This window comes from Micromys minutus (assembly GCF_963924665.1).
Source record: "Micromys minutus genome assembly, chromosome: 11".
Classification (NCBI taxonomy): domain Eukaryota; kingdom Metazoa; phylum Chordata; class Mammalia; order Rodentia; family Muridae; genus Micromys; species Micromys minutus.
Window position 1 is genome coordinate 50830661 of NC_137980.1, and position 142998 is coordinate 50973658.

Below are 142998 nucleotides of genomic sequence, written 5' to 3' on the forward strand. Positions count from 1 at the left end.
TGTGGGTTCTTGAAGGCCAGCTCTGCCACTCCCAGCTCTGTGATCTTGTAAGTTACATCACTCTTCTGGGCCTTGTCCGTGTGGATGGGACAACCAATGGCTTCCACTCACGGGCTTCTTATGAGAAAACCTGAGGTAAGTGATGGGAGGTACCCACTCAGCCTGGCCTACACTCAGAGCTTAATAAATGTTCCCTCTCTTCCCTTCCATCCACACAGTGATTTGTATATAGCAATGGCTTAATGACGTGTCCTTTAAAAGATGAATGTCTCTGTCCTGTCATGTTCTGAACATACCTCAACTCTTCATTGACAGGTTAACTAAACTCTCTTCCTCAGTGGGCTCTGACCTCCCAGATAAGCATACCTCTTCTTACATTTCTAAATCTTCAGTATACAGTAGGTGCTTACCCGGTGACTTCTAAGACAAGTTAGCACCTCCCTGGATTAATACAGACAGAGTCCTCAGGTCAGGATTGGCCACAGGCTCCTGACAAGGAGCTGAAATGACACTGACTCCCCGCTATCTGTCTTTGCTTTGTCCGGTGGAGTCTGTTTCCGGGAATCTCTCTATGACCAGGTCTTCTTTGCCCCGGAGCCCAGGTCCCTGAATTTCAGGTGTCAATGAAAAGGACTGAGGCACAAAGCCCTGAGTTTGAGAGAGGGACTCAGCTCGCATTTCCCGAAGGCTGAGGGTTTGGTGTATAAGTTGTTTAATTGGGAGAAAGGAAATCGAGAAAGGGAGGAGAGCTAATGTGTATGTCCCTGTGGTAGAGGACTATCCCACTTAATGAAGATGGAGCTTCCTTACCAGCCCTCGTGGGTGGGGGTGAGATAGTGGTGTCATGGAAACCCCAGGCCCAGTGCACTTAGGCAGAGATGGGCAGAGTCACAGATACTGAGCCAAACAGAGTGAGGACCAACAGGATGGCTGTGGCTGTAACTCAGGTTGCTCTCCAGTGAGCGGCCATCAGTTACTCTTCAGCTGTGTGTGTGTGTGTGTGTGTGTGTGTGTGTGTGTGTGTGTGTGTGTATGTGTGTTTGCAGGTGAGAGAGGCCCCAGCTCTGAGTTCCAGCGACTGTGTTCCTGCAAGTGGATAGTATGACAGTGACAGGCTTGATGCAGTCGGAGTCTCTGTGTCCTGTCAATCACTTGGAGACTCTTAGGCTCTGGGGATAGTTTGTGCAACTCTTGTAAGAAGCCACAGGTCTGGATGGGAGGTTGGGAACCACTGTCTAGCAAAGAGATAATGAGGAACCCATGTCCTGGGACTCTTTGGTGGTAGCTTCTTTTACCCTAGTCTACTTGAGGTAGGATGCAGGCTCTAGGCCCTCTGGTCTCTAAAGTGTCAAAGCTTCCCAAGTGACAAGAACAAAGAACTTTCTAGGGTCCCCAAGGCTGTGTCTCACTGGGAAGCCTAAAAGTGTCCACAGCTGTTCTGATGTCTGCTCCTGGAGCCCAGCCTCCTCCTCACCTCTTAGCAGCCATCTCTGAACAGAGGCTGTATACCGCTCTATGCTGCCTAAGGACCAGTTCTGCATAGCAGGGGGTCAGCGACACACAGCAACGACAAAGATGACACTTGAGTGCTTCCCAAAGGAAGGCTCAAGACAGGCAACAGTATCTAATGTCTTTCTGGCACTGTGCAGCTTCTCAAATGCCGCCCCAGACAGTAATAATTAGCAATGCTGCTAAATGACCCCTAGTCACAACAATAAACAAGACAAACATTGTTCCCACCCTCAGGGAGGGTTCTACTAAGAAAGGCTAGAAAAGCTGGGCCATGGTGGTGCACTCCTTTAATTCCAGCACTCAGGAGGCCGAGGCAGGCAGATCTCTGAGTTCAAGGCCAGCCTGGTCTACGGAGAGAGTTCCAGGACAGCCGGAGCTATATAGACAAACCCTGTCCTGAAGGAAAAAAGGAAGGCTAGAAGGAACAAGGTGTGTGAAGGGAGTAGTGGGTTTGATAAACACCAGCTAAGCACGTGGTTGTTGCTAAGCTCATGTGGATTGCCTCAAGCAGGCCTTATAGTTTGTAAAGCATGTTCTTGACCTGCAGGTGAGGCCATTGAGCACAGACAACATTGCTCTGAGGACACGAGGCATAGGGCACACGGAGGATGCTGTACCAAAGGCATTCTGTTTCACAAACCCATGGACTTAGCCAGGCCAACTCAGCCCTTTGCACGTCAGGTCCTCCATCTGCAATTAAGTAACTGCTCTCTCACCACGCCATGACCAGGAAGACTCACCAAGACAGTGTGGGGACCCCTGTAAATGGCCAAGTGTGGCTGCTGATTTATTTATATTTTATTCCTGGTTGAAACTCTGACAGGCCTCTAGGCTTGCAGAGCAACGGTCCTCTGCCTTCGCCCAGGCTCTGGTGCTAACAGGGCTCAGCAGAGCTCATGGTTGCCAGGAGGCCAGGGCAGGGACTCTGCTTTCTCCTCTGTGCGAGCACACAGTGGGAGAGGCAGAGGCGGAGGCAGATGCATGCTCCAACTCTATGCCTTGGGATGGCTGACCAGAGCTGAGATCCTCCCCCTGGTGTTTGTGTGGTTTGGACAGGAATGACTCCCATAGACTCAAGTCTTGGCCTGTGGTGAGTGGCACTATTAGGAGGTGTGGCCTAATTGGAGGAAGTGTGTCACTGTGGAGATGGGTTTTGAGATTATATATATATATATAAATTTATATGTATATAATCTCAATTATATATGTGTGTGTATATGTATATGTATATATATGTATATATATGTGTGTGTGATAAAAAAGATGACATTCCCGGGTTTCGGCACCAATGTTAGGGGAAGGATGAAGAGAGTGGGGGGCATATGGCCCATGGAGGTGCGGCAAGGCCTGGGGGTAAGGGGGATGCCTCTGAGGGGGTCCATGTTGGGAATCCCTTCCCCCTGAGGGACCAGCCACACAATAGTATAATACAGAATAGAGTTTATTCAGGTCATGGGAGAGTTAAGAGGGTGGTAGAGGCAGAGAAAGAAGGGGAAAGGAATAAAGGAGTAGAGGAATAGAGGCCGGCCATGAGCACTTGGAGGGGGGGCGGAAGGGAAGGGGAAGAGGAGGGATAGGGGTGGGAGAGCAAGAGAGCCAGGAGGCAAGAGGGACCAAGAGAGAGAGAGGAGAGGCAAGCAGCCCCTTTTATAGTGTCAGGTCACTGGGGCAGAGCATACCTGGCTACTGCCAGGTAATTGAGGGGTGGGGTTTACAGAATCCCAACTCTCTCTCTCTCTCTATATATATATATATAGTTATACTCAAGCTTTGCCCAGTGTGGAAGTCCAGACTCCTTGGCTCCTCCAGCTCCATGTCTGCCTGCATGCTCCCGTGCTTCCTGCCTTGATGATAATGAACTAAACCTCTGGAACTGTAAGCCAGCTCCTCGAAGCCCTTATAAAGTTGTCCTTTATAAGAGGTGCCTTGGTCATGGTGTCTCTTCACAGCCTGAGTGCCCCCATCTCGCCTTGTTCCACCTCTGTACAGCCTAAACCCCTCAACGATCCACTGTTCTGTAGTAACTGTCATGGCCACAGGGAGGGTATCAGGAAACCACGTACTGCTGGGGAGGTGACTCAACCAGCAGAGTGCCTGCTGTGTCAGCCTGAAGGCCCGAGTTCAGTCTCCAGAGCTCATACAAGATCTGCTGGGTGTGGTGGCGTGTGCTGTCACCTAGCACGGGGAGTCAGAGACAGGCAGAGTCCTAGCCAACCTATCCTAGTCAGCTTGCTTCAAGCCAACGGGAGACCCTGTTAAACGGCAAGGTGGTGATTCTTGAGGAATGGCACCCGAGATTGATTTCTGACCTATACATGCATGTATACATACGTGAGTACATACATGTGCCCACACATACCCACCCCAACTCATAAACATAGAAAAAAGAAGCCAGCACGACCTTTCACATGAATGACCCCCCTCCGATCCTTCAAGGCCAGCAGGCACACTGACCCTCTTCTGCGGGGAAGGACTTCAATGCACTTTGGCTCCAGGGCCTGGGCACAGTGGCACTCCTGACACCACAGTGTACCTTGCACTCGGCCTCCAGCTCCAACACTTAACCTCCAACCCACAGAAGCCTTTTGCTGCAGCAAGATCTTTGGACTCGGGCTCGGTCAGTTGCTGCCTCCCTGCCATTCTGGGGCAGCATGAATGAACTGGCTCATGAATATGCAGGCCCCAGCGCTGAGTGCTCTTGGCTAAATAGGATCACAATGCGGGATAAATTAAGCATCGGGATAAATGCATTAAAAATAACAGTCGGAGGAACATGCTGTTCGTGGAGGGGTCTGGTGGGGGAGGGGCAGTGGGGGAAGCTCCACTGGGCACTGCCAGCCAGCCACTCCCAGCCACCCCCACATGAAGTTCCCTTCCGTGGGGGAGGACCCTCTCCATCCCCCTGCTCCGTTCCTATGGAGACACGAGTGAGTTTAGGAGGGAAAACCGCCTGGAGATGAACGATATGAGGAGGGACTGAGAATGGCAGCCAGGGATGGGTTGGGGCTGGGGACCTGTGCTCACTGGGTCTCTTCCTGGATGCAGACTTGAGAGGCCTGATGCTGTCAGTGGCATCCAGAGAGATAGAGTTGGAAGAGGGCCACTTCTGGCCAGATGAAGGGTCAAATCCTGTTGGTGTCCTGGTGTGACAGCGGTTGTAAGCACAGAGGGTTTCCACAGTGCCCACCAAGGGAAGATGCTGCCTACCACCTCTTCACTGGTGGGGACAGGGAAACTCAGAGGTACATCATGACCTGCTCAGAGCTGGCACTGGCTCGGCAGCTTGACTTGAAGTCTCTCTGAACTGCATTCCTAGTGCTATGTCACCGCTCAGCTGCGTGCCACAGTCTGCTGGGGACTGTCCTATGCACTCATTCTGCAGAACCACACTGCAAGCACTTACACCAGTCACAGTGGGGACCTTGGGGAGCGAGCTTCACTGAATGCAGACAGTGGCACGGGGCTGCATCTCTCTGTTCGGACAGCGTGGGTTCCGGTTTAGACCGGAGGAGAGGTTTTAGGATGCCAAGAAGGGCTGGCAAGAGAGAAAGCCCCAGAGGCTCGAGGTGACGAGGTGACGGTTGCAGGTTCAAAACCCGGCTCTGCCACCTGCTGGCTGAGCCCTAAGGTTAGTGACTTTCCCCTCTACCTCTCCATCTGTGAGATGGAGTGTCTGCCTCTTGAGAGTGAAAGCAAGGGGCATAAGGGTACGCCAGCAATCACACATGTGTTGGGACCTGCTATGTGTTGACTATTCATATTTTTATTGTTTGAACACAGTTAAGAGTCATGCTTTCTCTCCATGGCCACCCCCTGGCTGGAGGAGCCAAAGCTGTCTGTCTTTCAGTCCTTTTCCTAAGTCCCTCTGTCTCCCCTGATGAATGAGGTGAAGCTGCCCTGTCTCCAGGGTCACACCTGGGCACAGGCTCCTCCCATCTCTCCCAACAGCCAGAGCAGAGTCGGGGCGAGGAAAGGCCAGGAGAGGGAATTCCTTTGAATCAAGTGACAGAGGGGAGCCTGGCTGGGGAGTGGAGTAGTTGTCCAAGGGTGCCTCTGTAGGTGTGGGGTGGAAAGGAGGAGGCACCATCCTTGCCGCCATCTCTTCATCTCAGGAGGACTGGCTGGATGATTCCTGAGGGGATGAGCAAACACAAGGCCAAGAGAAACAGAGTCAAAGAAACAGAAGTGCCGAAGTCTGGCTAACGCAGGGCCTCGTTTGTCAAAGCACCTGTGGCTCTGGGACTGCCCTAAGCTCTGCTGCTCAGGTCAAGAATGGAGGGTGGCTCTGGGAACCTGTGGAGGGAGAGAGTCAGAGAGTGGCCACAGCTGCCGGAAGCCTGCTCTCTCAGTTCCAATGGCTGTCGCAGACACGTCTGGCAGACCTTAGGGAAGGTCATCAGTAGAAAAATTCCTTGGTCCAGTGTGTCAGGGGCACGGAGCCTAAGAAGAGGGGTGGACGAGAAACAAAGTTGCTTCTCCAAGCACGTTCATTAGCGAGCTATTTGTACTGTGCAACGTCTAGTTCCCAACAAGGAGTGTGGTTACACCAGGGTAAACACCCCACGGCACTGCAACCAATAAAGCCAAGCCAGGAATGCTGACCTACTGACACATATCACATCCATATTCAAAGTCTTATGAAGCCGGAATAATGCAATCCTGCTACATGCGCCTGCATATCTACACATGCACACCCTTGGGCGCATCACAACAGAATAGTTAACCGCATCTTGGTATGAAGATCTGGAGAAATGAGCCTGGCGGCGGTGCAGGCCTTTGATCCCAGAACGCTGTAGGCAGAGGCAGAGAGATCTCCAAGTCTGAGGCCAGCCTGGTCTCAAAGCAAGGTCCAGGACAGCCAGGGCTACACAGAGAAACCCTGTCTTGCCAGAATAAAGTAAAATAAAACCGATTCGGAGAAATGTATGATCTTTCTGTTATCTATTTTCTATTTTTTTTCTCTTGAGACAGGGTCTCAATATGTTGTTTAACCTCTGGTTGAACTCCTGGGCTTAAACAATCCTCCTGCCTCAGTCTCCCAAGTATATGGGATTATAGGTGGCTGGTGTTTCTTCATTACATAGTTATTCTATGGTCACTTTGGAAAGGGAAGTAATAGAACTGTGTGGGGCTGGGAATATGGCTCAGCTTGTAAAGAGAGAAGATCCCTGGGGCTTGCTGGCTGCTGTATAAGAACTTGTCTCAGAAGCCTAAGGTGGAGCATGAGAGAGCAGAATGCTCAGTGTCCTCTGCAAACACAAATGAATACACAAATGCACACACACACACACACACACACACACACACACACACACGGGACAGGGGTCCTTTGACCCATAATTCAAATTGCAAGAAAGTTGTCCTAAGCAATGACATATGCTGCAATCTCCAGCGCTACAGATTGGTTGAACAGAGAGCGGCACAGTCACATGCCGGATGCCACACAGTCCCGAAAGCCACACGGAAGAACTGCAATCGTTGACCAGGAAAGATGTATGACTACAAGGCAAAGCAGGCGTTGGAACATCATGTACAGAATCCACCTGTCCATACATGTGCTTGGTCCAGAGCCTGGAGATGCTCAGATGCCGATTCGTTCAGCGGGCTTACTTACAGAAGATTTTTTTTTTTTGCCTTTCTGTTTATTTTACCGTGAGTATGTCTAAAAACATAGGTTATTTTTAAGAAGAAAAGTAACCTACACCAAGGTCAGGTCTGGCACAATAGACCCCGAAATCCTCCAGGCTGGGGGAGACTGGAGCCTCTGGGGAGGGAAGGGGTTCAGGGCGGCTGTGTGCCCTGCGCCTGCGCCAGCTGAGGCAGCGCCCCTCCCCACGGGCACTCTCTGCCATTCACCCTCTGGAATTAGCTTGCAGAGACCGTTTTTAGGAAGCCCGTGGGTGGTTGGAAGCAGCTTGTGAACAGAGCTGGAGGCCGGGAAGAGCTACAGTGAGAGCCCAGAGGAAGGCGGGCAGAAAACAAGGGAAGCCACTGCTTTCCCTAGGTTTGATTTTTTTCAAAAACAGCTCTTCAGAAAGTCCTTGTTTTAGCCTAAACACTTCCTCTTTCATCTCCCACACTTCCTCTGGGCCTCTATAGAGAGGCTGTGTCTAAGCCTGTGAGACCAAGACCCTCAGTGCTCCTCTGACTTGCTGTGCAACCTCGCGCCATTCACTCACCCTCTCTGAATCTCATTTTCCTCTTCTCTCAATTGGAACTGGAATGGACTCCAAGTTCTATTCCCACATGGAGGCCCCTGGCTTCTAGGACCATCTTGGAAAGTCAGCTGAACCAGGTGTCTCCAAGGCCTCTGCACAGCCTTGAGATTCTGAGGTTTGTGCTTAGAGGTCTTAGAGAGTGTAGGATATGCTGGCAAGAGCTTCTGGGTTTGGTACACCGCGGCTTGAGAATGCGCTGACATTAAATTACAAGGATCTGGAACCAGCCCCAGTGAAGCAGCTGCTCCCTGTGCCTGTCTGAGCTGCCTGAGCTGGCCCCGGCGCAGCCTGTAAATCCCAGCACTTGGGAGGTCGAGACAGGAGAACACAGAAACCTGAGGCCAGCCTAGTTTTATGTTATCAAGACCCTGTCTCCAAACCGCTAAAACCGGGTGTAGTTGATTTATGCCTGTGACGTTCAAGGTCATCCTCAGCGAAGTCTTGAGTTGCAGCCATCAAAAATAAACCAATCCACCATATAGTCTAGAGATAACGATTATCTCTAGCCAAGTCCTGTTTTCATGGGGGGGGGGGGGTTTAGGGCTGTCTTTTCCATCAAAGCCACAGAAACCCCAACTTCTCCCCTCCCCTGTGAAGTTCAGGCTCCAGGCAGCTTCTCAAAGTAGACACAAAAGTGACAAGCCACTATGCTGGGCCCCACCATCTGTTTACTGGGGAGTAGGGGCTTTAAGGAAACAAAGAACTTCGAGGTTTCCTCTCACATTTATACTTGCCTTCCAGATGAAGAGCAGAGGGTCTCAGGTATAACGGCTGCCAGGCTTCCAGGCTATAGGGTTAAACCTTGGGCCAGGCACGATGCTCCAGGGGGCTCTGAGCTTTGCCCTCAGGCCTAGGTCCCACCAAGCCATCGGCAGGGATGGCCGTGGGAAGAGGAAGGGATGGCTCTGTGAGCCAGGCCTCCAACCTAGGTGTGTGTGGCTCCAGGAGGTGTGTGCCCGTCTGTATGACCTGCACACCTAAAGGTGGGGTTTGGATGTAGGTGCAGCCTGAGTCTGATGTGAGCGCTGGGATGTCTCTCTGGAGCAGACGAGAAAAGCTGTGCTCCCACGTGACTCTCGCCTGTCTCCTGGGTTGGTTGTTTGGGCCCTCAGGGTCCCAGGGCCCTGCTCTGGGTGAGCGATCCTACAGCCTCCAATTCCTACAGCTACCTTGTCCTGGCTCCTCCGCCAGCTCAGGGCTAGCGCCTCCACGTGGCTGTAGGAAGCTCTTGGGCTGGATTAGATCTTAACCCACGGAGGATTGTTGAAGCCTCTAATGAAAGAAACTTGGTTCTTGGGTTCCTGGTCCTAAGCCTAGTCGGTTATCACACAACCGGTTTTCAGCCCCTGGGCATCCCCCTCCTCTGCCCTGAACTGGGTCTGCTAATACTGTGGCTGAGATTAGATTAGGGAGAAAATTCTAGAAGGGCTTGTGATGCAAAAACTGGAAGCGAACCTCCGAGCCACAGTTAAGAGAGGGTTGCTTTTCTAGTGAGCGTAAGCGCATTAGGCTCTGCTTACAGTGCACACCTCAGAGCTCATCCTTTGGGAGAGGCAGCCTTGATGTCAGTGTAGGTGAATTCTCATGGCTTCACCCTACATCTTGGCCTTGCCCTCTGAAGCCCTCAGAGCTAAACCTGGACCATTCCAGGGGAAGTTAAGTGTCAGACACTAAACTGGGGGAGGCTGATGAAGGACTATTCTACTAGGGACCCAACTCCAAGCTGGGAAGGTCACAGATGCTGGGGAAGCCCATATTTGGCTGTCCTGGCTAGGACTGGCTCAAACCACAGGGCAACTTTGGGCTCCGGAGACATAGGGAAGACGGGAACCACAGGTAGGTGAAGAGGAGATGAGGAAAACAAGGGTCCCGCTACATCACAGGGCTGTTATTGGGATGACGGATGACCTATACCGAGAGTTTGGCATCCACATGGGACTGATTGAAGGGGCTCTTAGGATATTATTTAGACAACCATTTGCCAATTGTCCTCTGTGCTGGGTAGAGATCTGCCGGACATGGATCAGAAATGAAGCAAGCGCAGCTCCTCGCTCCACACGCCCCCAGGCCCCGGTACTGAGCCAGCTCAGGGGTGTCTCTGTTGCGGTAGCTCAGTGCATCCCAGCGTCCTGGTGTATAGATCCTGACTGCCTAGCACACTGAAGAGCTGCAAGGGTCCCCTGCTCCTAAGGAAGGGGCACTCGTCGTTGTGAGAAGCAGAGTTGCAGAGCCAATGCTCCTGTTTTGCAGAGAAGCCCTTGCAGTTTAGGGACACGACATAGAGACCCTGAACTGTGCAGGCTCAGCCTTACAATATGCTTGTAGGGTCGCAGCTTCTGGGTGGAAACAGAAGCTTGGGGTGGTCTGAATGAGCCCAGGGAGTTCGTATTCAGGACAGCCTTGACTCCTAGGTCTGGGTCCTAGCCTGGCAACAGCCAACATGCTCTGAATGGAGAACGAATGGAATGGCTTGGACTCTGGCTCTTGAACAAGTGTGTTCGATGACTTTAGCTATAGCCGCTGCCAGCTCTGGGCTCCTGTCCCGACATCTGAGATGAGGGAAAGAGAAACAAGTCATCCGTCAGGGGCAGCTTCCTTCAGTTGGCTGTAGCTGTCTGGGCACCTCCCAGGAACAGAAGATCTCTGTGATGACCTGCCCACGTCAAAGGATCACGAGAGCCCTCCCCACACTGATGTCCTGTGAACAGAAGAACCTCAAACCCCAACCCCATCCTGCCTCGTGGGAGACAGGAAGCAGACGAGACCGAGCATCACTGCTTTTCTTTTGTTTTGTCTTTGTACTGTGCCCAGCACTGCCTCAGTGGCTACTGGGGAAGCTAGGTCTGCCATCTTGGGTCTATCTCTGGTCCCACAGAATTGTGATGGCCAGTTCCCCATGCCCTCCCCCAGCCTCTTCTGACAGATGCCTAGGGCTCATTGTAACCTGAGAAAGAGATGGAGCTGAGCCTAGTGGGGAAAATCTTTAATCCCAACACTCTGGAGGTAAAGACGGGCAGATCTCTATGAGTTCAAGGTCAGCCTGATCTATACTGTGAGTTCCAGAACAGCCAGAGTTACATAGTGAGACGTGGCTCAAAAAAGAAAGAGGCTGAGGACCTAAGCCCAAGAGCCCCACAAAGGCCTCCCCTGCATCCTGGCTCTTGGAAGAAGAGCTTAGCCACCAGTATATCGAATGTTTCACTTTCTGGACACAGCTGGCTCTTGTTGCTTATCCCGAGAGCCGCTTCAATTCCCATTGTACAGAGAAATCCTGGAGGCTCAGGGACTTCCCTGGCACCATCATCATCAGGGCAAAACTGGACTCACATCCTAACACCTGTTTTCTCTAGCAAGTCACATGGCCACCAGCAGCACCAGTGTGGCTGGATGAGCTTGCCCATTATGGCTCAACAAGACATAGGAACAAATGCCACTGAACCTTCAGTGTGAACTGTAGGGTTGAGCCACAGATAACCACTTCACTGGCTCTTAGCCTCCCCAACCTTTGAAACTATTCTTTTAGCCCTTGCCCGAAGCACCTGCCTAGAAGCCCCGCCCTGAAGGCCCCGCCCTGCTATTCCTAGTGTTCCCAGGCCTCTAGAGCATACACCAAAGCAGGCTAGGGGTGGATCCAACCACAACCTGGAAAGCCTGTCTTCCTGCTGGACACTCCAGGGAGGACAGACAGATGGACAAGCTACAGGAAGAGTATAGAGTTAGGCAGAAATTTGCAACCTACTGGTTTACAAATGAGGTTTTGGTTGGCTTGCAGTATTTTTTTTCCCCTTAAAGAAATCTCAATTTGTTGCCAACATTTAAAAATAGAGAAGTTTCACATAAAAACCCAGATTCCCAGCTTCTTTTGAAAAACGAAAAGCTCCCAGGAATTGGCCTTGAACAGGTTGTCCTGGACATTGATTTCACTCTGTCCTCACAGGACCCTCCACCCACCTGCCTCATCTGCCTAGCCCCAGTTGGCACTGGAATCTGCCTCCCTGAATGCAGGCGTTAAGACCTTGGGCAGTGAGGTCAGACAGATGGAGGGTCACCCAGCATTTGACTCAATTGTACAAGACTGGAGGGTTCCTTAGCAACTCTGGGTCTGCAATTGGCACTGAGGGAGCACTCTGCAAGGGACAGGCCTGGCCTGCCACTGTCCTTCCTGTGTGGCCAACAGAATGGGAACAGCAGTCTTGGTGTCCCAGCCCAGCTTTTCCGCATTTGTGTGGCAATACAGATCGTGTCTGGATAGCACACCCCAAACCAACAGAGCAGTAGCCGCTGAGCCCTCCAGCCAATTACAGAGGCTTGCATGTCCATGACTGGAGCTCTGAATCTGCCTGGGCAGGAAACAGTTCATGGTCACGATGTAATGCCCCCTGGGATTGCAGCTTAATCATGCACAGGGTTGCGGGTCCCTTCTGACTCTTGACATCCTCAGACTGTGCAGACTCTGGAGAACACATCTCCGAGGGAGGGGTGTCTCTCTGGGGCTCCTGTTCTCTCTCTGTGCTGAATGTCCAGTGAGCACTGTGGCTTCAGGATGCCAGGCTCATCTCTGTTCACCTTGTTCCTGAGGTCAAGCTCCTTTGCTTTGAGGAAGAATTTTCTGCCCAGTGCCACCATGGATGCGGGTGACAGTCACCATATCTCATCCATCCTTCCACAATAGGAATAGAGGTGGGATTTCAAGGATCAACTCAGGTACAGTGTTTTCTGTGATGGGGATGCTGAGCTGGTTGTGAGGCTTTTAGTGCTGAAACTCCAAGAGACTCTGGGGTCTTTTCAAGTCTTCTGTAATGCTCATCCCATGGAAGATGCCAACTGGCCTCATTGTCCTCAGGGTGGGCTCCAGTTAATCGGATGAAGTATGCTGGGAAGCCTGCAGTAACAGCAGTGACCAGACACTGGACACTTAAGAGGTCTCTGTGGAAACATGGGGGTGAAGAGGAGGGGAGATGGAGGGGGAAAAGGGAGGGGGAGAAAGGGGGGAGCAGGAGGGGAAGAAGAGAAGGGGGTAAGGAGGGAGAAAGAGAGAGATCTTCTATTCAGTAGAGTGGTTTCTCACTTGAGTCCGGAAGGCAGGACGTGAGCAACAGCTTGGCGGTAGAGAAGCACCAGGAGAACTGTGCGCCTCCAGGCTGTACTTCCAAAAGTTGGCTGTGTGTAAACACTGTGAGGGGATGCAGGCTTTGTGAGAAGTCCTTGGTGGCCGAGAAAAGGAGGTGCAAGACAGTGTGATTGGACTTAAAATGTAGGAAGGAAGAGATGGAGACCAGACCTGAGTGTGAGAGGCAGCACTGGGGCTGGGCAGGGCTGGACTGTGAGGGTGGAGAGGCGCACTGGGGAAACCGGAACAAGACACAGGTTGATGTGCATTTCACCCTGAGCTGGGAGTGGACTTTCAGGCATTTAAGTGATGGGAAAAATCAGATCAAAAGGGGATCTTGGCATGTGGATAAGGGAAAGCATGCATTTCCAAACGTCACAAAAATGCAAAGTAACTGGAATTTATATTTACAGTATTAAGATATTTCATGCTGGGTTTGGTGATGTTTGTCTTTAATCCTGATACATACATACATACATACATACATACATACATAAGAGAGAGAGAGAGAGAGAGAGAGAGAGAGAGAGAGAGAGAGAGAGAGGAGGGAGGGAGAGAGAGATTATTTATAAGGTATTTTAAAAACAATCCAAATATGCTGTTTCTAAATAAATAAGAAGGAAGAAAGGAAAGAAGGAAGAACAGACAGACAGAAAGAAAGAATGAATGAATGAATGAAAAAGGAAGGAAGGAAGGATATTTGTAAGGTTATTTTTCAAAACCACCCAAAGATACCAGACCAAAAAAAATACAAATAGACATTTTTCCAAAAGGACAAAGAATACACCGCTTTCTTCAGAGAGCATTTTTGACGCCCTGCCCACACCTTTCTAATTCATCTTCTATTAATAAAGAAAGGAAGGTAGCTGGAGAGATGGCTCAGTGGTTAAGAGCACTGGCTGCTCTTCCAGAGGTCCTGAGTTCAAATCCCATCAACCACATGGTGTCTCACAATGATCTGTAATGGGATCTGATGCCCTCTTCTGGTGTGTCTGAAGACAGCTGGAGTGTACTTATATATAATGAATAAATAAATCTTAAAAAAAAAAAAAAGAATTGCAAACAGATATGGGGGCACCGAGATTAGCATTTGAATAATATAAGACTCTTTATACAGACACAATAACATTATGTCTGCACTTCTTCCTTTAAGTCCAATAAAAGGCTCTTTTTATTGGGCAACTTTGGATAAAGTATTCTATTATCTATTCTAATCTCGGTGAGTTTAAAGTTCTGTAGCTAAATCATTCGTTATCATATCTTGCTTAGACTTTAAAACATTTTTCTAAATCTTAAACAATTTAAACTTATATGGGAGACTATAACTATGTAGTCTGGAATAACCGACAGACTTTTTTGTGAAGCAGGAATTATGAAGGACTTGCCGACTTCCCTGTGTCCTGTTTGTCTAGTCTGGACAGCTTTCGTCTGCAGTTGTCTTGCTCCGTGGCCGGCTTGCCACAATAGTGCCAGCTCCACGCGGAGGCCGTTGATGCTCATCATCTTCTGTGAAGTGGAATGCAGGTGCAGTCAGGAGCAGACTGCCCTGCTGTCAAAAGGCTTTAATTTAATAAAAATATCTTTAAATGTCATAGTCTGTGGATCTCTGAGGTTTTTGAAGACTATCTATCTATCTATCTATCTATCTATCTATCTATCTATCTATCCGTCTATCCGTACTATATCTGAATTGCTTCTAGTTATTTACTATCTGTTCAATCTAGGAAACATATTTTTTTAATTAACTAAACTAGTATCTAATATGGCCATGAGTTTGGTAGCCTGACAGCTAATGTGCATTTCTTAATTATCCTAATTAGTTTGTAATAGCAACTTTCAAAAGCACTAGAACTTAGCATTGCAGTTTTTAAAATTGCATAGGTACAATACTTTAGCATGTTGTAGAAAATAAATCTTAAATCTGTATTAATATGCAAAGCTCTATATCAATGTAACTAAATATAACTTTAATTTTTATCAATATACAAAGCTCCATACCAGTGTAAGATTTTGGGCTCTTTCGTAGAATGACCAAAAACCACCCATCCCACCTTTTGGGAATGGGGCATAATTATCTTTAAATTGCTTCCTTACTGGTTTGGGTGTTGTTTTTCTTTTGGAGACCTGAGAAATTTGGGATAATGGCTAGTCTTAAGAGATCTAGCTGTAACATTTGCTGTCTAGTCTCTGCATGCTGAGGAAGTTCAGGGCTTAGCTGACATCTTGGCTGGAACAGTCTGATGCTGGACAATCTAGTTAGCCTTTTTGAAATTGTTATGGATGCAGATTTTTGAGGAAACTGCTATTGAGGCAGTCTGAGGTAGGGTCAGGCAGGATGCTGGATTAAACATGCCCCGGCATCTCAGCGTCCTCAAGGGTGGATTGTGTCAGGGCTGCACTGACTTCATTGGTGTCTGTAAATGTGTAACTCTCACAGGTCATAGACATCTCTGCATGAACATATGTATGGAGTGTACAGTGAACACAGTTCAAGCAGCTAAGGCATTTGCTTTTCTTTATGAATTAGTTTGGACTGTATAACCAAACCAACATAAACTTTTATCCGTGGCATTGGAAATGATGGCATAAGTCCTGAGGGGTTTGTAGCCAAAGATTTGTTGGCAGTGCACAGCTGAAGACATTTTCATCTCAGAGCTGTTCCCAGATAGGGGGATCAATGAATCATGTCACCTGTCCTGTTTGGGTTTCTTTCCTCTGTCTGCAGCCAAGAATTCCCTCCTCCTATGCCTGGTCCAGTGTCCCCACATCCCCACAGGCCAGATATGGACACAGGAGAGTCTGGTGTGAAACGTGAGCAAGAGGCCAGGGGTCTCTGCCTGCCACCCTGCTAAGTGACATGAGCATCGTCAGGCTGCTGGCCTCAGAACCAATGTCCTTACGTAACTGTGCCTGTGGGATAGTGGGCTAGATTGGCAGGTGGAGGAGGAGTGCAGTGGGGTGGAAGGGCAGACAGCTGACGGGGGACCCCTCACTGCTGATTCTGGCTCCCTTGTCTGTACAAGAAGCCACTGGTCCTGACTAGATCACAAGTGCTCTGGCCTGGAGGCAGTTAAGTGAAAGATCCATGCAGTGTCCAGTGAGTAGGAACCCCAAGGCATGTTAATTCCAGTTAACAGAAGAAATGCTCAAGTGGCTCCTGACCAGGAAGGATCCACCCATTCTTAACTGTTAGTCTCATAAAGACCTTCCTCAGTGTTCCTGAAGGAGCACCCCCTTGGGTGTGATCACAGCCTATTGGGGCCTGGCTTACCTGGAGCTTCTGTACACTGCCGTCCTGTCTCCCAAACCTGAGCACTTCCTCACTTCCCCACAATCCCACATGGGCCATGGATCTGAGACTCAGAAGGGCTGTCAAAGTCTGCAAACAGACTGGGAAAGCAAACAGACAATATAAACCATGGGAGGTAGTCTGTGACTCCCGAGAATTAGGGGTGATCCAGCCTTCCTGAATCAAGACACAAAACAGGTGGAGTGCTGTCATTAACTCTCCTCTGGATAGTGGCATTAGCTCCTCACAGGTTTCCCTGGCTCTACCCTACACTACACTTGTCTACAACACAACAGTCTGAATACAAGTCGTATCTCTCTTCTACCCAAACACCCGACAACAACCAGCACTTTGAGCTATGGACAGTCTGGTCTGCTCCAACCCAAGCCCGACTCTTTCCTGCTTTGATCGCTCCACTCTCCCAGTCCTAACCTTGGCCCCAGCCCCCAGGCTGTGTTCTGGTCCTTCTGCCTAGAATGTTTTCTCTGCTACTCCATTTGTTCCTTTCTAATCTTTGCTTAAAAATTACCCCATTCAAATGAAAGCATCTCCACTCACCCTGCTAGGACCCTTAACTCCTCTTATCTTGCTCTCCTTACAGTGCATACATAGCAGGAGCTTTGGGAAAAGATTGAGCTAGCACCAGGACCCAGACTTTGGCCACGTCACTGCAAGAAAGGTCTGGATGGGTCTAATGGGACTAAAACTGTCTAGGGGAGACACAAGATCTGAGATGTCTGTGGTCAGCAGGAAATGGAGACTGTTAAGGACCACAAGAGTTTGGGGATTCCTCAGCAGCTCAGATGAGCATCGCTGTTATCTGGAAGTGTGATTCAGTGATGGTTTTGACCATGGCTGTTTCCCGTCACTTCAGCAGGGGATGGTATCTCAGTCAAGCCAATGTCTGATGAGTTGGAGAGCCCAGCATGTCACAGTGCCCTGGGAATATTAAATAATATTTACAAGGGGTGGCGTTGGGGACATAATTACTGACAGTAAGAGGCAATCAGCAGCAGGGAGGTCTTTCACTGTTCAAGTAGTGAGATGTGACAGCTAGGCTCAGAGGAAGAAGGGGTTGTTAAGGAGGCCGGCAGGAGGGTTTGGCAAGTCATTGCTGCTGCTGGTTCTGTTAATAGGATAACCCAGCCTTGCAAATAAGAGCCAGACCCCAGGAGGCCTGCATTTGAGATCTAGAAACCAGGGCAATAGCTTCACTTCTAGATGTGTTGAAACTGGGGGAAAGGAAAAAAAAAGAGTTCAGAGATCAGCTATCCTGAGGGCTCTACTTTGATGGCTTCTCTTCCATAAACACTGCAAGCTCTCAGCAATAATTACCTTGCTTTCAGATTTCTTATTCATCACAGAGGATGGTGAAGTTTGATCCCTTAGACCAACATGGTGGTGTGAGAGACGGCTGATTTCTGAGAGTGGTCCTGACCCTCAGACCCATGTAAACACACACACACACATAAAGAGAAACAGATAGAAAGACAGACAGACAGACACACACACACACACACACACACACACACACACACACAGAGAGAGAGAGAGAGAGAGAGAGAGAGAGAGAGAGAGAGAGAGAGAAATGCAAAGTCCTATCATTTCTGTTTCAAAAAATTCAGGCTCTAGACATACTGCCTTATATAAATGTAATTTCCTTTTAGAAATTTGTGATAAACCAGGAACAACTTTTGATACTTGGAGGAACTTGGAAAGTTTATAACCAGAACCCCCAAATCTATCTATATCTATATCTATCTATCTATCTATCATCTATCTATCTATCTAGGAGCTAATTCTCTTCTATATAGAGACGTAGCCCTCCACCCCCAAAATTTGTCCAAGGTCACATAGTTGCTAAGTCAACAAAGCCAAGACCTGGACCTGAGGGAGGGGCTCGAAGGGAAGGCTGTCCTACACATAAAAGGGTGGTGGAGGGAAATCATCTCTGTGAACACAAGACAGAGTGGGTTATGGGTGCCCGGAAGCACAGGCTTGACTCTTGTCGTCAATGCTTACTGCTGCTGTGTGACCCTGGGAAAATGATGTTCTCTGAGCTCATTTTCATACAAATCGGACAGGGATAACTGACAACTCGCTGCACACTGTTTGCGTGAGGATTAAGTAACAGAATGGCATTTTTCAAGTGGCAGCTTCTCCTGTTCAACTCATTTTAAGCATATATATAGAGGGGCATCTGGGCAAACTCAGGTATACTTGGGGAATGGGCCAGCCTCAAGGTGCTGTCTTCAGAACGACCGCAGGAGACATTCTGTCCCATAGGCTCTGCTTACACCAGGTATGATGTGTTCCTGTTTGATGTTACTCAATGTTACAATGTTACTCAAAAACAGCATTCTGTATCTTAGAACTAGAGCTTTTAGATCTGTATGGAATGTGACAGGGGTCTGCACTTTGACAAGTGTCCCACCGTAAATCAGTTTTTGAGGGCATGCCGCTGGTGGTCCTCACCGGTCACCCTGTGGACCTGACTTTGCTGGGTATTTCATGTGAGTGGAAAGCTGCTAGTTTGTTCTCCTTCCCTCAGCACATCCTGTTAGTGAATGTGTGGTAAATGTGCTAGGTGCACTGTGCGCCAGTGTGTGGAGGTCTCCTGTCAGTTCCACCTTATTTTGCAGGGTCTCTCACTGAACCTGCAGCCTCTGCAGCACTGGATCATGGTGTGCACTGCGGCCCTGGCTTTCACACGAGCTCTGGGGATCTGAAGGTCCTCATGCTCACGGAGCAAGCACTTTACCCACGGAGCCATTTCCCCAGCCCCTGGCACAAGATTCATATATGTTGCAGCCTGCATCGGAAATTCATTTGTTGGGATCTGCACTTTTAACACAGTCCCCAGGTAGTTGTGATAAGTGGGCTTTGTGGGGGAAAAGGAATAACAATTCTCACAAGGTGAAACTTCAGGTTAACATAGAGATACAGGGCATGACTCTCAGGAAACAGGCAAAGCTGGATGCCTGCCATTTCCAGAGACTGCAGGAGTGAGGAGGGTCTCCTGGGTGGTTCTGCAGGTTGATGTGTTGTCTATGGACAACAGCTTGGCTCCTTTGGAAACCGGGCAGATTAGCTCAAAGAGACTCATACAGGGGGATTAGTCTCAACTCAAAGACTTTAATGTACATTGTGCTCTTGGAAAAACATCTCCAAGGAAACAAAAGAAACCAAAAGTCTTAAACAGCAGGACTCTCACTCAGAGGCCTGCTGTGCTGTGAGCTCAAGCCTCAGAAGAGGATTCCAGAGTATAGCAGAGAGGCAGAGGTCAGGGTGAAGGGCCTGGGAGTTCTTCTTGAGGCAGAATTCTGCCCACACCACACAATGGGTGTTTCCTCAAGTCTCCCTAACACCAGGAACGTGATGGCACTCAAGAGAACCCCACAGCAGGACTGGGTAGACTTAAGCTACCCAGCTATCTCCATGGCTCCGAAGAAAAGGCCCAGACTTAATATGGCCTGAGAAGCAGGCTCAGAGCAAGAACTTCTCTTTTTGTTGTTGATTTCCACGTCATCAGAAGAGTCATGGTAACCTTAGTGAAAAATGGGGAGGCTTCAGAATGATGGTGACAGTAGCAGTAGACCCCAGAGGCAGCGACCAATTCAGGTATCAACCACTGGGGCTTCTGGCAGAAGGAGGTGTGGGAGATGAAGCTGGCATCTTCCTTGCCACCTACTCTCAGGCAAGGCTCCCGAGAGGACAGTGGCCTGGGTTCTGGTAGGTTTCTTTCCATTCAACCAGGAGCAGGCAGAAATTCTATACAAACCACATTCAACTTCACACCTACATTTAACCGAAAAACTCACTGACTTAATACCACAGACCCTGGGATGGGTCTGCTTTCTTTCCCTTTTTTTGACCAGCTATGGAATAAGCTGCTAGCTCTTTTGGATTTAATGCTCATTTTCTCACTGTCGGAAGGAATTAGACTATTGCTGGGGCAGGTTTCATCTCAACCCCTTTTTTTCTGAAACTCATTAGCAGGGCCAGGCTACAGAGAACCACAACGGCCACTTTTGTAGCAAAGGAATGTGTTTACTGGTGAACACAGCTTCTGGCTCCATCTTTGCAGGACCTGACTGGATCACTGCTGGAACATTTTAGGACAGATGAATGGGGAAGACCCTGGGTTATAGCCATGACTTGAGGATTTGCAGTCAGGCAGTCTCGATGCCCTCGGGGAGCTCCACCACCACTGGCGCGCAGTCCTCTGGCTCTGAAGTAAAGTCCCAGCGGAACTTCTTAGTCAGGTGGGCTTGGAACTTTTCTGCTTTCTTCCTCAGGGTGGCTTCCACAGCGATACTGCAGGCAGAAGAAAAGAAAACCTACAGAGAACAGAGGGGAAGTTACTCCTGAGAACAGGGGGCCAAGAAAGCCGTGGAATTTTCCTGCTGGTGTTCAGCGCTCTGGGGCAGTAGATCAGCTGCTGCTGGCATTGCCCCAGGACACCTGCTCTGCACCCCCAAACCAAGAAGGAAGACATTGGAACAGGACTGGAGTGGAAAATTCCCAAGCTGAGCACAGATGCCCCAGGACAAGTAATGCCACTAGAGTCACCACTGCAGCCCCACCCGGGCTGTGCAGATCTACAGGCCACTGGGCAACAACAGAGGCGATAACAGAGTATACCAGGTGCTGTAAAGGAAAGTTTGGGGAGAACATAAGCCCTTGGATCCCATAAAGTACTAGGCCCTCAGCCAACAAGGCTGAATTGCTGCTCTGATCTAAGTGGGCCACAGACTGCTGGTTTGAGGCTTCTATTCCTTTTAAAAGGTGTCTTTAATGTTCATTTAAAAAGCATTACCATTGTTTAAAGTGCGGCACAACAGTTGCAGCTACCATTTACACTATGTTAAAGCGATTAGCCAGTGTCAGTATGTGAATCCTCATTGTGCAGCCATTACTAATGCTCATCTTTAGAAACCTCATCTCCCACTGACACTCTGCCCGCAAAACACCAGCTCCCCTCATTCCCTTCCCCAGGCATTTGGCAACACTTCTACTTTTTGTTTTGGTGAATCTGACTAGAGAGGAATCATAGTGTCTGGCTTATATTTCTTAGCACGTCTTCAAGGCTCATCTCTGTTGAAGCACACAATAGAATTTTCTTTATTTTAAAAACCAAAGAGACATGGTGGTCACACCTGTAATCCCAGCTGAGGCAGAGAAAATTCAAGCTCAAAGGCAGCCTGGGTTACATAGTAAGACCCTGTCCCTAAGCTTCCCCACCCCCAATTCATACTTGTAGGCTGGCATGTTTGTGTGTACACACCTATCTACCCTTTAAAAGGGCTTTATTTTTATTTGTGTGTATCTGTGCCCTGGTGTCTGAGCACACCCATACTCACACAGATGCCTGTAGAGGACAGGTGTTGGTGTGAATGCCCTGGAGCTGGAGTTACAGGTGGCTGTGAGCTGCCTAACACGGATCCTCAGCAATTAAGCCCCAATCCACCTCTTCGGCCTCTGTAGTGCACACTGTTTGCCATTCACGTGTCAGTGGCCACTGAGGATGTCTATTTTAGGTACTGAGAATAAAGCTTCTGTGAATATAGCTTACAGATACCTGAGTCCCTGCTTTCTGCTCTTTGGGTGCAGACCCAGACATGGAACTGCTCCGCTCAGGACAACTCGGCCTTACGGGACACTGTTTGCACTGCATCACTGGCAGCAGAGCACGGGGTCCAGATACTCTGCAGCCTGCTCAGTGCTTCTTCGAGCTGCTGACTTACCTTTGGACAACAGCTCTTCAGATAGGCTTGATGGCCACCTCCGTGTAATTTGATTTGTATTTCTTCAATGATCAGTGATGTCAAGCATCTCTTCATGAGGTTATTGTATATTTGTGTATGGTTTTTTTTTTGGCCAAATGTCTACTCGAGTCCTTTGGCTGCTTTTAAGTTGGGCTATTTAACTGTTGAGTTACATACATTCTGATACTGAACTGTTATTTTGATGTCCCCACAAACTGTTTCAGTTAATTCAAACGTATGAGGAACAGAACAAAAATGTTTTACACATTTGAGGGGTGTTCCAGTTCCTGAGAATAATAGAAAGTCTACTATTTCTTAAACAACCTTCCTGTTCTCAAAGATGTTCCAGACAATCAAACTGTACTTCTTCCATGCTCTGAGACATACCAAAATGTGGTTTTATTATTAATTTTAAATTAATTGATTAACTAATTCTTTTAGACAGGTCTTACTATGTAGCCCTGGCTGGCCTGGTCTTGAGCTCAGAGAGATCAGCCTGCCTCTCCCCAGTGCTGGAATTAAGGGCATGTGCCACCACATCCACCTCAGAATGCATCCTTTCAGGATATGGGGTGGAAAGGTACTCAGTTACCCAGAAGGGAATACAAAGGTTTTTGTCTGCCACCTGTTATCCTACAGGCCTACTGCAGACATGGCTGCAGGGCACAGCAACTGTGACTCAGTCTCCTCCAGGTGTAGCTGGTCTATATACCACTTGGTTTAGGGAGCTTGTGACAAAGGCAATGGGCAGATTGCAGCCGAGTCCAAGTGGCAACACCAACTTCTCCACCAGAGTGGGATCATGACTGCAGCAGCAAGCCAGAGCAGTAACTCCCTGAAGAACTGAAGCTCCTGTGCACTTCCCTGAGCCCAGGGTTACCTCAATCTCACTCGAATAACAGGCTGATTATGTACTGCTGATCTCATCCAAGAGAAAAGAGATCCAAAATAGTGGTTCTCTCATATCTGCATTCTGGACTCCTACTATTCTAACATAAAAATTGTTTAGCACACAGAATAAAGACAACCACAGACTCATAGAAAATTTATTTTTAGCTCTTTTGCATAGTTCCTGGCATGGAATAATTGTTCATTATGTGACGGTGCTAGAGATGATCTAGAATGAACTTGCATACCAGGCCCCAGAATGCTACTGGCTTACATGACTTGCAAAGGCCTAAGCTGAAATGAATTGCTCTTAACTCTCTGTTCCTCTAGCACTGGGTCTGGCTTCCCTCATGGTGTTTCCCATACTGTCTTATGTCACAGAGGGTTATGCCTTAAACAGTAGGGAACAAATCCTAATTACCAGTGTGTCCAGCACAGCATATCTTCCAGAGCCTGGCACAGAGTGAGTAAGGGCCCCGGGATGCTAACCAAACAGAAAGAACAACATGCAGATTTAAACTGGGTTGCACTTGGCAATAGCCGGAAGTGAGAGGCTGGAACAAGCTGCGCTCAGAGTCATCACCCACCCTCCCCACTTTTGAACACGCTTGTGAATAAAATCGATTAGTAGTCAGGTACAAGCAAAGCCTCTGGTGTTCTCAGTTAAGCTTCTAAATTGAAAGGGGTTTGAGTTTGTTGTCATTTAAGTCTTTACAAGCCCGGAGGCTGGAGGGCAGAGACTATTCATTCATTACACACACTAAGGATGCTGGGTCACTATACTTGATGTGACCAAGCTGGGATAGTCAGTCTTACCAATTCTCCACTACAACCCTTCTCTGTCTAGACAAAGTAAATACACCCTTAATCCTAAACTTTCAGTCCTGCCCTGTGGATGCTTCTGCAACTGTTACCTTTGCCAGTCTCTGGAACCTGGGCCGCAGAACCACATTGACTGTCATTTTTAAAGACCAGCTTTACTTAAGTATACTTTTATGCACACAATTAAATTTCCCACAGCACTGTCTGACTCACTTGGGTAAATATCCATAACTGCGTAGCAGGTGGACAATTATACAAGGGTATTGTTTTTTTCTTTCGGAGTCTAGTTCTCAGCCAGGAAGCCTCTGTGGATTTGTTGAGGCCTCGCCACACTCAGAATAGGTTGGTTACCCTTAAAAACGCTCTGGTGTTGTCCTTGGACAGTCAACCCTGTCCAGCCCCTAACACCTACTTTTTAAAAGAGTTTACAAACTTAATAACTAATTTGTTTTTGTCTAAGATACTATCTCAGAACATAGTTTAGAAAGGCCTTGAATTCACTATGCAGCCCAATCTGGCCTCCAATTTCCAGTTCTGCCTCAGCCTTGCTTCCAAGTGCTGGGACTACAAGTTCGTTACCACACTCTGCATGATAGTTCAAAAGCCAATTCAGAAAAGACTCTTAAGAGTGCTTAGTTAGGGCTTGGGGTACAGCTCAGTATCACAGTGATTGCCTAGTACTGGTGAGGCCTTGGATCAGTTTTCACTGATCCTCCTTCCTGCAAGGGATGGGGAGGCATTTATTCAAGGAGTAATTTATCCTGGCTTTTTAATTTTCAGATTAATTCTATGCTTTCTTTAGAAAACTTAGTAATCATCTAGTTACTTTATTCCCTAAGGTAAAAATCAAGTAACAATTTCTAACACCATGAAAAAAATGAATCATCTTAATTTTGGCTGATTAATCTTGAACATTGTTTTTAAAATGCTTTTAAAACAGGATGATCACATTTTGCAAATGAATGCATTTATCTAAAACATAAAACATGGGCCAGGCAAGGTGGTGGTGCATGACTTTAGTCCCAGCACTCTGGAGGCAGAAGCAGGTGGAGTTGTAGGTTCAAGGCCAGCTTGATTTGTAGAGTGAACTCCAGGTCAGCCTAGGCTACATAGCGAGATCTTATCTCAAAAGGAAATAACAAACAAAAGCCTCCCATGTAAAATAAAAATAAAGTACCAACACTTTAACCATTAAATCCATTACAAAACTGAAAAAAGAAAAAACCAAAAACCCCCAAACTCCAGTCATAAGCATGAATGTTTTTAAAAAGCAAAGTTTGGTGACTGCATAGTAATGTCATCACTGAGGAGAGCTGAGCCTGTCTTATCCTAATTTTTTGGCTAGTCTAGGAAAGAAACTTCCCTAACTACAACCAAACTGCGGAAGTGACTTACACAGGAAGCTGGCCTGAAGAACACTGTTATCTGTGTTACTGATGTGGTCTTAGAGACTACGCTGTACTACGGCAGTGATGAGCAAGAGAGTGAAAAGCACCAGGAATTACCGCTTCCTTTACAGCAGGGTCTCTCTGTGTAGTCCTGACCGGCAAGGAACTTGTTATGTAGACCAGGCTGGCCTGGAACTCAGAGCCTCTGACCCCCACCAGCACGCCTGGCTTCATCTCTTTAATTTTTTTTTTCTGAAAAATTACATTTATTTAATTTACATGTTCATGTGTACACAGAACATGCATGTAGAGTCAGAAGACTCTTTCTACCATGTGGGGTTCTGAGATCAAACTTAAGTCAACAGCTTGGCGGCCAGCACCTTTACCTGCTAAGTTTTCTCCCCAGCCTGGAATCTTGTCTTCCAAGGTCAATTCAGAAAATTTGGGCTGTTGCAACTGGAGCTATAGTTATATATAGGAGCTTTCCTGCAGTGGGCTTCAGATCCAAATCTCGGCCTTGTCATGCCTGGTTCTATGAGTGTGAACGAAAACATAAGGTATGTACCACCTATATGATGTGACTGTAAATCCTATGTCTTTTTTTTTAAAGATTTATTTATTTTATGTGTGTAAGTACACTGTAGCTGTCTTCAAACACACTGGACAAGGGCATCAGATCCCATTACAGATGGTTGTGAGCCACCATGTGGTTGCTGGGATTTGAACTCAGGACCTCGGGAAGAGCAGTTGGTGCTCTAACCGCTGAGCGGTCTCCAGCTCACACCCAAAGTCTAGCATTGTTCTGAATGCTGAATGAGACAATGCATGTTAAGTAAACAGAGGCCACAGTCAATGGCAGAAGGAGGTAGATAAAATGTTTATGAAATGAAGTTGGAAAGGTGGCTCAGTGGTTAAGACCACTGGCTACTTTTCCTGATGACCTGGGTGTGGCTCCCAACACCCACATGGTGGCCCACGACAGTCCCTAACTCTCAATTCCAGAGAATCTGACATCATCTTCTAGTCTCCATCAGCACTAGGCATGCAAGCAGTACAGAAACACACGTGTAGACAAAACACCCAAACATATGAATTTTTTAAAAGTTTACTATAAAAACATCACAGACATTATTGAGACTAGGGATATAGCTCAACTGGTACTTTCCTCACAAGGACAAAGTCCTGGATTCCATCCCCAATACCTTACTACCTGCACATGGTGGCACGTGCTAGTAAACTTGGCACTTGGGAGGTAGAGGCAGGAGGATCACAAGTTAAAGATTATTATTATTAAAGTACATCTACAGTGAGTTTGAGGCTAGCATGGGATAAATTAGACCTCACTCATCTCAAAAAACAAAAAACAAAACAAAAATAAACAAACAACAACAACAAAAAAACCCCAACAACCAAAAAGCCGAAAACACCCTAAAGCGAATTGCAGGAGACAGCACCCAGAACAGTGATGAAGCTTGCCTGCAGTGCATCTGCAGGTATAACAACACAAGATCACGAGCCGTGTGACTGTTTGCCCGAACACTGTGCAGTCAGAGGGCAGAACCCCTTTTTTGTGCATAACTCTTTTCAACACACTATTAATTCCAGATTATCTTTTCATTGACTTTAAGGAAATTACGGTGAGTTAAATTGCTTTAAATGAAAGGTAAAAAAGCCTTTTTGTAAAACAAATCATTTTTTATTTGAGCCAAATCCAAGGGATTTGTAAAAGCCTGTGGCATTTATTCAAGTGTCTCACATGGAAAGGTTGGAGAAAAAAAAAAAATCAATGGCTGAGGCCATTATGGGGCTGACTTTATCCATGCTAATGTGGCTGTCTTTAATGTCTGTAAGTGCTTACACATACTGGTCCCTCTGCATGGACAGTAGACATTTATGTGCCTAAGCAAGGAAGCCGGCTCCACCTGACTAGCTGGGGACAGAGCAGACAACCAGCTGAGGGAGCTTTTAAGGCCTGATTCATTCAGTTACAAACTCCCCAAGTGAGTGCCTCTGCGTGGGGGATCATATTCTCACTGCCATGACGGCTCAGTAAGAAGAAAAATGTTTTGTAATACCTAGTCCATTCTGTGCCTTTTGAAATATCAATATCCCCCACATATGCTCTTCTGGAGTCCCTCAAGCTCCTCAAGTATAACCCAATCATAATCTGCCATTCCCCTTTGGATGTATTAAATGCCCTTTATAACACTTTACTCTTTCTCTGTATGCTTGCTTTTTATTTTATGAGACAGGGTTTCTCTGTGTAGCCCTTGGCTGTCCTGGAACTTGCTATGTAGACCAGACTGGCCTGGAACTCAGAGATCCACCTACTTGTCCCCCACATGCTCCCCCCATGTGCCACCACTGTCCAGCTCAGACTTTACTGTTTATACATATATTTGCATTGTCAAAGGAATTATAAACACTTTACATGTGAAAAAAGCAAGTAGTAACACAGATCAAATGTCACATGTTAGGTGTTGACTAGGTGTTGAAAATGGCCAATGAGAAAAACTGCAGGCTTACGGCTTTCTGGGAAACACTGTATTAACTTCAAGAAGCGCAACCCTTGCAGGATGCTAGTGGCAAGTGCGGAGCAGGCTGAGAGTACCAGAAAGAGGCAGAGACAAGAGATGGCTTCACACAGAGAATATGGGAAAGGACATGGCAGGCTGAGTAGAATCCGGTTCTGTCTAGAAGGCATGAGATATAAATGTAAAGTTTCGGTTATATGAGGTTCCAGAGAACATTCTAAAAACAAGCTGACAGTCAATACTGCTTTGAACATTTTCAAATGTGCTAAAAGAGGAAATCAGACTCAGAGGATGTACTTTTTACAATTAAAACAAAGGAAGAATAGGCACAGTGCTCATGGGTATGTTCTAGTTGCTTAGAATGATAGAATCACTTATGCCCACGAGTTCAAAGCCAGCCTCAGAAACAAGATCCCATCTCAAAAGAAAAGAAAAAACAAAGCAGAAGAGAAGAGCAGGGAAGCATGGAGAGGAGGGGAGGGAAAGGGAGGGAAAGGCAAGGGAAGAGAAGGAAGGGGAGGTGAAGGGAGGGAAAGGGAGGGGAGGGGAAGGTAGGGGAAGAGAGGGGAGGGGAGGGGAAGGAAGGAGAGGAGAGGGGAAGGGAGGGAAAGGGAGGGGAGGGGAAGGGAAGGCAAGGGAAGGAAGGGAAAGGGAGGGGAGGAGAGGGGAAGGAGGGAAAGGGAAGGGAAGAGAGGAGAAGAAAAGGGAAGTGAGGAGAAGGGAAGGGAGGGAAAAGGAGAGAAAGGGAGGAGAGGAAAGGAGAGGAGAGGAAAAGGGATAGGAGGGGAGGGGAGAAGAGAAGAGAAGACAAGAGAAGAGAAGCATGGAAAAGCATGGCCTATCTGGGGCTTGCCATGAGCAGACCACAGTCACCGCCTTGATGGGAGAAAACAGTAGCTGGAGAAGAGGCCAAGAGACCAGTAACAAGCCTTAGGTGAGGGTTGGCACACTTACATTTCTTAGGCAATAGGGCAGCCACTGAGAAATGGGATCAGAGCTGTTTTTGGAGCAACAGAGGCAGCAGTGTGGGAAGCAGATGTGGGAAGCACAGAGAGGAGACCAAAAAGCCGGGGCTATGACCACGGTACAGGGGTAGGTCCTTAACACCACTCCTGGGAATTCTTCAGTTAACTTATCTGTTTACTTTCTGCTCTCAGGGACTTTTAACATTCTTTTTTTTTTAATTTTAATTTTTTTTTAGAGATTTATTTAATATATATGAGTACACTGTAACTATCTTCAGACACACTAGAAGAGGGCATCAGATCCCATTACAGATGGTTGTGAGCCACCATGTCGTAACTGGGATTTGAACTCAGGACCTCTGGAAGAGCAGTCAGTGATCTTAACCACTGAGCCATCTCTCCAGACTGACTTTTGACATTCTTGTTCAAGTATATTCCCACTCTTAGAACAAAATCATGTATATAGTAGGTGCTCAGTTAGTACTCCTAAACCAATGAATCCCTGAGGACAGTTAAGCCCTATTTGTCCTATTTGTATTCCTCAACAATTGCAGTGGATGCTGTACATAAAGGCTGCTCAATAACATTTACTGGTGTGCTATTTTAAAGGCATATATCCTGAACATTTTCAAATAATGACATCATTGGTATAACTCAGTAAGTAGAATGTGAGGCCCCATGTTTTCTTTCTAGTGCCCCATAAATTGGGTGTGTTAGGCACACATCTGTAATCTAGAACTTGAGAGGTAGACAATGCAGGATCTGAAATTCAAGGTCATTCTTTCCTACAAAGGGAGTTTGAGGCCAAGGAGAGCTAGAGATTGTGTCTCCAAGTAAAAAGCCCCAAACAACTAAATGACATTAAGATTCTTGTTCAGAGTTTCTCAACCTCTCAGCCCTCACAACCCACATGGGCACCCAGCAATCCAGCTGGGCCCTTGGTAGGTTTTGAAGACCACTGCTGCAACACAGGCAGGGAACCATGGCCTTCCCGTGCTTGTGTGACAGCATTCACTCACATCATGAGGGTAGTCCCTCATTTCCTGGGCTGCATTATTTCCCATGGCTGCAGCACTTGATGAGGCCTCACACTGCCTAGCAGGCTAGTGACGTTGTGAGGAAGGTCCCCAGAGAGGTGGAATAAAGATTGAATTTGTCTGTTCCACAAAGAACAGAAAAGGGCAGTTTAATTCTTCTGAAGTAGAACACAACAGGCTCAAGCCATCACTTGGCAGATATATCACCACAGTCACAAGTCCTCCAAGTGCCAGAGTTTCCAGGCAACTGCCTGCTGCCTAACTACAGACGTCCAAATGGCAGGCAGCTCTGGAAGAGTGTTCTGTGCCTTCCTAGAAACAGCATCCACATGGGGGAAGGGGGCGCTACATTCAGTACTCGTACTTTTTGCAGTGCTGAGAATTGAACCTGGGGCTTTGAGATTGTTTCTTCATTTGAAAAATGATAATGATCTGGTCTGTCCGACAGACACATGTGATGGTTAATCTCAGGTGCCAACCTGATAGGAGCTAGAATCACCCGGGCATGCCTGTGGAGATTTTGTTGATTAGGTTAACTGAGGCACAAAGATTTACCCAGTAGTCCCCAGGCTAGGATCCTGGAATGTACAGAGAGAAGCAACTGAGTTACACAGGCACTCACCACTCTCTGCTTCTGCACTGTGGAAGCCATGTGAGCGGCTGCCTCAAGCTCCTGCTGCTAGGCTACCCTACCACAATGGAATGAAACTTTGAACTCTAAGTTCAAAAATAAATAAACAAATAAATAAAGCTAATTCTTCTGTAAGTTGCTTTTACCAGGTTATCTAATCACAGCAACAGAAGAAGTATCATAAACATGATATAACATATAACTATGGGGCTGCTACCCAACGGCATTCATGGAACGGGCCTTACGGGGCATCACACGCAGGAGAAGAGGAGCTATGGGAACAGACAACTAGTGCTTCTGTCTCTGCAAAACTTGAGAAACTTACAAAATGTGAGTGACTGAGGCTGTCCCAAGTACATAAAGGAATGGAATCTGTTTGCCAAGGGAGAAAATAGTACAGGATGAAAATTCTAACTTGTTTGAAGCTTTTTCCCTAATTACCACTCATAATGAAAATTTAATTGCCAAGTTAAAAGCAAATTTTACTGTTTCTGTCAGAGAATCTCTGTAGAAACTGGCACATTTTGTTTGAACAGGAAATCAAAGTTGCTTTAATGCTTAAATGAGATCTAAGGAGCTGCAGCTGTTCTTTGGGAATAGCAAGCTTCAGAACTGGGCCTCACCAGGCTGCATCAACTCACAGCTTCAGCAACAACTAGAGGCTGGCGCTCTGGCTCACTGTGGTTTATCCCCCTGGGCTCACGCCTTGGAAGTTCCATGTGTTTGTGATCGTAAGAGGTGGAGACTGGAGAGAGGCTCTTAACTCACTGGCTAGTGCTCTTGGGAAGGATTAACGTAGCAATAGTGGGGTCCTTTGGTTAGTTTTTCACAGAGGTTGGCACTGGTAGGGCCACCAGGTCTTACGCTCTGAGCCTCCAAAACCAAGAGCTAAATACACCTCTGCTGGGGCTGCGGGCAGTTCTTCATTTAAAAGCACTCACTGCTGGGGCTGGAGAGAAGGCTCAGTGGTCAAGAGCACTGACTGCTCTTTCAGAGGTCCTGAGTTCAATTCCCAGCAACCACATGGTGGCTCACAGCCATCAGTAATGAGATCTGATGCCCTCTTCTGGTGTGTCTGAAGACAACTCCAGTGTACTCACACGCATAAAATAAATAAATTGCTCACTGCATGGCATGATGACCCGAGTTCAACCCTCAGAACCGACAAGACTCCCACAGTTGTGCTCTGCCCTCCACATCCATCCCGCATTCCACAGCACATGTGCCCACACTGCATTTAAGAAATAAAAAACGAATCGGACTGCCTCACATATTCCTTTACAGTAATAAAAAACGGATAATACAGTTAGGTGGTAAAGAGGATATGGACTCTCAGTACCTAGAATAGGACCTTTGTGGGTGACATGGGAACAGACGGTGCAGACAGAGGCTCTCTGGCATAGAGGTGCTTACAACACAGTATAAGACAGAGGACTAGGAAACATCAGGAACTGTCATGGAAAACAGCAAAAAAGAGAAAGGTGACCCACATGGGTGGTCTCACATGGGTGCCTTCCTGATGAACCACACTGGCATCAGCCCAGAGTACTCACCTGTAAGGTACTGGTGAGGAAGTTGTCCTGGGAGACGATGTCCACAAAGAAGTCAGCAGGGATCTCACCAAGCTGGTGATACAGGATGGAGATGAGGCTGACGTACAGGGTGTGGTGCTTTACCATGGCAGTTTCAGACCGACACAGGAGGTTCAGGAGCCGCTTCCAGTGCTCAAATGCCTCATACACATTGCCCAGCAGGAAGCACACAAAGGCAAACTGGAGTTCACCTGTAAGGTACAGAGAAGGGCTAAGATCCTCAGAGCTGGCACTTCCCTACATGATTTACAGTGCTGCCATTCACACCACACCTTAGCACCAGGGAACCTGTACCCTTGTCATTCAGTAGAACTCAGAATGGGATTCTTATTCCAACAGGCACTGGGCAAATATCTGCTGAACTGCTCTCAGTTCAAACCATGGGCCACCAAACTGTGGCCACATATTTACATCCTGAAATTTAAAAACAGAAAGTAAGTAAAGCTGCCTATTTGTCAACTCAGAGATTTTGGTTAAGCAGAGATGACAGGGTCCAGAATTTGTAAAACAAGATCAAGGCGAAGTTTTTTGTTTGTATGTTTGTTTTTAAATTTGATGTATAAGAGGGCATCAGATCCCATTGCAGATGGTTGTGAGTCACTGACATGGTCACCTCTTACTACTTCTCAGATGGCATGACAGACTCTAAGGCTGTGAGAAGCTGCCATTACACACCATGCTCACAGTCCTTAGCCCTATTCCTCGAGGTCATCAGGAAAGGTAGCACCTTTCTCATCTTAAGATGAGGTCAAGGGTGTGTCCAAGATTGTATAACTAGTGCTTTGCCTGGATTCAAATCCTAGCTCTCCCACTTAGCAGCACTGTCACCTAAGACAAGTTACTTAATCTGTTTATGCTTCCATTTCCTTATTTGAGTATTGTAATGAAGAGTAACCGACTTACTACAGTGCATGTTAAGTTAGAACAATATGGGGCACCCAGCAGCACTCAGAATGCTAGTTCCTGTTTCCAATCTCCAACTAATAGCTGTCTCCAACAAAGACCTAATAATCTGGAAGCCACTGTACCTGTGTTCACTAGGGTTCTGCCTGGCAGACAGAGTACATCTGAGTAGTTTACTACACATGAGTGGTTTAGCTGTAATATCAGCACTCGGGAGACAGGCAGGGGGGTCACTGCCACTGCAAGTTCCAGGATTCTGGGTTACAAAGCAAGACCCTGACTCTAAAGAAATAAGCACAGGCTGTCTCCCAGATGCACTCTCTGGCTTCAAAGGTGGCCAAATTTAAGCTATGTATATATGGGTCATAAAAAAAGAATGGACCAAGTATCTCCATCCCATTATATGCATGGTGTTGGGATTCTGTAACCCTCAGTTATCTAGCAACAGCCAGGTAAACCCCACCCCTCAGTCACCTGGCAATAGCCAGGCATGCTCCGCCCCAATGACCTGACACTGCTTGCCCCCTCCGCTCTCTTGCTCCCATGTCTTCCCCCCCTTTCCCCCCTCTTCCCCTCCCCCTTCCCCTCTCTCTCCATGTGCCATGGCCGGCCTCTACTCATCTACTCCTCTCTTCCCCCCCACCCCGCCTTAACTCCCCCATGACCTGAGTAAACTATTCTGTACTATACCATCGTGTGGCTGGTCCCTTAGGGGAAAAGGGATTCCCAACATGGATCCCAGAGACATCCACCCCCCTCCGCCTCCAGGCCTCTCCACACCTCCATGGCCATAACCACCCCCCACTCTCTTCATCCTTTTCCATAACATTGGGGCCAAAACCCGGGATGTCATCTTTTAACAACAATGGTGTTTGATCGGTTACCATTAGGGGCAGAGAAAAACAGTTCCCTAATTCCAGCCTGAGGAATGTTTCAAAGCCCAGTGAAACTTTCTTTGGTTGTACCTGGTTAAACTGTCAAACTAGCATCTGCTCACTCTCTTGCACTCACAGCATTCGTTTGCTGTCAGCATTGAGAAAGGGTCTCACTAGCCAAGGCCGGGCTGGAAGTTCTCGTAGGGAATTAATATAAATTTGTGAGTTTTTGACCTTGTGTAAAATTTAATCTATGATATCAGAAATAATTTCAAGGAGTTGTTATACAGATTCAAACTTGCCCTATAACAAATTTTCAACACACACACACACACACACACACACACATACATATTTTTAAATTTTTGAAACAAGGTCCTGGCTAGCCTAGAACTCACTATGTAGCCCAGGCTGGCCGTGAACTCACTGAGATCTACCTGTCTCTGCCTTCCCTGTGCTGGGATTCAAGATGTATGCTACCTATGCCTGGCATGGATATATTTTGAATACTGAAATGTTTAAGAGACAGAAACAAGATTGCTAATCATGTTTAAGCAAGAGTTTAGAGGTCACTCATATAACACAGTATGTCCTGCACTACAATGCACCTATTAAAGACTTACTTATTTTTATGTGCATTGGTGTCCTGCCCAGTGTCTGTGTGAGGATCTGGCATTACAGACAGCTAGAGCTGCCATGTGGGTGCCGGGATTGAGCCAGGGTCTTTCAGGGGAGTAGTCAGTGCTATTACCCACTGAGCCATATCTCCAGCCCCATGATGACTGTTTACTGACAATTTATAGACAATAAGGACAGGCATTAGAGGTGTAACAGGGGCTGGGCAGATGCTCAGTCTGGGAAACACTTGTGTCGCAAACACATGGACCAGAGTGAGGTCCCAGAACTGGGATTGGAAGGGCTGAAGTGGTGGCACAAGTGCTCCCATTCCCAGCACTGCAGGGCGGAGACAGGCAGATGCCAACAGAGTCTGCTTGGTGAGCTCGAGGTCAACGAGAGACTAGCTCACAAGCGGTACTTAAGGAACAGTACCCTGGAGGTTAACCTTTGGCTGCCACATGTGGCATGTGCATAAACACACACTAACAGCATGCCAAATGTCTGTTGTCACTAATATTCAGAAATAGAAAGAAGATGGTGGCTTTTCAACCACTGAACTGACAAGGCTAAGAACCCATGCTGAGTGCTGTCAAGGGTGAGGCAAATCTGGCAGCTCTAACTGCAGTCCAACCCTAAAGCCAGCCTCTTCCCCACAGTGCTCATGAGGCTGTATTTAACAGAAAACAGGAACGCCTAAGGAGCAGCCACTGAGAACTAGTCTCACAGCTCTGGGCACTACACAACTGTAAAGCAGGTGAGTGGTGATGGGGAAATGCTCACAGCACAGGACACTGATCTCTGATCCTGCCTCCATAAAAATCACATACACTCCTACAGTGTGCCTGAACTGAAAAGACTGAAATATAAAGGACAAGTGAAATACATAGAAATACACAGGAAAAAAAGAGAAAAAAACAGAAAGGAAAAAAAAAATAATGCACCCAACCATGAAAATAGTTATTTCTAGGTCTAGGACTTAGAGTAAATTCTATTTTTATTCTGTGATAAGTACATATTATTTTAAAATTAAGAGTGCAAGTGGCAGTAAAACTATAACAATTAAAAATAAAAGTCCTGGTCTAAGCCAGTAAAGACAGAAACATTTAAAAATCCAAAAGCAAACTGCAGTGTCAGGTAGAGGCTTCTAGGAACACAGACAGATCAGGCCTAGCAACCAGGAGCCTTGGGCTCTGATCTCAATGTGACCACTCTATTGGTCAAATCCTTTCTCTCTGCAGGCGTGGGCTATGTCAGCAATATCAAACATGTGTACACAGGCTCATCTAAGATGCTCAAATTATTAGATAAGACAGCTAGCCAGCTGGACCCATTATAGATCTCTCGACTTAAATTCTCTAGGCTAAGGGTGAAGATGCATTCTAATGACTACTGATCAGTCCACCTCCTAGCCTCCTTTAACAACACTGGGCTAGATAACCCAAGATGAGCCCTCTATTCTAAGTACCCCCAATGAGCACCCTGCCCCAAAGCCTAGTTCCTTCTTACCAAGTACATCCTGGGGGTTGCCAGGGAACTGCTTGCTGAGCACAGTCTCAAGGGCATAGCTCAAGTCCATGCTGTGCCTGGTGATCTCTGCTGGTGTGGCACCTGCTGGGAACATCTGAGTGGGCAAGTCTGAAAAGCGGATTTCTGTGCCGGCCCTGGGCTTCATCTCTGGAAGCCGGGCTAAGCCCTCTTGGTAGCTTTTGCACTCGGTGCCGCAGAGGGGTAGGTTCTGCTCCACCCTGTCCTTGGTGTGCTTCATGGAAAGTACTGGCAGCACATCTGAGAAGGCGCAGATCTGCCGGCTCTCGGGCTGCAGCTTCTCCATGGTGGCCTCACTGATGAAGTTGGTGAGTGAGATCCATTTCTTGAGTGTACCATATGGGTAAGGTCCCAGAAACTGGTCTAGCTCTGGGAGATTGGCTCTCATGGCTTCTACTTCAGCCTCTGGAGCTGGAGACAGGTCTACCTCTTCCTGAACTGCATTCCAGCGCAGGACTGTCAGCCCCCGCTGCTTCAGGCTGAGAAAGAAGCCCATCCGAGGGCCCACCTCCCTGGGATTGGCCTTGTCCACAGAGCTGTAGTAGAGGAAGTGGATGCCAGGGGGGATCATCTTCACTCCCCGGAATTTGGGCCCTACCTCCCAGGAGTTGTAGTCAATGCCAAACTCTGTCCCCTTGGGCATGTTCAGAATGACCACAGTGGCTCCCTCAAAGAAGAGTTGCTTGGCTAACTCAGGATCCATCTGCATGGAAGCCATGAGGCCAGTGGAAGGTAACCAAAAGCAGGGCTCTTTTCTGTCTCCTAGAACAGCAAGGGGGCGGGGGAATGAATGAATAAATGAGTTGATCAGAATATAGGAATAGGTTATTTCATTTCTTGTGCATTCTCTATGTCAAATATTGGAATTTTATGTCAAATACAGGAATTAGATCCTGACAGAAATTAACTCCCTTTAGTCCCCATGGCAACCCTGCATCTGTCTAACAGATGAGGAAAATTAGGATCAAAGAGATTGGGTTTTTGATTTAAGGAGCAAGAGTCTTCATTCCACCACTCCAGAGGCACCACTTAAAGATAGGTGGTCACATAGTACCAAAATGAAATGCTGCCTGCTGATACTGCAGGCTTGTGTCCACTGCCCATCAGATGTCTCTCTCTCAACAGCAGTGGAAGGTGGAAAAGGCTCAAATGGCTCATTTTAAACTAGAACAATGCAAAAGTCATCTTAAGCTGCAATTCTACCTAAAACCTGCTACTGGAGAGTACCATAAGATCTGTCAAAGATGACCAAATCAAACTAGTTACCTAGTTTGGGGATCTAAAATGAACAAGTCCTAGGAGCAGAGGAGAGCTTTTCAAACTCCCTTCTTTCACTCATCAGAAGCTTAGCTGAAAGTGAGGGGAAAGAAAGGGCTGGTCTCCTAGTTTAAAAACAGCATTCCTGGGTGCAGTGGTTCATACTGCATCCCCAACCCCTGCTGGACCTGGGCAGAGAAATCGGGAGTTCAAGATCACCCTGGATTGCTAGAGACTGTCTCAGAAATCAAACAACAAAAACAACAGCTGGTGGGAACATGGATAATTGAGTACAGTGCTTGTCCATTATTACATACAAAGGATCCTTAGAGAAATACACACACACACACACACACACACACCTGGGAGAGAGGCAGAGGCAGGAGGATCAGACCTTAAAGTCATTCTCAGTTACGTAGTGAACTGGAGGCCAGCCTGAGACACATACACAAGATACTGTCTAAGAAACAAGCAAAATATCAACCACAAAACAAAGCCACCTAAAGCCCAGGGATCAGTTCCCACAGAGCCACAACCCATCCAGAGGACACTGACATGGCAGGTCTACAGGAAGCATTTGAGGAGAGCTCAGATTCTTTATTTTATCCACAGTTAAATTCCTTGTAAGGACACTGCAATTAAAAACAAAGGGGTTGGGGGTTGTTGGTAAATAGGGCACTTGCCTTTAAGCCTGGCAGCCTCACTTCAAGGGCCGGCCAGATCCCATATAAGATATGGCCCACCACCCCATCATGCACTCACATACACACAATGTTAAAAACAACTGTGTAGCAGACACTGTCTCTGCAGTACTGGTAAGAATATTTTCAGCATGAACCAATTTAAGGCAATCAACTACTTCAACTTTTACTAAATTGAGTACTAAGTCACTTACTAGTCCAACAGACACTCAGATTACAGGCACTATACAGGATCTTTACTGGAAATATCCACAGAATAAGACTACTGAAAACTAGATGTTTGTATTTTACATAGAGGTGGCCTCAAAATTAACAATCATAAAAATTAAGTGCTTGTTGCTGTTTACTCTTTTATTTAAAACAAACCAAAAAATCCTTTTACAAAACATATTAGGAGCACACTTATTGTCTTTACCAAAAACAAACAAACGAAAACAGGAGAAAGGACTCTAAATCATCACTCTTTTTCAAATTGCAAGACACAACTCAAGTTGTTTATTTAGTTCTAAACTAAATAAGAAATCATTTTTAGTCATAAAGCTAATCTGAAATAATGGAAAAAGTTATATAGGAGCCAAAAGAGGATGCTGAATTCCCTAAAACTGGAGTTAGAGGTAATTTTAGCACCATGAAGGTGGTAGGAAATGAGTCCAAGTCCTGTGGAAGAGCAGGCAAGTCTTGTAACCTCCAAGTCATCTCTCTAGCACCAAGAAGAGAATTAAACTATCAAAATGCCACAAGTAAGAAGGAGGACTGGTTCCATGAAGACCTGTGCCTGTATGTATACATGGTCACAACATAAGTCTTTTGACTGTAGTTCACAGTCAAAAATGTCTGAAACCATACAAATGGAATGCATTCTTCATAATCCCGCAGTACAGAAAGACACCTCCTCACCACCTTCCAAGAGCAGAGAGTATTTATTTGGTCTTCGAGGCGTTTTCTATCTGGCTTTAGGGAACATAAAATTCTTACCATGACCCCAAAACGCTGCAAGAATTACTTTCGGCAACTCTTCTGCATATTTAAGAGCACCCCAATTCGAAGAATGTTCCAACCGCACTGGCTTCTTCTTGATCTTTAAACCAGAGAAAACTCTACCCATTGCATTTTGTCAAACATTTTTTAAATTTAAATCTTAGTAAAGCTTCCTCGGGACTAAGTCAAATGTTCCCTGATTATATTCTGGATACCTTGTAGCCTTTCAATTCCACTGACAGGTGTCCCTTTGTGTACTTGACTGTCATGCACACAAGACTTGAGTCCTAGCATATACAATAAGCTTAAAATTTTTTATTTACTACAATATGCATTTAAATAAAGCCAGGAAGTCGGGTGGGTGACTTACCGGAAGCCACGCAGAGAGGTGGGCAGAACCAGATCGAGAGTATACGTTCTCTGGTCCCCAAGATCTACAGTTAAAAGGGGGGAAAGTTACTTCGTGAGCCCCAGAGAGCCTGACCACAGGGTCCCTGGTGACGGGTTCTCAGAAAGAAAGGCCTCCTAAGACACCAGCTATCAAATCCAGACTCCGCCGGCGCGATTCTGAGACAAGAAGCGAGGTGGCCCGACCACATATAACGAAACTGGAGGACGAAAGGAGCACCAAGAGCCGACACTCACCGTTAACACCTCACGCTTGGGCTCTGCGGAAACGGGACGGAAGTTCGCCTGCTTTGGCGTCGGAGAGGTGCTACAGAAAAAGTGGTCCGGCGGAGACCCAGGACTCAGAAGAAATGGCCCGTGCTTCCAGGTTCCTCATGATAAAGCACTGATAAGAGTTTCCTCTTACTGTTACATTTTATTTCCTGAATTGTGAATAACGACTTTAATTAAACTATACAGTTTACATGCACGTCCAGAAACATACTTGCCAGCAGACCTGGGCTGGCACACACATAGTAGCCACAGTTAGACTGGCTCAGTGAAGGTTGGCCCTCTTTAGCCACATTTACTACGCCAGTCTCCATGTCAGAAGTTCCCTATTACCTCTAAGTCCCAGCTTCTAGACACTGCATCCCTAGTTTCAGAACCAAGACTGTTACCTGAAGAGAGAACCAGTCCCTTCCACAGGCCTTACAGAATACAGCAGTCAAGCAATATATGTGCACCGAGTAAGGAAAGCCGCGTGTCCTTTTCTTCTCTATTTCCTTAGAACCTAGCACATAGCCCTCATAGATGTACTGTGTATTTAATAACAAATCAAATAATGTGTATAGTAAATGACTGTTCATAGGCCTAGCCTTGTCCTGGGTGGTTCTGTACATCAGAATTTACCAAGAACTAGAGCCACTGGGAGATCTATAGACACTACTTCTAATCTTTTCACTAACCATAGCCAATGTGTGACCCTCCTCTAATCCTGTACTGCCAACTTTACCTCATTGTTTATCTGAAAAATCCAGGGTCCTCAAAGGTCTGAAGTCTCTTCTCCAGGTGACTTTACTAAGACTGGCTGTGTCTACAATGGTGGACACAGCAGAAGCCAACTCCGTCTTGTTATCACCCATCTGTCTCTTAAGTTGCCTACCTCCAACACCATGACAATTGTCAATGGGAAGAAACCATATAAGCAGTGCCCAAATTCCAGGAAAAGCCTTGCCATCCCCAGAAAGGATGAGTCCCTTTTTTTTTTTTTTTGCACCATTCCTGCATATCTCTAACCCCCGGTTGGTCAAGGGCTTGATCTGAGTTTATCTCCCATTTCTGTTCCTAAGCAAGACTAAGTCTCCCTTGCTGATAGACGTCCTCAGTCTTTTTTACTGGCTCTATAAGTCTGACAGAATGATGACCCAGGATGGGGATGAAAACTTGGCAATTTGTATTCTTAATCTATAAAAGCAAAAAACCGAGCTTCACAGAGGGACTGCAAACCCAGAGTGCAGAGACTGGATGCAAAGAAATCAAAACAAACAAACAAAACCCGTGATCTAAACCCAGCTGGTGTTCCGTCCCCCACGTGCTCCTTCCTGTGCCATGCTTCCCCAGTGACAGCTGAACACATCAACCTGCCCCTCTCACAGCTTCACAATTCATCTCTCAAGGGGCTGCAGACTAGGCTAGGCAGGGCAGTCATGGTTAATCACAGTGGGCTGCCACAAGGTCAGCTGGAGGCAAGTCAGGCGGTCAATCTCAGCCTCTCTGGTCAATTCCATTCCCTCTGGGAAGTTGCTCAGCTCTCTCCCCTCTCCATTCCCATCTTAGAAGCTGAACTCTGTGGTGTGGTTACCAAGCTTCCAGGCTTCACATGGCTTCTCCATTTTTTAGAGATCCAGGGAATTTAACACCAGACATGGAAGTTTTGGGATATAAAGATGCTGGCCTGGACATCCAACTTTGTAAACCATGTTCATCCAAAGTACAATTTCTCAACTTTGGCACCTTTGGTATGTGAGGTCAGGTAATTCTTGATGTCAGACAGCTGGTCTGTGGATTGGATGAAGTTTAGCTGCAAACAAAGGCTCCGGTCTCTCGAACACTGGTCAACTGTGACACACGAAAAGAACTTTCTAGAAATTGCTTCATTGCACTTTCCAACTCAAGCTGAGAAACCACTGAGCTGGATTAACTACTCCAGTTATTCTTCAGAAGCAGAAAGACTAGAGCTACAGGTCCAGGAGGTGTGTCATCCCAGTGTTTGCTAACTGAGTGCTATTCCAGGATCCTAAACATAATTGATCATTAAGTGGAACTTACAAGAAAAATTCTGAAAACCATTCTCAAAGCTCCTGCAGCAATTGCCTTGCACAACAAATAGGGCTCTGGAGAAGACTGGGGTTCTTTCATTGTGTAGCTTTTGTATCATTTCATGAGCTGGCTTTACAGAGAAAAGCTGTTAATACTTTAGTATTTAGTATCTAAAATGATAGGAAAATGTTCCAAATGTAAGTTTTAGAAAGCATTTTGAATGGTATGTGCAAGATGACTTTGACTCTGAAAAATATATATGGAAAAAAAAAGGCTTGTTTTGTGAGATTTGGAGTGATATAGATAGGGGACACGGGACGATTTTCTTGACAGGACAAAATAGAAACTGTAGAATGTCTACCTCAGAGGCCCCAAGAAAGTAGTTTAGGTTTTACATAGATTATGGTTTTCATTTCAGTCTTTGTTCATTGCTTTCTTTCAGTGTTAAGCTCTGTGGTGTGTGTGTGTGTGTGTGTGTGTGTGTGTGTGTGTATGTGGTGTATATGTGGTGTGGGGTGTGTATGTGTGTGGTATATATGTGGTATGTATATGTGGGGTGTGTGTGTATACATGTTGTTACACCCCCAGCCTTTTTATTTTTGTGGACATTCCTTTCTTTGGCAAGTGACATTAGTTATTTATTTTTGAGGTTATTTTTTAAATTACTTAATTTTTGCACCACTGTTAGGTTGGACCTACAACTTAGCCCTATTTTTATTTCTTAACATTTTGTGTGTGGGTTTGTGTGTGGGTGCATGTGTGGTGTGTGGATGTGTGTGGGTGCGGGTACGGGTGAAGGGAAAGCATGTGAACCATGATGAACATGGAAAGACTGGAGGACAACTTGCAAGACAGTTCTCTCCTTCCACCCTGTGTGTCCCGGGAATTGAACTCGGGTTGTCAGGCTTGGTGGCAAGTGCTTTTGCTTTATCTGCTGAGTCATCTCACCGGTCCCCTAATTTTCTTTCTTAAATAATTATTTTCAAAGTGAGTTGCTTTAAAGAAAAGTAAGTCAGTAATGGGGTAGTTATTGAGCACATAATGGGATTGCTGTGCACATTTCTCCCTAAGTTCCCATACAGGGGTCTACTCCTTTTTCAGAAAGACAGACTATACCTTCCCACCCCAGGTCTTGGGATCCATATACTTACTGTCCCCTTGGCCTAGAAAGTCTTACTGGCTCTTTCTCTTTATTTGGCTGAAAAAAAAATGACCCCCTTAGGGAGGTCCTTCAACTGGATTACTTTTTTTTTTCTCTCTTTGTGGAGTTGGGGTTCACACAGAGCCTCATACATGCTAAGCACACACTCTACCACTGAGCTACACTGTCAATTTGGCCACCTTGTTAAGGTGGTCCCCTTCAGTGGCCCTCCACCCCCTTCTTCAACGCGTCTCCTCCCAAGTGCTGATCTTTCTAACCATTTTTTTCTTGTTTCACCATTCCCTGCACTGAACTTAGAGCCCTTGACCAGCAAGATCTTTGCCTGTGAGCCCAGGGAGCCTAAGCCAAGACCTAGGCTGCCATGGAAAACTCCAAACATTTGTTGATTAAATTTATTCTGCATTAGAGCCTGGCTTGGAGCGTGCCTTTAATCTCAGCACTAGGAAGGAAGAGGCAGGTGGATCTCTTTTGAATTCCAAGCTAGGGCGATCTGGTGAGACCCTATCTCAAAAACAAAGCCTAAGTGCTCTATGTTGGGTGTCTCCACTCCAGTTCTCCATCAGTTTGTACCAGCAGCCACGGTCAGAGAGGAGAGACAGGGGAGGGGCGATAAGGGAAGCTGATGGAGCCCATGGTTCAGCATCAAACACATTTATTTCACTTTTATTGAGTATACAAGAACAGAGAGCACACGCATACAGCACGGAGCACTGAGGTGGGAGAGCGTGGGGACAGGAGAGGAGAGAGGGGACTGAGCGAAAAGGAACAGGACAGCATTGCAGTTGGCTGGTAAGGTGCTTTTGGAAAAAAAAAATAGATATCTAGAGTGATGTTGCTCATGCAATTTCAGGCCAGTCTTGGTATGTGCTTGCAGGATTCAGAAACTGAAACAGGTCCTGGCACTTCCTGTACCCTCGTGTGAAAAAGATTCACGGGAAGCAAAGGTGGGGAAAACAAAGGGGCATGAGACGCAGTGTGGGAAGAAGCCTCAGGGTGCAACTGGTTTGCCCTGCTCGCTGAGTTACATGGGATGGGGTAGCCCGGTGTCACGTGGTGAGTTAGGAGCAGCATCGAGATGGTCACCTGGAACCCTGACTGCTCTCTGAGGCTTTTCTCACTGTCACCTGGCCCCCTGGGTATCAAGGTGCCACAGAGATGAGACACACATACACGCAAAAGCAAAAAGAAGTAGGCTGAAGTCAGACAACACAATGTCCTTATTCTCTGTGAAGTGGAGGAAGGGGAGGAGACAGTGCCCTAGATTTTAGTTTCGCAGGTCCCCTCCTCCCTGGGCGGGGTGCTGACTGACTCTCAGAACATCCATGGAGTATCTCCCCAAACCCTAACCTCCCACGAGCTAAGCTGGGTCATTTCGTCCTTTCCCTGTAGCTCACATTCAGAGCAGGTACAACTCTCTGAACAAAGATGCTCCCTCTGAGGTATGTATATCCTGTGTGTACAGGCCGGGGAGTTCCTGCAAAAGCAGGTGAGACCTGAGCCTGGTTCCAAGGAATAGAGATGTCCCTGCTCTGGGCTCAGAGAAGCAGTGGGAACTTGCATGCTGTGAAGAGCGGGAGGAGGTTCTGTGGCTTCTCCATCAAGAATGGCCAAAGATCCTGGAGCAGAGACAATGCGCTTCCACACTGGAGCGGAGCAGGCCTACCAGCCTGCACCAAGGGTATATGGCTGACTCTTCTAAGAGCCCGGCTCTTCTCAGCTGCCACAGAGACATAAGCTATTCTAGCTTCTTGCCCTGTGTCAGGCCAGCACCTGTGAGTAGGTAAGGTATATATCATAAAAATAACTAATAAGCAAGTCAAGAGGGCACATCCAGCCTGGGATCTCCGAAAAACACTTCCAGGGAATGTCTAGTCAGATGGAGGGAGTGAAGAAGTGTTCTGAAATGAACCAGGTACTACAGTTAGGGACAGGCTTGTCCAGTGGCTTCCCAGGTCCCTCCTCTCCTTCTGCCTTGAAAACAGAGCCTGACACAAACAGGCAAGTCATAAACATTTGTTAATTAAATGTATGAACTGCCCTAGCAGGGCAGGAAGGAAGATGGGATTGCTGTGAGATGCTTTCACTCAGAAAGGGAGAGTCATTGTGGGTGAGCCAGAGGAAGCCTGCATGTGCCAGACCAAAATAGCAACTCATGGCAGGGTTTTCTCCAAGGGCTCCTGTCACCTCAAGGCCATTTCTGAGCTTGGATACTGACTGACCGAGGTCCTGCAAGCCGGGGTCTAACGCGGATGGAGCCATTGGGCCACACTTACCCATACCTGCTGTTGTTTAAGGAGAGCTGGGGCCTTTGGAAATGCAGTGTGGGCCTATCATGGCCTTCCCTGTGTACATAGTCTCCTTATCATGGCTACTTTAGCTCAGGAAGAAGAGGATGGCTCACAAGATGGACAGAAGCAGAGGGGAAGGACCGGCTGGGCATTTCAGAAAGCCAGGTTAGACTCGATGCTTCCCACCTCAGCCAGGGCACCGCCTCCCTTTAGAGAAAGAACTGATTGTGACAAGGTGCTGAAGATCAGGGCAAGACATGGCAGAATACAAACCCAAACAAAGGCCCCGGTAATGGTAAAGCAGAAAGACAGGACCGGAAACCAAGGCAAGCCCCCGGAGGTAGGAGGACTGACCTATGGACCTCAGCAGCAGTGTCCTGAGCACAGACCAGGCCCTGACAGCTACTGCTGGGGGAGAAGGCATTTTGGCCTGGCATATTCAGGATTACATCTGTGTTGCTCCCTTCTGGCAGAACCCTCACCTCTCCATGGGGGGCTTCTCCACTCTCCCCACCAATCACCCAGTTACAAACACCACACACAGTTTCACTACACTGAATCTGTCAGCCCTACTGAGAGCTGGCCACACCCAGAGTCCAGTGTTCTTGGCTGGGCCAGTTTGGCAAGATCTAGGAACCTTAGCATACATCAATCACAGTCAGGTAGCTATAACTTGGAAATGTCACTGCATACTTACCAGCACAGTTTATTTTAATATTTGTTTCCTGTTACATGTAATATACATAACTTAAAATCACAGTCATATAATTGCCTACGAGCTGCACCTTTGTCATGAGAAACCAGAAACATACAGTGTCTACTTCCCTTCCCGTGGCTTCCTTTTGTTCTTGTAGCTTCTTTTCCTTCCAATGAGAGTTATCTGCAGTGGCCCTCAGCAGGACCAGACACAGAACAGGAGGGTCGGGGAGAGAGGCAGAGGGGAGCTGAGACAGAAAATGGAGACAGGATGAGTAGAAGTCAAGGGTGAAGCCAGGAGGCAGAAGAACAGAGGGGGTTCCGCAGCCCAGTGTCAAGACCCAGAAAAGAACAGTTGAGTGTTCCTCCTCCTCCCCACGTGGGAGACTTCCATTCTTTCTTGGAACATAGCCGACTGTGCGTGTCTTGCTGCTGTGACTTCGCTTGCTTGGCTACATGATCTTATTTCTTTCTTCCTTTGCGTTAGAGGGAGCAACAGAGGCTGGAGAACAAACAAGGTGCTCATCCATCCTGGAGGCTGTGCAGCCGGGGTTCAAGGGAATGTCTACAATCATCGCGGTCTGCTTTTGTAGTTTGCGGAAGAGGGTTAGGGGGGCGAGAGATTGTGGTTGTTACACATTTTCCTGAAAAACAATTTTTTTCCCCACCAATTCAATTTGTCTGCAAAGGAAATGAAGGTTGTTGCTGATGTTGGCTGTGGCCATCAGCTGACTGCTCCGCCAGCCCCAGCAGCAGTGCAAGGACGCGGTGTTTCCTGTATATATATCTATATCTCTATATATCTATATATATATGCTTTCCCTTCCCAGTCTCTCATCAGTGACAGTACGTCGCAGCTGGGATGTTGGTATTGTCGGAGAATCAGGAATGAAGGCCCCTTCTTAACGGTTCTCTGGCTTGGGTTGGACCAGACATGCCAGCATCTCTTCACAGAGGTCAGGATTCCTGGGGGCCAGAGGCAGGAGAACGGTGGGAAGATACGGGAAATTAGTTACTTTAACTAGTCACCTTTAATCACAGTTTTAGCTGCCCTTTACCCTGAATTGTGGCCCAGAGAGACAGAGAGTGGCCTGTCCAAGGCTATACAGCTTACTTGTGGCAGCTAAGGAATGAGTCGCACGCCCCTAACTCCAGAGTTGCGTGCTCACATATGTGTGTACATGCTCGGAGGTGACATCTTTTGCTTTGGTCTGACAATGTTTTAAACAGTCCTTTACTGTGGAGATGCTTTGGTCCCCTCTCAGTTCTCTGCCTGTTTCACCCTGGCTGCAGGTCTTCTGGCTTCCTTTGCTTTTCCTCTCTATCCCCTATGGGCACGCTGTGGTACGGGCTGAAGGGAAGTGCTTAAAGAAACAACTCCCCCAAACACACACACACACAAACAAAACCCCCAGAGCCTGGATTCCGACTAACGTTTAGTCACCTATAGGAGTAAGGCCTTTCGTCACATTTCCCACTCCCAGGCTGTCTGCTCTGTCACTGTGGGCAAGTGTCTCAACTCTCTAAGCCTCCATCAATTTCCCTACAAAATGGGACCTGCCTTACAGAGACAGCGCTGAGAGGGCCTAGCGTATGAGCGCTGAGCATATGACTTCTTGATGCACTTCCTCGCCACGGCCCTTGTCCTGACTTCCCCAACAGCAAGAACTTCCGCTTACTTATCCTTGCCACGTCAGTGGTAGCTTCTCAAGAAACATTTTGTTCACAGACTCTTGTCATTCATGACTCTTGTCACTCTCACAGACGTCACACAAGAGTCCTTCTTGGCTCATTTGACTGAGGAAAACTGATGCCCAGAAGGTTCAATGGCTTAGCAAGGTGGTGGCCGAGTGAAGGTGGGAACCCAAGGTCCCTATTCTCAAATAGGCCCATCTCTCCCTCCCAGACAGGTGAGTGCTGTCCTCTAGCTGGCTGCCTTTGGAAAACATCCTCTAGGAGGGGGATGGGACCGGGAGGACCTAAACTAGGCCCATAACAACTCATTCTTCTCAGTTTAGGCACAGCAGTTGCTAGCCCACCACTCCTGATGGTAGTGATTGGCCTACCTGTTACAGACCACTTACTGTGTGCCAGGCATGATGGTAGCTACCATACATTATAATCTCTGTGAGACAGACACCAGGGGAAATCAGCATGGTGAGGAACATAGGTGACTGGAGTCTAACACATTAGGTTGCCTCTAATCAGCTCCCGGCACTGTAGTATGGGTGGGTCCGTTCCCACTGAGCTGTATACAGGGCACTGAGCTTGACTTTGGGGAGTGGTGCTGGGAAAAGGACCTGGTCTCACCCATGCTAAGCATCTGCACCATGGATAGGCTAAAACCCCCCAGCACTAAAACACTTTTATCTGCATGTATCCTCATAGCCCATCCAGCTAGAAACATTCCCCCGAAGGTCGTCCTGTAGCTCCTCACTGCCACATTCTAGGGCAACGCTGTTCTGCTTTCATTCCCAATGGGAGACAGATTTTGCCCGCTATTCACTTCCTATGAATGCAATCACACAGTAGGTATTGGCCATGTCTGAGATTTTTGTTTTCCGTGTCTGATTGAATTCAGCAAGCTTCCAGAGAGACAGAAGAAGCCCCTTTCCAGTGTAGATCGTGAGAAGCCTGACACCCCAACACTGTATTATGAGACCTTGAAGGCCTCCACTGCTGCTGGGTCTACGGGATTCCAGACCCAAGGACCTGAGAAGTCCTGGGTTTGTACACAAACAAAGCAGATGAGTCAAAGGCTCTGGGTTTCACTTTCCTCTAGCAGCATCTCAGACCCTGATGAAGACAGAGACCTGGGGGTGGGAATGTGGCACTTCCGTTTATTTCAGCCCTCCTGTCAATCTTCAGCACCCTTTTCCTCGCTGCTTCTGGACTTGGGGTCTGAAACTGTAAAGAAACCGGGACACCATCTTCCCTCTTTCCCTTGGTCTGGAGCAGGGCCACTGTCTCTCTCCTTGGAGCCACAAGCCAGGTTAGGGTCACAGCTGAATGTGAATCATGCCACCTGGGCTCTTCATGGAACTGACCCTCCAAGAATCCTCACACTGCTCCCCCTCCTCCCACACCGCGGATCTCCAGAGCCTTACCTGTGGCTTCTTGTCCCGCTCCTCCGGGGATGGGTCTGTTTCTCTGTAGACAACAGCTTTGGTTACCAGCATGTCTGGATGCTGTAGTTTGGCTTCCTTGATGGCCAAAGCCAGGGCCTGTCGGGCAGAGTAGCATAGTAAGGCACCACAGAACACTGACTCTGGGACGAACAGAACATAAGTCTCTACTTCACAGCTGGGGAAACTGAGGCTGGGCTAAGCTAAACAGTTACAAGAAGAGACTAGAGTTTGGATCTTCTGGTCCCCATTTGATGCCCCTTCTTGGGGGCTTCTTAGATTAGATGGAGTCAGCAAGGAATGGATGTCTTTGCACAGAAGGGGAACCATTCATAGGTTACTCATTACAAGAGGGACTGAATACCAGGCTGCGTCCTGGAAATGCTGTTCCCTATCCCTGTACCTGGTCTTGATCGACGTCTTCATCCCCAGTAATGATGATTCGCTTCTCGATCCTTGTCTCAGAAAACCCTCCCTTCACAGTCTGCAGAGAGAGAAGCAGAGAGCAGGGGAGAGAAAGGTGAGGCCCCTCTGAGCTCTGCTGTGATAGGAGGCCTGCGCACCTCAGCCTCTGCCAGCCGACGGACCACAGTGCTCTCCTGAGTAGTCTCCTTTTCTAGTTTGGGGGCTTCAGACAGTAGCTCCCACAGAGTTGTCACCACTCCCTAGCTACCAAGCTGTCCCCCACGCCCAGATCAGGTGCTGCTTCTTGGCTGGCAGAGTCCCGAGGCATCCCGTCTGGCCTTCCTCAAACGCTGAGCCTGTGTCTCTCATGGTTTTGGGTCTCAGCATGGTGCTGATGTATGTCCACCTATGGAGTGCGCCCGGCTCCGGGCTTCAGGCTCTGGAGAGTGGCTTGTATTCTGACCACCTCAGTGTCCCCTCCCTTTCCCGAATGTAGGTCTTTGAATGAACATATGAATGAGATGTAAATGGTGACAAAGCTCTACCTTAAATGACTCAGAACAACCTTACCAAGATATTTTATGACAGCCACTGTTTTCTCAAGGAGGGGGCTTGACTAGAGGATGGGTCAGGCCCTGTCTGTTTAGCATACTCATGGAGGACGTGACTGAGGAAATCCTAGCTGGAAGGAGGCAACGGTGAAGAGAAAGAGGGGCCCCGAGTGGTAACATCCAGAGGGGAGTTTTCTGAGCTACATACTCTGTGGGCTGTGCCATGTGAGACATCCCATAAAACCAGCAGGGAAGTGGCCTTTTTCTCTAATGGTTAGAGAGCTTGCTTCCTGGTAAGTGTGACAACGTAACAAAGTTACCAGGTTGCAGACAGGGCCCTGCACAGTGTGGACAGAGGGCCAGTCCTTCCCTTTGGTGGCTCAGCTGAACCTTCAACTCCACACCCATTTGTCTGGCTGTTCAGGCTTCCGGCCATGACTAGGCCCTCTCCTGTTTGCCTTGGCCACTCAGCTCCTTGTTGTAGCCTCTCAGACCTCAGCATTTTTAAACTCCTTGGCTGTCTTGGCTGATATTCCCTAGGAATGCCTCCCTCCTCCTCTGTCCTCTTCTTGTCTCTAGCTGACCCAAGACCTCACTCCAGGCCTCCGTTCTTCTCAGGTACTCCCCCAGCTCTATCGTCCTACACCTCCTTTTTTCTTTGCACTGATGGGATTTGAACCCAGCACCCGTGCGCACCAGACACAATCTGCCACTGAGCTTCACCCCCAGCAGGCCTATATCCACAGACTCATTAAACCTTTAAACCGAGTTAAAACCTTTCGCCAGCCCTCCAGTTTCCTTTAGGCTAAGATCCTCCACAGTTGAATCAGCCCCAGTGCCTGGTGCCTGTCTCATCTGCCTCCAGATACTCTATCTCCTTGGCCCAAGTGCAACTTAATTTCCCTGTCCCATTTCTAACTACACGCTGTTTCCTGGTTGCCTTCAAGCACGCCCGCCCCATTTACATCACTGCCAGCAGGTCCGGAGTCCAGTAAGGTTGCTGCTCACTAGCATTGGCTTAACAAGTAAACACACGGCGTCTGCCCCTCCTGCTGAAATGCCCCTCTGGGCTCTTCCACCTTAGGTGTTCTGCTGGGAGACCCAGGACCCTACTCTCTCTCTTGTTTTGGGTGGGTGGGCATGGAGGACAGTAATATTATTGTTGGGATAGGGTCCTTGCTAGGCAAAGACTATACCATTGAAAAATGTCTCTAGCCCTCTTTATTTTTTAGTTTGAAACAGGGTGTCCCTAGGTTGCCTAAGTTAGCCTGGTCTAGTCAGTTCTAAGTAGCTGGGATTAGAGGCCTGTACTAACAGCCCTGGTAAACAACAACTTTTCCAAAAGCCACTTCCTGACTTTGGGGAGCTTCCTGCTCATCACAGGCTTACTGAATTTGCCTGGCTCTCAAGGCCTGTAAGATGCAAACACTGTTCAGATTTACTTTGGAGGAGAGCGTATGACCCCACGAACAAGCTGCCAACACCGAGTGTGAGGCCCACTTCTCAAACAGCTGTAACTCAGAACAACGCGCTCAAGAACTGGCAAAGGTCTCCTCTGTGCCTCAGAGAATGAGAAGCCAAAGGTCAGCCATGGAAATGACCGTCCCACCTACAGCCCACTGGGGCCCGGAAGCCTGCTGCTACTCACTTTGGTGACATGGGTGGTGGTAGAGGTTGAGAGGGTTTCCGCGGTGGCGCCGTACGTGCTGGTGAGGACATCTTTCCCGATGATCTGCAGAATACAACCACCCCCACCCCGGGGGTCAGGTCAGGGCACTGGGCAGGGCTAGGGAAACAGGGGCCCGGAAAAGGGCTTCAAAACATTGGTTCTTACACAAGAATACCAAAAATCTTTCCAATTCTAGGCCTAGAACATTCCCAAGTCCACGGATCTGGAACTTTTAGAATTTAAAATTCCTAGGACCCCCAGTCCTAACAACACCCTAGAATCTAAGAATTTTAGAAGAAAAGCTGCCTCCAGGCAGGAGACAGAGCCCCCCCAGGTCCTCATCCCGTCACAGGCAGGGACAGGCTCTCTCTGGACTAGACTCGGAACAAGCAGAATGAAAGCACTGGAAAAGACCTGGTAGTGATGGACTCGGACACCATCAGAAATCAACCTAGAACCCAAGCCTCTGGACTCCTAGTTCCTTGCTCTTGCTGGTCTAGAAGCTGATGCAGCTGTGTGTGTACATACATGTGCATGTGTGTGTGCATGAGTGTCCATGCCCATGTGTGTGTATGTGTGTGTGTGTGTGTCCCCATGTCTGTGTCCTTTTGACCTCCAGCTATGGTTTGGTTACATGAGGGGACGCTGATGGATACCTTGGGAAGCCAATGGGCATCTACAAATGGTTCTGAACCCCTCATTGCACTTGTGGTGGGCTATGTGCCTGCATCCTCAGCTCCGAGTCCCCTAGCCTGAGCTGGCCCTGCCTACTTACCGGCGAAAGAGAACGGATTTCCGTGGCCACCGTCTGTGGGCCTGGGATCATGGCAGCTGCCCCCTTCCCGGACTTGAGACTGTTCTCCTGGGGAGACAATAGTGCTCAGATGGCCAGGCCTCAGTTCAATAGGTCTCCAGGATAGCCGGGGCATGTGACCATGTGGTTATTATCACCATCAGGTTGAGAAGGGACATAGAAGCAGAGAGCTGAGGCATTCAACCCCCATATGCTCAACCCCACACACCCCTGCATGCTTGCTCCCATAGTCACTTGACAAGGATGAACTGCATCCCCGCTGTTACGGATGTCATGGCAAACAAGATACAGTATTGCTCTCTGGAAGCACTAAAAGTCAGGACATTCAAGCTCTTGTCTTGGACCTTCTGTGCACCTTGAGGCATAGCCACTTCTTCCCTACTGTCTGTGAGAAAGGACTTTTGCTTAATCCCATAGCACCCTTATGGAAGAGCATAGGTAGAGGGGCATTGTAAACAAACACTGCAGGTAGATGCAGGAGTGCAGGTAGACGGATCTTGTAAGAATTTCCCGGTACCTACTAGGCAATAAGCATCCCACATCTTAGGTATGTGCATACGTAAGACCTCACTTAACCTTCGAAAGCACTGAAGGCAGTCCTTGGTAACTGTCCTATTCTACAGAGAACACACAGGAGGGAACACTATAGTATGTGGTTTGCTCAAGTCCCAAGGCAAGTCAGTGGTGGAAACAGAAGTTAACTCTGGGCAGGCAGCCTCCAAGGATGCTAGGTACTGGGTACCAGCACTTGGCCCTTGAAATGGTCACTCTTGAGCCAGGTCCCCTGTCTTATCCTGGATTGTAACTGCTCTATCTCCCTGGAACTGCCTTCGACTCAGTGTCCTGTATCTGGGTAAGGGACACCAGGGTTCTTTCTGCTGCCCTTCAATTCTGCATAGTCTCCAGCTAGCTTCTGTCATGTAGTATCACAGGCAAACGGACCCCAGTCTTGGTTTGTGCGTGGCAAGGAGCTGGACTACTATCTTCCTACTGAAGCCTGGAGGAGGACAGAGCCTTCTGCTCCATCCTAGCCTCTGCTACATCTGCCCCTGCCCAGGCTGTTGGTGGCCAGGTCACTTGGCAGGGCATCATGAGGCACATTCCCAGTAGCACCTTGGATTCCAGACTGCAAAGGTCATGTGTAAGCACGTTCTCTCTGGCTTAGGGGACAGCCACCATCCCTTTGTCCTTCTATCCCTCAGACTATGTTCTCATAGTCTCTTGTTCTTAGTGCTCTCTTTCTGCCTGAGGCCAGCATCCTAAACTCACCTCCATCTTTGCATCAAAGAACAGAAGTCACTAAACAAGGCACTTTCCTCTTCCCTGCCCTGCCTATATGCATAGCCAGGGCCACCTTTCACAGTTCTCCTTGGGCAAGGCAATCCCTCTATCTCTCCTCAGGGCTCCCCTCTATCCACTCAGAGTCCCAGGAAATTCTACCACCTTATCGATGCCACAACCTACTATCCCTCTTCCTGTTGCCCAGATCTTTTTTGAGCCCCAAATCTTCAAAACCAATTGTCTCCTGGGCATTTCTTAGAAACACCCCATAGGCACCTCACACTACTCAGGTCTGCAGGGTAACTGGCTGTCGGATCCTAACATACAAATATCACACTCCTCTCACATGGGATCACTTGTGAACAGACTTCCAGGCTTCTCTCAGCCTTTGAATTTGGTGTTTTGGAGCAGGATGGGGAAGGTGCCTTTGCCACAGGCACCTGGGACCACACTGTAAGAACCACTGGCTAGTACACACTATCCCTAACCCATCTGTCCTGTCTCCTGAGCATTTTAAAAGAGACCAAATACTGTATACTTTCCTGCTCCAGAATTTCTTAGTCTCCAAATCTTGGCTGCATCGACCCCCTAGAACCCTGGCAGCGCTCCAGCTAAACAACAGCCCTTAGACAGGTTCCCACGTTCTTCTGTCCTTACATGGGCCCCAGGGATACAGGCACTGTCTCCCCTAGCACCAGATTTACAGTGCCTGGTACAGCACTTCACACATTGTGGGTGTTCAATAAATATTTATTGAAGGAAGGAGAGAGGCTGGAAGGAGGAAGGGTGAGGAGGAAGGAGAAGGGGGAGAGAGGAAAGAGGAAGGAAGAAGAAGGAAGGGAAAGGAGGAAGGGGAAGGAGAAAGGAGAAAGGAAAAGGAGAAAGGGGAAGGAGGAAGGAGGAGGAGAGAGAAAAGAGGAAGGAGAAAGAAAAAGGAGAAAGGGGGAAGGGAAAGGAGGAAGGAGGAAGAAGAAAGGGGAAGGAGGAAGGAAGAAAGGAAAGGAGGAAGGAAGAAGAAGGAAGGAGAAAGGAAAAAGAAGAAAGGGGAAGGAAGAAGGGAAGGAGGAAGGAGGAAGAAAAAGGAGAAAGGGGAAGGAGGAAGTAGAAGGAGGAGAGAGGAAAGAGGAAGGAAGAAGGAAAAGGAGGAAGGGTAAGGAGGAAAGAGGAAGGGAAAGGAAGAAGGAAGAAGGGAAAGGAGGAAGGAGGAATGGAAAGGGGAAGGAGGAAGGAAGAAGGGAAAGGAGAAAGAAGGAAGGAAGAAGGAAAAGGAGGAAGGAGGAAGGAAAAAGGAGGAATCTTTGTTCCAGGTCACACTCCACACAAGCCAATGATCTAACAGACACATGCAGCTGACCACTTGCTTCTACTCTAAGGACATTATTCATTCCCCTGTTGTCTCCAGAATCAAGTTTACATCATCCTACGCGGCACAGCAAACACTTCAAGCTCTGGTCCAGCCCTCCTTCACAGCCCTTCCTCCCTCTACTGTACACATCTGCCACCCAGATGTGCTTCTTCACCTTGCTGACCTTACACCTGCTCTCACAGCCTGAAACCTCCTGTGACCACGCCTCCCTCCAGCCTGTACCAACAGCCCCACTGTCCCCACCTAGACAACACCTTCCCCAGATCCTCCTAGCCTCCTCCTAGCTCCTCCCAGTGGCCTCTAGGGTAACTTGTTGGATTCTTCCAAGAAGGCAAGAAAGAGAGAGCAGCAGCGGACATCTGGATACACTGCAGACCAGGCACTGTCCTGCAGGCTTTGCATGGGGCACTTGCTGGGTCTCACAGGAATGCTTCAAGGCATGTGCGTGTTGTTCCCACCCCACTCTACAGATGTGGCAAGAAGGCTCAGAGAGGTTCAGGTGACTTGCCCAAGGTCATGCAGCCAGGAAGTGAGAAGGGTGGGCCTTGCTAATCACTGTGTGCCCAGGAGCTACATACAGGACAGGCACGTGTGACGGCAGCTGAAGGAATCCCAGGAGGCAGTGCAGCTTCTGCTGCTCCGTGTCCCTGTGCTAGGCAGACAGAGACTCGTCACTGGTTTGGGGGACAAATGAATGGATGAATGGATGGATGAAGAAATGAATGAAGTTATCTGTCTATGCACTATAATGACATTTAAATTTACCCTTACAAGTATCTTGGTGCCTCAGGGTAATGGTTGGGAGGGAGAGAAAGAACCAAGTGATCAGAGATACATGTGCCATCTGGTAACAGGCTGTTTATTGATCCTGGGATCAGTTTACTTAAAACCCACCTGCTGAGGAGTCAGACTTAATGATATCATCTTCCCAGGTATAGGTCAGGGGCTGGACAAGGGACCACATTCAAAAGCAACTCTCAATAGCTCAAGAAGTATCTGGATCCGATATTACTGCATTCTGTATCCCCAGACCCACAGAACTGATGTTTGCACAGGTCAGGACACGGGCAGAACAGAGAGACTGACAATGAAAGTGGAACTTCCGATGTCAGAATGCCCGAGGTCATGTGACCTTCATCCCTTTATCCCCCTGAATTTAAGTTTTCTCACGTGTAAAGGATGTAGAAGAAAGAACAGTAGATAGTCATAGTTAATAAGCCAAAGGTTAAACTTCTCAGGAAGTCATCTGACTTAAACCCTGTGTGCAGATTAATGTCTGTCCGGTTCTGTTGTTAAAAGCTCAAGAGTGGTAGTTCTCAGCCTGTGTGTTTTGACTTAGGGACATTTTCACAGGGCTCACATAGCAAATGTCCTGCATGTATCATGTACAATTCATAACAGCAGCAAAATTACAGTTGTGAAGTAGCTACAAAATAATTTTATGGTCGGGGGTCAGCACAACCTGAGGAAATGTATTAAAGGGTGGAAGCATTAGAAGGTTGAGAACCGCTGCTCTAGAGTCCCATAAGGAGCTGTGAGCCACACAAGGCGGGGGGGGGGTGATTCCTCTTTTACAGCTGATAACACTTGAGACCAAGGACTTTTCATTATTGGTAAATGGTAAAACGGAAAATAAACAGCAAAATCCATAAGGTCTCTTTAAAGGTGTCTAAAAAAACTCTGAATATTCCAACCAGGCTCACTGCTGCCATCTGCTGGCCATGGTGAGAAAGTGGTCTGTGACACCGAGGGTGACTGGTTTGGGGACTGGCTGGAGGATGGGGGATGGGAGCTTTCAGGCAGGTAAGATTTACCTGGAATTTCAAGATTCCTGCATGCTGAGAATTCGATCATTTTACCCTTTCTCTGCCCCTGCATACCTGGAATGGCCCAGATAACTGAGAGTCAGGGCCTCCATTTTACACAGTGTTCAACTGGCAAAACAAAACAAACCCCGAAGACTAGAGCAGCCAACGTACCAGACAACAGGAATCTGGTCATCTGTCTCACTGCCTCGAGGCAGCTGAGGACCTGCTCAAGCAGCTACCAAGTTCTGGGTACAGGGAGTTAGAGGGGGTAAGAGGCAGGTCAGAGATGGGAGCTTCCTGGGTTCCACTTACCATGGTGGTCGAGATGGTCTCTGTGGTGATGCAGGGGGGAGCTGTCATGAAGTCTTTTGCCACTGGAGCACCTCCATCAACCTGTGAGGCAGAGGAGGAGGCATTAGAGATGCCAGAACTACATGTACCTGTCACCCAGCTTGTAGCATTTCTAGTTATAAGATGAAAGACTGCAGGAGTGGGCATGCACTGGGGGTGCTCACACTGTGTTGTGGAGGGGCCCCAAGGTCCTTCAAAGACTTCATTTCAACCACTCTATCAGACAAAGCAACTATGCAAGCTGATGCATTCTACCCAACTTTTGATTTAACAATCCCCAGGAAGTTACCCTTTGATGTCATGTTGGTTAGTTTAATGTCAACTTGACACAAGATAAAGTCATTTGGGAAGAGGGACTCTCAACTGGGAAAATGTCTCTAAAAGATTGGTCTACAGGCAAGTCTATCAGGCATTCTCTTGGTTAATGATTAATATGGTAGGACCCAGGTCACTGGAGGCGGGGTCATCCCTGTGCACATGGTCCTGGATGATATAAGAAAGTGGGCTGAAGTTGGGTGGCACTCAAGAGGCAGAGACAGGCAGATCTCTGTGAGTTTGAGGCCAGCCTGGTCTATAGAGCTAGCTCCAGGACAGCCAGCACTGCACAGAGAAACCCTGTCTCAAAAAGAGAAAGGAAGGAAGAAAGAAAGAAAGAGAAAAGGAAGAAAGGAAGGAAGGAAGAAAAAGAAAAGAAATGAAGGAAGGAAGGAGGAAATGAAAGAACGCATGTTGAACAAGTCGTGAAGAGAAACCAGTGAATAACACTCCTCCATGGCCTCTGCTTCTGGCCCCAGGTTCCTGGCTGAGGTTCCCTCAGTGATAGATATTGACCTGAGAGTTATAAACTGAAATAAACTCTTTTCTCCCCATGTTGCTTCTGTTCAGGTTTTTAATCCCAACAATAGAAACCCTAATTACAACAGAAATTGAAACTTTTTAAAGTTCACTAAGAAATATGAACAAGGAAACTTCACCACAGCACTGAATAATGGGAAAGATAAAAATCTGGGGTCCAGTGAGGGGAGACGGAAACACAAATTAGAATATGCTTCCCAAGTGGAGTCCGAATAGTGGACACCAGGCTGGGGTGCAGCACAGCTGGTGGGGTGCTTACTTAGCTCTCTTAGCACGAATGGAGCTTGGGTTCTAGGCCCAGGCTCCATTTTAAAAAACACACACACAAAAATTAGGTATTGTGGTGTAACCTGTAATCCCATCACATGGGAGGTAGAAACAGGAGGAAGTTCAAGGTCACCCTCAGCTGCAGTAAGTTTGAGGCCAGATTGGGATACTAGCAGGGCCCCTGTCTCGCAAAAAAAGAGGGGGACGCAGAGACAGAGAGACAGAGACAGCAAATGAGTAAGTTCTAAACTTCTTGAGAGGGAGGGATACACTGCAAAAGTCAGTGGTCACTTTTGTCTAATAACTTTACGTATGAGCAGATGTGAACATTTATGTTAGTATTTTTTCAGGAGACGACATGAATAATGCCGTCCAGCCTATTGAGTTTTATAGCTGGACATTTTGATGTTTTGGTGACAAGATTTGCCAGATTATGGGATTTAAGGTCATTTTGGTTTCTTTATACTTTGCATTGAAAACAAAGGTCACTAATCCACAGCAAGTCAGCGGAGGCAGAGGCCTGTCTGAGGACACCCAGCTTATGATTCTCTGATAGCAAGAGCGGCTGCATACTTGGCACACTGGAACAGTAGGGGAAAAGTCTGGAAAATACATTTGTGTCATTCTATGCCATCTTCCAGGTTGTTGTGCTGGCGTGGAACCCCAGGTAAGGGCTCTACCGCTGAGCAGCCAGTCCCTTTTGCAGCTGAGACACACTGGCCACCAGGAGAAGGGGACTGAGCACTGAAGCCTTGTGGACAAGAACCAGGAGCAGTCACTCACACCCACAAACTCAGACCTATACATTTTCAAAGCTGAAGACCCACGGAGGACACACAGGAAGTGTGCATTAAGCTGTGTGTTGTGCCCAGCCAGGCCAGCCTTCTCTAAGGTGTAAGTGATCTACCTCACCAACACATTCTTCGGTCATTTGGGCCTGCTCTGATCATCTTCCCAATCGAATGCGAAACTTCCGTGCATAACAAATGGCCCAAATGAGCAACAGTGATTGAGATGTCTCCTTTTCTCTCCCCCAAGCCACCTGGGAAAGAATCTCTCCTCACCCAGCAAGCAGTCTGACTGGCCCTAACCTGTTAGCCATGAGCACTCAACACTCCCAGGAAGAGGGAGGTTGCCTACAGGATCACCCCCATTTACAGATGGGAAAGCACACTTTTTGTCTCTGTCCCACCTCTGACCCCAGGAGGATGAGGGGAAGGAAAAGGTTGACCAAAAAGCTTGGCCATTTCAGTGAGGACCCTGCGCTCAAACGCCTGGTCCCTGCGTCAGGTTACAGTTGGGGCGCGGGTTACCTGGGTGCTGTCTGCAGCGGAGACTCTGCTTTGTAGCATGGCCTCCGGCTCAATCTTCTTCCTGATTGCCAGACTGCTGACGGCCATGGTTTCTGCTTTCACAGACTACAGGGACATAAAGGGAACACTTGAAAAGTTAAGCTTGAACACAACTCCTCTTCACAGACAACAGGGATGCAAGGAGCGAGAAAGCTTTCTCCCACCCCCATGGTTGGTCAAGTTTCTGGAGAAGTACGTGAAGGCATGGTTGGTGTCACCAAGGAACGGCCCAGAGAGAGAGCCACCAAAGCCACAGCCTGCGTGAGGAGGGCCTGACCCCATTGCTCGGGGGCTGCATGTCTTTTGAGGCTGTACTGGGATGGTTAATCTCAACGCTCAGTGTTCTCCTTACACACACATTGTCTATACCTTTTAGTCACTTCGTGTAAAGTGCTGCTCAGAGCAAGAACTACACACACGGAATTACCCAGGGGCCAGGCAATGGGTGGGAACAGGTGAGGAGGTTAGCTGGCCGAAAGAATCAGAAAGCTTGTGGGATTCCATTCAGGTTTGGCTTTATCATGGCCTCTGGATGGTTTGCATTCCTTTGGCTTTTTTTTTTTTTTATGATATAAGAAATACAGTGTCATACTTTTTAAAATTAAAAGCTAGAAAAAAACCCACATCGATTGGCCAGATGTGCCCCAGGGCCACCAGCTTACACACTGTATTCTCGGTGTCTCAAGCTAAATAAATGATCTGCTTCTTCTGACTCCTCTCTCAGGTCTAGTTCATGGCTACACACTGTAGGTCTAAGGAATAGCTCTGGTTTTTCATGCAGTTGCAAAGAAGAGGGAGAAAGGAGAGATTTTTCCAGAATCCTGCGATCTAGCTGCTCAATTAATTGTCCCTTGGTGCTGAGAATACCTCAGCCGTAGAACAGCTACCAACTGGTGGGAGAAGGGCAGAGCAACCGGCCTCTGTCCTGGCTGTGCTGGGAAGTGTTCAAGCCAAAGCATGGGAGGGCAGAGCAGGCTGTGTTAGGGATGGCGCTACCTCCCAGGTACCCAGAAAGCACTGAGAGAGGCTGTGTGAGCTGTCCTGGATCAGTGAGGCATGGGCAGGGAGAACAAGCCTTCCACCCAGAGGGTACAGCCTGGAGTATGTCCCAGGATTAAAAAGCTAGTGTTCACTGTCTGGGGGTGGGGGTGGGGATCATCTACAAGGAGGAGTTTCTGAAAATCCTCTGTGCAGCTCTACCCCCCCCAAAGCAGAGAACCTCAGACGCTGGCCCTGCATCCTCCCCAAAGGATGTGTTGTGCTTTCTCTTCCACTGCCACCCCTAATGTCTCAGGCCCTGGTGGGTTTAAATAACTGCCTCTTCTCCAGGCCCTGGCCTGCATCAAGGAAAACCACTCAGCTTTCAAACCAGCTGTGGGAGCCTCAGAGTCCACGGACACATGCTCTCTCCAGGTGCCATGCAGCACAGTCAGGGGTCAAGGAGTCAGTAATGCATCACCTGACCTCAGCAGGTGATGGGGTCACAGGATTAAAATACCATGGAGCACCTGGAAGTGGTGAACATGCGGTTGCAGAACCATGCTGTTCTACGAGGGGCAGTCATGCAACACCAGACCGAGCTCCAGGCTGCAGCCGATGGCTGCTCTGCTTACTCATGGTCCAGAGCCCTCTAAACATGCAGTGCCCTGTTCTTCATGAAGCTCCACTGTACCTCAAACTGGGGCATTTCTGGGGTAGAACAAGCCCCTCGATCTGGGCTGTCCTCGATGCCCCCAGATTCATCCTCTTGGCTGGAGGGCCCCTTGAGATCCCGGGCGAACACCAGGCCCTCTGTCTCAGAGTCACTTTTATCCCGATCGAGCTCAGGAAGGCTTCGGGAGAAGTCTTCAAAGGCGCCCCCATGGTAGTCGCCAATAACCGTGAAGTCCACCTCAGCCTCCAGGCTGGACGTGGAGCTGACCGTTATGCTGGAGCATTTGCGTTCAATAGCCAGGTGGTTGTCCTTCAAGAATACCGCATCCCTCTCCTGGTCCTGGTCCTCATCTCCCGTGTCACTCTCTGGGGCACGTGGACGTGGTGGTTTGACTTTCTCGTCCGAGCCCTCCCTCAGCCCTGCTCTCTATGGCCAGATAAAATCAGGGGAATGGGGATGTGGGGAGGGGAGAGAGAGAGGTGAAGATGGTGAATGCCAGAAGAAATCTCAAGGTTGTAGTGATGTTCCCAAGTGAAAGAACAGGTCAGGAAATGAAAAAGCAAAACAAAAGAAAACAAAACACCCCAGAAAGATTTCCTTGGAACCAAGCATAAAACAAAACCTTCTTGAGAGTGGGGATACTCCTGCGGAGGGTCTCACGTGGATGCCAAAGCAAGTACAAAGCTAACATCCTTCCAGCCAGTTCTGGACAGGAGGCCCCTCAAAGGCTAAGATCCAAAAGCCTATCAGAAGCGGCACTGTGCACAAGGCAGGGATGGAGGCCTGGCCCACAGGCCCATCCGTGCAGGCGGCATTGAGAGGCAAACTGAAGGACAGGGGTTCAGGGGAACCCGGGAGAGGTGGCGGAGAGGCTGGAGCTGGGAGCTGAAGGAACAAAGAGGAAGCCAGCAGCCTGTCAATTGCACTGAGCCTCTGGGGGAGGGGCAGCAGTATCCAGGGAAAGAAGAGATACTGGCCCAGGCCCTCTGGACTCCAGCTTCCTGGGAGCCACACCAGTGCCATTTTGAACTTGATGGTAGCCATTGAGAGGAAGTTCTGGCCACATCAGTGTAATTGACAACGGCAGGCCAAGGGAACACCCAAGGAGAACCAGCAAACTTTGTCCTAGATACATACCTCTCAACTGGCCTGTCAGGGATTAAACACCATGCGTGCATTTTTTTTTTTTTTTTTTTTTTTTTTTTTTTGGCTTAGTTTGTGACTTTTTTTTTCAAGACCAATCTAACACCCATAAAATATTTTGAAAAAACTCATTTCAGTATACTTCAGAGATTCACTTGTTAACCACCTCCACGTGGCCAGGTTCCAGAAGGTTGAGAGGTGTGAGAATACATCGCAGACAAGCCAGAGTGAAAACAGCCACAAGGGGGTTGCTACTAGAGCAGGTGGGAATCTGGGGAACGGCGCATCCCAGTTGGATGAAGATGACCAAAGTCATCGGGCACAGAGGGACTGCAGAGACCTGAGGGCCGAGAGGGCTGGCGAATCTCAGACGCCCCCCCTTTCCAGGGGTGTTTGGCGCTAAGCGGTCGAAGGAGCTCTTGTCTTCCCTGCCCGCATCTCCGGATTTGCTCTGGATTAGAGAAGACAGTTAGTCTTAAGGAGGTAGAAGGAGGGTGGAGAGGGAAACAGTGGAGGAAACCTTGGAACTGTCAGCTTCTACAAGGTAGGATACAGGGATGGGAAAGGATGAAGAAAGACCACTGGATAAGCCAAGCATGACAGGGAGAAATCCAGCAGGTGGGAGGAGCAAGGCAAAGCGAGTATGTAATCTGCTGCTGCTGGCTCCTTCTGTGGCCATTGTGTGATCCTCTGAACATAAGGTCACAGCAAAGGCTGGGGACGCTAACAAGCTAACAAGAGCTAAGCAGATGGCCCCATCTTTCAGCCTGGGCTATCTCAGGACCATGTAGAAGACCTTCTAAGGACGAACAAGCAGTGTCATTGCAGGAGTGGTGAGGGCCACTGAATCATGCTTCTAAGAAGCCACGTAGCATGCGGTCAGCCTCCAGAATTGGGGACTTAGTGGGTGCAGGGGCTCACGTGGCCAGTTACCCCAGTAACTTCCTCCAGCGTAGTTTCACAGCCTGAGTCAGGGGACACGAGCTCTGGGTCTGGGCGTCTTTCCTGGTGGGAGGTGGTTGGGGTGCCCACCCCACAGTGCTGGTTAGCGAGAGGCATGACAGAAGAACAGGTAGCTTTGGGGCTGGCCAGGTCCCCAGGGGGCTGGAGTTGGACAAAGCCCAAGTCTAGAAGCTCATTTTGCTGTTCTACCTGTCCTGGGGAAGCTTCTGAAGTCAGCTCATGTGGAAGGGTACTCAGTTCACCCTGACTGGCTCGGCAAGTCTCAGCTCCTTGAGTCTCAAATATCCGAATTTTGTTAGCCACTGAGGTCTTGCTGATATCTTCCTGGGAACCCCCTCGGTCCCTATTCTGGAGTGAAGTCTCCTGCTTTCCTGAAGGGATCATCAACCCCAGGAGTGAAGGTCCCCCGGTTCCTTCAGGGGCCACTCTGGGCTTCCTGCTGGCAACTGGAGGTGCTATTCGTTCACCTCGTGGGTCCTTGGGTACTGGGCTTTCTTCAGGAAGATGAATGTATTTGAGGACTACAGGGAACTGATCTCTAAAGAAGCCCCTGGACCCCGAAAGCTCTCCCGACCCAGGAGGGACTGGACTTAGAGAAGTGTTCTCCATAGCTGCCATACCCTCATCGTGACCAGAGGAAACTGGCAGCGGGGTGACTGTCTCCCTGTCCTCTCTCTCAGATTCTACCGCACTAGTGGAAACTGCCCCCTTCTCTTTGGACAAGAAGCTGCCTTGGTCTGGCCTCGCTGGCTTCCTAACACAAGGAGGAATGGTTCTCAGAAGGGCACAAGCCTGGGCATCGAGATGCACCCCTCCTCCTCTACTGGAGGGGTTCTTCTTCCATCTCGCTGGGGGGCTTTTCTCAGTCTTTCCCATCCAGTCTATACTCGTGGGGACCTTATCTCCAGCTCCACTGGCCACTGGGTAGGCTGACTCTCCTTCTAGTCTTTGCTGTGTATTTTCCCAGCCCTCTTCAAGAATCTGACCAACAGAAGTTCCCCACAGGTCATCAGGTCTTCCATGGTCCCTGGGGGACCAGGCTTCTTCTGCTGAGGAAGTCATCTGGGCTTCATCTTTATTTTGGATGGAACCTGGAGCAGAAGCCCTTGGGTCTGAGGACTCTGGCTCCCAGTTCTCTGTGTGCACCCCTGCTAGTGCCAGCCAGGCCCCATCTCTGGGAGGGACATCCAGGAGCTCTTCTCTATCCTCTGAGGGTGGGGCTAGAAGTTGATCTTCGGAGTCTTTCTCTCCATGGTCCAGACAGAAGCTCCTCTCTGTGAAGGAGGTGTCAGCCTCATCGCTCGAGTCAGCTCTGGCCTCTGCTTGGGCCGGATCCAACAGGAAGGACTGGAGTCCCCCCTTATCCGATGCAGGAGAAAGAACCTCTCCCTGCACTGGCCCAGCCCCCGGAGTGGTTGGTCTTCCGCATGTCTGGTGCCTCTCCAGCTCCTTGCTCAATTCTACTTGGTTCTCTAGTTGGCCATTTGAGACTCGGTGGCTCCTGATCTTGAGCCTGGAGCCCTCGAGAAGCTTGTCTGTTGATGTGTAGGCTGCAGCCTGAATAGCCTCTCTGGGACCTCTCCTGATGGTCTCAGAGTCTTCTGGACTTGCGATCATTTTCCCTCGCTGTTGTGTCCTTGTTCTTCTGGCTCCCACTGTTTCTTCTGTGGCCACTTCAACTTTGAACTTGTCCACCAGAATGTCTACCTTGGAGAGTCTGCCATCAGCGAGGGTCTCAGTGAGGCTTGCTTCACTTTCTTCCTGTTGTGTGGCGGCCACTGTTAGGAGGCCAAGGTCTTCCGGCCTAGTGTACACTCTTTCTATAAATACCCAGTGCTCTGAGCCCTGTGTTTCAATTGGAGCAAGAAGAGTTAACATGAAATAGCAGGCAGCTGAGGGATACTCCCCTCTGTAAAAAGGACCAATCTACCACCAAAGGGTCTGATGCTGTGTCCCCCACACTGGGCAGGGACAGAAAGCAGTGACAAAGCCCATCATTATTGTCAAAGTTCTTTTTCCCAGTAAGGCCCTTTTCAATCACTGATTCCAAAGGGTCTTGTGCCCCCCCTAGGAACAATGAGAAAGGGGAGATCCACAGGGCTAGGCCTCTTCCTCTTGTAACTGAATACTTCCCACTGTCAGAGGGGAAGCCACTTATACCACAAGGAATCTCTGGCCATTGAGGCAAAAGAGCTCCAGAGACATCCAGCGTCACCTCTCTCTGGGGAAACAGGTCTATCAAAGGCACCAGTTGGAGCAATGGCTTAAACATCTTGAACATTCTGGGGTTCAGCCCAAAAGAAACAATTTTAAGACCAATTCTTGGAGAATCCTAACAAGAAAATCTATGGAAAATAGCAAAGAACTGACCAGATCATCCACAGAAGGAAAGGACCACAGACAGTAGAGCCAAGTGACAGTGTGGCACTGTCAGACTTCACAGAACAGTTCCCTATCCATTCCCACCAGCTTGGGGTAATGACGGGTTTGCTTCTCGAATCATTACTGGAGCCTTAAGACCATTGGGATTTTATTCCTGGGACCGTAGAACACTTTCTTCCCACAAAATCTCATCAGAGGTCTAATAAATTCATACTGCAAACACCTAGCAGCCCTGGGGAAGTTGCACTCTGAGACCTGAAGTCACAGCCTTCACTTAATGCCTTCAAGATACAGACATGGAATCCAACTTTCAAATCTAGGCGCAGGGGAGGAAAACAACTTTCCACCGCTTAGTTATAGACCCCAGAACCCAAGACATGACTCTGAGGTCTCTGAAGTTTAATATTCTCACCCTCCCAAGACTGCCTCCATGATAAGGTGTGCTTGAAACTCCTCCCAGAATCAGGGCTCCTTTTCAGGCTGTGATTTGGTGACGAGTGCCAAGCCCATATGATCTGACGGAGCTGGACGGATTAAGGAAATGCTGCAAGACATGTTTCCCAGGTCAGGGAGTCTGACCTCATTAAGAGAATCTTGCCAATAAGAAAGATCAAAGGAAGGGGAGGTCCAGACTCAGTCTGGTACAGCTTTCTGAGATGTAGTTTTCAGCTGTCTGTACCTGAAGCTTCAGAGGGACCTGTTCTGCCAGTCTGCAGAGGTAAAGGACCTGTCTCATCTCCCCAGGAAGCAAGTTCTGTCAGCTGCTTCAATTTCAGCATCTAAGCCTGGTGATGATGGTCAAAGTTGACCAAAGAGGCCCCTTTTGGAATATTCCCATTCCAATTCCAAATAGCAAATAGGCTAGATGAGCAATAGCGTGCGTGGCAGAAGCTGGCACAGATGGAAGGGCTCTAGAGGCAGAGAAGGGAAACACATGGTAATGTTTAGTTATTAGATGCCAGGCAGTGCCAGCCCTTCATCTACATAATTAAATTTACTCCAATTGGCAACCTTGTTGCAGACGGGGAAACCAAGGCTCCCAGTGAAGGGATTTGCAGAAGATCACACACTAATGTTGAGGGAAGAGACAAAGTCTCCGATGTTAAAATAGCGACAGTTAAGGACAGATGGGGTGGGGTGGGGGCACCGTTTATGAAAGGAAAGAACAACTGGCACCAGTGCACTGGTAAAGCCACATCTGGTCTGAGTCACAAGATGGTGCAACATTGAGGTCTCCGGGGATAAGCCAGCCTCCATGGGATTCTCTCCTGGGTCCCTGGTTCTCCAGGGCCTTGCTTAGAGTGCCCTCTGCCGTGTGATGGAGCTGCCTCTGCTCCAGACACAGGAGTGGAAGAAGGTTTACTTCATGGCAGACAAGAAGAAACCCCAGAGGGCAGCTCCACTGACTCCTGGCTGTTCAGGCCCCATCTGGAACTGTCGATTACATTTGGGGCAGAGGGAGTCCAGGAAGGGAACTCTCTAGAACATCCTAGGAGAAGCTGTTAGAAGAGGTGCAGAAAAAGGGTGTTCAGTTTCTCAAGGGACAGCTTCAGGGAGGATGCAGAGCAGGTCCATGGCCACTAAGTATCAAGAAGAAGCCCTGATCAGAAGGACAGACTTCAGTTGGAAGGACAGAAAACTTCATGCTCAGCACTTGGGAGGCCAAAGCAGGAGGACCATATATTTGAGTCCAGTTATGGCCACATGGAAAGACCTTGTGAATGGAGGGAGGGGTAAGACAGAGGGGGGATGGGGAGGGGACAGGGAGGCAGGAAGGAACGAATGCTGCTGTTGACCATAGATGAAACAGGAAGGCTGATGTGGCAGGTCCCTGGAGAAAGGTGCACACTTGGCTCAGTCCCTACACAGGCACTGTCCTTGTTTCTAAGAGCATCTCCAGACATCAGGGCATCTCCATGTCCCCATTGCCCTCAGGAGAGGATGAAGGGTTTGTTTTTATTTTTACACTGAGACTTCAAGGGGAGTTGCAGTTTGTATGTTCCCTTGTCTAGAGCGTGCTCATATCCTTCCTACACTCACAGTAAACTCACATCAGCCACAGAAGTTTTCTCTGTGGGGGAAACAGGGTCTATATCCCCACAAGCCTCGTGGGCAGATGGGGCACAGAGGTTGGATAAAGGATGTTTTCCTATCACTAGACTCCAACTCCGATAGATTATGAAACCTCAGCAGACAGGGGGAATGTGGGGATCCATCTCCAGCACCCACACAGGGCCATGGAAAGCCTCAAGAACCCTTAACCCGACGCTTGTCTGGACCCTGAAACAATGCCCCTTCACTTAGGATTGCCTCTCTACAAACTCAAGGATGCTTTAGGAAGGAAGACATCTATCTACCTTTGCCTTCCTGGAGACTCAGATCAATGTCTGGTGAGTTTCGATGGCTGGAAGCAGGGGAAGGAAGGAAGACTATGCCCTAACCCACAGACTATAGTCAAGCTTCTAAACACAGAAAGATCTCAGGATCAAGGGTCATTTAAGGGTCAAGACATTTAATCCCAATCTTAATGTCAGAACATGCCCCCAGAGAGGATCACGTCTTTGCCCCTTTGGAGTTAGAGGCAACCAGTTTTTCTGTCTTCTGGGCATAGCTGCAATCCTGTCCTTATTGGTGAATAACAGATGAGGGAGGGGCTGGCCCTTTGTGTATCCCTGGGATAGGGACACTTGCCATTTATAACACGAGGACATATGGACCACCTCTTTTATCCCCTTCATGGCAGAGTATGGCCTATTCCCCTCACCCCAGGGAAAGGGCTTTCTTAAGATTCTGGATGGTTGACAGGGATGAGCTGGAGGCCCAGGGGAAAGGGGTGTGGGGAAAATGGAGACAGTAACCTCAGGAGATGCTGCGAGGCTTTTCTGAGTGAACATTTCCAAGCCTGCTGCTGTTCCAGGTACCAAGTTCTGCTGAGAAGTGTCCTGGATCCTCTGGGCCTGCAAGGGAGGCCCAGGCCAGAGGAAAAGGAGAGAGGGGAAAGGGGGGAAAGGGAGAGGGAGAGAGGGAGATAGGGAGAGAGAGAGAAAGAGAGCAGGAGAGACACACATAGTCTTTAAATAGTCCAGTGTTGTAGCCCTAATATTATCATGTTAGTTCGTAGGGTTAGTCGGAAAGGAGCCTTTTCTGAGGGGCAAGACAGAGAACAACAGCTGTGGTCAGCTGCAAGGCAATCCTGAGGCTTCTGTCCATCCCCCATTCTCACTAACACTCTGAGGGATTTTAGAGTACCATCATTTAGACTCTGGCTTCAAGCCTGCCAGAGGTACCATGGGCTTAAACTATGGTTCAAACTTGTAGGTGGGGTCACAGTCATATCTTTTAAAAGTTGTCCTTGAGAAGCTGAGGAGATGCTATAATCAGTAACATTCTTGCTCAGACGTGAGGCTTTGAGTTCAGATCCCCAGAACACATGAAAAAGAAAAAGAAAAAAAAAAAAAAAAAAAGCCAGGTGTGGTCCGAGCTCTGGGGAGATGGAGCCAGGCAGATCCCTGGAGCCCACTGGCCAGCCAGACTAGCTGAATCAGTGAGCTCCCAGCTCAGTGAAAGGCTTATCTCAAAAAATAAAGTAGAGGGCTGCTGAGATGGCTTCCTGGGTGACAGTGCCTGCTGCCAAGCCTGAAAACCAAAGTTCAATCCCCAGGGCCCACAAGGATGAAGAAGAGACTCTGCAAAGTTGTCCTCTGACCTCTACGCATACAACACACAGACATATGCACTGCATACACACACACATACATACATACACACTGCATATAAACACACAAACAAAAAATATAATTAAAAAAGTAGAGAGTGATTAAGGAAGATGCGCGCGCGCGCACACACACACACACACACACACACACACACACACACACACAGAGTAATACATGTATGCACGCATCCATACCACTAACCCCCGACACAACTGGCTTTCAAACTACATGGGTTTGACCAATGGACTTTCCTCCTTGGCTTGAGTGGGACCCAACAAGCTTAGAGATGTCTCTGGGAGTTCTGGGTGGTTTGCCCTTGTAGGGTCCTCCATAAAGCCATAGTGGGCCAGGGATTCCAGTCACCTTCAGCAGTGGCCCCATAACTATCAACATTTCTTAGGGGACACTGAGCTTACACCTCCATTGTTCAGTTAACCTTGCCAATGACCTCCCAATGGAATGACATTCTGGTCCCTTTAAGATACCTATGCAATGAAGCTCATAGAAGTGACATCACCCACTGGAGGACAGAGTCAAGCTCTTGTCTATGACTCCTCCCCTTTTTGCAAATTTAAAGAACCCATACATGCCAAGGAGCCTAAAGGTCAGTTCTAAACGGTCCACAGCTCTAAGGTGGGCTCCTGTACTCTCCAGGCATGGTGACTGCAGTTTTCAGGGCTAAGGAAATGGCTGAACAGCCTCCATTTTTAATAAGGTCCCTCTGCCAGCAGTTCAAGTAGTCACCAGAAGGTGGGGCCCACCCCTCAACTCTGGTCCTAGCTCACCAACATTGGTCATCTACCCATTCTTTCTCTGCTGGCATCTCACCCTTTGGGTAGCTCTCCATCACACTTCAGTTGCATCTTGGCCAAGACATGGTCCATCTCAGAACTGTTAGAAGTCACCTTGGCCAAGTCTTTCCTGAGGGAATGAACAGTCAAGAGGACTACAAACTTACTAAATCAAACCCACAGTCCAGTCTGAGTCTTGGTTGTGCTGGGACCTCAGAAGCCCTCAAAAGAGGGGCTTGTTCAATCTATAGCCTAGGGACCATGTGCATCCTAGGTGACTACAAATGTCTATCAAGACATGCATAGTTGACAATGTCATGTCACAATGTCTAAGTCTGTCACCTCTGCTATTAGGTGTAGAAACCTTTCTAGAGTACTAGGCTTCAAGGCCCCGCAAACAACCCTGACTGTGTGATGTTGGCAGCCATGGGATCCCAGCTGTGTTAGCTTTATGCCTCATGAGACAAGCCCTCTGTTATCTAGTGAGCTCAGACCATGGAAAGTACCAGTTCAATCAAATGCTCTATGAATTAAATCATGGCCGCATCACCAATTTTCAAAGCACTGGAGAGAAAGCAGGCACACAGCTGACTTCGCCTGCACACGCTCTGCTCTCGCCTCAAGTCAGCTGTGAATTAAAGACACGTACAATGACTCGTGGAACGCAACAAACGCAGCCGTCATGGCGAGGCGGTCTTTGTCTTTCTGGGTCTCAGTAAAAGACAGCCTTTCAGCAGAGTGGGGTTCCAGGGCCCCTCCAGCTTTGATTTGGAATTCTGCAAGGGGCAATCCTGGGACTCCATAAGGAACACCAAGCTTTCCATATCAGACAGAATGGTGGCCATGTGGTCCCTCTCCCAGCATTGTTTCATCTGACCTTTATAAACATCCTTATTCACCTAGCAGAGCCTCAAAGAGATTAAGTAACAAGCTCAGAGTCCTCCCACTGACAGGTAATGGAACCAGGAGCCTAAGTCTAGACCATGATCCATCTGGTGGTCAGAGGAGAGCAGCTTGAGAGGGAAGGTGCCTACACTGGAATTGGGGTAAATACTGCTGAGTGCTAATAATAATGATAATAATGATGATGATGATGATGATAATAATAATAATAGCAGCTTGGGGTATAGATATGGGATTTCCCCAAATCCTATCTTCATCTTTCTCAATTAAGAAAATAGCCCCATGATTCCACCCTGGAGGGCAGGACACATGGGGTACTTCTGGGAAAGCCTCAGGAGCACTGAGGTTGGTATAGTAGACTTACAGAATCCTTCCAAGAGGAACCATGTTCTCCCTGTACTTTGACATAAGCCCCAAAGGGTCTGCCCCTGGGTAGGGTTTCCAGGATTCTTAAAGCTGAGTATGCAAGACACTTGCCTGAGGCACTCGTTTAAAAAAAAAACAAAAACAAAAACAAAAAAACAAAAAAACGCTGGCTCCCTGAAACTCTCCTGGCAAACAGCTGATTCAGTGGGTCCCACATGGGGTTGCGGAACCCGAGTTTCTAACACCCTTTCCCCATTTTTCTTTGCTTGACTGAAGGGGAATACAAACAAGCTACCATGAGGTTTTGGCATTTTCCATGTTTTAAGATGGTCCCTAGGACCCAGTGGTTAGCGGGTTTGACTTTCTCAGCCTAACCCGCCTCCCCATCCCACTAGTCTGCAAGCAACAAGGGGACACATTTTTGTGTGGCAGATAAATGTAAATATATACTTAGCCCCCACCCCCACCCTGTGTCTCTTTACTCAAAGTCCCTGTCAAGGGTCACAGCATAATACCTACCTCACTGGCTTTCTCAGGGGTGCCCTTCGGGGAGGGGGAGGCGGGCGACGAGGGCAGCCTGCGCTCCCGCTCCCAGTCTCGGTCCCGGTGGATTAGTTTGCTATTGGGCTCCTTCAGGGTTCTCTTGAGCTCATTGATGCTGGCCTGGTGCTTCAACAAGACATCCTCGGGCTTGTCCAGGAACTAGGCATGAGAGGGAAGAGGTGTAAGTTGACCTACTGTAAGCAGAAGATGACACAGGAAGAACATCATCACCACCCTTTGCTACCCATCCCTACACTGTTCCCCTCAGAACAGTCCAAGGAGCCAAGAAAGCAAAGACAATGAACTCCAAGGGGTGTGCTGACCAGGAGCACGGGGTGCCTGGATGATGTCATGCCTTCTTTTCTCCTGCCTCCCTTACCGAAGAACAGTCAACTCCACTGAACACTCACATCTGGGTTCCCATTGTGCTCTGAGCACAGACCAAGTTAGGCACAGGCTTTCCTGTTTATGATTTAGGCACAGTGGGCAGCATGTACCGAGGTGAGACATCCCTGGTCTGTACTGAGCTGCACTGGCTCGCTGGCTTTCCAGAATCCTCTTGAATCCTGGCTCCTTCCTCTGGTCAAGACTGTACTTAATAGTATGCAGTCTGGGCTCTTCTGTGGCCCTATCCAACTGCTTAGGCTCCAAGGAAGCCTGGGATAAAAATATGCCTAAACTGGATCACTTTAAAAACTGGGCCCTGTTCCTTTATTCAGGACCAGAAAAAGATTATGCAGCATTCTCTGTCATGAGCTACTGCCTTATACATCACCTAGAACCTTCCAGATGCCTTCTGAGTAATTACTCTCTAAGATTAGAAAGAGTCAGGCACCCTCAGAGACCAGGATGCTGGGTTGGAAGTGAAGTTTGTGTTGGGGAAAGACATTTAAGACTAAGAAGAAGAGAGCTGAGCTTCAAGGCCTAGCACAAGAATCATTCAGGTAGAGCTGGAGTCCCAGGTTTGTCGATAATTAATCAATGTTCAGATTGAGGAGTGTGCTTGGGTCCAGTAAAGATGAACCACAGAGAGCTGCTAATGCTGGTCACCCACTTGCTTCTGGGACAGAGAGAAGTGAGCAGGCAGCCCAAAGACTATCTGCAAGGCTATTTGAGGGAGATAATCTTGCCTTTTCGTAAGGCTAGAATCTTCCCCTGGACTTATCTCTAGCTTCTAAGAATCACTGTGGTTACTACTCTCAAACCTTCCCAGGAAGAAAGCCAATTCAACGGAGGCTTCTGCCTTCTCCCCAGACACCTGCTTGGACCTCAGGCCTCCCTCCCAGGCGAAGGTGGCCACACAGTGTCACTCTGAGAGGTCAAACTCAGTGAACTTTGCCCAGGGTTCAAGAACGGGCCTCAGTGGTGAGTGGGTCTTAACAGGAGATGATCCCAAATGGGCCTGCTGGCCTTGTGGGTAAGCTGTGCTCGAAATTCCTAGAGCTTAAAGGCTTTGGAGATACCAAGGGGTAAGTGTCCCGGCCTGGCACAAGATTAAGGCAGGTATAGCTGGAGTCACAGGTAATATGCCTGCCCTATGGGGTAGCTGGAGATCAGGGCCCACCAAGTGTTTCTAAGACTCAGAGTTGGTGGTAGAGCTGGGCTGAAGCCCAGACCACAGGATCCCATGACCAGGCTCTATGGCCTGCTCTCCACAAGAATAAACTGCTTCTCTTGTATTGACCGGTCCGGAGAGGTCTGGATGCCATGAAAGGGAACAACAGGTGGGGGTGGGAGGCGAAGGCTGATGGAAGCAGAGAGCAGGAAGATGAAAAGAGAGAGGAGAGGAGGTTTCCAGGGAAGCACCAGCAGCCCACTCACAAGGGGGTGGGACTGAAGTCTGACTGAGCTGATGCTCCTCCTTCCCCACCCGGGCCCCACCCTCACATCTGGTTGTCAAGAGATACAAAGGACACAGAGAAGATGGGGTGTGGGGAGAAGGTGATGGTAAGGAAGGGAGGGTGGGAGTGGAGGGAGGAGCTAAATGGACGCACAGAACTGGCTGATGAAAGTGGGGTGGAAGGCAAGCATAGATGACCAGGACCAGCGACGAGGGACACTGCGTGGTGGGTACCGCACATGGATGGGACTAGAATCTGACCTGGAAGTTGAAGACATGAGTTTAATGAGGAGGGTGGTGACCAGAAAGGATGAGAAGGAAAGAGGGTGTGGAAGGAGGGCAGGCATGAGGCTGAAGGTAAGAAGCATGAGCCAGGGATGGGATGGTGACAAATGAACTGGGAATCTGATGGCTATGGGGGGAAGGGCAGGTCCATGCAGTACCTCCTGCTTGTGTCTTGGTGTGGTTTCCTGCTCCGGCTGGTAGGATAGCAGGAGGGAAAGGAACCAGCAGGGTCAGTAGGGCAAACACGTAAGAGAAACCGCCTCCAGCCTGATCCAGCAGAGTAGTCCTGTTCACTCACACCCAACCCCACCATTTAATACAGGCCAGAAAAGCTGCTAGGCTGCGCATAGGTCGTGGGTGGACAGAGGAACTTGTGTGGCAGGAAGCGGGTAGCTATCCCAGGAAGGGAAAGGAAGGGCCAGGGAACTAGAGGCCTAATGGGTGGAGACACACTCACAGGTAGATGTGTGTCTGGGGTTTCCTGTTGCTTCCAGCAGTGAGGGTGTGTCTAGGGGACCTGTAGTCACATGACAGAGCTACATGACAGAAAAGGACTGCTCAGCAATGCCAAGAAGCCACACCTAGCTTGTGTGTAGCCAAGCCTGTGCATGTGCACATGCTATTGTCTTGTCTGTGCCTGAGTCTAGGGTGTGGGAACATGTACAGACACATGCTGGGCTGTATGTGTCCACAGTGAGAGTGGGGCTGCAGGACAGGGCACATTAGTACTCCACAGTGAGGCCTTTGGTGACCTGGTCCTACTCAGGTGAGGAGACACAGCCAGACAACAGTTAAAAGGGAGAAAAGGAGTTAAGTAAGCAGGTGTCTGAGTCTCCTAGGAGGTTAGCACCCTCAACCCAGGGAAGCTAGGCAAAAAGGGGGCAGCGTGCCCACCTCCACCCCCAATCCTGCTGTGTCCAGGTGTCCAGTCCAAGGCCCAGGTCATGTCCGTGGTGTGCCCCACAGCAAGGGTGCCAGAATACACTTAGGACCTACGAAGGCCAAGGCTCCATCGATGCCTCAAGTCGCCCTCTCAGTCCCCAGGGGCTACAGAGTACATAGTATCCCGTAGGCTCCTACCTTCAGCTCCTTGATCCTGGTGGGCGTCCTGACCTCTCCTTCTTCGGCCTCTGACCGACGTCCCCCTGACTCGGCATCATCTTCCCGCTTGTCACCATCAGGCCCTGCATCGTGATTCTCACTGACTGAGGCAGGGCGGGAGAACTCTGCTAAAGTGGGCAGAGGTGGCAAGGTGACTGTGTGAGGCAGGTCCCCGTACACAGTCAGAAAGCCAGCCCCGCCACTGCCTATCCACATCAGCAACAGAGACAACTCTTCCCCACTGCAGCCCACTGCATGCCCTGGTCCCCTGCCTTGGGCTCCTTTCTAATTTCTACCACTGTAGAGTCTGGGTTTGCATCTCAAAGCCAACCGTTCCTGGCTGTGTGACAGTGGTAAGTTACACAACCTCTCTGGGCCTCATTTTCCTCATCAGTAGGTTAGTACTATTTATACCAGAAAGATGAGGTGAGGACCAAATAAACTAACATATCTAGGTATTTAAGAGAGTGTCTGGCCCAGAGGGAGCCTCCCACTGGTGCTGGGCCAGCAAACACTGCTGTTTGGGTTGTGGTCCCTGAGCACCTCTAGGTATATCATTACCTAGCAATACCAAGCTTTCACTCAACACAGCAGGTTACAAATGTTACAAATGGTTTAATTCTGAATAAATTAACAGGAATTCAAAGGGATTCCTTAATGTTAGTCTCTCTTGCTACAATCCCAAAATGCTTTTCTGAATAGAAGAAGAACAAACTCAAAGACTGCACCAACCCTGGGTACAACCCAAAATGTTGGGGACTGAGTCTTAGTAGAAAAAAAACCTTTATGCAAACGACCAGAGCCTGGGGGTTGGCCTCCATTAGAAAGAAATGTCAGTTCCCTCTGCAAAGTGACTGCCTGGCTTGATTTGCATTGTTCTGTGTTGGGGATTAGCCTTGGAATTACCACCTCCATTTGACAAGCTAAACTGAGGCTTCAAGAGGGGGTGTCAAAAGAAGAAGTGTTACCTTCAGGACTACAGTCCAGGTTTCTGTTCCTCTGACAAGCTCCTCCCACTCTGGGCTAACCTCTGTCACTGTCTTCCCTCCAATCTAGGTTCCATTTGTCCCTGTCTTGGGAATGGGGCCTGTAGGAGAGGGTCAGGGCCAGACCAGGTCCTCTTGTCTTCATGTGAACCATATGATGTCACTCTCCTGGTAGAATGCTAACCTGTGTGCTGCAGAGCTTCCTGGTTAGAGGCCCAGAAAATCAGGTGGCAGAACCTGGAATTCTACAAGATCATGGCCCAGAGAAGTCCTGAGAGTGTGTGTCACATCCCTGTGGGACAGACCTGACCCAGCACTGCCCAGGAGCAGTAGTGCTCATGGGTCTTTTCTGGTGAAAACAAGCTTGGGAGCATTCACCACAACTACTACTGTCTGTCTCCTCTCTAGGCCTTGCTGTGTTTACACCCTGGGTCTCCTCTGGAGAACCTGCCATATCCGAGCCCCTTGTCTCCTGAGGACCACTTTTGCTCCAGCTCCAGCCTAAGCCATACCTCCATCAAGGCTGCGGGACATGGTGTATCGTTTGCTGGAAGAACGCTCAAAGAAGGGTGCAGGCCGGTCGATCAGGGCACTGGCTTGGCGGGTCTGTGCCTGGGTCCTCCCACTGTACCGGAACTTGGAGCCCATCACCAGAAAGCCCTTGGGTGGGGGCTCTGGAGACACCAGCCTACAAGAGAGTAATGCAGATGAGGAGTAGGAACCAAACTTGCACTGCCAGACCCAAGGCCAGACAACAGCAGGCTTTTATTCCAGTGTCCCCCAACTACAACACTTAAGTCCCAAAAGGGGAGACTCAGGGAAAGATGGGGCTTGCCTCTGTGCTAACTCCTGCTCCCCTGAATCTTCATGGCCTCTCTTATCCAGTCCCCACATTCCACTCACCGGAAGAACGTATGGTGCTCAATGCAGACCTTCCAGAGCCTCTTGGCTGAGCGGTGGTTAGGGAGCTTGAAGCCGATGGTGCTCTCAAACTGCTCATACTGAGAAGCCAAGAAGGGAGTGTTAAAGGTGGGGCCTGGGCCACACACCAGCCCACCTGCTCACTCTCTCCTCAGGCACATGTGACTTCTGACTGCTCATGCATGTAAACTGGGTGGACTGAGCCCTTTTCAACAACAGGTCCTGTGCTGGACACGGGAGGGATCAACGCAGAAGATTCTAGGGAGTAGGAGGTCTCAACTAAACAGGGCTGGAGAGAAGGCTCCAGAGTCACGTGCTTGCCTTGAGGGCCTGAGTTCAAGTCCCCAGAACTTAGATAAAAGGCAGGAGGGTGCAGCAGGCCACCTGCAATTGCAGCCTCAGAAGAAGGAGGAGCCACCTGCCTAGCCAGACTAGCCATACTGGTCAGCACTAGCTTTGGCAAAGACCCAGCCTCGGTGAATAAGGTGGAAGAATGATCAAGTTGTCCTCAATCAACCCTGCACCTCCATCTGCACACACATGCACATACACTTATGTACAACACACTCATGTACAATTATGCACATGCTCACGTACATACGGTACATACACACCCATGTACATAACACACAATACACACACTCATGTAAAACTGTACAACACACATACTCATGTACAATTACACATACATACATGTACACCCATATAAATATTCATGTACACTCCCCACACACACTCATTTACAAATACACATATACATACGCTCATGTATACACCACACACTCATGTACATTAACAAAACACTCATGTACATCCACCCACATATACACAATATACAACTACACATCATAAACACACTCATGTACACATCACACACTCATGTGTATACCACACTCCTTACACATTTGTGTACACACCATATATTACCACACACTGATATACATACCTATACACACATTTATGTATACACCACACACATACACACACACACACAAATATATAGATACTCATGTACAACCACTGTACTGGCTGGTTTTGTGCCAACTTGACACAAGCTGGAGTTATCACAGAGAAAGGAGCCTCAGTTGAGGAAATGCCTCCATGAGATCCAGCTGTAAGGCATTTTCTCAACTAGTGATCGAAGGGGGAAGGGCCCAGCCCTTTGTGGGTGGTGCCATCCCTGGGCTGGTAGACCTGGGTTCTATAAGAAAGCAGGCTGAGCAAGGCAGGGAAAGCAAGCCAGTAAGTGACATCCCTCCATGGCCTCTGCATCAGCTCCTGCTTCCTGACCTGCTTGAGTTCCAGTCCTGACTTCCTCTGGTGATGAACAGCAATGTGGAAGTGTAAGCTGAATAAACAAACCCTTTCCCCCCCAACTTGCTTCTTGGTCATGATGTTTGTGCAGGAACAGAAACCCTGACTAAGACAACCACACACTGAACACTCATATACACACCACCCACACACTCATATACAATGACATACAGACCATACACACACAGGACAAAATCAGTAAAGGTCACTGCATATATGGGCAAGAGCTATGAGAGGAATGAAGGATTTGCTGGGCAGGCTTGGGGTGAGCATTCAGAGAAAGGACTGCTCTCCAGACACTGAGCTTTGTGCTGAGACTGGAAGGCCAGGGCTGTGTTGTAGCCAGGATCTTCAATGTCCCCAAAAGTGAAGATGTTAAACACTTCACCCAGTATGGTGCATTTGGAAGATGTAGAAAGTTTTAAAGAAGTGGAGCCTAGGGCTGAAGAGATGGCTCAGTGGTTAAGAGCCCTGACTGCTCTTCCAGAGGTCCTGAGTTCAAATCCCAGCAACCACAGGTGGCTCACAACTGTCTGTAATGAGCTCTGATGCCCTCTTCTGGTATGTCTGAAGACAGCTGTAGTGTACTCATACATAATAAATCTTTGAAAGAAAAAAAAAAAAAGTGGGGCCTGCTGGAGTTTTTAGGACATTGGGGTATGCCCTCATATGCCAGTGTCTTTGCACTTCTTGCTTGTCTACTTTGCATGGTTATTATGTCATGGCCACTCTAGCCTTTTATGCCCTCCTGCCACAATGTGATACTTCTTCAGGAGCCCAAAGCCATGGGCTAATCAGACACGTACTAAACCTCCCCAACTGTGAGCCCAAGCGAATCTTTCCTGTTTATAGTCAGATTGCATCAGGTATTTTGCTACAGTGACAGCAGGTTGGTGTGTGTTGGGGTGAGATGGCAGTGGTTGGCAGGATCCGATTTACAGGTGACAGAGAGTGGCTGCTGTGGCTGGCACAGTGGCGAGGGATGCCAGCTGGGTCACAGTTAGTCCAGCAGTAGAACCAAAAGGGCATTTGAGGGGACTGTGCAGTTAAAGGGAAGAGGTGTGGATGCATGCCTCTGTGTCCATACTGTGTGTCATCACATGCCTATATATGTCTTGGTGTGCAAACACAGTGAGCTACTGCACACAGGCATATCTGTGCATGCACTGATTTTTTTCTGTGTAGCCTGAATCCATGTGGTTGTCATTTTAGTTTTGCTCATAAAGTATGTGTATGAGAACACATGCTTACATGCACATATGTTGCTTGAAAGCCTATGTCCAGGGATGGAGAGATGGCTCAGCATAAAAAGCATTTGCCACTCAGTCTGCTAACCCGAGTCCTCTTCCCAGAACCAGTAATGGTGTAATGAAAAACCTGAGTACAGCAAAATGTCCCCATGACCTCTGGCCTCCACATGGGGACCATAGCACATGTGCACAAGTGTGTGCATGTGTACATGCATGAGCATGTAAATGAGTGCGGATACACACATACACACACTAAACAAAATATGAAGTCATTATGTTCAGAGTCTGAAGTCTACAAAGAGATGCAGGGATGAAGTAGATCCATCTTCCATGAGCCCCCGAACTTTGTTCATGTTTCCTAGGTAGGAAAATCCCAGGCCAGATGCTGGGGTCCACTCTATTAGGTTCAGTCACCCCTGGAGTGTGGGGGTGAGTGAGGAGAGAGAGCTGTGGGCCAGGCTCACCTCCCCAGGCCGGATCTTGATGTAGAAGTTACTCCTCTTGTAGGAGATCTTGAGGATCTTGGGCCAGGCAAAACGGTTGATTCTCAGGCGGTCCCGGTAGATGAGCAGGCCATTGGCACAGACGCCTAGCATGATATCGATTCCCTCAGAATCCTGCACAAGAAGAGAGCACGGAATGGGAGTTCTGGAGCCAGGTAGGGGCAGCCTGCCACCACCTTGAGCTCTGGGGATCGGTGGAGTCCCTCACCTAATTTCCCCATGGTCACCTAGTTATTCCTGCCCTCACCTCACCTGACTGACCACCCATTCTTCAACCACTTGATCTGTCAATCATTCATCCACTCAACCAACATTTAGGAACATACTGTGTCAGGCCATGGACCACACACCAGCGTGGCAAAACTAAGGCCTCAGTCTGTCTCTCACAGGCACCCAACCTAGTGGTGGCACAAACAGGTTTGTGAGGAAATTGAATCCAAGGGGGAGGTGACAAAGGTATGAGAGAATAAAGGTTTATGAAGTTTGAGAAATGAGAACCCCAAAAGGTTCCAAGTTGGAGGTGAAACAGTCCAGACACCAGCTTCGGAGTGACTATAGTTCTCCAGGAACCACCTAAGGTGAGGGCTTCTGGAACTCGGTGGTACCTTAGCATGATGCAGATCAACTCCATACATGGAAAGCTTCTTGGCATTCTCCAGGAAGTGGATCTCTGCCTCACCCGGGGTCATGCCCCTGAGGAAAGAAAGTGATGGTTGAGGGCGTGGCAAAGGCCCAGGCTGCAGTCAAACAGCTGTAGGTGTCACCATTAGAATTCACCATTCCAGAAAGATAGGTGGCTGAGCCTTGCCCAAGACCCTCCCCTCTGCTTTCAGGACAGGACCAAGGGCTCGTCGATTTCTGTCCATCAACCTCTTCTGCAACACTCAAACCCAGTCTGTTTCCTTCAGGAAGCAGACAAGGCTTAAACTGGGAGTCAGGATTTTTGTTTCCGCTTCTACCAAATGAAGTATCAAGTTTATAGAACTTGCTTCTCATGACTGAAAGGTCACCCGGATGAAAAGAGTGCTCATTAGAATCACCCAAGGGTTCCTATTCATCTCCCTCAGAAGACAGTTTAGTGTCAGATGCTGATTAGTCTCCCTTAAGAAACAGGGTCCTCAGATTCCTTTCGTAAGAGTTGTATCAGGGATCAAGTTCCATCTTTGCTCTGGCTGCCAGGAAGCTCGGGCTGCAGGCTACACTCACCGAATAATACATCACGGTGCTATTAACTGCTCCACATGCATGACATATACGTAGCCACTCAGCCTACACACTCTGTAAGGCAGATGTCCCTCTCAGATGAGGCAGTCAGTGCTGGGGAAGACTCAGTAGCCTGCTGAAGAGCACACCACTAGTAAGTAGTAACAGCAGCCTCTGAATTTAGCTCGAGGCAACGTGGCTCCAGAGCTGTTTCAAAGGCAAATCTGTCTCAGGTTCTCTGGCCTCCGTTTCCCCTGCTCTGTCCACCTTGGAGCCTCTGAGTGGGATTCACAGATGCCAGATGTCGATGTGGTTTAAGTTCAAAGATGTATGATGATCGCAGCTGGCACCGATCAAGCTCATATTGATCTGTCTGCTTATGAATTGCTAGGACTCTCACAGATCCCCCAGGCACCTTGCTATCTAAGACAGGCATGGACGGCAGATGCCAGGCAGGGCACCTTCATCCAAGACTATTTGTGTCCTGATCAACAAGATTCCATGTAGCCAGTATGACCTCAGCCACGCTGACGTACAACTCTCTGACAGCATGTATTTGCCATCGTTGACCCAGCATCCATCCTACCTAGCAGGCTCACTCCCGTCATCGCCATCTGCTCATGATCTTCCTCTCCAGATGCAGCTCACAGCGCACAGCCCTCCCCGATCCCTCCAAGCAGAGGGATGACATACTATCACCAGAGTCCTTCCTGCAGGTGTGGCACTGTACCCTTTAGAATGTGCCCATAACAACCTTGAGCTTAGAGCCCAAAGCACTTTCAGCTTAACAGGACCCCCACAAATCCGTTTGATCCCGGGGTAGTATTCCCTGCAGAGCAGGCACTGACAAATGGCAGTGGATTGTACTCTGATTGTTGCAATTGCTTAGGGGTGTTATGGGATTTCAATGTCTGGAAGATCCTGCATGAGGAATTCTGCTGTTCCAGACACCAACGGCTGAGCGACAACACATCTCAATCTGTGTATTTATAGGTGAGAACGGAGCTCACAGAGGTTCGGCCATGAGCCGACAATCGCACATCTGGCCAATTATCTTCTAACTTCAGAACAAAGTATGCAATCAACAACTCAACAAATATGCAATCAACAACTCAACAAAGTACGTGATCAACAAAACAAATGCCCCAATTGACGGAGAGCAACACTCAGCCCACATGTGGTATGTCTTTAATATCTGCTGTGTAGCCTGCCTCATAGCTCCACGGGGCATACTGATCAGCACCAAGCCGAACAGATGAACACACCAAAGCACAGGGAAGTGAAATGTACTATCAACACCCCCTGGTTGCAAAGTGGCATAGTCAGGTTGACATCTGCATTTAAACTTTAGAATATCTACCAACACCCCGGCATCAGGACCCTTACCCAGAGGCAAGTCATCATTGTTTAATCTCTGCGTAACAGAAAAATGGATCCCCTCGGGTTCAGGACAGGAAATTTGACCCACACAGGAACTCAAGGAATGGAGATCCAAGTGGTTACTTACCATTACACAGATGGCCCCAGTTATTCCCAGCCCATGGACAGGACCTGTACCCGGGCACCTCGGGTTAGGAGCAGTGCCAGGTGGCATATGTCAGCCACAGCCTCTGAGGCCTGGCCCTTCAACCTGAGATTGCTGCAGCCAGCAGGACCAGGCTCGCTCACCTGTATGTCTTGTGCAGTTCCATGATCCTCTCCTCCAGCTCCCGGGTCTGGTTTGGGGCGAAGCGGAGCTCACTGACATAGTTGCCCACGTGTTCCTCAGCGTCGTAGTCACCCAGTTCAGCCTGCACGGCATAGGAGCCCAGCAGGGCGTGCGTGACAAAGGAGCAAGGCAGGCGGCCTGTGATAATGTCTGCCCTCAGCTGCAGGCACAGGTAGTACCTGGAGACAGGGAAAGAGTGGGCATGGGTCTACCCCTCCAGGTGGCCCAGAGGAACCAAATAAAATCAGCTCACTGGCCCACAGAGACATGATGTCTCATGGCTGATGGGCACTGTGTCTTATGAACAGGTTTTGAGACACGCTATGTGACTTCCAAGCGTAGTTTTTTTTTTTTTCTTTTTCTTTTTCTTTCTTTTTTTTTTTTTTTTTTTTTTTTGCTTTGTTGATTGGTTCGTTTGGCAAGTGCACACATACCACAGTGTGCATATGGAAGTAGGAGAACAAATTTTAAGAGTTATTTATTTTATTGTATGTGCATGAGTGTCTTGCCCGTGTGTATGTATGTGTACAGTATGCATGCCTGGTGTCTGTGGAGGTCTGAGGAGGATATCAGATCCCTCAACACTAGAGTTATGAATGGTGATAAGCCACCATGTGGGTGCTGGGAATTGGACCTAGGTCCTCTGTAAGAGCAACAAGTGCTCTTAACCACTGAGCCATCTCTCCAGTCCAGAGAGCAATCTTGACTGCTGATCCTTGCTTATCACCTTGCGTGAGGCAGGCTCTTTTTGTTGTTCACTCCTGTGTACAGCAAGATAGCTGGCTGTGGGACTTGTGAGGCTCCTGCTGTCTCTACCTCCCATCTTACCACAGGGCACAGGGATTACAGACACACATTACTACGGCTGCCCTTGAACATTGGTTCTGGGGTCTCAAATTTGGTTCCACACACTTGTGTGCAAGAACCAACCCACTGAACCATCTCCCTATTCCATCTGATTAGTTGGTTTCCAGGGTCTCAGGCTGGCCTGGGACTCATTATATAGCCCAGGCTGTTCTTGAATATGAATCCTCCTGCCTCCACCTTATAAGCGCTGGGATTATAGCATGCACCGCTGTGCCAGGCTGTTATGTGGGTTTAATTCTGAAATCTAATATGCTCTGTGTTTTCTTTTTTAAAGGGTATCACTGCATAACTCAACCTGGCCTCAGACTCAGCCTCCCAAGTGATGGGATGGATAATGGGCGTGTACCACCACACCTAGCTTATGCAGCACTGGGGACAGAACCCGGGGCTCCCTGCAAGCTAGGCAAACACTCCACCAACTGAGCTGCATCCCCTGACCTTGCAAGTTAATATTTTTCAGATGGGAGGAGGGGAGGAAACTTTAGCAGTGTCTCTGAGTTTCCTCTTGAGGGCCGTTCCCAGTTCCTTCTCTGAGGCCACCAGGTATTCACATGGTGTTCTAGACATTTCTACTCTGTAAACACAGAAATCCATGTGGCTATCACTGATGGCTGCTTTAGTATGCAAATGCTACCATACCTAGTGACATAATTCAAGAGACATCCCCATGTATACCTCACCCTCTGGACCACATCCCACATACCTGGTGGACCTGTTTATCAACCTATTTTCTACATTGATTCAGAGAGAGAGAGAGAGAGAGAGAGAGAGAGAGAGAGAGAGAGAGAGAGAGAGAATACAGAGGGAAGGAGTCATGTGTATGTCACAGAGTGTGGGGAGATCTGAGGACAACTTGGGAGTAGATTCTCTCCTTCCAACACTTAGGTCCTGGGGATCAAACTCAGGTCATCAGGCTTGGTGGCAAGCCCCTTTACTGCTGAACCACCTTGCGGGACCTTTCCTCAAACCTTCTTCTGCCTCCAGTCCTAACTGAATTGTTTACTAACTAAATTGGTCTAAGGAAACGTTTCCAGCCGCCAGACTGAGATTTTCTGCAGCTTATATTCACAGTTGGATGGTTTTACTGTTAGACCATTCCGTGGTCACTTCCGAGGTCACTGTTCACGGAGGGAAGGTTTGGGCCACTTCTGCCAAGGGCCCCTGCTCGCCCTTTCCTGCTGGGTTTTGTCAAATTTTCACTAACTGCCCAAAAGTCTCTTCCTTTAAAGTCACTCTGACTTAGAATACTTAGTGCTCTGTGGCGTTGTTTCAAAGCCAGTAACGGTGACATGCAGCATCAGTGTACACACAGGCTCAGGATCTGCAGCCGCCCACACATCATAGGAGTCCAGCATGGGCCTGTGACATTTTTTCATGAGTCTAAAAATTCAAAGATCCTTGCCAACCCTTCACTTCAATCAATTTGTCATTCTGACTGGTTTATTTAAGGCCTCACTATTTTTGACTAAATCAGCTGCTCCCACAACCCCACCTTCTGGAGCCATCTGTGCTGGACAGGGCTTAACCTTCCTCCTGGTGTCTCTGGAAGCCCCAGGCCCAGGGTCTGGCACAGAGAAGACACATTCTGGTGCTGTGCTGGCCTAAAACTATGGGTTAGGAGATGGCTGCTGTCACCTTGGCCCCAAGCTGATCTTAGGGCGCAGAGTGAAGCTAATGAGGCTAAGGCCTGGGACCTGCTCTATTTCAGAAACATCTGTTGTCTCTCGCACGGCCAGAGACAGCGTCTTGAAACTTGGTATACTGCCATTAACAGTGGGCAGGCCTGGTGGTACAGGCCGATAACTTTAGGCTAAGGAGGCTGAAGCAAGAGCATCAGAAGTTCAAAGCCAGCCCAGGAAGCTTACTGAAACTGTTTCAAATTTTCTTAAGAAGTGGCACTAGGAAGATGCTCAGTGGTTAGGAACATGTACTTCCAGAGGACCTGTGTTCTGTTCCCATAACCCATGCAGTGTCATTCAACTTGCCTTGAAATGCTAGACCCAGGATATCTAACACCTGCTTCTGGCCTCTACAGGCACCTACACATCAATAAAATAATACTAAAATAAGCCATTTATCATCTTATTAAAATAATAAATATTATTTTAAAATAAGAAGAGGGCTGGAGACATAACTTGTGTATAGTGCTTGTCTAAGATGCAGGAGGCCCTGGGTCCAATTCCTAGTACCCCAACAAAAGAAAAAAGAAAGAAAAGGACCCAGTGTGAGCAAGCAAGGGCAGCTAAGCAGTCCCTCCCACGGCAGGAACCGCCAAGTCCTTGGCTTTGGAGTGTAAGGCCCACTCCAAAGGTGGAATGGTACCAGAGCGGGATATCATGTGATGAGGTCCTGTCTCTGACAGGACGTACAGTTAGGGGCTTCTCCCTGCCCTGCTTCCCAGAGGCAGGGTGAGCCCACGAAAGCACTACCCTGAAGGATGCTTGGTCCCCACTGCCAATTCTCGGGTCACTTGAACCTAGATGGCCCACGTTCACCACAACAGCCTCCACGGTACGCACATGCTTCCTTTCACCTCCACATGCCTGACCTGCACAGAAGACATCAAACTCCCACACGCACAGCCTATCATCCGTCCTTCTCAACACCACAGGCTGGTGTTCCACTCAGAACATCAGACTTTATGCCTGCCAGGTCGTCTGCCCAGGGAGGGTTTCCACAGAGTTTACCAAAAGTTTGCACTGGCTGGCGAGATTTAAAATGTGTGTTTTTTTTCAAACAGAAATATCTAAAACATTTAACTTCACTAAACTTTCAGGCCCAGTTTCCATAGGTTAGAGATATCTCCGAGCCTGACAGTAACCATTTTAATTGACAGCTTTAGAATTGCTTTTCTCCTGTCTTTACATGGCTTCCACAGACTGGACTCAAGGTGTCAGGTTTGTGCAGCCAGAGCCTCTACCTGAAGAACCATGCTGCCAGTCACACATTTAGATCCATCTGTCCTTTTAAAGGCACACAGATCCCGGGGGACCCTCTAACGCCATCTCTGAGGTGAAGGTCAGTTCCCACTGACCTCTGCACTTTGGTCCTGTTTTCCTTTGTATCCTTTGCTTTCTTAAGATGCTCTGGCTGGGGAAGGCATCTGTGTTTGCTACTTTCATCATATACAGCCCTGTCTCCCAGAGCCAGCATGCCCAGCCCCACTCACAGTGCCACAGGACCAGCAGCACACTACCCTTCTCTTCACAATCCTCACCTTGTGATGTCTTCTGTCAGCTGGGCTGGGTCAGGAGGGTAGAACTTGACTGTGAAGGCAAAATTCCAGGGGCTACCTAAGAGAAAAAGGCAGGAGACATCAGAGAGGTCTTATCAACGTAGTGGCTGTCCTACATGCGCTAGCCTGTGAGCAATCTTTCATAGACTTCCTGCTCCTGGAACACCATTTCCATTTGATAAACAGGGAAACTGAGGTCTAGGCTAACAGACTTGGGAGGAGGCCAGTGAGGTGGCTCAGAGGGAAAAGTGACTGTCATAAAAGCTTGATGACCTGAGTTCAGTCCCTGGAACCCACAGTGAAAGGAGAAACTCCTGAGAGCATCCTCAGACCTCCTTATGCTGTGCTGAGGCACGCCTCTACCCCACCCCCAACACACACACATTCTTGAGGGAGTTATGAGCTAACGATTGGAAAGAAGATAAAATGAAAAGGAAGTAACCCTTCACTAAACCATGGTTGGCAGAAGAGAAGAACATGGAAATGCAGGCAACAAGGTAAGCGCCTCCATCTACAGCACAGAAACTTCATAATCACCCTAAGAGTGCAGTTCTTGCCGGTTGGTTGGTTGGTTGGTTGGTTGGTTGGTTGGTTGGTTGGTTGTTGTTCTGGTTTGCTACAGTCTTTGGCAGCACTCAGGATCAAGGCTGGGCCTGAAGCCTGCCGGGCGGGCGAGTCCTCCGCCGCTGGCAAGCTACCTTTCTAATCTCTGTTTCCTTTTTAAGGCCCAGTCAGCTAATTGGTAACAGAGAGCAGGTTTCCAAACTCTGGTCACCTGACCCCAGGTTCTTAGTCACAAAGACTCCTTAGAAAGGCCTCCGGGGCCACAGGCTCTGTCTCAGGAAGGTCAGCAGGGACGGCCAACAGTACTCAGAGCCAGTGCACACCGAGTATACCCGGGCAGGTGCTGCTGTGTCATACATATGACAATGCACTTCATCCTCACAGTAACCCCCGAAACCCTGCCATCATGACCCCACTTTACAGCCAGGAAACTGAGACACGGAACAGTTCTGAAACGCAAGAAGTAGGCGTTGAGCTAGAATTCACATTCAAGCACTGTGTCCAGAATAAACGGCAATGATGCCGGGTGATGTCTAAGTGTGTGTCACTTTCTGGTCACCCCAGCTAAGGCAGAAAGGGCTAGTCCATTTGCCAAGAAGAAGCAGAGCCTCAGAGGCACGGCCAAAGGTGTATGATGTGACAGGCAGTGAGGCTTGAGGGAAGGGAAGCCCAGGGTACAAGGACTCATGAAGTCACCACCATCAAGGGTGAGGGAATGTGACCAGTGACAGAAAGGAGGAAAAACTGTTCCCCTGGGGTCCCTGGGATGAGTAGGCAGGCATTTCAGAGATGGGGGACAGAGGCAAAGCTCTAATAGAGGAGGAGTGTGTGTGTGTGTGTGTGTGTGTGCGCTTTGACCTTGATCATGCAGTATGGAGATCAGAGGTTGATGTGGGGTGTCTTCCTCTAACGTTCTCTATCTTATTATTATTTTTAAAGATTTGTTTGTTTTTTACTTGGCAAATATAAGGGTTTTGCCAGCATATCAAGTGCACTGTGTGCATGTAGTGCCTGCAGAAGCCAGAAGAGAGAGCCAGAATTCCCCCCCCTGGAACTGGAGTTAAAGATGGTGGGTGCTGGGAAGCTTCCCCAGGTCCTGTGCAAGAGCATCAAGTGCTTTTTAACCACTGAGCCGTGTCTCTAGCACGTGTCTCTAGCACTACTTACTCTTGATGATTTCATACATATGCACAATATATTGTGATCACTCCCCCTTGCACCCTACACACCCCCACCCCTTAAGTCCTCCCTCTTTTCCTTATGACAACAGAGTCTAGCTAGTGTTCCCTGCACTGCATGAATGCTGGGCCACCCACTTTCCCCTAATTTTCTGATACTAGTCTCTCTTCAAACTCGGAGCTTATCAATGTGGCTAGACCAGCTGGACAGCGGGCCCCTAGAATCCACCCATGTTACAAATGCATGCTGCGGATCTGAACTTGGTCCTCCGGCTTAAGCAGCAAGCACGTTGTCTATTAAGGCAATTCTGCTGTCCTCTAGAGGTGGTGCTTCCTAAAGATCAAGGCTACGAGGTGTGAAGGCCAAGGCTTGAGCTATCACAGGAACAACAACAGTCCTTGTCAAGGCAGGTGGGCGGGACCTCCAGGCTTGCTCTGGGCAGTGACCCGAGGGAGGGCATTGTCACTGATCCTGCCTCTCTGCAAGGCCACTAATCTTTATTAACTCTACACACGTGGCTGCCTGAATCCGTTCCAATTCTTTCAGGTATGAAAGGCTGGCCTCCCAGCAGGACAGGCACTCCTAGAAGACAGCCTAAAATTCAGACCTAAAAGCCTGCTGACCCACAGAAGCAGGCGTTGCTTATGTGCCTGCCTTTTTGTTTCCAATTGTCAGGAACCTACAGGAAAAAGCTCCTCAAGCCCCCTCCTGTAGAGTCAGCTGGTTTCCATGGGCCAGCTACCTGCTGTCATGGCAACAGACTCAGCTATGGCTTCCCAGCCAGGGGACCAGGGAATCCAACTCTGAAGAGGCCAAGCATAACCAAGGTGTAGGGCCTGGGAACAGAGAGCCCAGGTTTCCACCCATTGCAGGCCATTTGCTAAAGCTATCCACCTCCTCCTTCTCCCCCCTCCCACCATGCTTCTTCTCTCTGGGCCAGAAAAGACAGGCAGCCTTTTCTGCTCATCTCCCTCCTCCTGAGACATTGATACAAGAACAAGACAAAAGCCAAGGCTCAGACGGGCTGAGCCAGCACTTGGCTTTGTGACCTTGCGTAAGTAGCAGCCACTCTCTGAGTTAAGGGCTGTTAGTTACTACACAATCCCTGGACAGAAAGCTAGCTGTTTCCAGGTCATCTGTCCCTTGTTTCTGGAAGACTGCAGAGCTGATTTCCTGAATGCATTTGTAGTTTCTTTACTAATTTGCTGGGAGGTTCTTACTGTTGCTTCTATTCTCTGGGCCTCAGACTCGCTTTCCTATCCTGCCATGAACGGCAGAGGAGTACGGTGATCTGGCAGCACATCCCAAAGGAGGTGGGAGCACTGAAGCTAGGCCCTACCCACCCATCCTCACACACCAACCACAAGCAAACACTCACTCCGGATCTGCTTCTTGATTTCCTTGGAGGGGTCCAGCCAATTCTGGAAGAGAACAGAAGATTTGTCCTTTAGAAGGATGATCGAGGGGTGGGCACAGTGGAACTGGGAGGGTCGACTATCCAGAAGTGGCCAGCCATAGATTCTCATGGGGACATCCTTGCCTGGATCCACTTACATGGCACTAGGGCCTGGATTCCCAGCAGGGTTTAGACATGGTACTAGGGCTGGTAATGCCCTGAGATGGCCACAGTCACCAAGTACTGTAGCTACAACTAGATGGAAAGCCAGGCAGCCCCCCACTAGGGTGGGCAGAGGACGTTGGATAGGACTGCTCTGTTACGCAGGGAACCCAGGCAACTCCGTCATAGCGCTCCAGATCCCATGTGGGAATACCTTAGGAAAGACTCGGGGCAGGGAGCTCGGCCAGAGACCTGTGAGTGGTCAGGGCTGCTGATGGAGAAACAGAAGATGCCTACTGAAAGTCTGGAGGAAGCTGGAGAACATGGCCAGGACTAGAGATGCCTCCCTGCCCACCCGCCATAGCAGGCCCCCAGCCGGGCACCTTCTGGCTGTCAGCATCACAGAAGGTCAGACCGAAGTAGTCCTTCTCCAGGAGGTTAAGGTGCTCACAGACCAGGTCAAACAGCACCTGGCCCCGGCCGTGCTTCTGAGGAAGAAAGAAGAGGTTTTGTGAGGCTGGTGGACCTTCAAGTTCCACCAGACAAAGAAAGAGTCCTCTCAGCAGGGCAGGACCTCAGCATTCTTGTCACAGGTTTCATTCTCTGGGTCTATAAAGTCCTTCTCATCTAGGTCTCTCTTATAAGCCCTGCCTGGGTCTTCATAGATCGTGGGCCTGCCTGGGAGCGTGCTGGAGATCTCTGCTTGACAGAAATCAAGAGAAGCAGCTGAAAACCAAAGTCCTAAGGCTTGTGGGCGAGAAAGAGAAGATGCTCTCAAAAGATGTGAGCCAGAGCCAGGGGGTGGGGATGGGAGTTGCAGGGGATAACACGGAACTTGGAATCGCAGTGGGATTATCCTTTCATAGTCAGCCCTGCATAAAGTCTTTCAATGGTGACATTTTTACCAAGGCACAGACACCTTCTCCTGGTGCCGATCTGTGCTGAGTCTTAATTCGGTTTGCAATAGTAATGGCCCTTTCTGGACTTCAGTGTCGCCATCTGCACCAGGGAGTACCAGGCCAAGCCACTGCTCCGGACATCACAGTGGGGTCTCCTGTGGTTTGGCTTGGACTCAGGACACAGGAGCTAGCCTGGCGCCAAGGCCAGCCAGCCTGAGGCAGGGCATATGGTGCTGTGCGTCTCCTACCTCCACCTCACACTCATACTCAGAGGCATCAAGCAGGGTGACGCGGCAGATGGCACTCTTGAACTTCTTGGCAATCTTCTGAGGTGACTTCTGGGCCTTACTGGGCGTGGTCCTCTCTGACAGGCCATCGGCCTCACAGTAATCCTTGTCCTCCATATCCAGGCTCTGAGGGGACAAGCAAGGAAAGAAATCAGTGGATTTGAAACAGCAGGAGTACTGGGTGGCTGAGACCAAGGTGCCCCTAAAATAAGAAGTGCCACCTTCTAAGACCCTCAGGGTGACCAGGGGTTGTAAACGGGTTGGTGCAGAATGATGGGCATTTGGTGTTTCCATGTGAGTGGAGGGGTCTGTGTCTTCCTGCAGGTTACTACTACCATAGACAGCCTCTTCGGATAGGAGGAGCCCAGAGAGCTGAGGTCAGCACTGAGCTACTCTGTCCCTCTCCCTAGAACAGTGAGTGACTCATCAGGACATCTGTCCATCTGTCTGATCTCTCCCATCTTACCTGTCACTAGGTCTAACGGTAGACTGGGATCTATGGCCATCACAATGGAGGGAAGAGCTGTCTCCCTCCATGGAGGGCTCAGTGAGCGCCTCAGTCTTCTGTAGTCCTCAGGGGATGAGCTTTGTCAAGGTCTCCCTGGGTTTGCTCAGCTTGAGTAGAAGGCAGGAGACTAACGTGGAAAGGACCCGTGTTCTGAGTCTCACCTCCACCTCTGGCTTTGTATGTGACTTTGGGTAACAGGGTTCACTGCACTGAGCCACAGATCCTCTCAGCATAAAATGGGAGAGATGACACCTCCTCTCTTGGGACTGGGGGATTAAATATAAAATGGCCAGCATGCCCCAGCCCAGAGTTCAGTGTGTAACAGGTCATGAATACATCTGAATTCTTCTTCTTTCCAGCTGAGGAAATACCAAGACTCTAAGAGGCAGACCAGTAATACTGGTGAGGACGGAGGAGAGACGTCCCAGACTCCAGTACTCACCTGTTCAGCAGGCCTCGTGTCCTGCTGCGTCAGATGCTTCTCATTGGAATTGGTCTCTGGGTGGCTGTGGCCCACAGGGGTCACCGGGGGGGTCACAGCTGCAGCAGCCTCTGGCTGCTGTGGAGTCTCCTCCTGAGCCTTCTTCACCTCAGAATCTGGGCCTGTCTCTGTTGTCATGGTGACCAGCACGCCTGCAATGGAATGAAGGAGAGCATGTGACAGGGGAAGGATGATAAGGTGACAAGGGGGCAGGAACCACACATGGTGAGGGACCGAAGGAGACAAATGGACAAAGAACCAAACAGAAGGCAGGGGTGGGAGACAGGAACAGAGAGACAGGAGGCATGAGACTCTGAGGAGCCTCCCTCCCTCGGTGTCCAGACCTGGGATCTTGACCTTTCCTAAGGATAATGAGTGTGTCTCTAGGGTGCTGTGCTCTTCACCGGGCACCAGCATGGCCCTGGCCAGGCTGACTGTCCCACACTACACCTGGCCTTCCACAGCCCCTCAGCCAACTTAGGACACTGAATGCAAATTGATAAAGCCTTGAACTACAGACCTGTGTGTGTGAATTTAGGCAACTCCCTTCACTTCCAAGCTGCAGTAACACACACACACATACACACAAACACACACACACACACACACACACACACACACACACACACACAAAACACGCCCCAGCTTCACAGAACGTTGTCAAGATGGGGCCCCATGGACCAACATAGGCAGACCCCTATAGAAAATACTCCATGCCACCCATGGAGTGGTAGGATATCAGGGTTCAGGCTGTGTGCCACAAATGTGTCACCTCACCTCTCTAGGACTCATCCACACACTGAGGGGCTTCGGGGGGATATCTCTGGGACAGATTTCCCTTTGAAATGGAGCCTCAGGCTTCATTCACGCTGTAAGAGATTATAAAGGAGACCTGCCACCATTAAGAGAAGTTAGGAAAATGGAAAGACCTCAGGGATGAGAGGGGGCCTCACTTACACTCCAGATGCCTTGAAATTGCTTGGATCTTTATTTTGTTTCTCAGCATACAGCCGAGGCGAGCTAGCCTTGATTTCACTACATGGTCCATGTCAGCACTAAACTTTTTACATTTTTATTGTTGTTGCGTGTGTACACATGTTTGTGTGCACATACCATGGTATGTGTGTGGAAGGCAGAGGACAACTTTTCAGAACTTGATTCTCTCATCTGTGATTGGTTCTGGGAATCCAACCTGGGCTAAAGGCACCTTTACCCACTGAGCCAGTCCAACAGCCGAGGCGTGAACTCTTGTTCTGTGTCAGCCTCCCCAGTGATGGGATTACAGGTATCACAACCAACACGTGAGTATTTGTAATAAGTATATTAACTTATCAACCCTTCCCAACCATACCCAGAGTAAGAAAAATGGGCAGGCACCATCCCTCTTTGGTCCAGACCCTTCCTCTAAGTTCTCTTTATCACAGAATATGACATACACTGTATACACAGAATGAGAAACATTCACACAAGACCTGGTGGGAACTTATCCTCAACCATCCACCATGAAAGGCCTTAGACAGGCATCCAACACTCAGAACCACCCACGTGCTCCAGGGTTCACACTTCTTCCATTTATACATCATTGCCCGGTGTGAGTGTCTCACACCTACATCACCAGCACTTGGGAAGCTGAGGCAGGAGGATTATCACAAGTTTGAAGTCAGCCTAGGCTACAAAATGAGACCCGTCTCAAAAAAAAAAAAAAAAAAAATCACATCAAACAAAACATTTAATTTACTTACTTATTCAACCGTGTGAAGGGGAATAAGGGCCTTACATATGCTCAGGCCTTACTTATGCCTCCCATCCCTGTGGGCCCCGGACAAGCCCAAAGCGAAGGTACGCAGTCCACAGATGAGCCCAGGGCCATGAAGAGGTCACAAGTGTCCTCCACCCACAGGGCCCACATGGAAGTCCTTATGAGCTGACATGGCACAAAGGGAGGTCTGCACATCCCCACTGCTGCTGTTAGGTAACCAGATGGGGAGGAAGGGAAGGCGGGGCCACACTGCTTCACCCCACTTAGAGATTCCAGCCATTTCTTCAAGCCATTTACACAGGCACTCTGCCGCTCACGGGAACCCTGGACACAACATAACACACGCAGGGTCACAGACCTGTCTGCTGAGCCCAGGACCTCCCTTCCCTCAGCCTGCACTTGAGGGTTTTCAGTCCTTGTCTGGTGGAGGTCAATGGGCAAAACCTCTTTAAACAGTTTTGTGATTAAAAAAAAAAAAAATCCAAAGTCGGGTAAGAGAGCTCAGTAGTTAAGAGCACCTGCTGTTCTTGGAAAGGACTGAAGTTCAAATCCCAGCACCCACATCAGGGAGCTCAAGACTGGTACCCAGCTTCGGGGTGGGGAGGGATAGCTCGCTCCTTCTTAGTTTCTCGACCATCACCAAGACACACACAGCAAATATACATAAGAAATTATTTAAAAAACCCAAAAGCGTATGTAGACACTTTGGACTGTGGTAAGGAGTCACATGACCCTAGTGTCTGAGGTATGTGTCCACAAATCACCTTCCTGCGTCCTCTGTTTGGCTTCAGCCCAGAGTCTTGGAACTCTTTCCTCAACCCATAGCTGCCTGGAAATAGCTAGGAAAGAGATTTTAAGTGAATATCCCTTTTCCTGCAGATCTTCTGTTCGTCCTACAGAAAGAAGGAGTTGGATACTGTTTGAGAAATGACGACTCTGACCCACTCTGTCACAGGTAAGACTTGAGTTACGGCCCCGTCTTCAAACAGTGTCCCTTAGCTTCTTCAGTCTGCTCTCCTCCCACTGGCGGCCTAGCTCTCAAGATCTGAACGGCAGGACCACCTTCTCTCTCCTGCATTCAACTCCCCCCAGCACAAAACCCAACATAACCTCCTCAAAGGAGAAAGAGCCCAGGCCCAGGCTGAACACCAAGGAGCAAGAGTGAGGCCACAGCCAGGGGGCTGGACACGTAGATTACAGGCATATCCTCTCAGAGAGAAAAGGAGCATGCATGCAAAATTCACAGCAAGCATTTGAGCAAACGGGCATGATGTCAACGATCCACGCACACAACCCCGTCTTAGTCAACACACAGATCCTCATGACAATGTGAAACAGGGAAACCTGTCACTGTGTAACTTAATATATGCTAATAAACGCATTAAAAATATGAACATCTAAGTAAGCACATGCTGAGGACCCCACAGCCCCTATTAAGAGGAGAAGACACACTGCCAGTATTCAAAGCGTCAGCCCAGGAATAGAAACACTTCGGCTTGCCTAGTCTCACTGTTGCCGGTCCCATCCCCACCTTCCAGCCTAAATCTGACAGCTCATCATTCCCTGCATTAAAATTTCAAACTCCTTTATTTGGCCTTTCTCATTACATTCATCTTCGCACTCCCCATGAATCTTCAACCGCCCCCTTACATAACAGTCCTGCACAAGGTAAACAAGGGAATTGCATTGCTCTCAGATACATGCCGAGGTCCATGGTGCACGTGGTATAGCCTACGGGGTGTGTGGTATAGCCTATGGTGCGCGTGGTACAGCCTACATCCTCAAGTGCTCAGCCAACCCCACATCCTTTCCTGAATATGTGGCTTAACTGTTCCCTCTTCCAGGAAGCCTTCCCCAACCATCTCCCCACCCTCTGCACACTCTTACAACTGAGCGGAACATTCTTTTCCTTGCACGTTTTTTGGCAAGTGTTGTCTGTACTAATTTCCATGTTGGCTTTTTCCCTTGGCTTTTCCCCCACTGTGCTGTGTCCGCTGTGTTTTTCCTTCCAGGGTTAAGGGTCACGTCTACTGGAAACTAGGACTGAACATACTCCACAGATACCGTTGTGGTGATATGTGATGTTGGTGTGCGGATAAGAATGGACCCATGGAAGACGGGACGGAATGTCTTAGGTCACCAGAAACAAACAAAAGCCCTGTGTGACTTCCACAAAAACGTCTGCTCCCACCCCACATTTTCCACATGTGTCAGCCGCTTAGTCTTGTTCCAATGACCACGACATTCTCATTTCTCCATATACAAGCAGCAATCTCATATCCTCTGGTGAGTATGTTTCAAGACTGCATGTTGAAGTCACCTAGACTGCATTCCGCACAAAATAAATGTATTAAAATACCAAGGCTTTTATATTTGAAAACTCAGGTTCACCACTTACAGGGATTTTAAATTTCAGTACAATATTTAAGGCTGTTATTTTCTTCCTGAATACCGCAGCAATCCGCGCCACCTCAGGCTGGTTTGCTTTCACCCCAAGTTTCTTGGTAGTTCTTAATTCTTAAGAGGAATATACTCAAGATTACAAGCCGGCACGTTTTGCCATCCTCTCTGAGACTAGAGACTTCTTACTCCTCGTTCTGCGCTGATACCGTGTCTCTTTGGGAAGCCCTGCCTGTCTATAGTATATTACCGGTAAAATGGGAGTGATGAACCACGCGCTTGTTTTCACCTTCGGCGGGCTTGTTAGGACACAACATCCCGGAAAGTCAAATGTCATCTAGGAGGGACACTTCAGCAAAGTATCAGCTACTTTATCTCCAAGCGTCAGAACAGACTAACATTTTCCTTCTAGTTGGTTCAAGACCAGACTCCCGTCAAACACCTGCAAGTGGTCTTCTTCCTTCAATTCCCAAGGACATGCCACCGTGCCATGAGCTGGTGATAATGATGCTGATCCTCCTGGATTGCCCTCTTTTCCCTTCCTTCTCCTTCTCTGCCCCCCTCCCCCCATCTCCTTGTATATATGCTTGGCCCAAAACCTGCTTTGTAGACCAGGCTGGCCTGGAATTCACAGACTGTATTGCCTCTGACTCCTAAGTGCTGGGATTAAAAGGTGTGTGCCAACGCACCTGCTGCCATGGCAGGACCCAATTTTTTAGCCTTAAAACTTGAGGCTAGCCAGGTAGGAAAGCTTGTGCCTGTAACCCTAGCACTCGGGCTGTGGCAGAAGGCTTGCTATGAATTTGAGGCCAGCCTGTATTATATACTGAGCACATAGTAAGATCTGGCCTCAAATAAATAACTAATACATAAACCCTAGAGGTTAAAACATAATTTTTTCCTGATGCTCATGGATTCAGATAACTGGATGAGAAGGAGCTTAATAAATCCTGTTGACACCTATTTTAAAACTTTATTAATTAAAAATTAAAAAAAAATTTAAAAATTTTATAATAGGACTTTGACAAGTCCAAGGATGACAGCATTGTCTCTCACAAGGCCATAGCAAAGGAGCCAAGAACTAGACTGTGGCTTCTGACACAGCAGGCTGTGTCACGTGGACCTGCTTCTTGCTCAGGCTCAGGCCAGCACACACTGGGAGAGCTGCTAGGTGGCCAGGCCAGACTGGGTACAGTCAGCGCCCTTGGGAGAACTATGTGCCAGTTCCCATAGAGCTCAATGCAGGGATTTAGATCTTCCAGGGTATGTTTTAGCCTTGCCCAAGAGTCTGGGTACCTGCTGATCCAGAATGTGGTCTTTGTTCTCAAAGCAGGCTTCTAGGGTCGGGGGCAGGGATGGAGTTCAAACATTTAGAAGGAGGGGGCACTTGGGCTGAGTCATCCTGTGGGCAAAGGGCCAGAAAGAACATGACGCTCTTACCCCTCAAGAAACATACAAAGGAAGCTTCATACCTCCCGGCAGGAGGGACTGGATGACCAGGGAGAAGAGCAGGCAGCCTATGGAGAGTCTGAAGTGTTAGGAACTGATACAGAAGGTCAGGACTCCCAGCATGAAACACCAATGTGGCCAGGCCCAGGCTAAAGACTTCCCAGCATTCACAGACCCCTCATGGCTGAGCAGCGAACACTCGGACCAGGAGGGCAGACACGTCTGCCGACAACAGAGGCAGAAAGACAAAGGCCAGCCAGCGGGGCCAGGCTGGTGGCACCAACATATGAGGGTAAATACACAGGATTAGAAAAGAGAAAGGTCAGCCAGAATACCACCACTGTCTGTAGAAAAGGGCCAGTGTGGCCTGGGTAGGGCTGGCTTAGCAGGATGCCTGCATCTGGGGCTCGGTAGGACCACTCAGCAGCCCTCACATCCTCTAAGGTTTCCATCTGGATGGCCTGCAGGGAGACAGCTCCTCAGCCGAGGCAATATCCACTTGGCCTGACGGTTGTACCAGCTCTTTAAAATGAATCAGCTGACATCTGGTTAACCTTCGAACTGAGGTTGGGGTGAGTCAGCACCTCCAAGGCAATCATCAGATGTGTTCGTTTCTCAACCCCTCTTTCTACCGACCGCGTCCAAACCTGCTGATCCAGGGTCTCCCTCCCTGCGGTCACTCCTAGGATTTATTCTCCAAGAGCAACCACAGGATTGGAGGAATCTAGTTGGATGCCCTTATTAAAACCTCCCGTGGTATGTGGCTGCAGAAGCCTGTAATCAAAGCCCTCAGGAGGCTGAGGCAGGGGGATCTTAGTTTAAGCCCGGCTTGAGTAACATATAGAGTATCCTGTTCAACAAATAACCCCCCCAAACAACTCTAATGACTTCCCATCAAAATAAGACAAACCTTCCTTACTAGCCTATAGAGGCCTCTGCCCATCTTTCTAGCATCTGCTCCTATCCCTGCCAGCAGACACTGCCTCCTCTACCGTATGTCCTTGCAGCCTGTCTGTGCTTCAACTGTGCAGGCATCTCCCTGCATCAGGACTTCGTCTTCCCTGTTCATGAGCAGTGACTCTGTCCCCTCTCTGGGTATGACAACTTTTTTTGAAGATCTGTTTTTTTTACTTATTTTTAAATTATTTTATTGGATAGTCTCTGTATTTTTTGAAGATTTATTTATGTTATATATAAGTAGACTGTAGCTGTCTTCAGACACACCAGAAGACATCGTCAGATCCCATTACAGATGGTTGTGAGCCACCATGTGGTTGCTGGGAATTGAACTCAAGACCACTGGAAGAGCAGTCAGTGTTCTTAACTACTGAGCCACCTCTCCAGTTCTGTATGACAACTTTTACCTCCATATGTCTACCCTATCTAACATGGGTCTCTTTCCCTAACTTTTAGTGTGACAGCATGCTAGTTTGTTTATGTTTGTATTAATTAAAGTTCTTTAGTCTGTCTGGTTTTCCAGTAGTTTGGGATTGTTTTGGTTTTTTGTTTTGTTTTGAGACATCATCACAAACTGAATTTACATTTACTGATCATTTACTTATTTCTATTTCTCCTCCAGAATATAAACTCCATGGAGGTTTCTGTCTCATTATTATTGTCATACTTTCAAGCCATTTTTGATAAGTATCCATAAACATTGAGCAAGGTGTATGGTAAAACAAGTTCAAGACCAATCTGGGCAACCTCAAGACCCCACCTCAAAACCAAACAGAGCCCTGGCTAGTGACTTGTATCTACAATCTCAGGGCTTGGGAAGTTGGGGCAGGAGGATATAAAGTTCGAGGCTAGCCTAGGCTACACAATGAGGCTACCTCAAGACAAAACTGTAAGAAAAATTAATATTATACAAAGTATAACACTCATCCCTTGGCAGGTATTGATCTATGGAGTCTGCACAGTTAGTCCTTACAAGAGCCTGTAACAGACTCTCTTTAGAATCTCCATCTTCCAAATGAAAAAAAAAAAAAAAAAAAAAAATGAAGCAGAAAAGTTCAGTAACCCACCCAAGATCAGACAGCTGATACCAGTCCAGGATTCTGGGGCTGCAGTCACCCCAGAGCCCTCGTGTCTCCTAGCCAGGCAGCTTCTCCTCTGATTTATCAGACCTGAATCACAGGATCTCCAAACCAATCTCCTGCCCCCAGCCTCCTTACTGCATTGGTAAGAACAGGCAGCTGCCAAGAAACTGACTTTCGCAAGGCCGTAGGTACGGAAGGCAGGGCCAGATTGCTGTGATTTCAAAGGCTCTCCTACTATCCAGCATTTCAGTATTTCAACATCCCCAGGCTGGGGAAGCTCAATGGATGTTAAAATTGCAGGGGTGAAGCCAGCAAAGGGCAGTCTTCTCCAAGGGAGACAGAAATCCACTGGGAAGAGCCATCAGAACCTGGACCATAGGCTTTCCTCTCAAGGTTGCCACTTCCTACCTGAGGACCATCCCGACACGCCACTTCTCTTCCTGTGCCTCCCACATTGGGGCGATACCACAAGATAACAGACCACAGACACTGCCAGGGCCCTGCCATCAGAGAGGTGCGCACAAGCAGTCACCCAGTATATGGTGGGACCGTCTCTTCTTGGGCATTGGTGACACCCAAGGTGTTCCAGGGGATTCTGATTCAGAAGTAGAGGTGCTGGTAGGGAGGAGGGGAGAGGGAGGGAAAGGAAGGATGTGAAGGAGATAGGAGTGGAAGTGGGAGAGAGGGGAAGGGAGTCAGAGGGGCAGGAGACACCAAAAGTACCAAGAGATTCTGGGCATGTGTTTTCAGCAAACAAGACTTCTTTCTTTGGGAGAGGTCAAAGGGACACATCTCTCCTACCCCCTGGCAACAATGCCTACTGGGTTTGTGGGCTTATTCTTACTTCCAGATTAATATTCCATATGCACAAAGCAGGAGGTTAGCCCACTGAACTGTCCCCTCGAGCTCCCATGCCTACAAACACTGGAGGGTTTGGCTGGAAGGCAGGAGAGAGAGGTGAGCCTTCCTCAGTTTCCCCTCTGTGGGAGGTGGTGACAGTTCTTCAGCTCACTGCCCTGTTCCAGCCACCCTGGAGCTCAGGTGAGCCTGTTCCCTCTTTTGGCTCCTCTGGTCTGGGGACTGAAATTCATTTCTGTCCTTGCCACCATGGGTGCCTCAACCAATGCCTGTGGGTTCCCTTAACTCTCCTCTCCTGACCAGGTCTTGTTTCTGCTGGGGCACGCAGCAGGGGCGGGGTAGGATGGGAGGACTTGACATGGGGGCTGGGAAGAGGCAGCACAGTCCCTTGCAGGATGCGTGCTACAGAAGTACACCTTCAGCAAATCTCTAAAACCTCTCCTCAGTCACTCACTTTCTCCATTTGTAAAATGGCGAGGACGCTTCTATCTTGTGTTCCCGTGAGCCGGGCTCCAATAAAGCATGTAATGGCGTTAAGCCCCACAGTTAGTGCTCCAGAGATATTCAGCATCCTTGCCTCTGTTCAAAGGCCAACACGTTAACACTCACATTCCCTCAGAGGAAAAAATGCAGGACGCTTAGCTTTTGCCTCTGCGTTTCCTTTGTTCCCACTATGAACATGAACTACTTGAGAAGTCAGCAGAGAAAGCATCAGAAGCGTCCACCTAGGGAGGCTTTTTCTCTCTTCTGAAAGCAGGGCTCCATCCCACAGGGATTTCCCCAAGGCTGAGTACTGGCTTCCTCCAGTCACACTGACTGGAAGTGAATGAACTGGCAGGAGGGTGCAGGTTGTACTCTTTCTGAGCCAGGCCCACGTGGTCTAAAAGGATTTGAGCCTCCAGTCATCCTTACAGGTGGGTGCTCAGGTATGGACGTGCCACTGGGAGATGACAGTTTGTCAAAGGCTTGTGGCATCCACACGGACGGCACTAAATAAAATCAAACAAGACAACGAGGCCACCACCCACCAGCACTGGCTCTCTGTCTACAAGTTTCAGAGGCTATCAATGAGCCACAGACGGATTTGCTAGTGTGGGACAGGGACCACAGAATAGCCTTGATCTGCAGAGTCCGGACATCAAAGAGGAAAGATACCTCCCGCTTGGACCACACTAACAACTGCAGGAGGCAGCCAAGACCTTTGTCAGAGCAGTCTGGCAGCGTTTTGGGGCCATACCTCATCCATCCGAGCTGCCGTACAGAGTAGAGGGTTTGATCCGGGCTGGATCAGGTAGCTGACATCACACAGCTAGTCAGCTTGAGTTCAGCCAGGACTAGGCCCAAGTCTGCTGGCTCAAAGCCCAGGGATCTTTCCTCCTCAACCCTGCTACATGCCATGGCCTCTAACTTGCTATAAACCACGGAGCCAAAATTACTGTTGCCCTGGGCGTAGAAATGACCACAGTAGCACCAGTTCTCCCATAGATATGCAGGGCACTTTACAGTTTTACAGGATTCTTGTTTTTATTTGGTTGATTTGTCTGAGTCAAGGTCTCAATAGGCAGCTGAGACTGTCCTTGACCTTCAGAGCACCCTGACACAGCTTCCTGTGAGCTGGGATTATCTTCACGTCCCACTGGAATTATTATTTTTGCTTGGATCTCACCAATGGGATAGCAGGAGGAGCACAGAGAATAGCAGTTCTGAAAACAAAGCCAGAGCAGAGGTCACATTTCCACAGGCTGGGCAACCTTGGACACGTTAGTTGGCCTCTCTGAAAGCCAGTGTGAGCAGGTAAAATGGGAGCGGAATCCATTACATGAAGGCATTTAGTGAGAATGAAACAACCCAGAGCCACATGCCCCACTCACTCTGGCTCAGTACTCAACACACAGCAGGCGCCTGTCAGGCAGTGGTGCCCATGGTCAGAAGGGCACCCTACCACATAGGCAGACAAACTCGTCCAAGGACACAAGGCATAAGCTGTAGCAAGATCCAACAGGGCAGCTTACAGCATCCTAAGAAGCTGAGAACATCGCTGTCGAGGGACATACTAGAGCAGAGAAAGATGGGGTGCTTCCGAGTTCAGAATGACAGCAAAGGTTCTCAAAGGGAAGTAGGAAGTGGCTAAAGGGAAACTCATAGCCTCGAAGTTTCTATATTTTTCCCCTCTCTCCACTTGATTCTTAGAGGTTGTTTAAAGACCAATGGAGTTCCCTTGTTAGTATTGCTAAGTAAGAACAGGGTAAAACTAACAACAACTCTGAAAGCCCACCAACAGGAGGCTGGACAGACAGACAGGCTAGGATGTATCCGTTAAAGTCACCACAAAAGCATTGTCTACTGTGGTGATTTCCTGCAGTCCTGAGGCCTGAACCCAGGTAAGGGAACCACTAAGCTATGTCCCCAGATATGAACATCTGTGAGACACATTTTGTTTATGCATGTGAAAAATAACAATAAACCCTCAAATTAAAATGCAACTTTAAATCAAGAGTGCTGTTCGTGACCTGTCCTGACATAGAAGATCTGCTTCCATTGCGTCTGGCTTCTTCTGTAGAGTAGGGTTTTGATGGAGATAATGAGAACATTTTCTGAATTTCTCTGATTTCATATATTTTTGGAATTTTGGGAAGTGGTTTTCACTAAACTCCCACCATGTGTTCCCTGAGAAAGGAGATCCTCATGAGACTTGGGACAATCACCCTTACACGGTTGAGCCATCTCTCTAGGCTATCCCTGTAATTAAACTAAGAGGCCAGGAGGCAGCTCCGCTGGTAACAACACTTACAAGCCTGACAACCTAGTTCAGTCCACGTGAAGATAGAAGATAAAATTAAATTGCATTAATTAACACAGCAACTCCACTAAGGTGCAGGAGAGTGGTTCAGGGAGTGTGAGCACTGGCCGAATAGGCCTGACGAACTGGGTGTGGGTCTCCAGAACTCGGGTAAAAAGCCAGACATGGTAATTCGCATCTGTAATAGCAATACTTCTGTGAGCAGGGAGGGAGATAAGAGAATTTCTCGAAAGTTCACAGGCCAAGCAGAAGAGGGAAGAGAGGTCCTGCCTCAAAAACAAGGTTGAGAACCATCTCCTGTAAATTGTCCTTTGACCTCCATTCCTGTGACATCTGTGTGTCCTCCCTCACAGAAACCACACACACACACACACACACACACACACACACTCGGGGAGGGGGAGAAGGCAAATGTGCACACGCAATAGAAAAAGCAAGAGAGAGAGAGAGATTTTAAAAGCTGATAAAAAATAATAAAACACTGAAGAAAGATTTGTTTGGGCAGTGGTGGTGCACACCTTTTAATCCTAGCACGCATGAGGCAGAGGCAGGTGGGTCTCTAAGTTCAAGGCCAGCCTGGTCTACAGAGTGGGTTCCAGGGCAGCCATGGCTACACAGAGAAACCATGTCTCAGGGGGGGAAATTTTTGCTTGAATTTACCTCTCATTGCACTTGCGTGGCTCCATTTGATCCCTTCCTACCTGTGTCTAATAATCCAACCCAATCTTAGACCACTATAATCTGGATGTTGGAGAGTTTGGTAGGGTCTTCCTGTTTAAAGTCAATCCTATCAGAAATACTTCACCTTATGGCTTCCTCATCACAGTGCTTTTCTGTAGACTAGCTAATGTCTAGCATTTGATGTGTCTTAATGAATGTACGTTAACAGTCCTAGGAGCAGGTATGTGGACTACCACGGTAAAGGTGAGGAAACTGAGTCTTAAAGACATCAACTGATTCCCCAAACCTTTGCAACTGGTAAGAATAGAAGATTTCAGCCCTGACCTGAGAGAGTCCAACTCCTCACACGGTGTCTTTCTGCTCTTCTCCCTCAACACTCAAGATGGCCCTCAGTTTGTGGTTTGGAGCTTTACAAAGATATGAAAACAATACGAATTTGGCAAGAGCATATGTTGAATTTTTGGTCTTTCCCTGAGCTGGAATGTGCCAGAGTGCCCTCCAGGGACCCTGAGCAAAACAAAAGTTGAGTCCCAGCTCCAAGTCATCCCTTTGATGATCATGGTGAACAGCCTGTCCTCTACACTGGACGGTATAGCTCAACTCAAAGTTTCCTTGTTTTCAATGCAGTCTCGTGTAGATTTTTTCCCCTGCACTGGTATTTTGGGGCTGTAACTCCACTGAGGAGCATGAATGCAGAGTAGTAATTGAGAAGGATGTGGTGAACAGAGGTGGGAAGAATGTGGTAACTACTGAAACCTACAGTCTGTGACCGGACTACAGAGCTAGCTCAGGGTAAAGGTAGTTACCTCCAGGCCTGAATACCTAAGCTCAGCTCCCAGAACCCACACGGTGGAGAGAACCAATCCTCGAAGCAGAGCATCTGCTTAGAATGCATCTAAAAGAGGCATAGTAGAACTTATATCACACATCACACACACACACACACACACACACACTCACACACACAATTTCAAACAAACAAACCAACAAATGAGAACTTCAAAGCTGCCCCAGTGGTTAACAGCACTGGCTGCTCTTCCAGAAGACCAGACCTTATTTCCCAGCCCCCCCACATGGCGGCTCACAACCACCTATAACTCCAGTCCCAGAGCGTCTGATGCCCTCTTCTGGCCTCTGCAGGAACCAAGCATGCATGTGGTGCACAGACATACATGCAGGCAAAACACCCAGACACATAAGATAAAAACAAGTATTTTTTTTAAAAAAATGTGAATTTAAATTTTAAAAGTACGTGACCTTGAACAAATCCCTTCCCCCTTCGCTTTTCTGATCACAGAGAAAGCACATGACAATGACAAAGCAAGAAAAACGACAGGAATCCAGCCCTCAAGTCGGGCAGGGGCAAGCCTTCACCTTCTCATGCACACCACCGCTGGCACCGGGCAGTCATAAGCATGACACACAGAAGGGTACAAGGGAGTCTGCAGCACCCAGCTCTGTGCTTTGAGGAGATCAGCAGCTCTTCGCGACTGCAAATGATTTTATCCAGTGTACGTTCCGAAACGTTCTCAATCATCCCCCTATTGTTGGACATTTAGTTCCAATTTGCTGCTATTATAAATGAGATCTGAGGGGGATTTATCCAAAGGAATCCATTCAAAAGAGAAAAGCCAGATGCTCAAATAAGATGCTGCCCAACCCACAGAAAGATTGACAGGAGACCAGCCCTTCTCTATCACACCGAGCCTCAAACTGAATTCCCCAGGGCTCTCCCCACCCCCACACAGTTCCTCCCTCAACTTGGCAAGCCACACAACATCCCACGGAAGGACATCTTAATGGAGCTTCAACCTCCCTCACTTCCCAGCCCAACTCTCCAAGAGGAGGTTTCTTTGCAAGGTCACAGTGCCGGCCTTCTCTGTGGGTCACACACCTGCCAGAGACCTTCCCCAAGCACCATCCCGCCACACTCCTCCGCAGGCCAAATCCTTTCAAAGGTCCCCAGAATCTCCAGGCTCAAGTCCAGCCCAAATACCTCAGCCTGACATTTAAACGACAGAAGGGAGAGAGGAGAAATCCTCGTAGAGGTGCTGAGATGTGCCAGCGCCGTGGTGAGGCTTTATGTAATAACCACGAGGGTCCCACAGTCACATTTTACAAAGGAAGAAAATGAAGCCTGAAGCAACAAAGTGATGTCCCCAAGGTCACAGAGCCGGTCCCAAGCAGAGTGAATCGGGGAGCTTGCTCAGAAGTACAAGCACAAGCTGACATCCTGAGTCACCTCTCAGCACCTTGGACCCTCCCTGCACTTTTCTCCCGCACATGGTCTCAGCCGTTCTTCTTCCAAGGCACCCATTTTTTCCCACACCCCTACAACGTTCAAACTCTGTCCTGGCATTAGTGTCCAGCTTAAGGGGCTCACCTCTTCTTAAAACCTTCCCTGAGCATCAAAATAGGCAGTCACTGTAGTGTACTCTTACTTCTGGGGCCAAGATGGCTCTATCATCCATGACTGAAAAAGACTTTTAGAGAGGTAGGGAGGTGTGTGTGTGTGTGTGTGTGTGTGTACCAATTCTGGTCCTTTGCAAGAGCAACAAACTGTTCATCACTGAGCTGTCTCTCCAGAATTTAAAATTATCATCACCATCACCACTACCACCACTACCATCATCATCATTAGTGTGTATGTGGGTGTGTGGGTGTGTGCACTATGGTACATGCGTGGTCAGCCAAGGACAACTGTTAGGAGTCAGTTCTCCCCTCTCCTGTAGACAGGCCACAGATCAGCAGGGTTGTCCAGCAAGCCCCTGTGCTCACTAAGCCATCTCACTGGCCCCTTCCTTTTGTTCAATTTTTGGTGACTGCATCTCACTTATGTGACTTAATGCTGGCAGTCAAGGAGCTCCCTCGATATCCCAAGCCAGCCTCAAATTCATGCCAGTCTTCCTGCCTCAACCTCTAGAGGTCTGCTATTACAGACATGCGCACCATGGCCAGCTTGCCCAGCTAGACCTGAGACTTTTGAGAGATGGCACACATCTGATTGGACGACCACTTCCAAATGAACAAAACTGAAGATGACCCTGGAGGGTATGGACTAGCTGCCTAAGAAAGCTCTGGAAAGTGGTTCTGACCCAGCCTGCCTCCACGACCCCTTAGCTTCCTTCAGCGAGCCACTGATGTGATCTAGAAAGTGGGAGGAAGGAAAGTTGCTACCTCACAGGGTTTTGTGAGGAATGTAGGAGTTGTGCGCGTAAGACATGAAAATAGCTTCTGGCATGTAGTAAGAGCTCAATAAATGTTAGCTGTTGCTATTCTTACCCAGAAGTCTCCTTCCTACTAAGAAAGCAGAACCAGCTTGCTGCCAACCCCAGCCAGGCACAGGTCCTTGCTGACAGAGATACTGTCCCAGTCACTGCTTGAACATCCCCTCTGTGTGACTTCTGGCTGCTGGAGCCCTACCAAATGTAGCAGGGGGCAAGCAGAGGGCCAGTGCTAATCCCTCCCACCCACACCTCTTCCCGGCTCCTTCAGGCCATGCTTGCACTCAGTCCAGAGCTACCCTGGCCTCACCCTTCTCTGTCTGGACCAGCCCTAGTCTACTAGCTAATTACTGGCATCGACTGGACTCTAACCAGGTATAATGTCATGGTAAAACAAGAGGCTCTGGACTCCTACAGCCCCACACTTTCCAGCTGTGTGACCTCGGGCAGGCAAGCTCTGTGAGCCTCTGCTCCTCTGTTTAAAGTGTATAATAATATTATCTAATAGTGCTGCTGGGCAAGGATGCGAACCACTTATCAGGGCACGGCACACATTAAGTGCTCAATAAATACCATCTCTGATTGCATGGTCACTAGCCTTGCTCCAGGATGAAACGATCAGCTCCCTTTAATGAGTGCAGAGAAGTCCAGACACGTGTGGGGATGGAGCTCCCCACCGCAGCTGGTCTAGTCAAGAGACCTTTCCACTGCCCCTCTGCAGCACAGGCTCAGAATATCTCTGGACCCCCAGAGTCCTTTCCATCCTGAAGATACCAAGAGGGTCCACAGTCTCCATTGTTTACCTCATGGGAGAAGAGCTAGGAAGCAACCAATGTGAGGGCTCTCCTAAAAGGGGGGCCACAGCCTTCGGCCTGTAGGGTAATGCTCTGGCAGAGTACTATATACGAAGTAACAGGGAGCAGGCCTTTGGGCAAGGAAGAGAAACCTTAACCAAAAAGTTTAAGTCCTCTCACTCAGGAGCTGTGACCTTGGACCATCTCTCTTCCTCCTGAGACCTTTACCCACCTCTCTATGCTAATCCCGTGAGAATAGGGCCCAGCCTTGTCCTCCTGTGGGATTCTACCATAGAACCCCTTCAAGAAGCTCACAGATCTGGGCCCAGAGCACTGCCACAAGGCCCAGGGAATGCTTTAACAGGAACCCCATGCTCTTTTTCAGGACTGCTGTCAGATGTCCCCCCAAATCCTGGAGACCGTGTGCTGTAAGCCATAAATTTTGTGCATCAGTTTCTGGGGACATGGGATCTCAGGCTGGCCACCAGAAGCTAGCTCCGTGGCTGGCAGAGCCTCTCTGGGCCACCATGACTGACAAGAAGCTGGTACAGGCTGCCTCTGCCACAAGCTCCATCTGGAGTCCTAGATGGGTGGCAGGCACACAGGACTTCTGCACAACCTAGCCTAGGACAGGAACCTCCGGGGCCACCAACCAACTGCTACGATTCCGGAAGGCTCCTAATGCTCCCAGAGACTGGGCTGATGGGGCAGCTGAACCCTGCATAGCTCCAGAGAGGTCCTAAATACAGCCCTTTACCCTCACACCTTGGTGTGCAGGAGAGGTGACGTGCCAATTCAGAGTAATGGTAGGAACCAGTGGTGAGCTCTCCTCCACCCCCCACACCCCAGTGCATCGCAGAGCTCCGGGGGAAGCCAGAAGAAGAACCATGGCTGGCAGGAGAGAGGCAGCCGGGTGCTTTTCAGCCTTTCATAAACCATGGACCCTGTGGCCCATACAGCCAGTCGGGTGACTTCAGCACCCAATAAATACCACAGTGCTTGAGTCACCTAAACACCTAGACCTGTCGCCAAGACCCTCAACCTCTTGGGAACTTGACCTCTTCAGATGTAAAGGTTCTCTGATGGTCTGATTGGGGGTACAGCTACCAACCAGCACAATGCCAGCCTGAATCCTCAGACGTCCTGGGGGTAAGGTTCATACACCCAGCTCAGGCAGGGAAAGGAGGGGAGATGCAAGAGAGAAAGGGTCAGTAAGCAAAGGATGGGGATGATACTGAGAACGGTATCCAAGCAGCCAACCTCTAGCCAGGATATTATCCCCGCAGCATCAGAAGCCTAGAGAAGAAAACCAGAGAGCCCTAGGCCACCAAAGGAGATAGGTGGGATGGCTTTCCAGAACAGAGTGGGCCACTTTCTTAGCCCACCGCCCAGCAACGGCTCATTCTCCACCAAGGTGCCAGCTGACACCTCTGACTCCTGGCACTGAGGAAGCCGCAGAGGTGAGAGGACCAGCAAAGGTCTCCCCAACACTGGCTAAGGGGCCCCCTTCAACAGCCTTCAGACTCGGCTCCTAATCTCACCCCCTCTCTTTCCCCACGGCTGGAGGTTGGGCCTAGACGTAGCACGCCCCGGGTCTCCCATGCCATCTGATCACCGGTCCCCACGTGCCTACCTGGGCCTGGGGGTCCCCATCTCGGGCCGGCTGGGCGAGGGCCCGTCCCCTCGGCTCCTCCGGGCCCGCAGGCCGCGGGGCGGGGCGGCGCGGGAGGGTTCTGCGGAGCAGCCTGTTCCGCGACACCCCCGCCCGCTGATGGATGCCGACTGCAGCAGCGGCGGCGGCGGCGGCCGCGGCGGTCGGCGTGCGCCGGGGGCTGGGCACCGTGCCCACAGCCCCGGGCCTGGCGCCCGCCGCGCGGCCCGCCCCCGCCGCGGCCTCCGCGCCCAGCCCAGGGGCGGCCGCGAGCCTGCCTCCTCGCTCGCGGTGCCCAGCCCCTGCCTCCGCCTCCTCGGCTGCCTGCCTTGCCTCCCCCGCCCTTTCCCTGCCACCCCGCGGTCCACTGCGGGACGAGATGGCCGTCTCAGTCCTGGCCCTGGCCAGTCGGCCTGCTCGCTCGCTCGCGGGCTCTCTGGGCCAAGCCCTAGTGGGGGCTCAGGGAGAGGGGGAGGGGGAGGGGAGAAGAAGGAGGAGGATCCCTGACTCAGAAGAGGTGACTCAGCCTCTGTGGGCCTCCCATCCCACAAAGTCGGGTCCCCTTCACTCCCCTACCGATCCCTTTCACTCCCCTGCAAGCTCAGCACGGGGACAGAACCCGCCTGGGACGTAGTGTTCTTCTCCCAGTAGGGAGTCCTCAAGGCAACTGCCTTCAGGGAATCATCCAGCCTGAGTGTCTCTTGGGTGGGTGTGCTCCCCAGTACCTCGGTGCCTCGGTGACCATGACAGTAGTGTAACAGCGAAGGAATCCTGTAGGGGTTGGACCTGTGTAGAGATGTTTACTATATATAAGGGCACGCGGTGGTGTGTGCTCCCAGATTCTACAAAGGGGCCACAGAGGTCATGGCTCAAAGCCAAGCTAAACCTTACTCCTCCGCTGCAGCCGCACTGTTACAAGTCAAAGAGCCAGTTTCGCCAGATGACCTCTCTCTTATCCAAGCCGTTGGCAGCCACAGAGCACTTTGGAAAATAGAGGGCCTGGGTTCCAATCTAGTTCTGCGACTGGTTCAGCAAGTACTCTTGGCAAGCTGCTGCCATGCTCCGGGCTTCAGTTTGTAAACCGTGAAAGACAAGATTAGACTTGGACTTAACCTGTCTCTGGGTCCCAGTGTGTGTGGGGGGGAAAGGCCTGGGAGAGATGGCATCAAACTCATACATGGTCACCAAAGACAGCCACCATGATTCTACAATGGTAACCCATGTGACCCTCACGCTTAAACATCACTGTCAGCCTCAGGTATGCTCAGCTCTTCTTTCATTTTTCTAATCACCCCGAATACCTACTATGTGCAAGCCAATGTCTGGGTCATAGTACCTGAGCTTTTTGTCGTCCGCCGTCCCCCGCCCCCCACCACACACACACACACACACACACACACACACACACACACACACACACTGCAGTTATGTCTGCATTATGATCATTGGGCAGAGTGGGGGAGAGAATGGGAGAGGCCAGCACTCCTTAGAGAATCCCTTTGCTCAGCCTCCAAGCCAGGCCTTTTCTTTAGTGCGGACAAGTCCCTAAATGGGATGTCTCAAGGGTTAGTTAGTTCCTTGCTGCTGCCTGCTGTCCACTAGTCTGAGGAGCAGGCAGAATGACACTAGCCAACCCCTCTCCAGACAAGAGGTGGAAAACCAATCAGCTTAAGCCAAGTGGGAGGGGCTTCCTCCTAGACCTAATCTCCAGGCTCCTTTGGGCAAGGAGCCTCACACAGGTCCTTAGGAGTACGGCCTCCAAGCAAGTCACTGACTCTCAAGGGGATACACTATTTGCGTACAATGTTTATTCAGCTTAATGACTGGAGCGACCTGACAAACTCAGGAGTGCCATCAGGGAAGCTTGCTCCGTGGCACAGTTGTGAAGAAGCCTATCTCAGCTGCCTGCTTCCAGGCATTTTCCTTCCAAGCCAACCTTTCCTCTTCTGCTTTCTCAACCCCAAGCTCCCAAGGCTGCAGAGCCAAGGTCCTCCCCATTCCTCAGTTTAACTCTTTCCCAGACACCCCCTCTCTTTTCCCCAGACATTGCCACCCCCCCCATCCCTCCCCTGGGGCAGAGCCTGTTTTCCAGCCTCCTTGGCCACGTGGAGGCTCTTACTTTCCCAGGAAAACCCAGGCTACTTCAGGACCAAAGCAGGATGTTCCCAGACTTCATTTTAGATTCATACCCAAAGGGCCCGATTCACTTCCGGTCAGCGGCAACCCACTGGAAGCTGGGCTGTCTCTAGAATGATGTCTGTCTCTGTTTCTGTTGTTTTTAACGTTATTTTCTGCAATTCTCTTTTAGTGCTATTATTAGAAGCTTTCCAGTTTGCAAAGTACTTGATTTCATAGCATCATCTGAGTTAACATCACCCCTCCCCCCCCAAGTTATAAATAAGTAGCCAAGGTCCAGAGTGGTGAGTGATTTGGCCAAGATCACTCTACGGAGTAATGTGAGCTCTAAGGACCCTTCCAGCTTCCCCACATAATTTCTCCAGAGAAATCACAAACAAGACATAGCATGGGAACCCTAAAGAGTGCACGGGCTCTGCAGGCATCATTGAAATCACTGCCATGGCACTTTTCTGTTTCTCTTTTCCAAGAAGGGAAACTGAGGCACGGGAGGTATTCAACATCACCATGCCTCATAAAAGCCACCATAGAGAAACATCAGGGACCCTGAAGAGAAAGAGCCCATAGCACTATGTCCTTAGGTGTGCTTTCAGCCCTGGTTCCGTCTCTTCTGTCTTACTTCTACAAGTTGACTTCTCTGAGCCTTGTTGAGAAAAACTCTCTGCTGCTACCCATCTGTTACTGGGGTGCTACGAGGGGAACCCAGCAGGGGCTCACAGGAGAGAAAGGATAGGATACTGCACTTCCTGTAGGCTTTGCCTAAGAAGGAGGAGAAAATCTTTCCTTTTAAATTTTAACAATCAGGAGACCTAAAAGTATAAATGTCTAAGATCCAAGAAAGCCAGGACAAGAGAAGGTGGAGCCCATGGCATCAGCCCCAGGCCTCCACAACTGTGGGGGGTCAGAGACTCCACCAAACTTCAGACAGGACTCCTCTACCACCCTTTGACCTTTCAGAAGAGGAATTCAGGCCCCAAGAGATTTTATCATCCAGAGTGCCTTGGTCTGGCGGAAGAAGAAGGGACAGGGGAGGTCTATTCTCAGTGCTGAGCCCACCCCCATCTTTCCTTGCAGGAAGCAGTATACATCTGGGGCAAGCCCTGGATGCTAAAGAAGAAAAAACTGAATTCTGATGGGCCCAGTGGGTAAGAACAGTGGAGGGCCCTAGAAATTAACCTCCATGCCACTTGCTGGGCACTTCCCCTGAGCCTGGCACTAGATACACTTTCATGGGATTAACCCCCGAAACAATTCTCTGGCCCTGAAATTACCGATCCTTTTGACAGCTGAACTGGCTGAGCCTCAGAGGACTGATGAGGTGCCAATGCCCACCCGCTAAAAAATGGCAGAACTAGAGTGTGACCAGAGAGCCATCTGATGCCAAACACTGAGCCCCAACCACCACAGACTCCCCCTTGCCTCTAGGTCTGTGCTAATTAACATGGGATCTGCTAGCCACGGGTAGCAGCTGCCAAATACCGGAAATGCACAAGTGGAAACGTGCAGTAAATGTGAGACAGAAAGTGGATTTTGAAGTCTGAGTACTAAAATTAAAGAATGTTTACTTGTCTCAGTAATTCTCATCTTAATATTATGGGACAGGGCATGTTGGTGTGGAAGACTCACCTGTCTTTAAAAAAATTAACTAAAAGTTATAGATATATCAGATTAAACAAAATGTCATTAGAATGATTTCATTTGGTGTGTGTGTGTGTTTCTAGGAATTCAGTCCAGGACCTGTGCATGCTAGACAAGTACTCTACCCCTAAGTACAACCTCAGTCCTGTATGTAGTGCATGCATAGGTATATGTATGTGTACATGTATGTTAGTGCATGTGGAATACATCAGATGCTTTCTACCTGATCTTTTTGAAATAGTGCCTCTTCACTGAACCCACTATAACCAAACTGGCCTCAAACTCACAGAGATCCACCTCTATCTGACTCCCAAGTGCTGGGATTAAAGGCATGGGCCACACTTGGCATTTTCTGGTTTTGGTTTTGTTTTTTAACATAAAGTTTTCCTATGTTGCCCAGTGATCTGGGCTTGAACTCCTGAACCCAAGGGATCCTCCCACGTAAGCTTCTCAAGTGCTGGGACTAACTAAGAGCATGTGTGAGCTGCTTTTTTGTCTTTTTAATTGTATGTATGACTTTCACATGTGGCTCACACTTGTTTCTTTTGGTTAGTATCGACTTAGACACTCTGAAATCTTAACGGAGCCCATTAAAAATAAGAAAAGGTGTCATGGAGGAGGGGGGAGCTAAGATAACACTGGATTAAAACGGAGGTCACACAACGAGGGTACTTCAGGGCAAGGGATCTGCAACATCTGGCTCTGGCCCCGGAGGGCAGCAGGGTGGGCTGAGCTAGGCCCCAGGCAGCTAAGAGCTGAGCCAGAGGGAGGAAGCTACTGGAGCCAAACTTTCTAAAGCAGTGTGTCCCCCGGGCTTGGGAAGCTGGCCTGGCAAGGATGTTGTCCCTCACTGCTGGCACTGCAGGGCAGCTGGGTCCAAGCGGAAGGAGAAGGCCGGGTTGGATGAGCAACAGCACACACAGCCCTTCACCTGCTAGCTGCTCCCTTCCACTTTACTAGGAAGTCTCCCCAAACCGCAGTCCCCAAGGGTCTCACCTCCTCTTGAACCTTGGCCTAGACTGGAAACCGAAGGCTCCCACACACCGTCTGGTATAGACAGCTGCGTATGCCCCAGAGCTGCATGGCAGGCCGTGAGAATAAAGCACTAACTAGTTCCCACCTAATGCAGCGCGGTGGAGGAGCGAAGCAGCCCCTGTGAAGGGCTGGCACAAGGTGGGGGGCACTCTTCAGTACAGGAGCTCCATGACCTTGCCAATGCCTTGACCTGCCTGAAGCTGGGGGGCTACGGTAGGCACTCCCTCTCGCTGCTGCTGCAGGATCACAGGCTGTTATCCACCAAGGGGGCCTGGCAGCTCAGACGCCCTCCCCCACCACAGGTCAGACCCCCTCAGCTACCTCTGCAGTACTCATGGTCTCTCTCAGATACACAAACCCTCAAGATTGTATTCCCTCCAAGGAAAGCCATCCCACCCCCCCCCCACTTCCTACACCCCCCTCTTCTCTACTTGCCACACCCTTGTCTCCTCTGATGTTGACTTCTGAATCCAGGCTCGGCTGTCAAAATGGGGCTCTGGTTTAAGCTGCCTCTCCTTTCGGGTTTGCCCTCCACTGCCATCTTCGTACCCACAAGCAAGCCCTGGACAGCTGACAATTGCTGCTGGTTTCCATGGGCACATCAAGGGGCAGACTCTGCTCACCTTCTCAATGAAGAGCCTTCAGCAGTACCTCATTCTCTATGGAAGAACTCACCTCAGCCTGACTCTTGAGACCTTTGCCCGTCTGATCTCTCCTTGTGCCTCAGCCTTAGTCTCAGAAGCTATGCGATTTGCTGTCAGACTGGTGGTTATGGGTCCCCAGGGAACAGTAGGTGACACGTGCTTGCTCTCACTCGGGCTTTTTCCTCTGTTTGGATGAATTTTCCCTTCCCCGTGCTCACTCTTCTAGTCGTCCAGGAAGTCCTTCCTCATTCCCTCCTGAGACACCCCCCATGGCTAGTTACAACACTGGTCTTTCCCAGTGGTCATGTGACTTGCAGAAGGCCCTTAGCTCCCTGTTCATTGTTGCTTTAGGAGAGAAGCCACTTTGCATCTTTCAAGTCACAGGAAACTTCCTTGGTAGTCATGTAAGCACACTGTGGTCATCTTCATTCCAAAGCCAAAGGTCAGGAAGCAAGGGGAGTCAAGAGTCCACCCGAATATCAAGACACCCCAAGAATGAGTTCCGGCACCTCAATTTTACCTTGGCTAAAATGCCCCCTGGGGTCCCAGTGCTTCTAGCCACTGTCTGGGAAATGTGCCTTCCTCTAGGAGTCTGGGAACCGTGCTATGGGGGCTGAATATTAAAAAAAACAAAAATGTGGTCAAGTTCCCACTGAATACAGACTCCTGTCAGGAGCCGGAAGTGTCAGCTGAGGCTTCATTGTTGTGGCATCTCGGGTTCCTTACAGTCCGAGATCTCAGAGAGCATCACACAGAGGCTGGGAGGAGGGAGGCGATAGGAGAAAAGCTGTCTGTGTGCCTGTGGTCCCGGTGTGGGAACAGACATCACTATCAATCAGAAGCATCTTCACCGAGTGTTAGAATCCCCAGCTACAGGCTGGCACGGTGCCTCACAATTTGCCTACATTTTCCATCTTAAATCTCTCACTACCACGTAAAGCAGAAATTACATATCCACCTTGATTTTACAGGGGATGAAACTGAAGTCACTAGTCTGGTGTTCCTTTGGTAATGGAGAGGGGACCCAAGAATCAGTCTCAGACATTCCTAACTCAGGAGCTTGTGTTTTTCCCTTCGTGACCCTGCACACATTTGGCTGAACACAAATATACGGTGGAGGTGCTGAGATGTTTTAGGTCTTGTCAAGAGACCATTACACAAAGTATGTGTCAATCTGTGACGCCCTTATGTGCATCTATGTTATGATTTCACTAATTTACATATATTGTGTGTGTGTGTTCAGGCATGTGCGCATGGATGTGTGCATATGCGGGTCTGCAGGTATGTGCAAGAGTGTGTGACGGCTAAAAAACAGCCTTGGCTGCTCTTCTGAAGACTATGTCTACCTGGTTTGTTTTTGCAACAAGATCTCTCACAGCCGCAGGAATCTGCCTGCTTCTCGTTCCCTGGCACTGAGATTACAGGCAGAGGCCACCAGGCCTGGCTTATTTAAAAACCAAACCAGAAACATGGGTCCTGGTGTATCTTTACCTGTCCTGGAACTCACTATGTAGATTAGGCTGGAGAACTCACAGAGATCTGCCTGCCTCTGCCTCCTACATGCTGGGAGTAAAGGCATGTGTTATCATGCATGGCCTAAGAAAGAAAAAAAATGTTTTCTATAAGCCTGAGATTTTTGTGGTGTGAAATACTCTTAGCATTAGGGTCTCAAAATAGCAATATGTCCCTTTGCTTCTTTCGAACCGTCTCCACATTCAAACAGGAGCCGATCTGAAAACCTCAGGAACCACCAAACCAGGCCAAACAAAAATTCACCTGCTGCCCATCACTGCCCATCACTCTGCCTACAAACATGTGCTTGCCTCCCAGTCTCCGCCCTGGGACCAATATTTCACTTGCACAAGCTGGTGCAGCTCTGCAGTTTTTGCAACCTTCTCCTCATCCATCCATCTGCAGGGACCAGACGGCCAGACCAGCCGCCGTACCACCACTTAATCCTGGCTTTAGAAGGCAGCCAGGCATCGATGTCTGGGTGTACCCATCTATTCGCACTGGGCAAGGCTGGGTAGAGAAGACGTCTGTGTATAAACACAGCCTTCTGCTTCAACAGCCCCTGCTTGGGCTCCCTTGGCCAACAGGGCCCTCTGTGACTTTTATCTCTCTGCCCAAAATAACCATTGGCTTCCATGGCTCTCTGGGCATGGATCAGACTGGCAGGAACTTGTGCATCTGGAGGACAGGAACGACACATTAGCATCTTTGCTCTCCCAGTGCAAGTCTGTGGCATTTATCTAGCTCCTCTGTGTACTTGGAAGGGACCTGTGGTGGCAAGTAAGAGCTTGCGATGGGAAATGGTCACATGGTCTCAAAGCTCACGGTTCAGTAGAAAATAAAATAGGGACCCCAGCCAATTGCAGTAGAGTACAGAAACCAGGAAAGATGCAGAGGAAAAGATGACGTTTGGAAGAAGTTGGAGGGGAAAGAGATTGGAGGAAAGCAGATGTCAAAGGCTCTCAGGAGGAGGTGGACCTTGGACTGATCTTTGAAGGCAGGGCTACAGAACAACCTGGACTGAAAGCTCACACAAAAGCAGGCCTGATGGGAAGGACACCATAAGTACAGGAAACTGGGCACACGTGGCTTGGCCCTGGGATGCTGAGCATTGAGGCTGGACAGGCAGATGGTGCCAATCAGAGCCTTGAATGACATTCCAAGTGGTTTCCTGCCCTGTCTAGTAGCTAGCCACATGTGACCTATATTTAAACCAAAGAAAATGAAACAAAATGTAAAACTCACGGCCACATACACTCAGCGGTTATCAGAGCAGACTCTGGAGATCTGAACCAGTTGGTTGCTGCAGAAACTTCCACTGCGCCGTGAAGGGAGACAACAGAGGAGCAGTTAAGGACTTGCAGAAGAGGCAGGAAGTATCTAGAAATGGTTCGTGCCTGATAGGGAATGGATACAGGGTAGCAGAGGTCAGGAGCCAAGGTGGACCATTACACTAGTCCAGCAGAGACCAAGATGCATTTCTCAGGTAAAAAGGGACTGAGTTCAGTTCCTCAGACTACAAAATCCAGGTATTTCTGTAATTGAAGTGGTGTATTTGTCCATAATCCCAGAGCACATCTATAGGGGAACAGAAAGACAGGTCAATCCCCAGAGCCCGAGGGGCAGTTAGCCAAGTAAACATTGCAGCTAAAAAGGACTTGTCTCAAACAAGGTGGGGAGTGTGAACAGAAGGGAGGCTGTCCTCTGACTTCTACATGTATGTCGCGACATAAATGTGCCTGTGGAAGCGTCGTATCTTTTCCCTCCGTCTTTTCTTCCTATCTGTAAGCAGAGGGGAAGTAGTTCTCCGTGTACTGTCCCCGCAGCAGCAAAAATACCTAAAACTCTCGGGTGGGGGATTTTCAGGATCTGCCCAGACCTACTGAATCAGAAGCCAGCTCAAGAGTACCCTCAGCTCCCCTGTTATTATGATGGATGCTAGCATTTGATGTCTGCAGCATATAGTCACACCACACAGCTCCAGAGAAACCTTGGCCTCTGGAGTCAGGGGACTGGGCTATATGCCCTACCTTATCCATTCAGTAGGACTGCTTAATCTCATGTCCCAGTTTCCTTGTTCCAACTCTGTGGTTATTGTAAGGAAAAACAGAGGTGATATATCACATCAGAGAAATGTTCTGCTAAACCATGCCTTTAATCTCAGCACTTGGGAAGCAGAGACAAGAGGATCTCTGTGAGTTCAAGGACAGCCCATGCATAGATCACCTGCTGGGTCCATGAAAAGTTAGAAACATTGGCCTAGGTCGTCTCTAATCAACAATGTCCTCAGTGTGTGTGTGTGTGTGTGTGTGTGTGTGTGTGTGTGTGTGTCTGTCTGTCTGTCTGTCTCTCTCTCTCTCTCTGTGTATGTGTGTGTGTGTGCTCATGTGTGTGTTTGTTTGTGTGTGTGCATGTGTGTGTTTGTTTGTGTGTGTGTGTGCATGTGTGTGTGTGTGTGTTGTATTCCTATCTAATTTAAAGAAATCACTTTCTATGCATGCACACACTGGGAAGATATATATACCTTTTCACTTTTGTTATATACATTGAGATGGGATCACATTCTATAGCCCAGGCTAGCCTCAAACTTGCAAACCTTTACCCTGCGGTAAAGAGTGCACCACAGATCTGAAATGGGCTTTGGCAGAATAGCGTTGTAGACTGGATCATTGCAGTTTCCCTCTCGGAACCCGTCCCAGCCTGGCTGGCTCTCTCCAGAGTTCTGCCTGCTCGTTCAGTGGAAAATGAACTTGTGGTCCTAAAACACACCTTACCCCTTCTGCTGCCTTCCCCAAAACAGACAGACTGTGCCTATCTCTGCACAACAAAAGGAGCAGAACCTGGCTTGCCTCTCATCCTTGCCCCACTCCAAATCCCTGCCTTAGAGGCCAACCAATAAAGAGGCTCCCCAAATCCCATCCCAACTCACCCCCCACTTCCACTTTAGTAACCAAGCCAATGGCTGTACCTTTGGATACCTCGTAGTATTGTCACTTGGAACAATAGGGTTGTTTTCAGAGGACAGTGACAGTACATGGGGTAGTTCTACTGTTAGAGCTACAACTGCCACCACCAGCTCCCATGGATCCTGGCCCACCTTGTGAATGCTCTAGTCTGTCAACCTGACCGGGAAGCCATGCCAACCTCTAGGATGGACAGCTTGGATTATGGGCCACGCCCATCATACCAGACTAGGCCCAGCATCGCAGCGGGGAAAGGGGGTACCAGGTGTGAAGAGGAGCAACCAGACTGGATGAACAGACCAGCACAATCGCCCCTGACCAGTTTGAGCCCAGGCAGTCCAACTACACAGGTAAAGCCTGTGATATAGTCCTTCCAGCCCTGCCAGGCCTGCCGGGGTCCCTCGTGGGTAGCTGTAGTTTCCTCGTCCTTTTTACCCACCACACTACCGTGGTCTAGATATTAGGGACCAAGCATTAGGAAACTGTACCAATTTAGACATTGTCAAGGAACTGGGGAACAGAGACAGGTAGACTCCCAGAATTTACTGGCCAGTCAGTACAACCAGCCAACTGAAGAGTTCCAGATTCGGTGAAGAGACCCCCCCCCCAACACCCGTCTCAAAAAGTAAATCGTGGAGCAATAGAGGAAGACAGACAATGCCAATTGCCAATTTCTGGCCTTCACAGGTACACGCACATGTGCAAATATCAACCCCCCCACACACAGAGAACATGTGCATATTACATACATATACAAAATAATGGTGAAGATCTAATATGTTGCTATGTGGTCATAGCTATGATACAGTTAAATATCAAACAGCTACAAAATACAAACATAGTCAATGATACAGAATGTGTGTTTGTGTATGTATAGAAAAAAATGAGGGGAAAGACATTTTTTTAAAGGCAGGACCATACTCTGTAGCCCAGGCTGGGCTTCAAGCTTGTAATCCTTTTGCCTCAGCCACCGAAGAAATGGGATCACAAACCTGAACCATCACGTTCAACTAGAAAATCATTTGGGGCCCAAGAGATGGCTCGTTGGTTAAGAGTGGGTGCTGCTGTTCCAGAGGACCTGAGTTCAATTCCTAGCACCCATATCAGGCAGCTCAACAACTGGAAACTCTAGCTCCAGTGGATCCAGCGCCCTCTTCTGGCCACCATGGGTATGTACACATGCAAATCTTTTTTTAATATATAAATTGTGTCTATGTGTAAACATACCTACCTGTATAAGTATGCGTGTGGAGACTAGGTCTCCAATGACCTGGGACACCCCAAGTAGACTACACTAGTTGGCCAAAAAGCCCCAAGAATCTCTGGGCCTTCAATGCTGGGATTACAAATGCAGTCAACCACACCCGGCTTTAAACAACACACCAACCACAAAACAAAACACACAGCTCTAGGGTCAAATTCAGGTCCTCTTGCTTTTTGTTTGTTTGGTTTACTGGTTTGGTGTGTTTTTTAAGGCAAGGTTTTCTGTGTAGCCCTGGCTATCCTGGAACTGGCTCTGTAGACCAAGTGGGCCTGTTGGTTTGGTTTGGTTTTTAAGACAAGGTTTTTCTCTGTAGCCCTGGTTGCCTGGAATTGGCTTAAGCCAGCCTTGAACTCAGAGAAATGTACCTGTCTCTGCCTCCCAACTGCTGGGTAGCATTATTGCCTGACACTCATGCTTTAAAATACGAAACGTTTTAGTGTTTCCAGAGGGTTTTTTTTTTTTCATGCAAATGGGATCATTTCATTTTGCTTGTTTGGACTTTGCTTTTCTTATTCTGCGGCTTCCATGTGGACAGGTATTATTTATGTTAGAGAGACTGCACCCTCATCTCTGGCTACTCACACTCATAGCTTCTTGATAGAACTATTCAAAATCCTTCCTGGAAACTCAACAGAGCCCCCGTTTCAGCCCCTCTCTGCTTTTGAACTGTGCTGACCTTCTCAGCCACTCCCTAGAGTCTCACTAATTGGGAGTCCTGCCAGGAGGTCCCCATCGTCTTCTGACACAGGCCCCCCGCAGTGGAAGTCCCCCCCAGGGCTCCAACCCTGTCAGAGAGACTCTAGCTCCTTCATTGCTCCGTAAAGGAAAAGTCAATGATTAGAAATGCTGGCACTGTGGCAAAGCCACGTCTGCGCTTGCTCTGGCTCCCTCCAGGCCTCGCTTGGAACCACATCGAGGAACGGATAGAGCCCATTCTGCAGAGGAAGAAGCTGACTGGGGCCCGGCAAACATAGCAGCCACATAGCTTTCTAGGGTCGCACAGTGAATCAGGATACCGATGCCGGTCTGATTCTGACATACGGGAAGCAGGAAAAAATGAACAGCCTGTACGCAGTCCATGGTCTACCCAAAGAGTCAGGTTCTCCAGAGGCTCTGCTCCTACCCCTCCTCCTTTCCTGGCAAGGATCCCAGTGGCTGCACCACCATCTCCTCGCAGAACCCTACAAAAGCCCATCTGGGACCACGTGCCACATCAACCCATCATGGTTCCCTCCCTCCTCTGGTAATGGGTCCTGCTGCCTCCTCAGGTCTCCTAGCAACAAGACATCCCACAGTGTTGATGCTCTCCACCTCTGGGCTCTTCCAGCTGGGCTTGTCTCACCCAGGGAGGGGACTGCTGACTTGTCCCTCTCATGGGGGTCACTGCACCCACAGGGGGCAGATGGAAGCTAAGCAAAGAGATGGAGTCAGTCTGCATGGCCCCCACGCTGGGCCTGTTCCCAGCCTCCACATTTGGGGCATGGGCTCTGGCTGTGGCAACCTTTTCTTGAGCCTATGACTAAATGCTGACTGGGACCAAAAAAAAATGGAGCCAAATCCTAGGGTTTCAATTCTAGTAGACTCCTATTTATTTTTTTTTATTTTTATTTTTTGTACTTGGAAAAATACATGGATTCTTCCAACTAGAATATTTAACCTTCAATGCAACAATGAAAAGCATTAATGGTAATAGGCGTGGCGATATAGACCAAAGGTGGAGTGCTTGTCTAGAGGCGCAAGATCTTAGGTTTGGTCCCTAGAAACACACACCCAAAACAAACAAGCATCAACAACAAGAACACTTTTTAAAATGCATTACTAGGGCCAGCATGTAGCTCAGTTGGCAGAGAGCTTGAAGCCGTGGGTTCAAAGCTAGCGCCACATAAACAAGGCATGGTGTGCATACTTACAAGCCCAACATTTAGAAGGTGGAGGCAGGAGGATCAGAAGTCCAAGGACATCCTTAGCTATATAGCGAGGTCCACGCCAGCTTGCGGTACCGGAAGCCCAGCCTCCAGACAAAACAAACCCAGACAGCTACTTTATCTTTACTTAATGTTCACAGCCACACCTAAGAAGTAAGCCCTTCAATTTCTATAACCATTTTACAGACAATAAACCTGATCACTAACTTGCCTAAAGATACCCAGCTCTGTGAATCTGAACAATTGTGTCTGACACCGGTGTGCACGCTCTTGCCATTGGCACTCTCTGAAAACCAACTGGCCCTCGCCTCTCAATGCAGTGATGGAAGAAGGAATGCAGACTCAGTCTCTGTGCGGATTTACTGAGCATCTACCGAGTGAAGTATGAACGCAGGAAAGCTCATCTTCCGTGCCGTTGGCTAGAAGGGCTATGTATGGTGGCTTCTTGGAATTCTTTATGCTATTCTCTCTACTTTTCTATACATTTGGAATTCTCCACAATAAAAAGGGAGGGGAAAAAAGGCAGCCAGCCTGCACATTTTAAGTCTGTCTCATATGAGCGGAAATCCACAAACTCACCCAAACTTTGGGTATTTTGCTCTGACAGTTTTGAAAGTCAGAGAAGGGCAAGTTTTGTGGAATATTTCTACAGAGTTTTCGAGAGAGAAAAAAGTCTTACGTTGTTGCCAAGAATCTGGGAGCTAGGAGAATCCCAACCAGGTGGGCTGAGCCCTCCCCTGACTCTTGTGGGAGTACAGTGTCCCTGCCCTCAAGGAGCTGACCTGGGGCTGGTTCTTTGAGGATCCAGAAGCTGGTGGCCACATGATGCAGAAGGAGATCCCGGCAGCCACTGTGAATCCGGAGGTCTATGATTAGAAAGCAAATTACAGGCCTTGCTCTGTCGGCTTCCAGCACACAAAACTGTCCTGGCAGTCAAAGGGCTTTCACGAAAGTTGTTCAGGGTTTCCAGAGAGCGTGAACACACGAGAGGCAGGAAAATGGTGGGGATGTGAGCGGGACTGAGAAACAGCACCACCAAGGCAGAAAATTGCCCAGACAGGTGGAGCCAAGGCCGCAGGGAGGCAGCAGTTCACAGCAATTAAAAGCAGGGCTTGGGCAGCCGCCAGCTCTCAACTCTGCCTCAAGGCTTCAGAGTTGTTTGGCTTTGAGCAAATAAGCAATCTCTCCGAGCTCTTGTTTGTCAGCTACAAGTTGGGGATGACTTTCTATGTGCTGTACCAGGTTGATGCAGAGAGAGAACGAGACAGCATTTGTTAAGTATTTAACCAGGTTCCCACCACATGATTGATAAGACACAAGAAACATGGGCTCTTAAGTATTAATGGGCAGAGGAGATGGCTCAGCCGGTCAAACACTTGCCTTAAAAGTATGAGGATCTAAATCCTAAAACCCATGTAAAAAGCTGGGTACTGTGACTCCCTAAAACCTACATAAAAAGCTGGGTACTGTGACACATGCTCTAATCCCAGAGAGGAGGATGACCGGCAGATCTGTTAAGCATGCTGGTCAGCTAGGCTAGCCTAGTCAGTGAAGTCCAGAGCAGTAAGAGACCCTGTCTCAGAAATAAAAAAGAAAGAAAGAAAGAAAGATGCTGGAGGTTTATCGCCTGCCCCCCCACAACACACACGGACATGCATGTGCCCACACCAAATATGCACTTCTGAATACAAATCCAAAGAGGTGAAAACCCCATCAACAAGACGGTTCTGCAGCCAGGGCTGTTGCAGCCGAGTTGTCCACAGTAGCCAAGAGGTAAGAAAAAGGGTGTCTATTGATAACAAAATGTGGCACACACAATGAAGTATTATTCTACCTCAGAAGGAACATGAATGACCCTTCAGAACATTATGCTAAGTGAAACAAGCCATTCATAACAAGACAAGTGCTGTGTGATTCCACGTACGGGAGGTGGCTAGTCAAATTCATAGGGGCAGAAAATAGAGTGGTAGTTGTCACAGGCTGGAAGAGACGGGGAATGAGGAGCTACTGCTTAATGAATGGAGCTTTAGTTTTTCAAGATAAAGACGTTCTGGAGAGCCAACAAGAAGGCTCAGCAAGTAAGATTCTCATACCTGATGGCCTGAATTTGATCCTCAGATCCCAATGTGGAAGAAGACAACCAACCTTCAAAAGCTGTCCTCTGACCCACCAGCATGCCATACCTGCACTATGACACACAGAAACACACACACAGAAACACACACACACAGAGAAACACACCTATCCACACACAGAGTAGTAGTAGTAGTAGTAATAATAATAATAATAACAATAACAACATTTTAAAACAGTTATAAAGATGGGTGGATGGTAGTAACTGGGACACAATGAAATCATCCTTAACATTAAACTGTTCATTTGAACAAAATAAGGGTCACCCTGGGCTGTGGTGGCACACATCTTTAATCCCAGCACTCAGGCGGCAGAGGCAGGTGGATCTCTGAGTCTGAGGCTAGTCTGTCTACAGAGTGAGCTCCAGGACAGCCAGGAATACACAGAGAAACCTTGTCTTGAGAGTGAGAGAGAGAGAGAGAGAGAGAGAGAGAGAGAGAGAGAGAGAGAGAGAGAAGGAGATGGTTTAATGGGTAAAACTCTTGCTTTGCAAACATGAGTACATGAATCTGAGTCTCTAGCATTTTTTTTTAGAGTCATGTGTCCACATCAGTGGCAAAGATGGGTCAACAACCCACTAACCAGTCAGCCTAGCTGAAACAGAAAGGCAGAGAATGACAGAGGAGACACCCAACATCCTGCTCTGGTCTCTGCATTAGTGCCCATGTTCCCCTACATACTCACACATATAGGATACAACCTGCACACACATGTTCACACACACACACAGAGGGAGGGGGATGGTAAATTTGAGGTTATGTGTATTTTGCTACAATTTAAAGAAAAACTTGTGTTGCACAGAGAAATATGATTAAGAAGAGTAAAAGCCAAAGACAAAATGAGGATGACATCACAGTAATGCTAACATACACCTGGGCTCTGTGATTTCAGGGCTAGCCTTGTCTACACAGCAAGTTTCTGACCAGACAGGGCTACACTGTGAGACCCTGTCTTAAAAAAACAAAAGACAAAAAGAGAGACACACATCACACAGCCTGAAACTTAAGCCATTGCTCCTTCTGTACAGGAACTTATAGTTTAAGGTGTCATCCTTACAGGTTTAGGGGATCAAGTTTAAGTTTACATGGGCAAGAGTCTAATTACTCCCACAAGCCGAATAATTCTGTACAGGAGGTCTAAAAGGGTAAACGCCTGAGAGTGGTTCTGCATTTAATCCCAGCATTCAGGAGGAAGAGACAACCAGATCTCCCAGTTCAAGGTCAGCATGGTTTACATAGTGAGATCCAGGACAGCCAGGGCTATACAGAGAAACCCTCTCTCAAAGAAACAGAGAAAGAGAAAGAGGGGGAGACAGAGACACAAAGAGATAGAGTTAGAGAGACAGACACAGACAGAGAGACAGAAATACACAGAGACGGAGAGAGGAAATTTTGGGGAGAGAGACCTGGGTTCAAATCTCAGCCCCGCTGACTCCTATCAAAATGGCTCTTCGATTATTTGTACATTGGAGGAAAACAATGGAGGTGGTGCTAAGAGCTTGGCTTACAGGACTTATATTTCAGAGTACTGCTCAGAAAAATGAAGGAGTACTTAGTATTCCTACATAGTACTACATAGTACTACTCCCTTAAATACTATGGCAGATATACTGGACTATTCCCTTTACTGGACACACTGGACTAGTCCCTTAAATACTATGGTGGATACAGTGGACTAGGGTTTAGTTGATTGACTGTGTCGAGGCTTTAACTCAGGGATTCACACAAACTACATGGAGTATATTTTTAGTGAGTAGCAAGAAGGAATCCTGGTCTCAAAGCTCTTGCTTTCTCAGTTCCCCTCCTGAAATTGGGGTTCATTAAAGCCAGCAAGACCCCATTATACAGACAACAGGATCAAGCTCCACCAGGAAGTGACGTACTCAAGGTCCTGAAGGAAATGAATGAAGATAAGTGGGAATCCTGACTCCCACGGACTGAATCCTGCAGTATAAAATCTTGCTCTCAGGGATGCTGCCTTTGTAGACAGACTTGGGAGAAAAGGAAGGACATTTTTCAGGCCCCCGACACTAAAATGAAGCTGACCCTGGCCCAAGCAGAAATACAGCAATCCTGCCCTCTGATAGAGCCAGGCCAGAAGCAGGGTGGGGGCTCCATTGCTGCAGGACCAGGCCAACTGGGCCAGCAGCCAGAGTGACGCCAAAGGCACAGCTCGGGGCCCTCTCACCAGCTACATAATAAAGTAATTATGGGATTAGGGATAAAATTAGTCACTTGTGTAATTATTTTCCTTAGAACAAGAGCAGAAAAGGCCTTTTTAAAAGAGTCACTCCTTGGTCATCCCAAGAGCACCGAGTTGGAGTCGCAGATGAGGACGCAGACACACACAGAGCAATGTGCTGGCAGGAGAGGCCACACTCATGTCCCTGAGCCTCGCCAGAGGCCCTAACCCTAAAAGACAGGAATGATAGATACTGAACACCTCTGTCACAATATCACAGGAATGTCACCTCCTGTCAGACACCCTAGCTTTGGCTCTGTACAGTATATCTGTGGGGTGGACGCACACATATATGCTCACATGTGTGGAAGCCAGAGGCTGGTACTCAGTATTTGATCTCCACTCTCTTTTTTTTTTGAGGCAGAGTCTGTCTCTGAACTCTAACCTCAACAGCTCAGCAATCCCGGCTGGCCACCTGTCCTTGCCTTCTTGGTGATGAGACTAAGGAAGGACTAGGCCACTTCAGCTTTTGTGGGAGCTGTAGGTGGGAGCTCAGGATCTGAAGTCAGGCCTTCGTTGCTGTATAACGAGCACTTACTGACCGAGCCACCTCTCCAGTGCCTGATGGAACCATCCCACGATCCTCCCCAGTCATGAGTGCTCCCTCCATCTTGGAGTTGATGGTACAAAAATCCAGGCAAGATGTGGGGGACCAGAGGAGTCCCTGGTATTAGCAGCTATGGGAGGTAGAACAGAGACTCCCCCAAAGGCATCCACGTCCCCACACCCAACATCTGTGGGCATTACCTCACACGCAGAAGACTTTCCACATATGATTCAGTGAGGGAGTCTGAGATGGAGGATGATCGGGGATTTTCCATGGGGCCAATGTAAACAGGGATCTTGTGGTGAACCATGAAGATGGGAGAGGGCAGAGTCAGGAGCCAGAGGGAAGCCATTGCTGAATTGGAAGGAGGGCAAGTCAAAAAATGGGGGCAGCCTGCAGATGCTGTCAGGATAAGGTACTGCTCCCTCATGGTAGCGCTGCCAAACCCTTGACGTTTGCCTCAGGAGGTTCACCTGTACAGATTTATAAGATCCTAAGTATGGGGGCTGGAGAGATGGTTCAGTGCTTAAGAGCAGTGATTGCTCTTCCCGAGGTCCTGAGTTCAAATCCCAGCAACCACATGGTGGCTCACAACCATCTGTAATGAGATCTGATTCCCTCATCTGGTGTGTCTGAAGACAACAATGTGCTTACATATAATAAATAAATAAATAAATAAATAAATAAATAAATAAATAAACAAATAAATATATTTTTTACAAAAGATCCTAAGTATGTAGTAACTTGGCAGGAAGGTACAGGACGAAGCCCTGAGTTCGATTCCCAACACAAGGTAAAACTGGTAGTGATCCCAACATCCTGAGAGATAGGAAAGTCAGAAGTTCAAGGTCATCCTTAACTACCAAGAAGCTGTGGCCAGATGAGGCTGTATGAGACTCAGACATAAAAACATTGGCTGCTTTCTGTAGCACTAAGAAACCAGCAAGCCGCCTCAGCAAGTCCTGGAGCCCATTTCCCCCAAGGTTGAAACTCATACAACTCCCTCTTCCAGGGTCAAAGAGACTTCCTGATGCCAGACATCTCCTGAATGTATCCATGGAGGGGGGCTGGGCTTGGGTCAAAGCCCCTAGTCCAAAAGTCACTACTGGAGACACAGAGGCCAAGAGAAGGTGACAGTTCTGGGTGAAGACAGAGGCTTACCTAGAACTCCATACTTGGTCGTGACCCCCACCCCAACTAATCTGCAACTGAGAGGCTGCACCAGGGACAAAGGGCCAGAAGCCTTCTTAGGGTCTTCTTTTAGTGTCTCCCACTTGTCACCATGGCTCGCTGTGTCTGCAGTGTCAAGCCAAGTCTGCTGTGGACAGGAAACCTCTGTGAGGTTTGTGTCCTGTGAAATGACTCACCCCTGCGAGGCTCGGGGTGAGCTGAGAAAACAGACTCAGGGCAGTGAGGTGCGGGGGCCTGGTTTGAACCTCAGCATCACAGCACCATATGACCAGCCACCCCACCCCCCCAGACTTAAAGACCAGAGGCAGTGGTGAGAGGCTAGGAGGGGTATTGTGGGGGTGTGCTTCATCACAGGAAATAGGTTCTACAGGCTGAGGGAAGTCCAAGGCAGGTTCTGTTTATCCCCCTGACCCGGGGAACAGAGAACTGAATGCTCCACACACACGGCATAAGACACCATAGTCACTATGTATGGCGTCTTTAGCCTCTGCCCCAGAATTCCCCTCCTAGAGGCCTGCTCCAAGAGACCTCCCATGAATACAGAAAGAGCAATGTCTGCAGCATATTCCTGGTGGGTCTCTTTTACCCACAAACCACAAACAACCTGCAAGGCAACAGCACCAGTAACGACACAGACTATCTCAGAGTCCTGGAGGGCCAACCACAGGACAGCACAGATGGGATCACAGCTCCGTGAGGAACCCGAAAAGAAAGTGGGGAAGAAGTACCCCAAACTACCATCGATCCTCAGGAGTGACTGCCCCCTCTTCCTGGTCTCAGAAATCTCAATATTGTGTTACTACTTTCACTAGGTATTAGAAAAACAGCAATAGCTGTAGCAGAACCCCAAGGAGCCCCAATACTGGGCAGAGGAAGAAAGAGGAGGAGCGGATAGGGAAGAGAGGTCAGAAGGGTTCAGGAAGAAACAGAGGAGGCCAGAAAGATGAGTGCAGTGCTCTGGAGACCCAGCAGGGGGCGCTGCAGAGGGAGTGTGGATGGGTCACTGTGACCTGGGACACCGGCCTCTGCTCCCACTTATGCTCGCGGTCAAACCAGACAGCAAGGAGGCGCTAAAGTCCCCATTTCAGTCCTCACTCAGTCTGAGAAAGCAGCCCCACAGTGACCCATGTGGAGCCCAGGAGTGGCATCCACAACACAAACCAAGCAGCCAGGAGGTTTAATCCCAGCACTTGGGAGGCAGAGGCAAGCAAAACTCTGTGAAACTGAGTCCAGCCTGGTCTACAGTGCAACTTCCAAGACAGCCATATGGAGAAACCCTGTCTACAAGCAAATACTACCTGGGCGAACGGCCACACAGAGCTGTCCACGTTTACCCCAGGCAAACAGACCTGGCCTCACAGAAAAGGGCCTAGGACGACGTAGGCCCAATGTGAAACTTGCTAATGTCTTCAGTATGGTCACACTATTTGCGTTTCCCTAGGGAGCTGCCAACACCACACACAGACACACACTTCTTGGCCCATCCCTTGGCGTCACTGAGACATGAGCCTCTGCCCTTGGTGTGAGCTACATAACATGCCCAGAGGGACCTCTCCATCTTCCACCCACCACACCAGTCTCCTGTCTTCTTCTGAAGGTTCTTTTCCTCCCTCCCTCCCACTGGGAGCACCGCGGGAGCATCACGGGAGCAAGGTCCTCCAGCACATCCTGCCTGATTTCAGTGTCTTGTTACCGCTTCTCAACACATGGGAGATGGACAGCAGCCAAGACCCAGCTGCTGCTAGCCCAGGGTAGTGGGAGGCTGGGCTTCAGGGTCCAACCCAAACCACAGTCTGAAGACCAATGACCCCTGCAGCCAGCCACCTCTGACCCTCAATCTGGTGAGTCAAGAAGAAACAGGGCTGAGTCACTCCCAGATGTGACCCCATTAAGCCCATTTTAAGACAACTGAATACCACACAGCCTGAATGTGAAGGTCATCTTCCAGGCCAGCCGTGGGAGTGAGCCTCACAAGACAAGGTCAACGCCAACCAGGCTACCCCTGTGCCAGGCGGAAGCTCTTTGCTCCCCTTCCTGTGCCGCTGAGGAATCCTTAAGTGACATCAGCTCCAACCCAAGCCTCCCCACACCAGACACCATCACCATGAGACAATGCTTTCCTCTTCCTGTTCTTTGACACGTCTAGAAATGAGCAACATCTAAGCCTAGCCATGGGCCTCAGAGGTCCTGCAGAAGACTGCTCCCAGTCTGCTGCTTCCTCCTCTCCTAGCCTTTGACAGGAAAAAGACACCAGAGGAAGGTGTTCGGAGCTGCCATCTTTATATATATATATACTGTTACTGTCTTCAGACACACCACAAGAGGGCATCAGATCTCATTACAGATGGTTGTGAGCCACCATGTGGTTGCTGAGGATTGAACTCAGAACCTCTGGAAAAACAGTCAAAGTTCTTAGCCGCTGAGCCACCTCTCCAGCCCCCTGAGCTGAGGTGGCATCTTGTCTGCCTTGCTGTCCTCCCAAGATCACCTAGACAGTGAAAGGTCTGGAGCCTAGGAGAGATGAGCTCCTCCTTATTCAACAAGCTCCGCTCTGCATACTGCCCAGCGAACCCACAGAAAACCAGTGATCCTACCCTTGATCTTAGCCAAAAGGCCAAGAAGCGATCATTCAGTAATCAGCTTATTACCCTGAGCTCGGGTCTCGCTGGAGGGGACAAGGCCAAGAACAGCTGTGGGACTTGGGGATATCCAGGAGAGACTTCAGAAACCACAGCTTCCCTAGAAGGGGAAAGCAAAATAATGAATGTCCCAGTCCCTCGTTCATTCATTCATTCATTCATTCATTCATTCATTCATTCATTTTGCAGTGCTAGGGATCAAGTTTAGGCTTGATCTCCACCTCAGAGTGACAAGCCTAGGCCCCGGGAGTTTTGAGACAGGGTTTTACTATGAAACTCAGGTCAGGGTTTAATGTCATCCTCCTGCCTCTGCCACTGCAGTGCTAGGATGACAGGTTTATGTCACAATACCTAGTGTGTACATTCTGCCCGGCCTCTCCCAGGAGAACCAATAAAGCAGAGCCTTGAAAGAGGCCGGATGAGAGCTGTAGGAAGGGAGAAGGAGGGCCTGAGCTGCCCAGCTGGGGACGGGGGAGCTGGAAGGACTGAGGCTTTCTACCCTGCCATTTCATTTTATAGACAGGGAAACTGAGACCCGGAGGCGGGAGGGGGGCAAAGATGGGACTTTCTTAAGACCAAGAATAAATGTCTGGAAACATCAGGATTAGAAGGCAGCTCCGCCAGCTGGCTTCTGGGTTAGATTTCCTGGAACCCGATGACAGAGTCTTCCTGAGAAAGATGAAGGAAAGCAGAGGCAAGGAGGGTGCAGACTCTCACGCAGTGCTCCCTGGGGACCCCAACCTCACTATGGCCTTTTGCTCTTTGCGAGGTGTGGAAGGGGGGAGCCCTTCCATTCACGGATGTTCAAACTCCAAGAGCAGCCAATCGGGGCTCTGAAGGAGGAAGAAACTTTGGTTCCCCTGGCAACACACACAAAAGCCTCTCTCCTCAGCACCAAGCAGCTGGGGGAGGGATGTGGATTGGATTCCACCCGACTGGGTCTGGCTCTCCTCAGAAGCAGGACAAACACATTTCATTCTAACTCCTGAGGCAGGGGACCAATGGGCCAAAGAGGCTCAGGACCGTGATGACCCCTCTTTAGTCTTCAGGGTCCACTGACAACTAGGTTATACTTAGGTTGGGCCTAGGTCTGCGGCTGTCCATCACTTAAACCTTCTCGCCCATGCACCTTTAATCCCAGAACTTGAGAGACAAAGGCAGGCGGATCTCTGTGAGTTCGGCGGGGCCAGCCTGGTCTACAGAGTGAGTTCCAGGACAGCCAGGACTATACAGAGAAATCATGTCTCAAAACCCCGAGATTTCAAATAAACAGTAAGAAAGGAAGTGGGCAGGTAAATGCCTCACACCACCTTTGAAAAGTTGCCCAGCCCCGTGCAGAGCTCTGGAACACACACAGCATTCTGCTAAATGAATTGCCTCTATAGACTTTGAAGAAAAACCGGTGGGTTATGAAAAACGGTTTCCAGATCGAGTCCCAGCATTGCCACCTACAAGCCAAATGGCCAATTCCTTCCCTTGCCAAGTCTCCAGGCCATGTGTGGTGTCTCCACGGTGGGCTCTCTTGACTCCAGAGGAGGAATCAATCACTCGGGGATTTTGGAAGGATTTTCCACATCAGGAGCCAGAACAAAGTCAAGCAGGGTAGCCCACGCCTGTAAAACGAACCAGGGAATGGAGGCGGCAGGATGAAGAGTTCAAGGTCACTTTGGCTTCCCAGGAAGTTCAAGGTCAAGCGTATCTCAGAACAACAAGCATGAGGGCTGGGGAGCCCCCTGCTCTGAGGTCAAGAGCACTGGTTGCTCTTCCAGAGGGGCTGCCTGTGGTCCCCAGCACCCTCATGGCAGCTCACGACCCTGTACAATTGTAGTTTCCAGGGATCCAATGCCTTCCTCTGGCCTTCCTGGCACCGGGCATGCATGTGGTAAACATGCATACATGCATACAGGCAAAATAATCATACGTGTGAAGTAATAGAATAAAATTTAAATTTAAAAAAAAATGACATCAAAAAGAGTCAGAACAACAGGGTTTGCCATGAAACAACTCATTAGCCAGGAAAGTCAAATCAGACATCAAGACAAGCATGTCCAGACTCTCACCATACTCCCTCAGCCAGCAATCAGGAACCCAGTAGTCCCCACACCCAGGTTCCTTCCTCTCCTCCCGTCCTCCACAGAGCTGCCCCCTTGCTCTCCCTCACATTCTCCTTAAAGTGCCTCTTCTTTTTCACTTTCATATACCTGAGGTTAATCCAGTACCAACAGCCTGCCACTGTCCCCCTGATGCCTGTCCCCAGCCCTGCTTGGCCATCCATCCTAAGAGATATTCATCTCATTCCCAACCCAATGTCCTGCAGGATTCTCCTCAGAGTCTTGCTCCTGGACCAGGGTATACACAACCCCCTGCACCCCCTTTACCCATTCCCCCATGACTCCTCCCCTTAGCCCTTCTCCCTGAGCCCCTCCCCCTGTACCCCTCCTTCCTACTATTGCACTTTCCTTCTTTTGCCCCCAGCATGCCTTGCAAGCTCAGGCCACTGTAGAACCTAGTCACTCATTGTCTCCTTTGCATCCATGGCTAGCTCTCTGTCCTGGCTAGTTTTATGTCAACTTGAAACAAGCTGGAGCTATCTGAAGGAAGGAATCCTTAACTGAGAAAATGCCCCCATAAAATCCAGCTGTAAGGCATTTTCTTAGTGATCAATGGGAGAGGCCCCAGCCCATTGTGGGTGGTGCCATCCCTGGGCTGGTGGTCCTGGTTTCTATAAGAAAGCAGGCTGAGCAAGCTATGGGGAGCAAGCCAATAAGAAGCACCCCTCCATGGTCTCGGCATCAGCTGTCGCCTCCAGGTTCCTGCCCTCACTGCTTTTGATGATGAGCTGCTCTATGGAACTGTGAATGAAACAAACCCTTTCCTCCTCGAGCTGCTTTTGGGCATGGTGTTTCATCACAGCAACACTGACCCTAACACAGACTTTCTTTTTTTTTCGGGGGTAGGGGAGTCTGAATGAGCCACCACTCAGTGACAGACCCCAGCTTGCCATGTCTCTGCTCAGCCCTGCCTGTATTACTTCCCCAACCTTTATTCAGACCCTAGGAGGCAGACACCAACCCCCACCTGCTTAGAGACAAAGAAAGAAAGCTGGAGCTGTGAATGAACCGAGCAGAGGCCACACAGGCCATACACGGAGGAGACACATACTAAAGCATCAAACTCTTAGGCAGCCCTGTCCCTTGCCCCGCGAGGACACTTCGGGAACTGATGGAACCGGAAAGAACAGTGATGCTGCTGCAGGCCAGGCACCCACCAGAACCCTCAGTCCCCCCACTTACTGCCTCTCTTGTGTTCTGCGGTGTGGTAGAGTTAAGAACAGAGATGAAATAGTAGGAATAGAAAAACAACCAGGACTTCTGACAAGCAAGGGAGGGAGATGTAGAGAGACATGGGGCACGGTGGCTTATATCTGTAACCCCAAGTTTGGACAGGAGTGTCAAACGTTCAAGGCTAACCTGAGCTACATAACAATAGCCTTTCTTATAAATGGGGAACGAGTTGTTGGGGTGGGTGGGATGGGGGAATTAAATATGCTGAGACATAAAAGGTAAGGGGAGGGCTGGAGGGATGGCTCAGTGGTTAAGAGCACTGACTGCTCTTCCAGAGGTCCTGAGTTCAATTCCCAGCAACCACATGGTGGCTCACAAAGGGATCTGATGCCCTCTTCTGGTGTGTCTGAAGACAGCAACACTGTACTCACACATAAAATAAATCATTTTAAGAAACAAAAGGTAAGGGGCTATAAAGAGCCAGAGGCAGCAGCCAGGCCTAAGACACATGCCTTTAATCTCAGCACTTCACAAAGACAGACAGATCTCTGACTAAGTTGAGGGCCAGCCTGGTCTACAGAGGAATTCCAGGACAATCAGGGCTACACAGAGAAACCCTGTTTCAACAAACAAACAAACAAACAAACAAGCAAACAGGGCCAGAGCAAGACTTCTAAGTGAGGGGAACAGTCTATAAAAAGGTCCTGAGGTGAGGATTTGCTGTGTGAACATAAGGAGACCTCCTATGGCTCAGTTAAGTGACTAATAGGGGGAATGTTGGGGGATGGGGGAGAAGGATCCCTTTCCTCAGAGCCTTCATGGGAAGTTTAGATTTTATTCTAAGAGATGGTGACAGGGCCAGGATTGTGCTTCAGATGCCACATGAACAGGTGTGGGGATGCAATGTATACAAAGTAACAATATGGTGCCAGCACAGGGGGATGCTGGGTAAACATGAGTTTCCCTCTCCTCCTCTGTAACAGCCTCTTCATCCCAGGGCAGGGCAGGAATATCTTCCTCTCATTCCCATTTCTTCTTCCAACCTATACATGTCAAACCCAAATTTTCTGAGGACAAGAGAGGCCATCTGTATAATCTTCCTTGTCAGAGAAACTGTGGTCCAGAGAGGGGGCCCAGCTTACTTGGGGGCTGCCGCAGTGATGAGCTCCCCCTGTGCTGCCCACTGGGTTGACTGCAGATCAGAACCTGGCACCCATGAAGATGCCCCGAGAGGCTGGCTCTTGGCAATTATGAGCTGGGTGAGTAGGGGAGGGGCTAGAGAATGCCCCCCCCCCCCCTGCACTCACAACTGTTTGGAGAGGGCCACAGGACTACAGGAAGCTACTTCCCAAAGATACCTCACACTCACTAGGACTTTAGATAATCCTACAATCTGCTGGAAGCCAGTGACATAGGAATAGGAAACCTTTGTTGTCTTACTGGGAACCTAGGACCACCATTACACAGCTTGTCCAGCAAGAGAGAGACATGGCAAAGCAAGAGTAAACAGAGCATGGCTGGAGGCCAAAGCCACATGGACGAAGAAACTCACCTCCAAAAAAAAGAGTAGACTTACCCACAATGCTGGAGCTGAGGAAGTGCCCAGTCCAGGTGGAGAAGGTAGTGTGTGTGTGTGTGTGTGTGTGTGTGTGTGTGTGTGTGTGTGTGTGTGTGGTGTAAAGGGCAGGGCAGCATTGCTTCCTCTGGCCTAGCCTGCCCCAGCCACAACCTCCTATTGCTCAGGGGTGTGGTGAAACCTGCCAAACCAGTCCTGGTGTCAGGGCCAAACGGCAGAGCTCAGAGCTGCTGGAGCAGGGGAGGCAGCAGACAGCAGGAGTCAGGGAGAAAAAAGACACAGAGGCTCCTCCCAACCTGCCAGCCCAGCCCGAGGTCTCTTCACTGCCTGGGGTCAGGTTGGCGCTCACCTCACCTCTGAGCTTTCTATCCCCGGAATGCTGCGTATCAGGACTAACTGGGGCCGCCCTCCACGTCCCTCCCCTCGGGACAGTCAGCTTACTGTCTAGCTGTGTCACTATGCAAGAAACCAGAGGTCGGTCTGAGAAATAAGACAGAAGGCAGGAAAGGTGATAAAATGACGGGAACCACTCTGAGACCCTGTGGGACCAAGAAGCCCCTGCTAGGCAAGAAAGGCTTTGTTAAAAGGTTGGGGTCCTGTGAGCATGTGTGTCTCACAAATTCGAGGGGCTGTCTCCTATCTCAACCCAAATCCTATGGAAGATGAGGAAGAGACCAGAGACAGGCATCGACTGGACTAAGGTCACACAGCAAGACCATGGCAGAGATGGGACCACAGCCTAAGACTGATTTCCCAGGAACCCTAACTTCCATAGGAGAGTATTTTTCCAAATTCAAAAATCACTCTTCACACCAAGGAACCAAGAGACCCCCTTCCTCACCATCCCCAGAAATTCCAGAGACGGCAGAAATCTCTATTCACTGCACTACCCATCCCTTCCACTCCCTGAGGGTTACTGCTGTCCCAAAATACCAGCAACAGCTGGCTTTGTGCCTCAAGCTTCCAAAGGCTAGGACGTCTGAGATCAAGGCGGAGGCAGATGTAGTATCTGCTAAGGACTGGACTTTCTGGCACCTTCCAGCATGTCCCCACACGACAGAAGGACAAGCAGGCCCTCCAGGATCTTTCCTAAGAGCAGGCGGGTATACCATTCATGAGGGAGGAGACTTCACTCCCCAAAGCCCCACCTTAAAACCAGCACCCAGAGCTACCAAGTCAGCACTCCACTCCTGGGGACATAAATACAGCTCGTGTTTACCCTTCCTACACTGCAGCAGACAGGACGTTCGTGTGTGGTAGAAGCTCAAGGAACGTGCGTGCGACTGAAAGCTCACCGAAGGAGCAACTGGAGGCGGGATCCTTCCCTAGGCACAACCATGGACTTTGGAGTGGGAGAACAGGACACAGATAAGAAAATTTGAATCTAGGTTTTGAAAACTACCTAGATACAAACAGAGACACTCTGGGCTCAGAGCCCCAACCACACTGAACACACGGACTTCAGGCCTGTGTGTGCTTCTGTTATGCGGGACTCACTCTCCAACATCCACGGGGTGAAAACCACCCTGCCCTGTGGAACTCCCACAGGCAGGTCCTTCAGCCCCTTGGCAGGAGTTGTAAAGGCAGGGAGACCTGGGCTGAAACCATGGAGAGCCGCTGTACAATGGAGACTCTCCCAGATCCCTTAGCGACTCTTCAGAAGGGTGTGCACCATGATTTATAGGCACATGATCTGTGAACTGCCAAACACAACCATCACTGGCCTTGCTGACCCCACCAGATCCTAATATCTAAATATCAATAACCACCATGGTTCTAACTACAAAGTAGTATGAATCACTTACCATACCCCAGGTACAGTGTCAAAGAGAACCAACAGAGAGAGAGAGAGGGAGGGAGGGAGGGAGGGAGGGAGGGAGGGAAAGAGAGAGAGAGAGAGAGAGAGAGAGAGAGAGAGAGAGAGAGAGAGAGAGAGAGAGAACAGATAGACACAGGTAAAGACAAAACAAGCCAGAGAATGAGAAGGAGCCAGGAGATTAGAACAGACTGCCAGAGTTAGCATGGGGCCAAGCAGAGCAATTCAGTCAGAAACTAAGAGAAGCCAGATTGAATCAGTTTAGAGAGGAGTTTGAGCTAGAACATCTCAGTTGAACCAGCCAGCCAGAGTCCAGAAAGAGCTAGAAAGGGTGAGCTTATTCAGAAGTAAGTCTCAGAGGCTTACTAGGCCTATGTAAGACTCATCAGAGGCTGAAAACTTCCAGGACCAGGCCTTGTTAACAGACTGAGGCAGAAGCCTCAGAGACAACAATTACATCAGGCAAATAGAAGTTCTTTCTGCAGTTGCCTATGTTCTCACTGAAGTAAAGACCATCACTGGCTCCATTTCAGAGATGGTCCAATCAAGGCACAGAGGGAAAAAGCATCTCACAGAATGAGGTCTCCACTCAGGCCTGAGTCTGGATGGAGCTCAAGGTCCATAATCCACTGTTCGGGAAGAAGCACATCGTTGCATTAAAGTGACTTCCTCTAGCCTGACATGTCTCTGAGTCTGTGTGGTCACCTCACTGACCTCTGCAATGGTGACCGCTCAGGAGGACACAACTGTGTAGATGGGGCCAGTCCCATCTACTAGGCGGGCCACATGGCTGTTTTCTATCTGCCCAGGCCCAGGTATCTGTCTTCTTCCTGGGCAGTAGTTACCTTGCTCTCCCCAGGTCTGAGTTCCCACATGGACACCCACAGTCCCTACGTGCACCTTCCAGCACCAGGCACGTTATCTCAGCTGCTTGTCAGAGTCTCCAGACTACTGGAAGAAAGAGACGGTTGTTCGTGTTAAATGGCGCATCCCCAGTGGCTGTGCGGATAGTAGAAAAAGTATTCAGTCGAGCCTCACTGAAGCAAAGGTTAAATGGTGGTGGTGGGGGAATCTATGCTAGCTCTATAAAACTCAAATTCCATTGTTCCCGATGAGCCATTTCATCTTCCCTAGCCTCCACTTCTTTACCTGTTAAATGGGGATTCTTCTTGCCCTACCTTCTCTCAAGGCTGCTGTGAGGAACAGAGATGTGCTTTAAAAGATGTGATGCTCATTAATGCTTTTATTCAACAAATCCACTGAGCCCTAACATGTGGGGTATGTCCTAATCCATACTTTAAAAAAAAAAAGACATATGTTTATTTTGTGTGCATGAGTGCTTTGCTTGCATGTGTGTATGTGCACAGTGGCCATACCTGGTGCCCTCAGAGGCCAGAAGAAGGCACTGGATCCCCTGGAGCTGGAGCTACGGATGGTTGTGAACCATCATGTGGGTACAGAGCTCTAACCAGGGTCCTACACAAGAGCAGTAGTGTTCCTGAGTACTAAGCCATCTCTCTGGCACCCCGGTTATTCCTCCTTTGAAAGAAGAGAGAGGTCATCATAAAACTTAAAGGCTTTTAGTGCATTTACGGAGGCACACAACCATCACTGGTCATCTTAGGATCCCAGCAAGAATCCCCAGCTCTCTCAGAAGCCCAAACCTCATACCAGGAATCACTTTTCTGGAAAACCCCAAAGCTGCTTAGGAGAATTTCTCCAGAGTCAAACCAGAGCGCACAGCGAACAGCCAACACGCCTGTCTCAATAATACTCCCTCCCACTTAGAGAGGCTTGAGCTTCCCTGGGGAGAAAAGCCCATTCCCATCATCCCAAGCCCAGCCTGTTCCCAGCTGTGCCTCTCTAGTTACAGAGTGGCAGCAACTGTGCTGATCCTGGCCTCATGTTCCCCACCTACTCCTTGGGTAGTAGGTCAGAACCTGTGCTTCTAGAATCTCACAGAAGGAACCCCACCACCACCACCATCAAATGGTCGCTCTTGTTCAGCTTGTCAGAAGGAAGCCCATTCTGTCACATCAGCCAAGATGGCCAAGCAAAGGGTCGGAGCTAGAGCTGCAGAACCTGAAAAAATACAGGAGGCTTTGTGCTGCAGATCTCAGGGAGGCTGGGTGACTCGGGACTGAAGGCATGACAGGCACACGTGAGCACGGACACACTGACCTGGATCTAGAAGGGACTGCTGGCAGACGGGAGGAATGAGAGAAGACCCCAGACACTTCCGTGGCTTTCAGCACCAGGCAGTGGTAAGAAAGAGCCTCATCCTATGCCTTGAAGTCTAACTCTGCTCCCCTAGAGGTGTGTCCTTAGAGACGTCATTCACCTCCTCCGAGCCTCAGTTAAGCTGTCCACAAAAAGGGACAATTAGGGCTGAGGCTATGTATGGCCCAGTTGGTGCGTGTTATGGCCTGGGTTCAAACCCCAGCACTACATAAACCAGGGGTGGCAGTGCATGCCTCAAATTCCAGCACTCAAAATGTATACAGAAGGTCAGAGGTTCAAGGTCATCCTGAATTTTATGATGATTTCAAGGCCAGCCTGGGCTATCTAAGAGACCCTGACCCAAAACAAAACAAATGAAACAAAATGAAATACTCCCCATTTTGTGAGTACTTCAGGATCATGGAGGAAAGTGAGAGAAAGGGAGGAAGAGGAAGAGAGAGGGGGTGGAGAAGAAGAGGAGGAGGAGGAAGAGGAGAAAGAGGAGGAAGAAGAAGAAGAAGGAGAAGGAGGAGAAGGAGGAGGAGATGGAGAAGAAGGAGAAGGAGGAGAAGAAGAAGAAGGACTAAAGGACTGGAAACTTTTGTGGGAAGTCTCCGGTATTTCTGTTCTAGTGCTGCTCATATGAGCCAGAGAAGCATCAGAGAAACCGAGGACCACAGAGATTAGAGCCTCATCTAGGGGACATTCCTCGAGCCCTTCCCAACAAGCTCCCTCCAGTGACAGGCAGGCAGTAAGTCAAGGGATGACCTACTACTGCATGGGAGCAGGGCTGGGGAGAGGTGGAGGCATCCTGGCTGAATCTCCGATAGGTCTGTCCCTCCTTCAGAAGATGACAACACAGATGTCCATATCACAAAGCTCTGTCACTGTTTGCCTTTGAGCCTCAGGATCCTTGTCTTTAAGATTGGGCAACAGTGGCCCAACATGCTGTAAGTCCTACTCCATAAGTGTGACTGTCACTAAAATCAAACAGCAAACTTATCCCTCCATTCTCCTGGGAACCACAGACACTTCAGAGACCAAGCCCAGGCCTCTAGGGGCATTATCCAGTATAATTAACAAACAGTAAATGAGGCCTCGTCAAGGATCAGGGACACCTGCTTCAGCCTGGAGTTCAGAGTGAAGCGAGGGAACCCTCTCTCCAGCAAGGCTACCAGAAGCCACTCTGGCTCTCAGAGTTCTGAACCCTGGGCCGTGGACCAAAGGCAGACATTCCTCTCCATCCCCCACAAGGAGGAATGAAGGAAGGTTGATTCTAATGCCTTCTTGTGAACATGCCCATCATCCAGATGGGGTTAGCCTCCCCATATCTGGAGGGAAGGGAAGCAACTGGGTATCCCTTTCACACTATTGAATGAAACAAAATGGGAGGGGCACTCTTGATGGGGGCTAAAAACTGGCCATCACTTCTGCCCGCAGCTCTCCAGTCTTCCCCCGTTACTGCTCAGGCATTCCCCTCCTTATGGAGACCCTTCCTGAATCAAACATTCAGGTCCCAACTTCATTCAATTGAATCCAAGCCTCCCCTCCTTGCCCACTCCCCACCCCCCCACTCCCCTGATCTCTCCTCTGATTTCCCACTATGCTTTGCCTGTCCCTCTCCATGGCAATTTGCACACTGTGACACAGTGACAGCTGCACACCTTCATCTCACTCTGGAGGACACAGGGATGACAGTTGTTTTAGCAAAGGCTCTAAAACCCATCAGATAGGAACTGAACAGCTTTGTGGTTTCTCGGCCTGGTGACCCAGAGTCAGCCCCTCTTCCCTCTGAGCACATTACCTCTGACAAACAGGGCAGTGACAGCACCTCCTCTACTGATGGGCTGGTGTCATTTGGTGAGACAATAGGAGATAAGGTATGAGATCTTGAAGAAAGCAAAAACCTAATGATACAGCTTGGCTCTGGAGACCTTTTAGGCAGGTTCATGGGTAGTTTTTCCTCACTTCTTAAGTTGCTGGACAGACAGATTTTCATGGTGACAGACCGTGGGCCTGTGCAGAAAGTCAGAACAGTGCAGCCTGGGTCTAGGTTGCCACTGCAGGTCATGAACCTTGCCATTGGCAGCATATGAGCA

At 49.0% G+C, this 142998-nt stretch overlaps 2 protein-coding genes across 7 annotated transcripts; both read right to left on the reverse strand.

The window, feature by feature from the left end:
* Window positions 1-19244: 19244 nt before the first annotated feature.
* AAR2 (AAR2 splicing factor) lies at window positions 19245-39333 on the reverse strand. 3 transcript variants are annotated; one of them, XM_080924733.1, is made up of 5 exons: window positions 39277-39307; window positions 39002-39065; window positions 35657-36457; window positions 31716-31945; window positions 19245-20469 (listed from the first exon to the last, which is right to left on the reverse strand). In XM_080924733.1, exons 3-5 carry the CDS (start codon window positions 36411-36413, stop codon window positions 20302-20304), a joined length of 1155 nt encoding a protein of 384 aa, XP_080780859.1. In that variant the 5' UTR covers window positions 36414-36457; window positions 39002-39065; window positions 39277-39307; the 3' UTR covers window positions 19245-20301. The 3 variants fall into 3 exon arrangements, with proteins under 3 accessions (XP_080780859.1, XP_080780860.1, XP_080780861.1); XM_080924734.1 differs by lacking the exon at window positions 39002-39065 and having other exon boundaries at window positions 39277-39333; XM_080924735.1 differs by lacking the exons at window positions 19245-20469; window positions 39277-39307 and adding an exon at window positions 27574-27688 and having other exon boundaries at window positions 39002-39270.
* A 3804-nt stretch (window positions 39334-43137) lies between these two features.
* Window positions 43138-110232, reverse strand: EPB41L1 (erythrocyte membrane protein band 4.1 like 1). Of its 4 annotated transcripts, XM_080924736.1 has the most exons (24): window positions 110118-110232; window positions 92442-92632; window positions 91453-91617; window positions 90689-90793; window positions 90126-90168; window positions 86987-87062; window positions 82863-83081; window positions 80597-80684; window positions 79953-80105; window positions 76907-77004; window positions 76516-76691; window positions 74997-75142; window positions 74075-74110; window positions 71768-71950; window positions 63061-64935; window positions 62468-62578; window positions 61003-61410; window positions 59292-59396; window positions 56818-56898; window positions 52012-52098; window positions 51216-51299; window positions 49015-49095; window positions 48594-48710; window positions 43138-46452 (listed from the first exon to the last, which is right to left on the reverse strand). In XM_080924736.1, exons 2-24 carry the CDS (start codon window positions 92616-92618, stop codon window positions 46444-46446), a joined length of 4623 nt encoding a protein of 1540 aa, XP_080780862.1. In that variant the 5' UTR covers window positions 92619-92632; window positions 110118-110232; the 3' UTR covers window positions 43138-46443. The 4 variants fall into 4 exon arrangements, with proteins under 4 accessions (XP_080780862.1, XP_080780864.1, XP_080780863.1 ...); XM_080924738.1 differs by lacking the exons at window positions 62468-62578; window positions 63061-64935; window positions 74075-74110 and having other exon boundaries at window positions 74997-75121; XM_080924737.1 differs by lacking the exons at window positions 62468-62578; window positions 63061-64935; window positions 74075-74110 and having other exon boundaries at window positions 74997-75145.
* Window positions 110233-142998: the final 32766 nt, after the last annotated feature.

Coding starts and splice junctions, on each gene's coding strand:
- AAR2 (XM_080924734.1), bottom strand. CDS start 36,413: ATGGCTTCCATGCAGATGGATCCTGAGTTAGCCAAGCAACTCTTCTTT. Junction 31,946..35,656: donor CAACCCCCAGGATGTACTTG/GTAAGAAGGAAC, acceptor TGTACCTTACAG/GTGAACTCCAGTTTGCCTTT. Junction 20,470..31,715: donor TCCTCACCAGTACCTTACAG/GTGAGTACTCTG, acceptor TGTTCTCTGTAG/GTTTTCTTTTCTTCTGCCTG.
- EPB41L1 (XM_080924736.1), bottom strand. CDS start 92,618: ATGACAACAGAGACAGGCCCAGATTCTGAGGTGAAGAAGGCTCAGGAG. Junction 83,082..86,986: donor CTGACAGAAGACATCACAAG/GTGAGGATTGTG, acceptor CCCTGTCTCCAG/GTACTACCTGTGCCTGCAGC. Junction 51,300..52,011: donor AAATCCGTTCTCTTTCGCCG/GTAAGTAGGCAG, acceptor TGTATTCTGCAG/ATCATCGGGAAAGATGTCCT.